This window comes from Pelophylax lessonae (assembly GCF_965119305.1).
Source record: "Pelophylax lessonae genome assembly, chromosome: 2".
NCBI classification, from domain to species: Eukaryota; Metazoa; Chordata; class Amphibia; order Anura; family Ranidae; genus Pelophylax; species Pelophylax lessonae.
The window spans coordinates 670,163,582-670,299,353 of NC_138769.1; the positions used below are offsets into that span (position 1 = coordinate 670,163,582).

Consider the following 135,772-nt stretch of genomic DNA (forward strand, 5'->3'; position numbering starts at 1 on the left):
CCAGTAATTCTTTAATGCGAACCACTTGACCACCCAAACTGCAAACAAATGTAGATACAAAGGAATTAACTTTTCTCCTACTGCATTCAAGAAGAAGGCTAGAGATGCTATCCACTCAAACCCAAGCATTTTTGAATCAAACTATAATGACATAATAAAACATTGTGCAACAGCATGTAAGGTCTTTTTTTCCAGGCAATAAATAATGTCAGCATCGTGAAAATACCCAAGGTCACACTTCCAGCAATTGAAACCATTCAGAAAAAAACAAGATCAGCAGATGCCCCTGATACCTCGTTAGCTGACCTCAGAAGGAAAGCTCAGGTTTCTTCCATAGGCTCTGCATTCAGCACAATCTCAGACCCAATAAATAGCTGAATCTCTGATGATTCAAGTCAAAGCCAGATGGGAATTTTAAGGTTGAAAACTAAGGCGAGGTCTTAAACACAACAAGAAACAGGAGGATCTACCCAGACGATGTTGCTTATCATCATTGAAACACAAATTAGAAGCAGCAGCGGCCACACCAGTATGGAATAAATGTATGCAGAATTAATATACCGATAAACCTAAATGAGCTAGGCATAATCTAAAAACTTGAAGGAATTGAAAATGGCTCAAACATCTTGAATTGGCATGTTCTAGAAAAAACAGGGGAAGGAGAATGTATAGATGAGTATTGATGTGCCAAAGGGAAAAGGGTAGAAGGGACTACCACATTTAAGAAATATAACCCATTTACCTTACCTAATTGGTCAGTTTTTAAGGTATGAATTAAAACCTTTACATTGGAAAACCTCATCGGCTTTAATACCACCAAGAAAAGTCTGGCTGTTTGATACTAGTTTTCTAATGCAGAAAGCACCAAAAAAAAAAGAAAAAAAAGCCCAGGTGAACCCCACTAAGAAAAGAAGTGATTTAGAAGGTAAAAAAGAAACATCCAAAAAAATATCCAAAATAGAAGACAGTAAATCAATGCATACTGTGTACAACATCTAGAGTCAGGGACTGACAAAATGATGTGGCAAATGAGATTCCTGCTTAAGGTCATCCCAGCCAAAGAGGTGAAATAGTCACAACAGAGCAGATCTGAATTGTTCTACCTCTGAACCAAAAATTTCTTTGTCTTGCAAACATATAAATACCAGAAAACTGTTTGCACCCGCATTCAAGAATGCAACTACAAGATACTTATGCACTGGTACTATTCACCGGATAAATTGAGTCGCGTTTTCCCGGAATCGTCGGATAGGTGCTGGCGGTGCCTGCGGGAGAGAGGCACCTTGTCCCACATTTTCTGGCATTGCCCCCTGATTCAGGGGGTTCTGGTTGGAAGTACGTAGGGTCTCCCAATTGATGACAGAACGGGTCATCCCGGATGGCCCGGCCTTCTTTTTACTGCATTGCACGGGCACTGCCCCTAAGCGATATAAAAGCTCTGTGCTCAGACATCTCGCTGATGCTGCTAAATCTTGCGTCGCCCTCTGTTGGAAAAGCACCTCTCCTCCTACGATCTCACTCTGGCTACGTAGAGTCAAATGGCTCAATGATCTGGAGGACTTGGTGCTCACGGCGCAGGGACGGAAGGAGCAATACACCAAAACCTGGGCATGCTGGAACACATTTATCCTGTCCGCTGAGGGCCTGGCTCTGGGTGGAGTCCCTGGTTCGCCTACTGTATGACTGGCATTGGGGCCACCCTCACGGGATGGATTTTACTTTCACCACCGGCCAAACATTTACCCTTTGTTTGCCTCAGGACCAGCATGCTGCTCCTCGCCATTTTTCTTTTTCCTTTCTCTCCCCCCTGGCCTTTTCTGCTCTTCCCATCCTGGCTTTCGTTACCATCCCACTTGTCTTTCCCCTCCCCACATGTTTTCCCCCACCTTTGCCCTTCGAGGTCCAGGTTTTTCTGCACATCCTCCCTTTGGTTCTCATGAGGATGCTGTTCCAGTTGACTTTATTAACATCGTTTAGTTTTTGACACAATCCACGCTGGGGTTTGCTATACCACTCATCGCTACATTGCCACTGATGTGCTATTTGACTTGACCTTCTCTGTAATGTGGATTACTGTACAGATATTTGGTTCAGATGTTTCTTATGCTATAGTCTGGACTCGTATGCCCATACATACACTGTATACTTGCTTCTTGTTTAATAAAGAAATTTGAAAAAAAAATACCAGAAAACTGAAATACATCTGTCTGGTGGTTGTCCAAATTCTACTCACTTAAGCAATGAGTTTACCACTCTCATACCATACCTGGTGGTAAAATAACCACAACAAAAATGTTAGCAAGGCACAGAGGCGTTCAAAGAGTCTTTTAAAACATTGTTTCAAAGAAGTTCTGGACAAGGTCCTTGACTCGTCCCTTGCAGGGCCAAAGTTCGAAAACGTTCCCACTCAGAATGGGAAAGAGCATCATTGATAATATTTATTCTCCCTGGAATTTGCTTTGTTATGAACCAAAACATTTTAAAACTAAAAACTGTAGTAAAAAGGTAACTGGAGGTTGCTGTACAACACTAGGTTATCTGTCCAAAATATGAGTCGCCTGTTCTTTAAACATTCTCCCCACTGTTCCACTGCCAGAATATTGGGAAACAATTTCATTAACGTAAGGTTACACAGGAAACTTGCTTGTAACCAGGAGGGTGGCCAAGTTTCTGCAGACCATTCACCTTAGAAGTAGGCCCCATACGTGCAAGATCCTGCAGCATCAGTGTAAAGTTCAAGCACAGTATTGGGTACCGCATCCCAACATGTCTGACCATTGTACTTCTCCAGGAAGGATAACACCGCTGAGAAATTATCTTGTATAGAATTGGTGATTCTGATGTAGTAGGTGTGTAGATTTGACTCAGTTGACCAAGCCAATTGTCTAAAAATGTTCTACCTATCTGAATAATCAAACACTGCAATTTTGTGTTGGGATGGGATAAGTGTTAAAATGTTATATTGCAAAAAAATCTTAAGATGCTATATCTTCAGTTACTTTACAAAGATAGCTGCCTTTGTAAGTAGCTGCTGAGCTTCTTCTGTTCAGGTTGTGTGGTGCTGCTTCATGAATCATAAATGTTTCATATCAGCTCCTTGAAAACTCTTCTTGGGAGCATATCTCAACGCTCAACCAAGAAACCCTTTCCTAGCTGTACCTCTTAGTTGCCAGTGGTGACCCGTGCATAGGGGGCGCCAGGGCGCCGCCCCCTTAAAAAAAAGGAAAAAAAATTACCTATGTGGTAGCTAAAGGGGGGGGGGGGTTTACGACCCAGAAAGGCGCCGATTGGCTGCCTTCTGGGGGCGTAACCTGGGCGCAGGAAAGATCGCTTGGCCACCCCCACCTTCGTGATGTCCTGGCTGTGATTGGTCCAGTCTCCAGCCTGGACCAATCCTCATCCAGGACATCCGATCGCTGACGTCGCAATGGGGGCAGTGCCGGTGCGTGCGTCAGTCACTCACCGCCACCGCCGCTCACCTTCCCGCCGGTTCCCGCCGCAGAGAAGAGGAGAGGCCGCCCGCCTGTTCCCGCCACAGAAGAGGACGAGGGAGAAGCCGCTCACCTTCCCGCCACCGCAGAAGAGGACGAAGGATCGAGGAGGGGAGAAGCCGCCGCCGATAGCCGAGCCGCCGCCACCAGGTAAGTGCATTGGGTTGAAGGGAGGACGCACGCTGGTCTCTGCATTGATTGGGGGACAATGCTGTGGCACTCTGCAATCATTGGGGTACAATGCTGTGGCACTCTGCAATCATTGGGGTACAATGCTGTGGGCACTCTGCAATCATTGGGGTACAATGCTGTGGCACTTTGCAATCATTGGGGTACAATGCTGTGGGCACTCTGCAATCATTGGGATACAATGCTGTGGGCACTCTGCAATCATTGGGGTACAATGCTGTGGCACTCTGCAATCATTGGGGTACAATGGTGTGGGCACTCTGCAATCATTGGGGTACAATGGTGTGGGCACTCTGCAATCATTGGGGTACAATGCTGTGGGCACTCTGCAATCATTGGGGTACAATGCTGTGGCACTCTGCAATCATTGGGGTACAATGCTGTGGGCACTCTGCAGTGATTGGGGACAATGCTGTGGCGCTCTGCAGTGATTGGGGACAATGCTGTGGTGCTCTGCAGTGATTGGGGACAATGCTGTGGCGCTCTGCATTGAAAGGGGCTCGCGCGCTGAACTCTGCATTGATGGGGGCACGGAACAGTGTTCATTGCATTGAAGGGGGCACGCACGCTGAACTCTGCATTGTGGGGGCACAACACAGTGTTCATTGCATTGAAGGGGGCACAGAACAGTGTTTATTGCATTAAAGGGGGCACAGCACAGTGTTTATTGCATTGAAGGGGGCACAGCACATTGTTCATTGCATTGAAGGGGGCACAGCACAGTTGCATTGAAGGGGGCATGCACGCTGAACTCTGCATTGTGGTGGCACAGCACAGTGTTCATTGCATTGAAGGTGGCACAGTGTTTATTGCATTGAAGGGGGCACAGCACAGTGTTCATTGCATTGAAGGGGTCACAGCACAGTGTTTATTGCATTGAAGGGGGCACAGCACATTGTTCATTGCATTGAAGGGGGCACAGCACAGTTGCATTGAAGGGGGCATGCACGCTGAACTCTGCATTGTGGGGGCACAGCACAGTGTTCATTGCATTGAAGGTGACACAGTGTTTATTGCATTGAAGGGGGCACAGCACAGTGTTTATTGCATTGAAGGGGGCACAGCACAGTGTTTATGGCATTGAAGGGGGCATAGCACAGTGTTCATTGCATTGAAGGGGGCACAGCACAATATTCATTGCATTGAAGGAGGCACGCACGCTGATCCCTGCATTAAAGGTGGCACGCACGCTGGTCTCTGCATTGAAAGGGGGCATGTACGCTGGTCTCTGCATTGAAAGGGGGCATGTACGCTGGTCTCTGCATTGAAAGGGGGCATGTACGCTGGTCACTACATTGAAAGGGGGCATGTACGCTGGTCACTGCATTGAAAGGGGGCATGTACGCTGGTCTCTGCATTGAAAGGGGGCATATACCATCTCCTGTACCATCACCTGTGACATGCCTATACCATATCTGTGCCATGCCTATACCATATCTGTGACATGCCTATACCATCTCCTGTACCATCACCTGTGCCATGCCTGTACCATCACCTATGCCATGCCTATACCATCACCTGTACCATGCCTGTACCATGACTTCAAAGTCACGCAATTTTTTACTGCGTTTTTTGACGCGAAGCAATACCTATTACATTTTTCTTTTTGCGCCCCCCAAAAAATTTAGAGCACCAGCCGCCACTGGTTGCCACTACCTAAGTTACCAGGAAATCTTGAAATATTCACATTCAGCTTTTAAGGACTTACCCACCCTTTTAAGGAACTATCAATGTTTGGTCCTCTTATACATTTTCAAGAATGTAAAACTGTGCATACAAAGCAAAAGTGCTGATTGTTTCCCTCACAGAGCCTCTATTCCTAATAAGGCATCTGACTGATTCTGTGTCTCCTGCATGCCCACCTCCATTCCTGTCCTGTTCATCTAATTTTGTTCACAATAGCTTCACCCCAATATTATATTTTTCCATGGAATTGAAACCAGTGCAGCCAACCCCCTAAAGTGAAATTTACTGGCAGGACACCAAAATTTACAAATGGCATAAATTTTTTACTGGCAAAAATCATGAAATTCACTTACAGAGACGCATGTTTTACTGACACTGCAAAAAAGTACCTAAGATGACCATTTTCAGTGCTAAACAGTGTGAATATCAATATTTTAACTTTAAACATATAACTAGTGCTATTAGCAATGTGTTTAAGTCAAACAAAAGTAAAAAAACATATATAACCATTTACATGAAGGTCAGGTTACAATAACCCAGCCAGCACAGAGCCCTTACATCAGAATCTGCAGGAATCCTCCTTACAGTGGAAGGAACTCTAATGTAAAGAGGAAAGCTGCAGATCATGATCTAAGGGCGAACTCTGATGTAACCGGAGACCACCTTATATCAGAGTCCACTGCGTTCCCCTTTACATCAGAGTTCCCACTTACATCAGGGTCCGCAGAGTTACCCTTTGCACTGTAAGGGGGAATCCTGCAAGCTTTGATGTAAAGAGGAACACAAGGAACTCTGATGTGGGGGGCACTCTGGGAGACCACCTCCCGCTGAGTAAATACACTAAGGTAAGGGGGGGTTTACTAATATAGGGGGGATCTTTATATCAGTGCCCCCTTACATTATTGTATTCACTGCCCCCTTACTTCAGTAACCCCCCCCCCCCATCAGCAGGGCCGGTGCTAGACTATTTTACGCCCTAGGCAAGACCAGCTACTTGCGCCCCCCCCCAAAAAAAAAAAAAAAAACGGGAAGGGGTTAAATACTCCTCTGTGTCATACCCAGTGACCCTGATCTGATGGTTCCTCCATGTTATGCTTTCATACCCAGTGACCCCCCATGTTCCTCCATGTCACACCCGGGGACCCTAATGTCCCTCCGTGTCACACCCAGGGACTTTGATGTTTTTCCATGTCACACCCTTGGACTCCAATATTCCTCCATGTCATGCTGTCATACCCACTGACCCTGATGTTCCTCCATGTCACACCCAGGGACCCCCGTGTTCCTCCATGTCATGCTGTCATGCTCAGTGACCCCAATGTTCCTCTATGTCAGACCCTGATGTTTTTCCATGTCACAGTTGGGGACCCTGATGTTCCTCCATGTCACACCTGGGGACCCCGATGTTCCTCCGTGTCACACTTGGGGACCCCAATCCCCCATGGCACACCCAGGGACCCCAATTCCTCATGGCACAACCGGTGACCCCTGTCCTCCAAGTCACACCTGGTGACTCTGATTCCCCATGGCACACCTGGTGACCCCGATTCCCTTTCACACCAGGGATGCTCCATGTAACACCCAGGGACCAGCTCAGTGCAGAGAGTCACTTCCTGCCTGGGGTAAAGGCCGTTCAGCTACAGCTGAAGAGGATCATCATGCAGGCAGCACTCTGGTGGGCTCCATTCCTGCCTCTTGGGGCCCCTCCAACAGTAGTGGAAAGCCAGGGCCTGATAGTTCCACCACTGCCCAAGACACCTGGCATCTTTCTCTGCCCCTTCTACCTCCCCTACCGCCACCTCTCCCCTCAGCTCACAATAATCATTCATGATGGAGAGAGATTGCCGACTCCTGGCTGCGCCCCTAGGTGGCAATGCGCCCTAGGCGGCTGCCTAGTTTGCCTAGTGGAAGCATCGGCCCTGCCCATCAGGCTGGCCTGGCAGACCTCCTCTCAGGTGCACCGTACAGGTTTCAGTCAGACGGCTCAAGGTTGGTGGCTCTGGTTTTATCCTATAGTCTCCCCTCCACAGTCCACCCATGTCTGACTTCTCCCGTGACCCCCATTCCGGCGGCGCTCTCACTCTTGACTCCTCTCCAGACTCCCCCTCAGGGACTGCAGACATGGTAAAAGACAAAAGATGTTCAGAGGTTGCGGACATGGTACAGGAGATGGTCAGAGATTGCGAACATGGTACAGATTATGGTCAAAGACTGCAAACATGGTACAGGAGGTGGTCAGAGACTGTGCGCACATGGTACAGGAGGTGGTCAGAGACTGCAGATATGGTACAGGAGGTGGTCAGAGACTGCGGACGTGGTACAGGAGGTGATCAGAGACTGCGGTCATGGTACGGGAGGTGGTCAGAAAATGCTGACATATTACGGGAGGTGGTCAGAGGCTGGGCAGACATGGCAGTTTCCTCCCCTGTCCCCCTTCATGTTACCTCGACATCAGGGCAGCCTGAAAATAGGCTGAAATTTACAGGCTGCCCGTAGATTAAAGCTGAGTTCCACCCTAAAATTATACTTACCTCCATCTTCTTGCTCCGGGTCACATGAAAAACAAATGGATAATCGCAATTTTTTTTTTTTACTTACCATGTTTAGAAGAAAATATACTTACCTTACTTCCTCTTCCTCCCCTCGGCGGCCACGGCGATTCGTCACTTCCCGGCTTGCAATGATTCCTGGGAGCTGAAAGTCATCGCTCCCAGGAATCAATGCGCCTGCACCGGCCCCAACGTCAGTTCTGGTGCAGGCGCCGTCATACCTTGCTAAACAGCTTCTGGGCATGCCCAGAAGCTGTGCAGGGATGACGCTGCGGCACCGGAAGTGACGGCGGGGCCGGTGCAGTGCATCGTGGGACCAAAGAAGATGGAAGAGGACACAGAAGAGGATCGCGCTGGCTTCAAGCTGCCCACACCTGAGATGGCAGCGCTGGACAATACATTTTCAAGGCAAGTATTTCTTCTAAAAGATAAGTGCAACCCGGGACAGATCAGAGGCTAGCCATTGTGGAATGCACTAGCCCTGACTGTCCCAGGGGTATTTTTATAAAAAGAAAAACTTTCCCAGGGTGGAACTCCGCTTTAACGGGCGTTTGGCAACACTGGTTGAAACCCTCCATAGCCCCTCCAATCCTAATGTGTATGTAAATGGGGCCACCTTGCTTATATTGCACCCACATATTGATTTATAAACTTGTGCTCACATGATTTAGTACATTCAGGACTGACTTTTATTTCTAAAAGGTAAATTTTACTGTATTTCCATTACTTCTTTATTTTGGAAGGAAGGTCCTACCCTAGAGACAAATAATATTTCTCTTTTTCCTGTGCATCCCTTCTTCTTTTAAGTCTGATGTAGAAATATGTATAAATAAACACACCATATAACCATATTTAGGCTGCTCTGGATGTAATTTCCAACGTTTTGCATTGATCATTGTCAAATGCCGATAATTCCCCCATACCCAAATCCTTGAATACTTTCGAAATTGACTTTGCTCTCCTCAGACATTGCTACCACATCCAATACTGACCTTTATTTTGCTACTTTTATGCTGAGCTTGGGATAGTGGCTAAAGAGAAAGTTGAATTGTGTTTACACCCTTCAAATGTGTCAGCAAAAACTGTCTGCCTACAAGGGTTTAATCTCAAAACATGGGGAAATTAGGTAATGCTGCGGAAATCTAGAGAAAATTTAAGTGCTTAAGGCTCTTTTAGAGAATCTCTAGATGTTGGGTGTATAAAACTAGATGCTAGAAGTAATGGGAGGTGGAATGAATCTGAATAAATATTGTGACACTTTGGGGTTTCTTAGCTCAGTAGTAGGACCAAGTTTTCCAAGTAGTAGGAGTATTTTCAGGGCTTCCCTGCCCACTTTTATTTAAAGGAACATCAAAAGTGCATACAGGTATGTCTTCCCATGCAGGGGGTTCTCACCATCAATGGAACAAACATACCATTCAGCCTCCTGGCTCTCTTGTGGCAGATTTACTGCTCCACGTAGTACTCCTTGGTCCTCCTGATCTTTAGTACCTTTTGGTCCTCTTGACCATCAAACATGTCCCAGTGTTCATGTGCAGACGCTGTACCTCAGCTCTGCGACTTACTTGCAGCTCCCTAGCTGCTCGGTAAAGGAGGAGAGCATATTTAAAACAAGAAAAACTACCACAAGAGGACACAGTTTTAAATTAGAGGGGCAAAGGTTTAAAAGTAATATGAGGAAGTATTACTTTACTGAGAGAGTAGTGGATGCATGGAATAACCTTCCTGCAGAAGTGGTAGCTGCAAATACAGTGAAGGAGTTTAAGCATGCATGGGATAGGCATAAGGCTATCCTTCATATAAGATAGGGCCAGGGACTATTCATAGGATTCAGATATATTGGGCAGACTAGATGGGCCAAATGGTTCTTATCTGCCGACACATTCTATGTTTCTATGTTTCTATGTCCCTCAGAGACTATCTCTCAGACTCAGGCCTCTGGCTTCTTTGCCTGCCCTGTCCTGGACAGCGTGGTGCAGACATGCACCCTCGTCTCCCTTACAGATACTGACCCCGTCGGGAGGGTGGGGCCCTAAGCTCTAACTCTGGCTCTCATATGAAGCCAGCACACACCTGTGCCATTGGTGTGCTTGCTTCTTACAAAATCTGGCGTAAACCACAATTTTAAACAGTGGCATGGGCTCATCCTATTATGAGTAAGTACTTTGTAGTCAAAGTGGAAAAGTTCTGCTATTGGTACTTTAAACTGGCCATACACTGATTGAATTGTGTCTGGTTTCTGATGAACCAGCTGAATTTGAGCAGTGGGTAGCCCCCGTTGACAATTTACTGCCCAACGTCCTTAGAACAAAAAGTCAGGCTAGCTTGTAGGGGGACTAGGATAGGCTTCTTCTTCTTGGATAGGACAGTGACCCACTGCTGGTAGGTAGAAGCCTTTGCCATTTTTTTGCCAGCTCCTGGCCATAGGCCCACTCACAACATCCCCAGCCTTGAGCCTTTATATTCAATAAGAAAGGAATGTCCACACATGAAGTATATTTTCCACACTTTGTAATGACTCTTCAAAGAAGGCAGTGACGTGTACCATCATTTTAACATATTGAAAGAATTCTTTGGCACACATTGCCATAGAAAAGAGCAAACCTTCTGTAACAGTCACTCAGGCGCAGAATGCCAGCATTTAATTACTAAGCCATTTTCCCTTTTCTCTCCTTGGGAGCACCACAGTGATGGGACCAACCTCCATGTAAATTAGATTGCACAGCATTCCACATTTGTCAAACCAACATTAAAGTGATTGTAAAGGCTCAAGGTTTTTTACCTTTATGCATTGTAGGCATAAAGGTAAAAAACTTTCTGTGTGCAGCAGCCCTACAGCCCCCTCTAATTTTTACCTGAGCCCCATCTTAAACCAGCAATGTGCACAAAAGCAGCACTCTCCCAAGTCTCTTCCTTCTCATTGGCTCAGCAACGGGAGCCATAGGCTGCAGCTGCTGTCAATCAAAAACAGTGAGCCAATGATGAGATGGGGGTGGGGCCGAGCCGCGCTCCATGTGTGCATGGACACACAAAGCAGTGGCTCGGAAGTGAGGGAGGGGCCAGGAGCGCCCAGAGCAGGTTAGTATAACATGTTGTGAAACTTTAGTCAGAAAATTAAGTCCTGCTAGATCATTTCTGGCTAGCCCCTTTTGTAGGTATAACTATGAAAAACCTTAAAAATAAGTGTCTATATGGTTTAAAATCCAGTAATACTCTGTCTCATCCCTCTCTTCACATGCTCAGTTGCTCCCTATTTTTAGGCATTTTTAGGTACTGACGAGCTTAAAGAGGCCAATCTGCTGGCAGCTTTAACGTGTAATTAAACCCTCCTATCCTTTACAGCCAAGGAAGCAGTATCTGTTTGATCTGCAACTGCATAGTGCTGTACATGTGATCAGTTATGACACCAGCCATTTAATGGTTTGACAGTTTGGTTGAGGACGTGTTAAATGTGACATTTAGCAATCTCAGCATTCCAGGAATATAATTGTTTTTTGAAACCGTTAAAATGAGTCGCTGGGGCTCTGGACTTCAGCAAAATGGCTGCCTCAAGCAAGAAGAAACAGGAGCAATGCTGGAGGCAATATACAGCACATTCATTTTGGTAGCATAGTTATTAATGTGGAATGCATGTTCCTTTCTAAAGAACATTATTTTTTATCAACTTGTTATGGGTAAAGTTCCACTTTAAGAAAAAAACTCCCTTTAATATCACTTCCAGGTGCTTTTCTAGCCAATCAGCTGCAGTCATTGTTTGGCAGCACCCGTTGTATTCTGACAGCCGTCGGTGTGGGCTGTCAGAATGCAATAGCCTCAGCAGAAGATGCGTCCATCTGTGCAGTTTAGCGTGGATGGAGGAATCTATTCAATTTTATTCATTTAGCCTATAGGCTAAATGAAGGAATTTTATTAGTTCATGGCCATCTTTACCTATTTGTTCTCTTCTCTGGAAGCAGCCTTTATTTCAGTATATAACACCTCAATAACCGTTTTACTTATGAAAGTCTTTTTCTCAATCCCCTGCTCTGTTCTGCAACTGTACAATATTTTATGTAATTTGTAGGAAACTGTCAGCAACACCTATTTTCTCCAGAAAAATATGGTTTTATCTGTTACTTTGCGGTTTTAAATTTCCTTTGAATTAGGAGAACAGGTGATATAAATTGAGGACAATCTGGACAGACGCACTTCTTTTTACAACTCCAATAACAGAACAATGCATTGTATTCCAGTTGTGTTGTTATTCTGTGCTCTATCCATTACTGCATTGCCTCCTCTATGGCAAGAGAACCAGACACCTGAAGAGGTACATTTAAATTAGACATAGAGACTATAATAATTGTCTATAATTTTCTATAATAATTGTTCTTTTTTCATTTTATTTAAAAAAAGAGTTGTGTGTGAATGTATAGAAATAATTTTGGACAGCAAAAAAGAAATACAATTTAGGATAATAGTAGAATATTGAATAAACAAATGATAGATAATATAATATATAGCATCTAGTAATAATATATTATATTACAGTAACTGTTTTCACTGTTGTATGTATTACAGAGGGAGATTACTGTTTGCTGTGGGTATTCCATTGTGGTTTAAAATAGGGTTCTTATGGTTTTTTTTTTAAGGTTTTTGGGCTTGGGTCTAGGCATTGTACGTTTTGCAGCATTTGTATTCTTTAATAGTTTTTTATTTTTTGAAATTGTATAAATATACTTTTAATAATTTCAATGCAGCAACTTGTTTCAGGTGTGCTTTGCATTTTTAGAGACGCATTTGTAAAATTTCAATAACAATAAAAAATCTAAAGTATAGATGAAATGCTATGTATCTCTGAGCTTTTACATTGCTACTTTTATTGAAAAAAAAAAGAAGAAAAGTAAGTGTTTGCAGTGGGTATTACATTGTGATTTAAAATAGGGTCCTTAAGGGTTGTTTTAGGGTTTTTGGGCTTGGGTTTAGGCATTGTACGTTTTGCAGTGTTTGTATTCTTTAATAGTGTTTTTATTTTTTATTTTATTTTTAAATTGTATAAATGTACTTTTAATAATTTCAATGCAGCAACTTTTTTCAGATGTGCTTTGCATTTTTAGAGTCACATTTGTAAAATTTCAATAACAATAAAAAATCGAAACTATAGATAAAATGCTTTGTATCTCCAAGCTTTTACATTGCTACTTTTATTGACAAAAAAAAAAAAAGAAAATTAACTTTCTGCTGTGGGTAATCTATTGTGATTTAAAATAGGGTTCTTATGGGTTTTTTTTTTAAGGTTTTTGAGCTTGGGTTTAGGCATTGTATGTTTTCCAGTGTTTGTATTCTTTAATAGTGTTTTTATTTTTTTTTAAATTGTATAAATATACTTTTAATAATTTCAATGCAGCAACTTGTTTTTCAGGCGTGCTTTGCATTTTTAGAGTGGGATTTGTAAAATTTCAATAACTTTAAAATATCTAAAGTATAGATAAAATGCTATGTATCGACAAGCTTTTACATTGCAACTTTTATTGACAAACAAGTAACTGTTTGCTGTGGGTGTTCCATTGTGATTTAAAATAGGGTTCTCATGGGTTTTTTTATGCTTTTGGGCTTGGGTTTAGGCATTGTATGTTTTGCAGTGTTTGTATTCTTTAATAGGTTTTTATTTTTTTTAAGATGTATAAATATATTTTTAATAATTTCAGTGCAGCAACTTGTTTTAGGCGTTCTTTGCATTTTTAGAGTCTCATTTTTAAAATTTCAATAACAATAAAAAAATCTAAAGTATAGATAAAATATAAAATATAAAATAAAATGCTATATATCTCTGAGCTTTTACATTGCTACTTTTATTGACAAAAAATGAAAAGTAACAGTATATTTTAGTGAACTGCATTACTGTTGTTTTTATTTGTTTGATTTTTTTATACTGGTGTTGACTAATGTTGGTGTTTCCATATTATTGAATATCTTTCCTTTACTTATGAATTCTTCCCAGTTCACATGGTTATAAAGAGGAAAAATACATAAGTGGTTCATGTAGTGAACTTAATGTCGAGTTATTGACATTCAGGTCATTACAGAGGACAAGGAGGCACTCTTATGGTCTGGAGGAAAAGAGCTTTAACCTCTGCATACAGAAAGGCTTCTTCGCAGTAAGAGCTGTGAAAATGTGGAATAGATTCTCTCAAGAACTGGTCCTGGTCAACTCAGTAGATTGTTCTAAAAAAGAGCTCTACCTATACAAGTAGGGGCAGATATCATATATATGGGTTGAGTACTACTTCAAGATTAAGGGAAGCCAACATCTACAGAATCTTGTGGTTTTTTTTTTTAATGACAAAACCCAGAGGTCTTAGCGGTGAACCAATTCAGCTATAGTTTCAGGGGTCCGTATAGAATAAGAAAGATCTTCGGCATTTAAATTCTAAACATTTTCATTTTGCGGCACTATCTAGAAAGGATTAAAATTCAGGAAAGCCAACATTCACCTTGGAATGATGGTTTCAATGGCAAAGGTCAGAATCATCGAGTCACAAAAGGCAAACAGGACAAAATTAAAGTATAAAAAATAATTATTTAATAATCCAAGAGCATTGTTTTTTACAGCTAACAACATTCATGTAGGTGATACAGGTATTACCCACAGCGCATTTCCCGGGAAAGAAATATTAAAGTACCTGTGGTAGGTGGTGTATTAAATTAAGGCAATTGATGCAAAAATGTGTTGCAAAGAAAACTATTGCTCATAAATCCGTGCTGGATAGCCTCTTGCTCGGACTATTTGGACACTTATCACCAACTTTTTTTTTCTCCTTTTTTCCAATAAACTTTCAGGAAATTTAGAATTTTTAGCTTCATATATGTCCATTTTTCAACAGTTTTTTTAAACAATAATTTTCTCATTTTTATATTGTTGTTATATTACCACATGGGGAGTGAGATAAAGGACTTTAAGTGTGCCATAGGTGAAATACCAGGAAAAGATCATTTATAAAACATATAAAAATTGATTTAAACATCATAATAAAATCTTAAAGCTTAAAAATATCAACATAGGGTCTGATATACACAGAACACACTCAGTTCAAAAAGCATATAACAATTAAAATCCTGCAGGCTCATCTTTTGAACAGTAGCTGATCCTGTGTTACACATTGAGCCTGGGTTCACACTATTGCAAACACAGACAACGCATGTGATTTGCACCACATTGCGATGTCAGTTGTATGGCTGAACTCGCATCTCATTCGCATGAAAATGCTGCAGGAACTTTTTTTTCCCCCGCATTGGAATCGGATCGCATGGGTGTTCACATTGCGATCTGCGAGTTAATCTGGGGGTGTCATTAACTTTGTATTGACACCCGCAGTGGTTTGCAGAGGGCAGTGTGAACTGCCTGTGGGGGAGATGCAATTCAAGAACCCGTACTAGAATCATGCTGGCTCCCGCATCACATATGTGTGAACCCAGGCTGAGGTTGATTTACTAAAGGCAAATCCACTGTGCACTACAAGTTCACTTGGAAGTGCAGTCGCTGTAGATCTGAGGGGAAGATCTAAAATGAGGGGAAGCGCTGCTGACTTCTATCATCCAATCATGTGCAAGCAAAAATGCTGTTTTTTATTTTCCTTGCATGTCCCCCGCAGGTCTACAGTGACTGCACTTCCAAGTGCACATGTAGTGCACAGTGGATCTGCCTTTAGTAAATAAACCCCACTGTTATATGCTTTTTGAACTGAGTGGGTTCTGTGTATATCAGACCCTATGTTGATATTGTTAAGCTTTAGGATTTTATTATGATGTTTAAATAAAGTTTATATGTTTTATAAATGATCTTTTCCTTGTATTTCACTTATGGCACATTTAAAGTCCCTTATCTCACTCCGCATTTACAAACATTTGACGTTGGGCAGTTGAGATTTAATTTTTTTCTGTGATTTTTTTACAGGACTATCTAATAACTCTTAAAGTGTATCTGAACCCAAGGAAGCTTGTGCCTTAAAAGCTATGGAAATGCTTTTTGAATCCTAAGACTTGTGTTTACAAGCTAAAATGAAACCAAATCCTGTAAAAAGCATTTCTAGTGTGTGATCACGAATACATGATTATGTGATTGGTAATACATTAGGATGCTAAAGCCGAGTTCCACCCAAAAGTGGAACTTCCACTTATCTGCTCAACCCCCCCTCTGGTGCCACATTTGTCACCTTTCAGGGGGGGAGGGGGGAACGGGTACCTGTTTTTGACAGGTACCCTTCCCCACTTCCGGAAGACAGCGTCGCGGCGATGTCCCTCGGAAGTTCAGGCCCCCTTCTTTTTTCTCCGCCACCGGGTCAATTACAAACCGCAGCGCACTTCGCACAGTGCCGGGTTCCCTTAACCTGAATAGCGGTGGCAGCACCTGAGAGCCGATACGAAAATCGCCTTCGGGTGCCGACATCGTGGGAACCCTGGACAGGTAAGTTGTAATATTTAAAAGTCAGCAGCTACAATATTTGTAGCTGCTGACTTTTAATTTTTTTCATGGGGGGGGCGGAACTCCTCTTTAAGGATTACATTTGTAGCTTGTAATTACACATGTACATTGGGGCAGCCAGATTTGTTCGTTACACCTTTTAAGCCCAACTTTAGGTTATTAAAAGAAAAGAAAAATGTTACCATGATTAAAATGTATGTCAGAGCAAAAAAAACAAAACAACATATGCAGTACATTTCTGCACATTTCCCCAAGTTTTTTTTTTTTTTAATCTTTCAAGACCCTGAACGTACAGAAAAATACCCGTTGATCTGCCAGTACTCGGTGCCTTATTCCTCTTTTGTAATCATGCCTTTTTTTCTGTAGGAAAATTGTGAGACTAGCTGTCTGTTGTGAAAAAATAAGTTCACTTTTACAAAACAAAAAATCAATGCACATTTTTTTGCAGGTTAAAAAAAAAAAAAATATGCATTGATTATTTTTTTGTTGGGGATCTGTAAAGCCTTGCACCCAGGGTCAGCAGACTGTCTGTGTAGCTGTCTGCCCATACCTCCGATACTGGCGGTCAGTTATACTCTGACAGGAAGCTCAAAGAACTACCAAGAGGGATCAACAGAGCCCTGGTAGTTCACTGAGAACTACAAACCAACAGCCGGAAAGGCCGGCGGGCATTAACCACTTCCGGACTGCTCACGTCGCTGCTACTGCAGCAGGGTGGCAGCTCTGGGTCTAGCGACGTAGACCTACATCCCTAGATTCCCTGCTATCTCGGCAGCGCACTCGCGTTGCCAGAGGCTTGCTCCCACTGTGTTTAGACACAGCGGGAGTCGGGCCAGGGGAGGAGAGACAGTGATCACCGTCTCTCTTCCCCGATCGTCAGGGAAAGTGTGAGAAGATCCGCCCGCTTGTGTAAACAAGGCAGGCGGATCTTCTCTGTGACAGACAGGGAGACATCATAGGATTCAGCATAGCTGAACCTGCGATCTGTGTCTCTGTCACACAACCCCCTCCCCCCACACACGTCAGTAAGCATGAGGCACACATTTAACCCCTTAATCACCAACAGTGTTAACCCCTTCCCTGCCAGTGTCATTATTACAGTAACAGTGCATATTTTTAGCACTGATTACTGTAGTAATGTCACTGGTCTCCCCAAAAGTGTCAAAAATGTCAGTTAGGGGTCCTATCTGTCCGCCGCAATGTCGTAGTACCGCAAAAAATCGAAGATCGCTGCCATTACTAGTAAAAAAAAAAAACAATAAAAATGACAAATTTTTCCCATAGTTAGTAACTTTTGCGCAAACCAATCAAAATACGCTTACTGCGATTTTTATTTTTTTACCAAAAATATGTAGCAGAAAACAAATTGGCCTAAAATGTTAAAAAATTTTGATTTGTAAATTTTTTTTGGGGAAAGTTATATATCAGAATGTGAAAAATATTGTTATTTTTTTCAAAATTGTCGCTCTTTTTTTTCAAAAATTTAAAATCACACAGGTGATCAAATACCACCAAAAGAAATCTCTATTTGTGGGTACAGCGTTGCACGACCGCGCAATTGTCCATTAAAGTAACGCAGTTCCGAATCGCAAAATATGGCCTAGTCAGGAAGGGGGTAAATTCTTCCGGTCCTAAAGTGGTTAAAAAAACGCTCATTGAGAATTTTTTTGTCAAAGACATGTAGCTAACTACATTTTGGCCTAAATATGAAAGAAATTGAATATATTGGATATCTTTTAACTGTCAAAGTAGAAAATGTCAATATTTCACAAAATTTTTCGCTCTTTTTTTATTATTATCGCAAAAAAAAAAAAAGCGCAGCGGTGATAAAATACCACAAAAAGAAAGCTCTGTTTGGGGGAAAAAGGGACGTAAATTTAGTTTGGTTACAGCATTGCATGACCGCGCAATTGTCAGTTAAAGTTGCGCAGTGCCAAGTTGAAAAAAGTGGCCTGGTCATTAAGCAGGAAAATCCTTCGGTCTTAAAGTGGTTAAGGATGTTACATGTAACATGTTACAAAATAGAAATGTATCCATTAAAGTGTATCTCTAGGCAAATGTTTTTGTTAGTTTTGGATAGAGTGGGGAAAGGTTAGACCTTCTGTAAAGTTTTTGTTACTGTCTGTTTTCCCATTGGGGAAATTCTTTCTCTCTATTTGTAGCAATGACTATTGTCACGAAAACCCACATTTTAACTACCTCGCATCCGCGCTACAGCCTATATACGGCTGCAGCGCGGACTCGAATTTTTGGGAGGCCGTTTTTAAACGGCCTCCCAGAAGCAGGCTCCCCGCACGCTCCCGGGAGCGCGCATCGGGGAAAATCTGTGTCGGCCGTGTCCCTTGGACACAGCCGATCACAGATCGTGGTGAATGGCCAATCACAGCGGCCATTCACCACGTGATCGGACCATCCAATGAGAGATGATCTCATATGTAAACATATGAGATCATCTCTCATCGCCAGCGCTCCTTCCTCACACGGAGCCTGCCGTGTGAGGAAGGAGGGGGAGCCGTCAGCCGCCGGGGACACACAGCAATGTAATCAGGGCACTGATCACCAGTGCCCTGATTACTAAAGGTAAAAAAACATACACAAATTGCCCCGCAACAGTGCCCACAGTGCCCGCCATCAGTGTCCCCCATCAATGCCCACAATCAGTGCCCATAGTGCTGCCAGTCAGTGCCCATCAGTGACTGCTCATCTAGGCAATGATAAGCACTGACTGGCAGCACTATTGGCACTGAGTGTGGGCACTGATGGTGCTGCCCATCAGTGCTCATCAGTGCCGCCCATCAGTGCTCATCAGTGCCACCCGTCAGTGTCCATCAGTGCCATCCGCCAGTGCCCATCAGTGCCGCCTCTGAGTGCCCATCAGTGCCGCCCGTCAGTGCCGCCTCTCAGTGCCCAGCAGTGCCACCTCTCAGTGCCACCTCTCAGTGCCCAGCAGTGCCACCTCTCAGTGCCCAGCAGTGCCACCTATCAGTGCTCATCAGTGCCGCCTATCAGTGCCGCCTATCAGTGCCGCCTATCAATGCCGCCTATCAGTGCTCATCAGTGCGGCATATTAGTACCTCCTCATCAGTGCCCATAAGTGCCACCTCATCAGTGCCCATCAGTGCAGGCTATCAGTGCCCATCAGTGCCGCCTCATCAGCGCACATCAGTGAAGGAGAAAAATTTATTTTCAAAATTTACTCGCAGAAAATAAGAAAAACTTTTTTTTTTTTTTTTTAATTTTCTGTCTTTATTCTTTTTTTTTTGTAAAAAATAAAAAACCCAGAGATGATTAAATACCACCAAAAGAAAGCTCTATTTGTGTGAAAAAAAAATGATAAAAATTTTATATGGGTACAGTGTAGCATGACCGCGCAATTGTCAGTCAAAGTGTGAGAGCACTGAAAGCTGAAAATTGGCCTGGATGGGAAGGGTGTTTAAGTGCACAGTAGGCAAGTGGTTAAGCTTTCCCCAGAACAAGTGGTAAGGGGAAATCTTCCAATGGGGACACCTGTTCTGGGGGCTCTCACTTTGGGAATCTTCAGGATGTGAAAGAAGTTTAGCCCAAAGGTACAAGGACAATAAAATAAAAATAACCTGGCAGGAGTTTTAACCCTTTCCTACTCTACCCGAAGCAAAAATACATATCTTGGTTATTTATACACTTCAAGCTACTGATTCTTGCCCATTATCCTAATCTCTATAGCAGAGGGGCTTTTTGTTCGGTAGTGAAATATAAAAACTGGGAAGACTCTGAAAGGTTAATGTACTAAAGGCAAATGGAGTGTGCTCTTTGCAAGTGCAGTTGCTCTAGAGCAGCCTTTCTCAACCATTTTAACACAGAGGAACCCTTGAAATAATTTTCAGATCTCAGGGAACCCCTGCTAAAAATGACTATATTAACAACTCAGACTAAACTTAGAAATGTGATACTGCGGGTGTATCTAAAACAGCAACTGCCCCTTCCCCAAAATGTATACAGATAAAAAACAAGAAGAATGTCCCAGGGGAATTTAAATTGGGTAGGGCTGTATTAATGTGGTAAATAGAGAAGTACAGAAGTAAATAACAAATAAAATTTATTTATAAATTTTAAAATGTACAGAGAGATGTACAAAATAACCAAAATAATCATAGAATACATTTAGATAACGCTCACAAGGAGCACAGCAGATACAAGGGACCAATACCCAGTAAGAGTATTTGGTCTGTACTGTATGGTAACAGCAAGGAGGGGCAAACCTCTCAGTGGTAGGTAGTGCTGGTAGTACTACCTACCACTGAGAGGTTTGCCCCTCCTTACTGTCACTATACAGACCAAATACTCTTACTGGGTATTGGTCCCTTGTATCTGCTGTGCTCCTTGTGAGCGTTATCAGGGTGCCACTATCTGGAGGTGAATGTTGGTGCATAGAGGCCCTGGTGTTTCCCATATTTCCTTTTCCCTCAGTCTGTTGCACTCTTATGGGGGCCTTTTTGCAGTATAGCTAAAAAGATCAATGGTGTCAGTGGGAACTTATCTGAGAGGCAGAAATTGCTCATTGCTCAAGGAACCCCCAGCAACCTCTGGAGGAACCCTAGGGTTCCATGAAACCCTGGCTGAGAAACACTTCTCTAGAGCATATTAAATGAGACAAAGCCATGCGGACTTCCACCATCATCCAATCATGTGCAAGAAAAAATGCTGTTTTTTTTTTTTTTTTTTGTTTGCATATGACTGGGTATTCTTTGTAAAGTGAAGCTTTAGTTCATTTACTAACCTCGGGAGCAACTACACTTGCAGAGTTCACGTTGTGGGGTGGATTTACTAAAGGCAAATACACTGTGCACATTATATGGTACAGTTGCACTCTGCAGGTGCAATTGCCCCAGAGCTTAGGAAATGAGGGAGAGCTCTGCTGACTTCCTTCATCCAATCATGTTCAAGCAAAAATGCTGTTTTTTTTTCCTTGCATATGACATATGATTGGGTATTCTTTGCAAAGTGAAGCTTTACCTCATTTGCTAAGATCTGGAGCAACTGCACTTGCAGAGGGCAACTGGACTTTGCAAAGTGTACAGTCTATTTGCCTTTAGTAAATCAAGCCCCTTGAGTAAATTACTTTGTTTAGATTTCTGATTAATTTTTCAGGAAGAGAATCCCCTCTGTTTAGAGGGGCCCTGTCCTGGGTGGAGACTCTACCAACTTTATTATCAACCCCACTTAGCGAAGAATATGGGTTTGCTATTTACCTTAGCCAAATATCCTATTTGGAAAAGGCCATGTCGCATCAACTTAAACTCTTACTCCTTTTTTGTTTTTTTAATCCTACTGCCCATGGTCTGCCCCTCTCCTTCCTCAACAGCCTGCATGAAAGCAGACCTGTCTTATATAAATATAGGCTGCAATACAACATACTTTTTAATATCATGGTCATGGTCAACGCCTGGACCTTGGAGGTAAACCATCTAGCCGTGGTTTGCCCGAAGGGTCCATATGGAAAAAGTTTGGGAAGGTTAAACCTCTAAGCTCTGGAGCAACTGCACTTTGAATAGTGCACAGTCTATTTGCATTTAGTTAATTACCCCTAGGTCTCTTTAGGAAATACACAATTATTTCACAGTATGCAGATCTGTAGACTGTACCTTTGTCTCATCCTCTGCCAACTCTTTGATTAGCACACTAGTGAAACCTACCTAGAGCTTAGCTTACCGTCTCCTTTTACCACTTGACCTCTGGAAGGTTTTATCCCGTTCATAATGAGAGCATTTTTTTTGCTATTTAGCACTGTTCTACCTTACCTGGCAATTGCGTAGTCATGTAACCAAATGAAATTTATATAATTTTTTTCACACAAATTTAGCTTTCTTTTGGTGGTATTTGATCACCATGGGGTTTTCTATTTTTTTATTAGATAAATGAAAAAAGACGAAACATTTTTTTAAAAAAACCCAATATTTTCTACTTGTTATAAAACATCTCCAATAAAATCAAATTTGTTAATACATTTTTGCCAAAATGTATTCTGCTACATGCCTTTGGTAAACAAAATCCCAATAAGTGTATAATATTTGGTTTGTGTGAAAGTTATAGCGTCTTCAAACTATGCTATATATACTGGCGTTTACGCAGCTATAGACGCTATACCAGTAAATAGAGATGTCCCGAACTGTTCTCCGGCAAACAGTTCCAGGCGAACTTCGTATGTTCGCGTTCGCCTCGGCGGGCGAATGTATGCGATGTTCGGTCTGCCTCCTATACATCATCATTGAGCAAACTTTGACCCTGTACCTCACAGTCAGCAGACACATTCCAGCCAATCAGCATACCCTCCCTCCCAGACCCTCCCACCTCCTATAAAAAAGCAAGGGCAGCATCCATCTTAGATTCATTCTGAAGCTGCAGTTCGTTAGAGCAGGGAGAGGGCTGCTGTTGCTGCTGAATTGATAAGGAAATCATTAGCTAGGCCAGTGTTCTGTGTCCACTCCTGCTGTAAGGACAGCATCCTGACAGCACCCCAAAAAGCCCTTTTTAGGGCTGGTATTTCAGTCTGCTTGCTTTTATTTTTTTCTATATATTTATCAGGCATTTTTGGAGGCAGGCATCACTTTTTTGGGATTTGTGTCTGGGGGGTCTAAAAAGCGTACCTGTGAAGTTTCAGCTCTGTAGCATGCCCAGAACCAGAAAAAAAAGATCATATAAGTGTAAAAGGATTGTCCCACCATCCCTGCTCTACTGAAAAATGATCTTTTTTTTCTGGTTCTGGACACTAAATCACACAAAAAAAAAGTTCTTAAAAATTGTCATTTTTGATAGAGAGACAATTATTGAAAAAAAAATAAATAAAAAACTTAAAAAAAAAAAAAAATGTCTTTGGATTTAGTGTCTAAATGTCTTTAGGGTTTAAAAAGTGTACCTGTGAAGTTTCAGCTCTGTAGCATGTCCAGAACCATAAAAAAATTAGAATTAGGGTTAGGGTCAGGGCTAAGGTTAGTGTTTTTTTAGTGCTTAGGGTTAGAGGGGTAGGGTTACTAACTCTAACCCTAAGTATCTCACCGTAACCCTAACCCTATCCCCTAACACTAAACCTAACCCTAACCCTCTAACCATAACCCTAACCCTCTAACCTTAACCCTAACCCTCTAAGCCTAGCCATAAAAATAACCCTAACCCTAAACCTAACCCTAGCCCTAACCCTAATCCTAACCCTAACCCTCTAACCTTAAACTTAACCCCCTAACCCTAGCACTAACCCTAATTCGTAGCTGAAACTTCACAGGTACACTTTTTAGACCCCCCGACACTAAATCCAAATAAATTTTTTTTTAATTTTTCCAATAATTGGTTCTCTATCAAAAATGACAATTTTTAAGAATTTTTTGTTGTGTGATTTAGTGTATGGGGGTCTAAAAAGTGTACCTGTTCTGGACATGCTACCTCTGTAGCATGTCCAGAACCAGAAAAAAAGATAATTTTTCAGTAGAGCAGGGATAGTGGGACCCTCCTTTTACACCTATATGATCTTTTTTTTCCTGGTTCTGGGCATGCTACAGAGCTGAAACTTCACAGGTACACTTTTTAGACCCCCCAGACACTAAATCCAAAGATTTTTTTTATTTTTTTTTTATTTTTATTTTTTTAATTTTTCCAATAATTGTCTCTCTATCAAAAATGACAATTTTTAAGAACTTTTTTGTGTGATTTGGTGTCTGGGGGCTCTAAGAAGTGTACCTGTGAAGTTTCAGCTCTGTAGCATGAGCATGTCCAGAACCAGAAAAAAAAATTAAAATTAGGGTTAGGGCTAGGGTTAGGGTTAGGGTTATTTTTAGTGCTTAGGGTTAGAGGGTTAGGGTTAGAGGCATAGGGGTAGGGTTACTAACTCTAACCCTAATTATCTCACCATAACCCTAACCCTATCCCCTAACACTAAACCTTAACCCTAACCCTTAAAGCCCAGTTCCTGTCCCATTTTGGTCGGTTGTGGTCTGTTTGCGGATGTTTGTGGTGTGTTAAACGGGGAGTTTGGTCTGTCACTGTGAAGCGGGCGTAACCCTTACACTACCTGATCGATACAACATCATACCTGATCGTATACACACACTGGATGTTTTAAAGCACGTTATTCCAAACAATTTAGGAATGTTAGGTGATTTATGCCCTTTATGGATTAAAACCCGACTCTGCGTCAACTACGTAATTTTCCATGGGAGTTTTGCCATGGATCCCCCTCCGGCATGCCACAGTCCCGGTGTTAGTCCCCTTGAAACAACTTTTCCATCACTATTATGGCCAGAAAGAATCCCTGTGGGTTTTAAAATTCGCCTGCCTATTGAAGTCTATGGCGGTTCGCAATGTTCGCCGGTTCGCGAACATTTGCCGATGTTCGCGTTCGCCGTTCGCGAACATTAAATTTTATGTTCGCGACATCACTACCAGTAAAGGTGGTAGTCGGAGACTGTGATAACGTGGTGGGCAATCTGGCATTGACATTGGCTGGGAGGGACACTAACTAACTAACTGACACTGATGTCCCTAGTGACACTAATACAGTGAACAGTGGTGTACACTGAATTAATGACACTAATGGCTGACAGGGGAGATCAGAAAGGCATTCTAGGGGTTAAAGTGGTTGTAAGGGCAGAAGATTTTTTACCTTCATGCATTCTATTCTTAGCTGAGTCAGATCTCAATCCAGTTATGTGCACAAGAGCCGAGGCTCTCTCCACTCTCTCACTCCTTATTGTATTAGAGAAAGTAGCGGGAGCCATTGTGGGTTGAAACCTCTTCTATTAAATTAAAGTAAGTAAGTACATATGTACTAGGGGTAGAGAAGGATTGCGAGAAGGAAGTTTCATAATAAAGGTGAAGATCTGCCTTAAACTCTCCTAAGTATTTCCCACCCCTTTCTAAAATAGAACAACCAAATGTATTCGTTTTCCACCCGTTCTTGCTCAGCTATATGACTCGAGAGCCTGAAGCCTTACTCCCTTTTACTCCTACTGGCTACAGCCGCCCCCCCCCCCCCCCCCCAACAGTCTGACACAAAGTACGCCTGTCTTATATGACTACGGATTGCTACACAAAATATATTTTGTACCTCTGATTTGTATTTTGCAGGACTATATAAAACGTATTAAGGTTCAGGAAAACTTACCTTCATCTGGGAACGATGGTCAATATCCTGGCATTGGTCGACACCTGGACCCAGAGGACTTGCAGGTGAACAAATATATCTGTGGCTTCATGAAAGTTGCGAAATACCATCCAATCGCCCGTAGGTCCATAGGAAAACAGTTCAGGAAGATTAAACCCTCTGCTTTTTTTTTTTTTTTTAACCATCTCTGTCCCATTGGGGAGATTTACCTTACTTTATATCCTGTAGACAGAGAAGGCAGTAAGAAGAAAGTTCTGTAAGAATAATGTCACTGGATAAGAATTGTCTCCATTGGAACATTTCTATTGTGGTGACAACTCAAAATGTTAGATTTTGCCTTAGTTTTAGTCCCACTCACAGTGGTCACCAGGACATATAGAGAGGGTAACCCCTCCTGTTGGATACACACACAGCAATAAAAAACTGACAGGGTTTTAACCTTTCTCTAATCTATTTAAATGAACAAAAAAAAAAAGTTTTGGCTTTAGATGCTCTTCAAGAAGACTCCGTGCCTGGGGAAAAAAAGGCAAACTGCAGCTGGTGTAAAATGCAGGGACCTAGAGGTATACATTTGTAGCAAGGAGCTAGATTAAGAATGGAGAGTGAGAGAAACAGGCTGCAGCTGCTCTGTAGTTGCTGTTCTGTAGTTCTGAACTGGTTGACAGCCATATCAGCAAGAGGTGGGAGCTGCTGGGCAGGAAGCGTTCAATAGACTGAGCCAGGCAGCACTGTGCTGTGGGAACTGTAGTCCAAAGGAGAGAGACTCTACTTTAATCAATAGCTTTTGAACTGAATTTCCCAGAGGGAGACTGCCAGGAGAGGGGGAAAGAGCTCCATTTTTTAGGCTCTACAAGCCACGGTCAGTGTGCACCATCACTGCTGCATGTCGGCGGCTTGATTGGGATCCAGAGTTAGGAGGTGCTGACAGAATCACCTGGGTGCAGAGCAGAGAGTGGACTTATTGCTGTGTGTGACTGGATAGTGAGCTGAAATATCATTGGGACCGGTAAAGTGCTCCTGTAGGGGTTTACTATCTGTTGATAGAGAGACTGAGCCCTGTAGGAACTTACCCTACAGGCAGCATGTAGCCCTATTGCTGCCCCCAGGCTTTACTGGGGCCATTCTCATGTGCACCAATGGTACAGCTAGGTCCCAAAGCTAGCCAGCTGAAGAGTTAGGACTGAAGACTGTCTTTTTACAGCTGCTACACAGAGTCCTTTACCTTTTGCTTATGCTAAGAGGTACCTCTCAGGGGACATTGCATCATATCCTATTCCCATTCTCCTAGTGTGCACTATAGAGTAGTTGTGGTATTATCATTCACATTGCATTTAATGCTTATATGCATTGTTTATTGCTGATTCATGAGTTGATTCCGGTCAAGTGGCATACAGGTACATCTCAAAAAATTTGAATATCATCAAAAAGTTAATTTATTTCAGTAATTCAATTCAAATAGTGAAACTCATATTTTTTTATATAGATGTGTTACACACAGAGTGATATATTTCAAGCAATTCTTTTTTTAAATTTTTATGATTATGGCTTACAGCTAGTGAAAACCCAAAATTCAGTATCTCAGAAAATTAGAATGTTACAAGACCAATAAAAAAAATAATTTTTAATACAGAAATGTTGGCTTACTGAAACGTGTGTCCATGTACAGTATAGTATGCACTCAATACTTGGTCTGGCTCCTTTTGCACAAATGACTGCATCGATGCGGCGATAATGATCAATTCATCAATGCGGCCTCACATGGAGTCGATCAGCATGTGGCACTGCTGAGGTGTTATGGAAGCCCAGGTTTCTTTGGTAGTGGCTTTCTGCTCATCTGCATTATTGGGTCTGGTGTCTCTCATCTTCCTCTTGACAATACCCCACAGATTCTCTATGGGGTTTAGGTCAGGCGAGTTTGCTGGCCAATCAAGCACAGTGATACCATGATCATTAAACCAGGTATTGGTACTTTTGGCAGTGTGGGCAGGTGCCAAGTCTTACTGGAAAACTAAATCAGCATCTCCATAAAGCTGGTCAGCAGAGGGAAGCATTAAGTGCTCTAGAATTTCCTGCTAGAGGGCTGAGCTGACTTTGGACTTGATAAAACAGTGGACCAACACCAGCAGATGACATGGCTCCCCAAATCATCACGGACTGTGTGAAATGTTGCATTTCATTTGGAAATCAAGGTCCCAGAGTCTGGAGGAAGGAGACAGCCACAGAATCCAAGTTGCATGAGGTCCAGAGTGAAGTTTCCACAGTCAGTGATGATTTGGGGAGCCATGTCATCTGCTGGTGTTGGTCCACTGGGTTTTATCAAGTCCAAAGTCAGCTCAGCCCTCTAACAGGAAATTCTAGAGCGCTTCATGCTTCCCTCTGACCTCATGACCAGCTTTATGGAGATGCTAATTTTATTTTTTAGCAGGATTTGGCACCTGCCCACAATGTCAAAAGTATCAGTACCTGGTTTAATGATCATGGTATCACTGTGCTTGATTGGCCAGCAAACTCGTCTCCTAAACCCCATAGAGAATCTGTAGGATATTGTCAAGATTAGAGACCCCAGAGCCAGCAATGCAGATGAGCGGAAGGCCTCTATTAAAGTACCCAGGGCTTCTATACCATCTCAGCAGTGCCACAGGCTGATTGCCTCCGTGCCACACCGCATTGATGCAGTAATTGATGAAAAAGGAGCCCCGACCAAGTATTGAGTGCATACTATACTGTACATGGACTTACTTTTCAGTATGCCAACATTTTTGTATTAAAAATCCTTTTTTTTAATTGGTCTTATGTAATATTCACATTTTCTGAGATACTGTATTTTGGGTTTTCACTAGCTGTAATTCATAATCATCGAAATTAAAAGACAGAAATGCTTGAAATATATCACTCTGTATATAATACATGAGTCTCACTTTTTTAATTGAATTACTGAAGTAAATTAACTTTTTGATGAAATTTCTAATTTTTGAGATGCACCTCTACACTTCTTTTCTAAGTTACACTATATTGTCGTGAGTATTAGAATGCCTGCCTTTACATGCTCATGAACTTTAATGAGAAGTTACTTTAAAAAAACAACTCGTAGCATTTCTAGCCATGGCCACCTTGAGTAAGGGCAAATGCCTGATGCATCATTGACTTCCTGGAATCTATATGCGCTTAGCTCAGGCATGTAGGCAGAAGGGCGTGCTTAGATGAGAAATCTTCTCTTCCCCTCTTCCCTAGATGAAAACAAAAAATGCCCATGAAGACTCCTGGGATATATGATTATATTTTAGCCTAGGCCAGAAAATAGGACGCAAATGAAGAAATATACGAAAAATAAAAATAAATAACACAATTGATAATGTAGTATTAATAGGTAAAAATACACTATATTACCAAATGTACTGGGACACCTGCCTTTACACGCACATGAACTTATATGGCCTCCTTAGTCCGTAGGGTTCAATATTCAGTTGGCCCACCCTTTGCAGGTATAACAGCTTCAACTCTTCTTGGAAGACTGTCCACAAGGTTTAGGAGTGTGTTTATGGGAATATTTGACCATTCTTCCAGAAGCGCCTTTGTGAGATCAGGCACTGATGTGGATGAGAAGGCCTGGTTTGCAGTCTCTGCTCTAATTCATCCCAAAGGTGTTCTATTGGGTTGAGGTCAGGACTCTGTGCAGGACAGTCAAGTTTCTCCACCCCAAACTCACTCATCCATGTCTTTATGGACGTTGTTTTGTCCAAATCATTTGGTGGAGGGGGGATTATAGCGTTTTCAGGGGTTGGACGTGGCCTCTTTGTTCCAGTGAAGGGAACTCTTAAGGCATTAGCATACCAAGGCATTTTGGACAATTACATGCTCCCAACTTTGTGGTAACAGTTTGGGGATGGCCCTTCCTGTTCCAACATGACTTCACACTAGTGCACAAAGCAAGGTCCATAAACACATGAATGAGCGGTTTGGGGTGGAAGAATTTGACTGGCCTGCACAGAGTCCTGACCTCAACCTGAAAGAACACCTTTGTGATGAATTAGAGCAGAAACTGCAAACCGGGCCTTCTCTCCAACATCAGTGCCTGACCTCACAAATGCGCTTCTGAAAGAATGGTCACACATTCACATAGACACACTCCTAAACATTGTGGACAGCCTTCCCAGAATAGTTTAAGCTGTTATAGCTGCAAAGGGTGGGCCAACTGAATATTAAACCGTATTCAACCACGTATTGAACCGTGCAGACTACGATGTTATTAAAGTTCATGTGCATGTAAAGGCAGGAATCCCAATACTTTTGACAATATAGTGTACATACAATACATACACACACACATAGCCTTTTTAAAAAGTTGCAGTACTGTACCTTTAGCAGCACTGCTGGGCTCTTCACTTTACAGTATTGCCCTGTAGGGGGAGGCAGAGAGCTCAGGACTCAGGCAGACACCTCCCCCTGCCCTGTGCTGCAATACTCTGTGCTTACTGAGCTCTTGCTTTGCTGATTTACAGTTCATCAGAGAAGCAGGAGTTCAGACTGATCTTTGTGTGCCCTTCCCAACCAGGACACTGTGGCACCCCTGACCACATCAGATGGCACCTCAGGTGAAAAGGGCTGGTCTAGACTAAGAGCTTAGTAAATGAGACAAAGCCCTGTTGACTTCCATCATCCAATCACGTGCAAGCAAAAATACTTGCAATATTTTCCTTGCATGTGAGTGGTTATTTTTTGTAAAGTGAAGCTTTAGCTCATTTATTAAGCTCTGGAGCAACTACAATTACAAAGTACACACTCTATTTGCATTTAGTAAATCAACCCCCCTGAGTCAATTACATTGTTTAGACTACTTATGAATTTTTCAGGAGGAGAATCCCCTCTTTTCATAGAGACCTTGTCCTGGGTGGAGGAACTGCCAACTTCATTATCAATCCTACTCTTCCACTTAGCGAAGGTCCTGGTTCCCTTCTTTACCTACGGGTTTAGCGCAATATCCTGTTTGCCCCCCCCCCCCCCAAAAAAGAGCTACAAGAGCTTAAAGTCCTACCCTTTTTTTTAAATCCTACTGGCGATGGTCTGGCCCTCCAACAGTCTGAATGATGGCACGCCTGTCTTATATAAATGTGGGCAGTAGAGATGGGCTCCGGTGTGTTGAGTTCATATGTGCCCGATCCCGCCAGGAGGTCGACACTGCACTCCGCCAATCACAGGCAGTGAGACATTTCCCGGTCTGTGCAGCTGCGGATGGGGAAATGTCTCACTGCCTGTGATTGGCGGAAGTGCAGTGTCGGCTTCCTGGCGGGATCGGGCACATAGGAACTCAACACACAGGAGCCCATCTCTAGTGGGCAGCTATACAACATACATTTTGAGATCTTGACATTTAAAACTTCTTTTTACTTTTGTAGGATTATCTAGAAAGTATTAAGATTCAGAAAAGAATGCCCAAAACGACGGGACCTCAATATCCTAGCCTTATACGACGTCTGGACCTAAAGGACCTGCAGGTAAACAATGCAGCTGTGGTTTCATGAAAGTTGCCAAATACAATCCAATCACCCAGAGGTCCATATAGAGAAAGAGTTCTGGAAGATTAAAACCTCTGCCTTTTGTTAACTATCTGTGTCCCGTTGGGGAGATTCACCTTACTTTACGTCCTGTACACATAAAAGGAAGTAAGGAGAAAGTTCTGTAAAAAATAAAGTCACTGGAAAAAAAGTCTCCCCATTGGAACATTTTCCCTCTATTCCTATTGCGATGACAGCTCAAAGTTTTAATGTTTGCCTCTGTTTTAGTCCAATTGACTTTTTTTTTTTTTTTAGTCCAATTGACTTTGGTCACCAGGACAGATAAAGAGTGCAAAATCTCCTGTTAGATGCACAGACAGGCAATAAAAACCAAGCAGGGTTTCTAACGCTAAACAAAGCCCCGTATGGAGCATATACAGTATGCGATCATTTATTCATTTATGTTTTTACATGATTATGTGATAGGTTTAATGAAAATAATGACATTGGGATTTTAAGATTAAGATTTGTAATTAGACATGTACATTGGGACAGCCAGATTTCTTTGTTACAACTTTAGGTTATAAAAAAATGCTACTGTGATTAAAGTTTAGTCAGAGCAAAAAAAAAAAAAAAAAAAAAAACAATCAAACAACATATGCAGTACATTTCTGCACATTTTTTTTTTTTTTTAATGACCCTGAAAAATATCTGTTGATCTGACAGAAATACACTCAGTGCCTTATTCTTGTGAAACTGAAATTGAAAAGACTTGGTGTCAGCCCTGCCTAGCTGTCTGTTGTTAAAATGTATCTCTAGGCAAATGTTTTTGTTAGTTTTGAATAGAGTGGGGAAAGGTTAGACCTCCTGTAAAGTTTTTATTACTGTCTGTTTTCCCATTGGGGAAATTCTGTCTCTCTATTTGTAACAATGACTATTGTCACGAAAAACCCACATTTTAATCTTTTTCCAGAACAAGTGGTAAGGGGAAATCTTCCAATGGGGACACCTGTTGTGGGAGCTCTCAGTTTGGGAGATTTTGGGATGTGAAAGAAATGTTATCCAAAGGTACAAACACAATAACAGAAAAATAGCCTGGCAGGAGTTTTACCCCTTTCATATTCCATCCAAAGTAAAAATACAAATCTTGGCTATTTATACACTTCAAGCTACTGATTCTTGCCCATTATCCTAATCTCTATAGTGCAGGGACTGTTTGTTCAGTAGTGCAATATAAGAACTGGGAAGACTCCCCATAGTTGATTTATTAAAGGCAAGTGGAGTTGTACTCTGCAGGTATAGTTTCTCTAGACCAGTGTTTTTCAACCTTATTCTATTCGGGCGCCCTTAGAAAAAAGTCTCAAGGCACCCCGGTTTAAGGTTTGGTTCACATTACTGTGTGTTGGGAAATGCGTAAAATCATGTGCATTCCATCCTGACATGTAGACAAATGTGCTGATCTTTAGTTTAGTTTACATAGAAAGGGGGGGGGGGTTTAGGACTTTGAGTGAGACATTTAGATTGTCTCCATCCCTGGTTCAATGAGACATAAAGGAGGATTGGGACTTTGAATGAGGAGCAATGCAAAAAATGGGCCAAAGGTGATGAGTATAATAAAAATGGCAAGTTTATTGAGGCTACCACAGCATGTGATGCATAAAATACATATTGTCAATGGAATAACATAATGGAAAAAACATAACATCACCAACAGAGTCATTAACCAACAACATGAAATACGGTGCTACAAATGAATGCATTACAATATTGATGTTTGGAAAAATTGGTAAATCATGGGAAATGAATGTAGTACAAAAAAATGAGGTAGGTATATTCAGCACAGTAATGGCATCATATTGCTTGACGCATTTTGTAGACCAAGCTACTTCCTCAGGAGCAGATGCACAAAAGGGTGTCTTGAAGATGGCATGGGAAGGCATATGATAGCTGGCAGCCAGGGACTGTCAAAACGTCCAAAAACGTCCATGGTGGGAACTGAGGGAGTTAAACCCAAGGTACAAATGTATGCAGGACCTGCATTTGATGAGAGTCGCCATAAGGATACGTGGGATGGCAGAATGGACAGGACAACAAGGATTCTGTTGCCATTTGTAGTGACCATGATAGCCAAGAGTAAATGAGTAAAATTGGTATTAATGGGACGTTTTTGGACGTTTTGACAGTCCCTGGCTGCCAGCTATTATATGCCTTCACATGCCATCTTCAAGACACCCTTTTGTGCATCCGCTCCTGAGGAAGTAGCTTGGTCTACGAAACGCGTCGAGAAATATGATGCCATTACTGTGCTGGATATATCTACCTCATTTTTTTGTACTACATTAATTTCCCATGATTTACCAATTTTTCCAAACATCAATATTGTAATGCATTCATTTGTATCACTGTATTTCATGTTGTTGGTTTATGACTCTGTTGGTGATGTTATGTTTTTTCCATTATGTTATTCCAATGACAATATGTATTTTATGCATCACATGCTGTGGTAGCCGCAATAAACTTGCCATTTTATTATACTCGTCACCTTTGGCCCATTTTTTGCATTGCTCCTCATTCAAAGTCCCAATCCTCCTTTATGTCCCTTTAGTTTAGTTTAATTCTTAATGGTACACTCATGCATTGGCAAACGCATCAGGTTTTTAAGCCTGTGCAGCATATTATTAACAAAAGGGTTGGGGACTTTTTTCTCTGCGTTTCTTTCAGTATTGCAGCTTATTAAAATAAATTCAGCTGCATTACATGCAGCACACAGACGCACATATGTGAACCAGGGGCTCTTTCACACATGAGGTTGGGGGACGGTAAAACCACGCTGTCCACCCCAGCTGCTCCCCCTTTAGCTGTGGAGGCAGCAGTCAAGGTTGCATACATGCCGTGAAAGTGATAGTAAGTTATTCCCCAGGTGAATAGGGCCCCCATGGCGGCATGGTAATGCTGCATTTAGGGGTTAAAACAATCAGTGAGGAGCTGACATATAACCTCCTCACTGCCTTTCAAATTCCTCCGAAAAGCAATCCAAACATGGATCACTTCTCAGAGCAACAGCAATTCTGATTGTTTGGGATTAGGGGTCAAGATTAAAAGTAACATACAAACACACACACACCTCTACACTCACACACATACACTATATTGTCAAAAGTATTGGGACACTTGACTTTACACACACATGAACTTTAATGGCATCCCATTTAATGGCATAGACACACTCCTAAACCTTGTGGACAGCGTTCCCAGAAGAGTTGAAGCTGTTATAGCTGCACAGGGTGGTCCAACTCAATATTGAACCCTACAGACTAAGACTGGGATGCCATTAAAGTTCATGTGCATGTAAAGGAGGTGTCCCAATACTTTTGACAATATAGTGTACATACAATACATACACACACACACATAGCCATTTTAAAAAGTTGCAGTACTGTACCTTTAGCAGCACTGCTGGGCTCTTCACTTTACAGTATTGTCCTGTAGGGGGAGGCAGAGAGCTCAGGACTCAGGCAGACACCTCCCCCTGCCCTGCACTGCAATTCATTGTGCTTACTGAGCTCTTGCTTTGCTGATTTACAGTTCATCAGAGAAGCAGGAGTTCAGGCTGATCTTTGTGTGCCACTCCCAACCAGGACGCTGTGGCATCCCTGACCACCTCAGATGGCACCTCAGGTGAAAGGGGCTGGTCTAGACTAAGAGCTTAGTAAATGAGACAAAGCCCTGTTGACTTTCATCATCCAATCACGTGCAAGCAAATATACTTGCAATATTTTCCTTGCATGTGAGTGGCTATTTTTTGTAAAGTGAAGCTTTAGCTCATTTATTAAGCTCTGGAGCAACTACAATTGCAAAGTACACACTCTATTTGCCTTTAGTAAATCAACCCCCCTGAGTCAATTACATTGTACTGATGAATTTTTCAGGAGGAGAATCCCTTCTGTTCATAGAGACCTTGTCCTGGGTGGAGGCACTGCCAACATCATTATCAATTCTTCTCTTCCACTTAGCGAAGGTTCTGGTTCTCTTCTCTACCTACGGGTTTAGCACAATATCCTGTTTGCCCCCCCCGAAAAAGAGCTACAAGAGCTTAAAGTCCTACTCCTTTTTTTTTTTTTTAATCCTACTGGCGATGGTCTGGCCCTCTAACAGTCTGAATGATGGCATGCCTATCTTATATAAATGTGGGCAGTAGAGATGGGCTCGGGCGTATTCGAGTTCCTATGTGCCCGATCCCGCCAGGAAGCCGACACTGCACTCCACTAATCACAGGCAGTGAGACATTTCCCGGTCTGTGCAGCTGCGGATGGGGAAATGTCTCGCTGCCTGTGATTGGCGGAAGTGCAGTGTCGGCTTCCTGGCGGGATCGGGCACATAGGAACTCAACACACCGGAGCCCATCTCTAGTGGGCAGCTATACAACATACATTTTGAGATCTTGACATTTAAAACTTCTTTTTGCTTTTGTAGGATTATCTAGAAAGTATTAAGATTCAGAAAAGAATTCCCAAAACAACGGGACCTCCAGAAATTCAATATCCTGGCCTTTTTGGACGTCGGGGCCCAGAGATCTTCCAGGTAAACAATGCAGCTGTGGTTTCATGAAAGTTGCCAAATACAATCCAATCACCCAGAGGTCCATATGGAGAAAGAGTTCTGGAAGGTTAAAACCTCTTCCTTTTGTTAACTATCTGTGTCCCATTGGGGAGATTCACCTTACTTTACGTCCTGTACACATAAAAGGAAGTAAGGAGAAAGTTCTGTAAAAAATAAAGTCACTGGAAAAAAAGTCTCCCCATTGGAACATTTTCCCTCTATTTCTATTGCCATGACAACTTAAAGTTTCAATTTTTGCCTCAGTTTTAGTCCAACTTACTTTGGTCACCAGGACACATAAAGGGGTTGATATACTAAAGACAAATAGACTGTGCAATTTGCAAAGTGCAGTTGCTCCTTAGCTTAGTAAATGAACAGAAGCTTTACTGTTCATCCAATCACGTGCAAGCAAAAATGCTGTTTTTTAAATTTTCCTTGCATGTGATTGGGTATCCCTTGCAAAGTGAAGATTCACCTCATTTACTAAGCTGGAACAAATGCACTTGCAGAGTGCACAGTCTATTTGCCTTTAGTAACTTAACCCTTGAAGAGTGTAAATCTCCTGTTAGATGCACAGACAGCAATAAATCCAAGCAGGGTTTCCAATCTACTTTTCAAATAAAAAAAAAAGTTTTGGCATTAGAAACCCTTTAAAAAGACTGCCACGGGAATGGAGGGGCCACATTTATAAAATGCAGGGATCTGCAGTAGCTTCCCAAATCCAGAGGTGGGGGACTCGAGTCACATGACTTGACTTAAGTCACCAATTTGAGGACTTGAGACTTGCTTGACTAAAATGAATAAAAGACTCGACTTGACTTTGACTTGGTAGTCATGACTTGAGACTTGACTTTGACTTGAGACATATGACTTGAAATGACTTTACTTTTTTAAGTTATTAAATATTTGCATTTTCTCAAGATTTGTTAAAGCAAAATGAATGTTCCTGTTATGTTTCTGACACCACAGTCACTTAAAACACCTCAGTGTTTTCTGATTTTTAGGACACTGGCTGTTTAAGGATGGAAATACTTAACATGTTTTTAGTGACTGTGGTGTTGAAACATGACCGGACGAAGGATTTTGAGCTTTTTTGGCATTCAAAGTGTTTCTTTAATACGCCAAGAAAAAAGCACTAAGCAGTTTTGTTAATGTTGAAAATAAAACAAAACCTTTCCTGACCACTGACTGTTAACTGATTTAAAGGTGAAAATTGGGGTAGATCAGTATTTTGACTTGATTTGTGACTTGACTAAAATAAATGACTTGACTTGCTTGACTTCTAGCAGGGACTCGACTTGACTTGCTTGCTTTTCGCCACAGTAACTTGGGACTTGCTTGAGACTTAAAGGTTAAGACTTGAGACTTGCTTGTGACTTGCACATGTGTGACTAAAGGCCCATACACACGTAGCGATTATCGACCGTAAATATTCGGCCACCGACCGATCGGCCGATTGTCGGTTTGTTAGTATGATGCTTCCGACAACCGACAGCGAATTTTCGGCCGAACAGAATCTGGTGTGCAGGCTATAAAATTTTTGTTGACCAACACCAGAACGGCCGATTGTTCGTCAGTCAGTACAGAATTCGGCCGACAAACAGCAGATGAGCAAGACTGGGCATGCTCAGAGAAGAAAAAAGACACGGAAAGTAAACCAACACATGACATCACTTCTGCAGTCGGCTGTTGTTGGCCGACAAAATTCGTGTGCAGTCTTTAGCACTTTTCAGCCGACAGGACAGCACCGGACAAAAGACGGCTGATCGTTCGGCCGACAATCAGTATGTGTGTACGGGGCTTTACTCCCATGTCTGTCCAAGTTTTCCTCTCATGGCTGAAGTCCTGATTGTTTTGAAAGGCAAAGCTCTGACACTTAAAGAGGAAGTAAACCCTCGGGAAAAAAAATTAGGAAAAAAAAAACCTGTAAAGACAAAGGCATAATGAGCTTACCTTAAAAGGAAGCCCCCCCAGTGCCGCCCGCTCAGCGACAGGACTGTCGACATGTTCCGCCATCCTGCTTCCTGGTTCACGTCCTCCGGCTATCTGATTGGCCGGAGGCGTGATTGCATGTGCGCGGGAGCCGCCGTTCACGGCACAGAGCTCTAAAGGAACGGCACGGGTGGCCGTTCCTTCAGAGCGCATGCGCCGATGATGTCATTGGCTGCATTAAAAGTAAATATCTCCTAAACGGTGCATATTAGGAGATATTTATAGCGCCTATAGGTAAGCCTTAATATACGCTTACCTATAGGTAAATGTCAACAAAGTGGGTTTACAACCACTTTAAGCAGAGTTGGAGTATCCACATCTAAAACCACCTTTATTGTAGGTACTGCAGTAAAATCACATATCCATAAAGAAAGAAGAGGGGACCAGTAGAAAACATCTAACACGTTTCGCACCTATTCAGTGCCTATTCATAGCTGACCAAGGTTGGCTATAAACAAGCTAAAGTCCATTGTTTCACAGTCTGCCAGTCTGTAGACTTTGTCCCTTTGTCTCAAACTCTGCCAGATTATTACAGTAAAACCTTGGATTGAGAGTAACTTGGTCTGAGAGTGTTTTGCAAATTTTGACTTGATATACAAGCGATGTCTTGATATACAAGTAGTGTCATGTCACAACTGAGTATAAAAGAAAAGAGAGGCGCCTCTAAGTGTAGCAATATGGTTACATTTATTGAAGGTTCAACATTTAGTAACTCACATGGTTGATGATTAAAACAGGCACATCTAAGTATGCAGGCATCTGGGGTAAAGCTGTCCACATAGACCGTCCTCTGCACCGCCATCGACATCATCCCTTCCACACTGCGCTTCACGAGCGCTTTAAGCCTCACTTTCAGATCGCTCTACCGCAGGGTAGTCTTCCCGGTCACGATTGCAGACTGACAGCGGTGAGAGCCAGCGGTACAGAGAACAGTCTACGTGGACAGCTTTACCTTGGATGCCTGCATACTTAGATGTGCCTCTTTTAACCACTTCAGCCCTGCATGGTTTTACCCCCTAATGACCAGGTAATTTTTTTTGATTCGGCACTGCGTTGCTTTAACTAACAATTGAGCAGTTGTGCGACGCTGTACCCAAATACAATTGATGTCCCTTTTTCCCTACAAATAGAACTTTCTTTTGGTGGTATTTGATCACCTCTGTGGTTTTTAGATTTTGTGCTATAAACAAAAAAAGAACGACAATTTTGAAAAAAAAAAAAAAATTTTTTTTACTTTCTGCTATAAAACATTCCCAATAAAAAAATTTTAAAAATCAAATTTTTTTTATCAGTTTAGGCCAATTTGTATTGTGATACATATTTATTTTAAAAATCCCAAAAAGCATATTTTGATTGGTTTGCGCAAAAGTTTTAGTGTTTACAGACTATGGGATAGATTTTTGGACTTTTTATTTTTTTTGTTGTTTTCATTAGTAATGGCGGCGATCAGCAATATTTAGAGGGACTGCGAGATTGCGGAGGACAAATTTGACACTAAGGGGCAGTTTTTGGGGACCTTTGACACCAGTATAGTGATCAGTGCTAAATAATATGCACTGTTAGGGCTCTTTCACACGGGCGTTCCGATCAGATCCGCCTGTCAGTTTTTTAGGCGGATCTGATCGGATGCCCCATTCAGCCCTATGGAGCAGAGGATGTCAGTGGTGACATGTCCGCTGACACCCGCTGCCATCCGCATCCGATCCTGTCCGTGAAATCCGGACGGAGGGAAATCCTATTTTCCATCCGTCCTGGGGATCGGATCGGATGGGATCGGATGAGAGCGGACAGGCGGTCCGCTCTCATCCGATTCCCCATAGAGAGCAGCGGGGCTCTGACACCTCCCTCTCCGCACACAGTGCAGAGACGGAGCTGTCATCCGCCGGCTCAGCAGGGATCGGCGGATCGATCCCCGCTGAGCAGAGCACGGTCCGCAAAGGAATGCAGACCGTGTGAAAGAGGCCTTACTGTATAAATGACACTGGCAGGGAAGGGGTTAATACTGGGGATGATCAAGGGGTTAAGTGTGAGCCTATTTGTGCTTACTAACTGTGGGGGGGGGGGCTCTGTGACAGGCACACAGAGATGGGTGTTTCAGCTGAGCTGAGACACACAATCTCATTGTGCCTGTCTGACAGGAGAGCTGCCTGCCTTGTTTACATAGACAGGGGGCCCTTCTGTCAGTTTCTATGAAGATTGTGCGAGGCTGGCAGCGATCGAGCCTTTTCCTCCCGTGGTCTGGCTCCCATTGTGTCTAATCACAGTGGGAGCGCAGATCCACAAGCCGCCGAGACCACATGTGCTTAGTCATGTAGATCTACGTAATTATGCGCATCCGAGCCGCCCTGCGGTAGTAAATCTGCGTGGAGCAGTCGGCAAGTGGTTAATCATCATCCATGTGATTTGCTAAATGTTGTACCTTCATTAAATGTAACCATATTGCTACACTTAGAGGCGCCTCTCTCCTCTTTTATACTCTGTAGTTCTTGCTGGATTTTGCTTCTCATCCCCTTGTGGAGGCGCCATTTGTGGATGGACGTTTTATGGTTACTCAAGAAATCACATTGCTAGAATCTATTTATATTGACTATAAACTGAAGGATTTATGAATAAATGGTTGTGGAACGAATCATCTGAGTTTCTATTATTTCTTATGGGGAAATTTGCTTTGATATAAGAGTGCTTTGGATTACAAGCATGTTTCCGGAACGAACTATGCTCGCAATCCAAGGTTTTGCTGTAATGAACAGCACACTGGAGAAACCTACCTGAAGCCCACTGCCTCCTTTAACTACTTAAGGACCGCCCCATGCAGATATACCACGGCAGGGTGGCCCTCCTGCGGGAACCCACATACCTGTACGTTGGCTTGTGCTCTGGGTCTGAGACGCACGCAGCTATATAAACAAGGCAGATCACCGTTCTGCCAGAGAGGAAGATGGAGATCTTGTCTTCCTCCAGTTAAGCAATCTCCCACACAGTTTGAAAGCACTCCCTAGGAGCACAGTTAACCCTTTGATCGGCCCTGATGTTAAGCCCTTCCCTGCCGGTGTTATTAGTACAGTCACAGTAAAAAAATTTTAGCACTAATCACTGTATTGGTGTCACTGGTCCCCAAAAAGTGTCACTTAGTGCAAGATTTTTTTTTTTTTTTTTAAAGTGTAATTTTTATTGAGAATATAAGCAAAGATAAGGAACATACAAGGGGTAGGGAACCCCTAAAGAAACAAAAACAATAACATTGCAAAGCATTTCAAAACAGTCCCAGTCGGAATATGCAGGTACTAAGGGACGTATTAAAAAAGAAATATTACATTACACAACACAGGCTCTGAATGACAAGGATGCAGATGATACAATAGAGAGAGACATCAATCGGCAGAAAACACAATACATTCATGTAAGAGTAGAGTCCTGAAGGTCCCAGTTAGTGCCAGATTTGACCGCCGCAATGTTGCAGTCCTGCTAAAAATCGCTGATCGCTGCCATTAGTAGTAAAAAAAAATAAAAAAAATAATGTAAATAAAATTCCATAAATCTATCTCATAGTTTGTAGATGCTATAACTTGTGCGCAAACCAATCAACACTTATACCAATATACACTTATTGGATTTTTTTTTTACCAAAAATATGTAGCAAAATACATATTGACCTACATTGAAGAATACATTTGATGTTTTACATTTTTTTATTGGATATATTTTATAGCATGAAGTAAAAAAATATATATATTTTTTTCAAAACTGTCGGTCCTTTTTTGTTTATAGCGCAAAAAATAAAAACTGCAGAGGTGATCAAATACCATCAAAAGAAAGTTTTACTTGTGGGAAAAAAAAGGACTTAAATATTATTTGGGTACAACATCGCACATCCACACAATTGTCAGTTAAAGTAACGCAGTGCTGTATCAAAAAAAATTGCCTGGTCTTAAAGGGGGTAAAACCTTCCAGGGCTCCCCCCCCCCCCCCTGCTTACCTGATGCTGGGTTGTCCTCAGTTCAGATATTCACCTATCCAGTGGATCCAGCGTTGTCCTCCTGAGTTCCTCTTCTCTGCAGCTGCCATTTGGGTCCCATGCTGCCATGTTCCCCTGTGAGGCTGTTGGCTTCTCCAGATTCAGGTGCCACCTCCTGTCCCGATGATGCTCCGCTAAGCCAGCCCCCCTCCTCCTTTAATGAATGGAATGACTGTAGTGGTCCCAGTTCTTCCTGGGATATGCCCATCACATATCTCAAGGAGTAATAGGGGCACTGACGTAATTCACCTAGGTGAGGAGGGGAGATGGGGGGGGGGTGGGTCAAAACCTTCTATTAAAAAAGTGTAAGTAAAAAAAAAAAAAAAGAAAAATTTGAAAAAGTTGATATTTGTGTACTGGGAGTGGGGTGGGATTGATAGAAGGAAATATCATAATATGGGTGAAGATCTGCTTTAAGCTCTCTGAAGTATTTCCCACCCCTTTCTCCTTTAAAATAGAACAACCAAAGGTCTAGTTATCCACCTGTCCTTGCTCAGCTATAGAACTAGAGAGCTTAAACTTTTTAGTCCTACTGGACACAGCCTGGCCTCCAACAGTCTAACAGAAAGTATGCCTGTCCTATATAAATACAGATTGCTATACAACATACATTTTGAGATTTCAACATTTAAAATCTCTGATTTTCATTTTACAGGCCTATCTAGAACGTTTTCAGAGAACGGAAACTAAGAAATCTCAAAATCCTGGCATTGCACGGCGCTTGGACCTAGACGACTTGCAGGTAAACAAATGTAGCTGTGGTTTCATTAAAGTTGCAAAATACAATCCAATGGCCAGGAGCCATGTTGGCGTTTGTCATTAGCTGTCTGCACATTATATACAGCAGTTTTCCCTCCTTCCTCCAGTGATAGAGTCTGTTTAGAAAATACACCATTGTTTCACAGTCTGAAGATCCGTAGACTTTGGGGCAAATTTACTAAAACTGGTGCACACAGGACTTTTTTTTTTTTTATTTCTTTATTCAATTTTCCAGGTAAAAAATTATTTACAACACTCCAATCGCTGGAGAATTGTTTCATATACATTTTACACATATTACCTTTTATCCCTTTTTTTTTTTTTCCCCCTCCCTTCCTTATCCCCCCCCCCCCATCTCTTCTTATCATTCGACTCCTATTATTTCTCTGTATTCCCTTGTGTCCTTAAACTCTTGCCACTCATCCCAAATCTCCTCTTCATTCCCCTGTTCCTCCTCCTCCCAGGTCCTCAGCTGCTCCACACAGGACTTGATGCATAGTAACCAATCAGCTACTAGTTTTTTTTTTTTTGCCAAAACTTAAATGAACAAGCTGAAGTTAGAAGCTGATTGGTTACTATGCACAACTGCACCAGATTCTGTGTGCTCCAGTTTTAGGTAGTCTGTTGGGTTGATTTACTAAAGGCAACTAGACTGTGAACTTTTGAAAGTGCAGTTGCTCCAGAGCTTAATAAATGAGGTAAAACTTTACTTTAAAAGTTGAAATGTCCCAAACTATTCGCCGGCGAACAGTTCCCCGCGAACATCGCTTGTTCGCGTTCGCCACGGCAGGCGAACATATGCGATGTTCGGTCCGCCCCCTATACATCATCATTGAGCAAACTTTTACCCTGTACCTCACAGTCAGCAGACACATTCCAGCCAATCAGCATACCCTCCCTCCCAGACCCTCCCACCGCCAATAAAAAAGCAAGGACAGCATCCATCTTAGATTCATTCTGAAGCTGCAGTGTTAGTTAGAGCAGGGAGAGTGCTGCTGCTGAATTAATAGCTAGGCCAGTGTTCTGTATCCACTCCAGTCCTCAAAGACCCATCTGCTGTAAGGACAGTGTCCTGACAGCACCCCAAAAAGCCCTTTTTAGGGCTGGTACATCAGTCTGCTTTTTTTTTAAAATATATATATATATATATATTGCAGTTGCCTGCCCATGTGTGAGAGGCCACAGGCCCACAGACTGTACTGTGTGCACACCACTCATATAGGGTGGCACAGTACATTGCACGGCGCAAGCACTGTGCCCCAAATTGGAAGTAAGAGGACCGACCAACCATCTTTTTCCATCTCCCAGTTCCTAAAATCTATTCCATACACCGGCCCTTGATAGGGGACGTAACAGGGATTAAACTGATAAGATAAGTACTACTTAACACACCACCCATATAGGGTGGCACAGTACATTGCACGGCGCACGCGCTGTGCCCCAAATTTGAAATAAGAGGACCGACCAACCATCTTTTTCCATCTCCCGGTTCCTAAAATCCTATTCCATACACCGGCCCTTGATAGGGGATGTAACAGGGATTAAACTGATAAGATAAGTACTACTTAACACACCACTCATATAGGGTGGCACAGTACATTGCACGGCGCATGCGTCGTGCCCCAAATTGGAAGTAAGAGGACCGAACAACCATCTTTTTCCATCTCCCGGTTCCTAAAATCTATTCCATACACCGGCCCCTGATAGGGGACAAAACTGAGATTAAATTGGTATGAACAGATTTTTTTAATTTAAAAAAAAAAGAGGACAGCCTCTGCGGAGCTGGGTATTTTTTGGCCGCGTTACTGAACGCTCATGCACAATCGCTGTAGGCTCATGCGTCCTTTTGCAGAGGTGACAAACCTGGTCAGTCAAACCCAAGGCAAAATCATCGACCTCATCCCATATGCGTTTTTTCTGGAGCGTGCCCTGGGAAGAGTGCTGGATCAGTCCGTAGATGAGCATGAAGAGGAAGAGTTGTGGTCACCATCACCACCAGATGCAGCCTTGTCGTCGTCGATTGCTGGACCTGCGGCAACGAGTCAGAGGAGGAAGGTGGCTTTGAGGAGGTGGAAGACCAACCACAGCAGGCGTCCCAGGGGGCTTGTTGTCACCTTTCGGGAACCCTTGGTGTTGTACGTGGCTGGGTGGAGGAAGAGACCTTTAATGACGTCAGTGAGGACAAGGAACGGGACATGGCTAGCTTGGTATCCAACCTTGTGCAAATGGACTGTTTGCGGTTGTTTGTAGTGCGTTAAACGGGGAGTTTGGGCTGTTTGGGCATTCAAAGTGTTTCTTTAATACGCCAAGAAAAAAGCACTAAGCAGTTTTGTTAATGTTGAAAATAAAACAAAACCTTTCCTGACCACTGACTGTTAACTGATTTAAAGGTGAAAATTGGGGTAGATCAGTATTTTGACTTGATTTGTGACTTGACTAAAATAAATGACTTGACTTGCTTGACTTCTAGCAGGGACTCGACTTGACTTGCTTGCTTTTCGCCACAGTAACTTGGGACTTGCTTGAGACTTAAAGGTTAAGACTTGAGACTTGCTTGTGACTTGCACATGTGTGACTAAAGGCCCATACACACGTAGCGATTATCGACCGTAAATATTCGGCCACCGACCGATCGGCCGATTGTCGGTTTGTTAGTATGATGCTTCCGACAACCGACAGCGAATTTTCGGCCGAACAGAATCTGGTGTGCAGGCTATAAAATTTTTGTTGACCAACACCAGAACGGCCGATTGTTCGTCAGTCAGTACAGAATTCGGCCGACAAACAGCAGATGAGCAAGACTGGGCATGCTCAGAGAAGAAAAAAGACACGGAAAGTAAACCAACACATGACATCACTTCTGCAGTCGGCTGTTGTTGGCCGACAAAATTCGTGTGCAGTCTTTAGCACTTTTCAGCCGACAGGACAGCACCGGACAAAAGACGGCTGATCGTTCGGCCGACAATCAGTACGTGTGTACGGGGCTTTACTCCCATGTCTGTCCAAGTTTTCCTCTCATGGCTGAAGTCCTGATTGTTTTGAAAGGCAAAGCTCTGACACTTAAAGAGGAAGTAAACCCTCGGGAAAAAAAATTAGGAAAAAAAAAACCTGTAAAGACAAAGGCATAATGAGCTTACCTTAAAAGGAAGCCCCCCCAGTGCCGCCCGCTCAGCGACAGGACTGTCGACATGTTCCGCCATCCTGCTTCCTGGTTCACGTCCTCCGGCTATCTGATTGGCCGGAGGCGTGATTGCATGTGCGCGGGAGCCGCCGTTCATGGCACAGAGCTCTAAAGGAACGGCACGGGTGGCCGTTCCTTCAGAGCGCATGCGCCGATGATGTCATTGGCTGCATTAAAAGTAAATATCTCCTAAACGGTGCATATTAGGAGATATTTATAGCGCCTATAGGTAAGCCTTAATATACGCTTACCTATAGGTAAATGTCAACAAAGTGGGTTTACAACCACTTTAAGCAGAGTTGGAGTATCCACATCTAAAACCACCTTTATTGTAGGTACTGCAGTAAAATCACATATCCATAAAGAAAGAAGAGGGGACCAGTAGAAAACATCTAACACGTTTCGCACCTATTCAGTGCCTATTCATAGCTGACCAAGGTTGGCTATAAACAAGCTAAAGTCCATTGTTTCACAGTCTGCCAGTCTGTAGACTTTGTCCCTTTGTCTCAAACTCTGCCAGATTATTACAGTAAAACCTTGGATTGAGAGTAACTTGGTCTGAGAGTGTTTTGCAAATTTTGACTTGATATACAAGCGATGTCTTGATATACAAGTAGTGTCATGTCACAACTGAGTATAAAAGAAAAGAGAGGCGCCTCTAAGCTAAGTGTAGCAATATGGTTACATTTATTGAAGGTTCAACATTTAGTAACTCACATGGTTGATGATTAAAACAGGCACATCTAAGTATGCAGGCATCTGGGGTAAAGCTGTCCACATAGACCATCCTCTGCACCGCCATCGACATCATCCCTTCCACACTGCGCTTCACGAGGACTTTAAGCCTCACTTTCAGATCGCTCTACCGCAGGGTAGTCTTCCCGGTCACGATTGCAGACTGACAGCGGTGAGAGCCAGCGGTACAGAGAACAGTCTACGTGGACAGCTTTACCTTGGATGCCTGCTTTAACTAACAATTGCGCAGTTGTGCGACGCTGTACCCAAATACAATTGATGTCCCTTTTTCCCTACAAATAGAACTTTCTTTTGGTGGTATTTGATCACCTCTGTGGTTTTTAGATTTTGTGCTATAAACAAAAAAAGAACGACAATTTTGAAAAAAAAAAAAAAAAATTTTTTTTTACTTTCTGCTATAAAACATTCCCAATAAAAAAATTTTAAAAATCAAATTTTTTTTATCAGTTTAGGCCAATTTTTATTGTGATACATATTTATTTTAAAAATCCCAAAAAGCGTATTTTGATTGGTTTGCGCAAAAGTTTTAGCGTTTACAGACTATGGGATAGATTTTTGGACTTTTTATTTTTTTTTGTTGTTTTCATTAGTAATGGCGGCGATCAGCAATATTTAGAGGGACTGCGAGATTGCGGAGGACAAATTTGACACTAAGGGGCAGTTTTTGGGGACCTTTGACACCAGTATAGTGATCAGTGCTAAATAATATGCACTGTTAGGGCTCTTTCACACGGGCGTTCCGATCAGATCCGCCTGTCAGTTTTTTAGGCGGATCTGATCGGATGCCCCATTCAGCCCTATGGAGCAGCGGATGTCAGTGGTGACATGTCCGCTGACACCCGCTGCCATCCGCATCCGATCCTGTCCGTGAAATCCGGACGGAGGGAAATCCTATTTTCCATCCGTCCTGGGGATCGGATCGGATGGGATCGGATGAGAGCGGACAGGCGGTCCGCTCTCATCCGATTCCCCATAGAGAGCAGCGGGGCTCTGACACCTCCCTCTCCGCACACAGTGCAGAGACGGAGCTGTCATCCGCCGGCTCAGCAGGGATCGGCGGATCGATCCCCGCTGAGCAGAGCACGGTCCGCAACGGAATGCAGACCGTGTGAAAGAGGCCTTACTGTATAAATGACACTGGCAGGGAAGGGGTTAATACTGGGGATGATCAAGGGGTTAAGTGTGAGCCTATTTGTGCTTACTAACTGTGGGGGGGGGGGGGCTCTGTGACAGGCACACAGAGATGGGTGTTTCAGCTGAGCTGAGACACGCAATCTCATTGTGCCTGTCTGACAGGAGAGTTGCCTGCCTTGTTTACATAGACAGGGGGCCCTTCTGTCAGTTTCTATGAAGATTGTGCGAGGCTGGCAGCGATCGAGCCTTTTCCTCCCGTGGTCTGGCTCCCATTGTGTCTAATCACAGTGGGAGCGCAGGTCCACAAGCCGCCGAGACCACATGCGCTTAGTCATGTAGATCTACGTAATTATGCGCATCCGAGCCGCCCTGCGGTAGTAAATCTGTGTGGAGCAGTCGGCAAGTGGTTAATCATCATCCATGTGATTTGCTAAATGTTGAACCTTCATTAAATGTAACCATATTGCTACACTTAGAGGCGCCTCTCTCCTCTTTTATACTCTGTAGTTCTTGCTGGATTTTGCTTCTCATCCCCTTGTGGAGGCGCCATTTTTGGATGGACGTTTTATGGTTACTCAAGAAATCACATTGCTAGAATCTATTTATATTGACTATAAACTGAAGGATTTATGAATAAATGGTTGTGGAACGAATCATCTGAGTTTCTATTATTTCTTATGGGGAAATTTGCTTTGATATAAGAGTGCTTTGGATTACAAGCATGTTTCCGGAACGAATTATGCTCGCAAATCAAGGTTTTGCTGTAATGAACAGCACACTGGAGAAACCTACCTGAAGCCCACTGCCTCCTTTAACTACTTAAGGACCGCCCCATGCAGATATACCACGGCAGGGTGGCCCTCCTGCGGGAACCCACATACCTGTACGTTGGCTTGTGCTCTGGGTCTGAGACACACGCAGCTATATAAACAAGGCAGATCACCGTTCTGCCAGAGAGGAAGATGGAGATCTTGTCTTCCTCCAGTTAAGCAATCCCCCACACAGTTTGAAAGCACTCCCTAGGAGCACAGTTAACCCTTTGATCGGCCCTGATGTTAAACCCTTCCCTGCCGGTGTTATTAGTACAGTCACAGTAATTTTTTTTAGCACTAATCACTGTATTGGTGTCACTGGTCCCCAAAAAGTGTCACTTAGTGCAAGATTTTTTTTTTTTTTTTTTAAAGTGTAATTTTTATTGAGAATATAAGCAAAGATAAGGAACATACAAGGGGTAGGGAACCCCTAAAGAAACAAAAACAATAACATTGCAAAGCATTTCAAAACAGTCCCAGTCGGAATATGCAGGTACTAAGGGACGTATTAAAAAAGAAATATTACATTACACAACACAGGCTCTGAATGACAAGGAAGCAGATGATACAATAGAGAGAGACATCAATCGGCAGAAAACACAATACATTCATGTAAGAGTAGAGTCCTGAAGGTCCCAGTTAGTGCCAGATTTGACCGCCGCAATGTTGCAGTCCTGCTAAAAATCGCTGATCGCTGCCATTAGTAGTAAAAAAAATAAAAAAAATAATGTAAATAAAATTCCATAAATCTATCTCATAGTTTGTAGATGCTATAACTTGTGCGCAAACCAATCAACACTTATACCAATATACACTTATTGGATTTTTTTTTTACCAAAAATATGTAGCAAAATACATATTGACCTACATTGAAGAATACATTTGATGTTTTACATTTTTTTATTGGATATATTTTATAGCATGAAGTAAAAAAATATATATATTTTTTTCAAAACTGTCGGTCCTTTTTTGTTTATAGCGCAAAAAATAAAAACTGCAGAGGTGATCAAATACCATCAAAAGAAAGTTTTACTTGTGGGAAAAAAAAGGACTTAAATATTATTTGGGTACAACATCGCACATTCACACAATTGTCAGTTAAAGTAACGCAGTGCTGTATCAAAAAAAATTGCCTGGTCTTAAAGGGGGTAAAACCTTCCAGGGCTCCCCCCCCCCCCTGCCTACCTGATGCTGGGTTGTCCTCAGTTCAGATATTCACCTATCCAGTGGATCCAGCGTTGTCCTCCTGAGTTCCTCTTCTCTGCAGATGCCATTTGGGTCCCATGCTGCCATGTTCCCCTGTGAGGCTGTTGGCTTCTCCAGATTCAGGTGCCACCTCCTGTCCCGATGATGCTCCGCTAAGCCAGCCCCCCTCCTCCTTTAATGAATGGAATGACTGTAGTGGTCCCAGTTCTTCCTGGGATATGCCCATCACATATCTCAAGGAGTAATAGGGGCACTGACGTAATTCACCTAGGTGAGGAGGGAGGATGGGGGGGTGGGTCAAAACCTTCTATTAAAAAAGTGTAAGTAAAAAAAAAAAAAAAGAAAAATTTGAAAAAGTTGATATTTGTGTACTGGGAGTGGGGTGGGATTGATAGAAGGAAATATCATAATATGGGTGAAGATCTGCTTTAAGCTCTCTGAAGTATTTCCCACCCCTTTCTCCTTTAAAATAGAACAACCAAAGGTCTAGTTATCCACCTGTCCTTGCTCAGCTATAGAACTAGAGAGCTTAAACTTTTTAGTCCTACTGGACACAGCCTGGCCTCCAACAGTCTAACAGAAAGTATGCCTGTCCTATATAAATACAGATTGCTATGCAACATACATTTTGAGATTTCGACATTTAAAATCCCTGATTCTCATTTCACAGGCCTATCTAGAACGTTTTCAGAGAACGGAAACTAACAATGTTCAAAATCCTGGCATTGCGCGGCGCTTGGACCCAGAGGACTTGCAGGTAAACAAATGTAGCTGTGGTTTCATGAAAGTTGCAAAATACAATCCAATGGCCAGGAGCCATGTTGGAGTTTGTCATTAGCTGTCTGCACATTATATACAGCAGTTTTCCCTCCTTCCTCCATTGATAGAGTCTGTTTAGAAAATACACCATTGTTTCACAGTCTGAAGATCCGTAGTCTTTGGGGCAAATTTACTAAAACTGGTGCACACAGGACTTGATGCAACAATGCATAGTAACCAATCAGCTACTAGTTTTTTTTTGCCAAAACTTAAATGAACAAGCTGAAGTTAGAAGCTGATTGGTTACTATGCACAACTGCACCAGATTCTGTGTGCTCCAGTTTTAGGTAGTCTGTTGGGTTGATTTACTAAAGGCAACTAGACTGTGAACTTTTGAAAGTGCAGTTGCTCCAGAGCTTAATAAATGAGGTAAACCTTTACTTTAAAAGTTGAAATGTCCCAAACTATTCGCCGGCGAACAGTTCCCCGCGAACATCGCTTGTTCGCGTTCGCCACGGCAGGCGAACATATGCGATGTTCGGTCCGCCCCCTATACATCATCATTGAGCAAACTTTGACCCTGTACCTCACAGTCAGCAGACACATTCCAGCAAATCAGCATACCCTCCCTCCCAGACCCTCCCACCGCCAATAAAAAAGCAAGGACAGCATCCATCTTAGATTCATTCTGAAGCTGCAGTGTTAGTTAGAGCAGGGAGAGTGCTGCTGCTGCTGCTGAATTAATAGCTAGGCCAGTGTTCTGTATCCACTCCAGTCCTCAAAGACCCATCTGCTGTAAGGACAGTGTCCTGACAGCACCCCAAAAAGCCCTTTTTAGGGCTGGTACATCAGTCTGCTTTTTTTTTTAAATATATATATATATATATATATATATATATATATATTGCAGTTGCCTGCCCATGTGTGAGAGGCCACAGGCCCACAGACTGTACTGTGTGCACACCACTCATATAGGGTGGCACAGTACATTGCACGGCGCAAGCACTGTGCCCCAAATTGGAAGTAAGAGGACCGACCAACCATCTTTTTCCATCTCCCAGTTCCTAAAATCTATTCCATACACCGGCCCTTGACAGGGGACGTAACAGGGATTAAACTGATAAGATAAGTACTACTTAACACACCACCCATATAGGGTGGCACAGTACATTGCACGGCGCACGCGCTGTGCCCCAAATTGAAAGTAAGAGGACCGACCAACCATCTTTTTCCATCTCCTGGTTCCTAAAATCTATTCCATACACCGGCCCTTGATAGGGGATGTAACAGGGATTAAACTGATAAGATAAGTACTACTTAACACACCACTCATATAGGGTGGCACAATACATTGCACGGCGCACGCGCTGTGCCCCAAATTGGAAATAAGAGGACCGACCAACCATCTTTTTCCATCTCCCGGTTCCTAAAATCTATTCCATACACCGGCCCTTGATAGGGGATGTAACAGGGATTAAACTGATAAGATAAGTACTACTTAACACACCACTCATATAGGGTGGCACAGTACATTGCACGGCGCATGCGTCGTGCCCCAAATTGGAAGTAAGAGGACCGAACAACCATCTTTTTCCATCTCCCGGTTCCTAAAATCTATTCCATACACCGGCCCCTGATAGGGGACAAAACTGAGATTAAAATGGTATGAACAGATTTTTTTAATTTAAAAAAAAAGAGGTCAGCCTCTGCGGAGCTGGGTATTTTTTGGCCGCGTTACTGAACGCTCATGCACAATGGCTGTAGGCTCATGCGTCCTTTTGCAGAGGTGACAAACCTGGTCAGTCAAACCCAAGGCAAAATCATCGATCTCATCCCATATGCATTTTTTCTGGAGCGTGCCCTGGGAAGAGTGCTGGATCAGGCCGTAGATGAGCATGAAGAGGAAGAGTTGTGGTCACCATCACCACCAGAAGCAGCCTTGTCGTCGTCGATTGCTGGACCTGCGGCAACGCAGAGAGAGGACTCTGAAGAAGAGGAGTCAGAGGAGGAAGGTGGCTTTGAGGAGGTGGAAGACCAACCACAGCAGGCGTCCCAGGGGGCTTGTTGTCACCTTTCGGGAACCCTTGGTGTTGTACGTGGCTGGGTGGAGGAAGAGACCTTTAATGACGTCAGTGAGGACAAGGAACGGGACATGGCTAGCTTGGTATCCAACCTTGTGCAAATGGACTGTTTGCGGTTGTTTGTAGTGCGTTAAACGGGGAGTTTGGTCTGTCAGAGTTTGGTCTGTCACCGTGAAGCGGACGTAACCCTTACACTACCTGATCGATACAATGTCATACCTGATTGTATTCACACACTGGATGTTTTAAAGCACGTTATTCCAAACAATTTAGGAATGTTAGGTGATTTATGACCTTTATGGATTAAAACCCGACTCTGCGCCAACTACGTAATTTTTCATGGGAGTTTTGCCATGGATCCCCCTCCGGCATGCCACAGTCCAGGTGTTAGTCCCCTTGAAACAACTTTTCCATCACTATTGTGGCCAGAAAGAGTCCCTGTGGGTTTTAAAATTCGCCTGTCTATTAAAGTCTATGGCGGTTCGCCCGGTTCGCGAATGGAAAATTTTATGTTCGCGACATCTCTATTTACAAGCAATAACCAACCACATGCCAGGAAAATTAAAAAAAAAAAAAAAAAAATGTTTGCTTGCACATGATTGGATGATGGAAATCAGCAGAGCTTGCCCTCATTTACTAAGCTCTTTGGACTTTTAAAGCGGAACCACACCGCATTTGAGAACCATAAACCAAAAATGCTGTTGGACTCACTTATTAATATTCAAAGCAAACTCCCCTATCCATCCATGCTTTATTTAGCTGAGGAGAACTTTGACATGCACCCCCCTGAAATTTCTGGTGGTGGCCATCTTGAGTAAGGGCATATGATTCATGTATCCATTTGCTTCCTGGAGTCCATCTGCCCTTGACTCAAGCATGCAGGCAGGACGGCGTGCTTAACTAAGACAACCCCTCCTCTCCTGAAGACCCCTGGGGAGTATGACATCATTTGCCTAGGCATATAAACCAGGAAGTTACTGAAGAAATGTAAAAAAAAATGAAAACAAGTAAATATGATATACTTTCCTATCTATTTACTAATGCTACAGCATAAGGATTAAAAATAGTCAATGTTGATTTAGAGAATGAAGGTCTGCTTTAATGATCAGAACACTGCAGAAGCCTACCCTGAGCTTACTTTCTCCTTTAAACTCTCCAAAGTGTTTTCAACTTCTTTTATCTTTTAATATAAAACAACCAAATGCCCTACTTATTCAACCCGCCCACCCCCCCCACCCCCCCATCCATCCTTGCTCTGCTCAGCTGTATGACTAGAGAGCCCAACGTTTTACTCCTTTTTATTCCTACTGGCCACGGCGTGCCCCCCGAAACTCTGACAGTCCATACACCTCTCTTATATGAATACGGATTGCTATACATCATACATTGTAACATTTAAAACCTGATTTTTATTTTGCAGGCCTATCTAGAACATGAGAAATAAAAGGAAAACAACTGCGCAAATTCAAAACAATAAGCAGCAACTTCAAGTGCGACAGACACCCCAAAATAAATAGTAAAAGATAAGCTGCGCTGTAGTTTGAACCATCAACTGAAATAGTCCATAAAAAAGTCCAATGCCAAATAAAGGTTGTGAAAACTTGTGCAGGTACCCCTTACCAAATAGTTGATATAGAAAAGCCAGGTGATGAATATTCAATTATCCTCACAGACGGGACACACTATTCACCCAATGACATTGGGGCTTCTCAGCAGAGGGCTGACGTCATCCCCACGTGATCCACCTTTGAAGGACGGGCGAGCGGAGCCGTCCGGCCGGCGGCTCGCACATCTCCCTGTACATGCTTATTTCTTCCGATGCTTGTAAGTTTTATTCTTTTTCTACAATAAATGTTATTGGGGTTTTACACTATGGCTCTCTCCTCTGTGTTCTTCGGCTGCCCTCTCATCTACCTCTGAGCCCTGAGCCCCTTGGAGAAGTCCCGTTTTGAGTGTCAATTACTGGATTCCCTTACCCATTCAATCATCTGTTGAGCTGGTCGTTTTCTCCTGGGAATCTGAGCTGAGTTTCACATCCCTGCCTGTTTAACCATTGAAGCTGGTAAGAGTACCCATACACACCACTGGTCTTTTGGTCTGCATGTTTGGTGTCCCTCTTTTTTCTGTTTCCTATCCATCCGGTAAGCAGCCATCTTCATTGGTTTGACACCCCACATACTCCTTTGTTTTGCTCCCAACCCTTTAGTGTTTGGTAAGGGGTACTTATGGAGTTTATTTGGTGATTGGTCCCCCATATGCACTGACTCTTCCCTCACGAGACCTGTTGTGTGCACATCACTTGGGTGTTTTTTGTCCTGTTTTTTTGGTTTTACGCTATGGCGTTTGCCTTGTTTTATTTTTCATCACTCAATCTACACGTTACTGGAGTTCCATACTGACATCATTAAGGTCCCTCGATCCCCATTATCTGAGGCATACCTGGAGTCTCCTTATACTGTTTGGCCTTACATCAACTTATTTCTGGTAAGCGGTACCTGAACAGGGCCTGAATATCTATTTTTGGTGTTTAACTCCTTTTAATCTGGATTTACACTATGGTGTCCAATTTCTTTTACCTTAATGCCCTCTGCTGAGAAGCCCCAATGTCATTGGGTGAATAGTGTGTCCCGTCTGTGAGGATAATTGAATATTCATCACCTGGCTTTTCTATATCAACTATTTGTTAAGGGGTACCTGCACAAGTTTTCACAACCTTTATTTGGCATTGGACTTTTTTATGGACTATTTCAGTTGATGGTTCAAACTACAGCGCAGCTTATCTTTTACTATCTAGAACATATTCAGAGAACGGTAACTCCAATTAAGGGACCTCAAAATCCTAGCATTCGTCATCGCCTGGACCCAGGGGTCTTGCAGGTGAACAAATGTTTCATGAAAGTTGTAAAATACAATCCAATCGCCTAGAGGTCCATATGGAAAGGTGTTTGGGAAGGTTAACCATTTGTTAACCTCCCTGGCGGTATTCCCGAGTGTGGCTCGGGGTGGGATTTCCCTGCCATAAGCGGTAACCCCGAGCCACACTCGGGGTACCGCCAGGGAGCATCGCTGGATCCTTGTAGAGGGTTACTTACCTTGTCGCTGGGATCCAGGGATGTGTCCCTTCGGCATCAGGCAATCATGGCTGAATAAAAAGGAATAGGGGTGATGGCGCTGCCTATATAATTTAGATATAATAGAAATGTAATAAACTGTGATACAAAGTGCCTTAAGCTAAAAACAATAATGTGTAATATTCAAACAGTAATATATTCCATAAAAACTTCAATTAAGTGCAAGTGCAAGGTATAAAGGTGCCTGCAAAAAGATTGGAAAGTGACTGGTGCAATAATTATATGAGCAATAAATAATATGTAACATGCAATTTTAATGTGCTGAAAAATATGGTGCTATATAAAGTGAGCTGTTCCACTCATACCACGTGTTGATATGGGGAATAAAAAAGTGCCAACAGAGCCAAATAGAAAAAAGTTATTTTTTAAAATACAGCTTGCAATGTCCAATAAGGAAAGATCCAGTAGAAAAGTCTATATCATGTGCGGTGACTTCAAAAGCAATAAAGGTGACAGCACTCGGAACAAACCGACACTCAGGTGAAAAGGTGACCCCCGTGGTGGGTGGTAAGGTGCTGGGATTCCTTTGGTAAAATTGCACACTTACCAGAGACACCCACCCCACACAGGGGCATAGAGCGGGTGTTTTTTATGGGTCTGGCAACCTAGCGGTATCCTCCTATCCCTGGATGGAGGGCGTGTGCGTGTGTGAGGATCAGGCTGGTCCTGGTGTGGATGTACCCTAGGATGGTCCCCTGTGTGCCTTCCTGCCTAGGTGTGTTCCGAGGGATCCACTCAGCTCCACTCCCGATATTTAAACCATCTCCAGGCGCCCGACCCGCCTCCTTACACACCCGGATACACAACACTTCATAGAAGACACAGCCCGCTCGCTGCACTGCATCCTGTGCAGCGAGCGGGCTGTGTCTTCTATGGAGTGTTGTGTATCCGGGTGTGTAAGGAGGCGGGTCGGGCGCCTGGAGATGGTTTAAATATCGGGAGTGGAGCTGAGTGGATCCCTCGGAACACACCTAGGCAGGAAGGCACACAGGGGACCATCCTAGGGTACATCCACACCAGGACCAGCCTGATCCTCGGCACACGCCCTCCATCCAGGGATAGGAGGATACCGCTAGGTTGCCAGACCCATAAAAAACACCCGCTCTATACCCCTGTGTGGGGTGGGTGTCTCTGGTAAGTGTGCAATTTTACCAAAGGAATCCCAGCACCTTACCACCCACCACGGGGTCACCTTTTCACCTGAGTGTCGGTTTGTTCCGAGTGCTGTCACCTTTATTGCTTTTGAAGTCACCGCACATGATATAGACTTTTCTACTGGATCTTTCCTTATTGGACATTGCAAGCTGTATTTTAAAAAATAACTTTTTTCTATTTGGCTCTGTTGGCACTTTTTTATTCCCCATATCAACACGTGGTATGAGTGGAACAGCTCACTTTATATAGCACCATATTTTTCAGCACATTAAAATTGCATGTTACATATTATTTATTGCTCATATAATTATTGCACCAGTCACTTTCCAATCTTTTTGCAGGCACCTTTATACCTTGCACTTGCACTTAATTGAAGTTTTTATGGAATATATTACTGTTTGAATATTACACATTATTGTTTTTAGCTTAAGGCACTTTGTATCACAGTTTATTACATTTCTATTATATCTAAATTATATAGGCAGCGCCATCACCCCTATTCCTTTTTATCCAGTGCATAGTCTCCGGACTATCATCCAGGGAGGCTGCAGCCTATTTTTAGATATATCTATATATATATTTTATACATTTACTACATATTTTTTATCTATTTATTTATACACATTTTTTTTCACTTATCTATCCATTTAGTCCATAGCGCGGAAGTTTTTATTTTTCTTAAATCATGGCTGAATGGTTGGCCGTATTGACAGACAAAGCCTTGACACTTTGAAGTTGTGTTGAAGTTTGTTATTAGGTGTCTGCCTATATACAGCAGTTTGCCCTCCTTCCCCCAGTGATAGTCTGTTTAGGAAATAAACCATTGTGAAAGTTTGGGAGATATAATTTGTGTAAAGGTCTTATAATATAGGGCCGTAAATATCTCCCAAACTTTCACAGCTATTTAATCTTATTCTTAAAGGAAATAAACCATTGTTTCACAGCCTGGATATCTGTAGACTTTGGGGCAGATTTACTAAAACTGGTGCACATAGAATCTATTGCAGCTGTGAATTGTACCCAATCAGCTTTGAGGTTTTATTGCCAAAGCTTAATTCAATAAGCTGAAGTTAGAAGCTGATTGGTTACTATGCACCACTGCACCAGATTCTGTGTGCTCCAATTTTAATAAATCTCACCCTTTGTGTTTTTATCTCAGCCCCTGCCAGCCAGATCTTAGGACTAATAATGATCAGCACACTGGAGAAACCAACCCTGAGCTTACTTTTTCCTTCCTGTCCTGAAGGTTTTCCACTTTTTTGTCTTTTAAAATAAAACAATCAAATTCTCTAGTTATCCCCATCCTTGCTCAGCTGTATGACTAGAGAGCCTAACGTCTTACTCCCTTTCATTCTTACTGGCCATGGCCTGCACCCCAGGAGTCTGCAGACTGTACACCACCTCTCTTATATGAATACGGATTTCTATACAACACACATTTTGACATTTAAAGCCTCTTTTTTTTTTTTTTTTTAATTTTGCAGGCCTTTCTAGAACATATTCAGAGAAAGAAAGTTCAAAATCCTGGCCGTATTCTACGCCTGGACCCAGAAGTCTTGCAGGTGAACAAATGTAGCTGTGGTTTCATGAAAGTTGTAAAATACAATCCAATCACACAGAGGTCTATATGGAAAGATGTTAATGATGGTTAAAACCACTGCCTTTTTTAACCATTGGTGTCCCATTGGGGAGAATTACTTTACTTTATGTCTTGTAGGCAGAAGAGGATATAAGAGGAACTCTCTATAAGAGGAAAGTAACTGGAGTAAAGTAACCTATTAAAACAATTCCCTCCATCCCTATTGCAGTGATAGCTCAAAATTTTAAATGTTGCCTCAGTTGCAGCCCAAATGACAGTGGTTGCCAGCAAAGGAAGTAGTAGAACCGCACTCAGGTAGATGAAAGCAATAGAAATACTTTTATTCTTCAAATCATATGTAGACAGACAGTGCAGGGAACAGGTAATCCAAGGTTAACGCGTTTCACGGCACACACAGCCGCTTACTCATAACCGACGGTTATGAGTAAGCGGCTGTGTGTGCCGTGAAATGCGTTAACCTTGGATTACCTGTTCCCTGCACTGTCTGTCTACATATGATTTGAAGAATAAAAGTATTTCTATTGCTTTCATCTACCTGAGTGCGGTTCTACTACTTCCTTTGCACTTTATCCGGATGACGGGTCTTACCAGCACCAGGTTGGACTGATACACCTGAGCGGCTCTGTTTCTCCAATTACCCTTGATCTCAGTGGTTGCCAGCACACATAGGGGTTGATTTACTAAAGGCAAATGGATGGTGCACTCTGCAAAATGCAGTTGCACTCTGCGAGTGCAGTTGCCCCAGAGCTTAGTAAATGAGGTAAAGCTTCACTTTGCAATGAATACCCAATCACGTACAAGGAAAATAATAAAAAAATAGCATTTTTGCCTGCATGGTATTGAATGAGGTAAGTCAGTAAAGCTTCTGCTCATGTACTAATCTCTGGAGCAACTGCCCTTGCAGAGTGCCACTGCACTTTCCAATGTGCACAGTCTAATTGCTTTTAGTAAATGAATCCCATAGAGAGGTTGGGGTTGATTTGCCAAAGGAAAACAGACTGTGCACTTTGCAAAGTGCAGGTGCCCCAGAGCTTAGTAAACGAGGTAAAGCTTCACTTTGCAATGAATTCGCAATCACATAAAAGGTAAAAAAATATAAAAAAAATGTATTTCTGCTTGCACATGGATGGAAGTCAGCAGAGATTCTGCTCATTTACTAAGCCCTGGAGCAACTGCCCTTGCAGACTGCAACTGCACTTTACAAAGTGCACAGTCTATTTGCTTTTAGTAAATTAACCCCACAGAGAGGGTGAATCTCCCTGTTGGAGTCACAGACAGTAATAAAAACCTAAGAGGGTTTTTAACTCTTCTCTACTTTATCCAAAATTAAAAAAAAAAATAAAAGGCATTAAGGCCTTAGATACCCTTTAAAAAGACTCTCATTGGGGAAAATAGGAGCCTCGTGCTGTGGGTGTGGAATACAGGGGGGACCTAGAGGTTTACACATCTGCAAAAGCTTCTCACATCTTTCTATCATGGCTGAACGGTTGGCCGTTTTGACAGACAAAGCCTTGACCCTTTGAAGTTGTGTTGAAGTTTGTCATTAGGTGTCTGCATATATACAGCAGTTTTCACTCCTTCCCCCAGTGACAGAGACTGTTTAGGAAATGCATCATTGTTCCACAGTCAGGAAATCTGTAGACTTAGGGCATATTTACTAAAACTTGTGCAGAGGAAGTAAGAGGAAATCTCTGTAAGAGGAAAGTCACTGGAGAAAAGCTTCCTTTTTGAAAAATGTTCCCTCTATTCTTGTTCTAATTTTTAATTTTGCCTCAATTTCAGTCCAGTTGACAGTGGTTGCCAGGACACATTGAGAGGGTGAATCTCCCTGTTGGAGATGCAGACAGCTATAAAGACCCGACTGGGTTTTTTAATCTTCTCTACTTTATCCAAAACAAAAAAAATGGCTTTAGATACCCTTTAACACTGTCCTGCCCAACCTATATCAGATTGATGTCCAGACGGAGACTTTACCATTCTGACGTTATATGATGTCCTTCACATCAAGCTGCTCGTGGGGTGTGTAGCGCGGCGAGCAATGAGTTGTGAGCTGTGTCCCTGAAAAATTGTATAACAGAAACAAATACATTTTATTTTTCAAAATTTGCAGTCATTTTTTTTGTTTGCTTAGAAAAAACAAAGCAAAAAAAAACAAAACAAAAAAAGTGGTAATTAAATACCACCAAAATAAAGATCTATCTGTCTCGAAAAATGAAATGTCTCTGAAAACTGGCCTGGGCAGAAAGGGGGGGGGGGGTGCCATGTATTGAAGTGGTTAAAGACTCTCATTGGGGTAAAGAGAAGCCAAACACTTGCAGGTGTGGAATACAGGGACCTAGAGGTTCACATATCTGCAGGAGCTTAGAGGTTCACATATCTGCTGGAGCCTAGAGGCTCACATATCTGCAGGAACCTAGAGGTTTACATATCTGCAGGAGCCTAGAGGTTCACATATCTGTAGGAGCCTAGAGGTTCACATATCTGCAGGAACCTAGAGGTTCACATATCTGCAGGGACCTAGAGGTTCACATATCTGAAGTAGCTTCCCAAGTTTTCCCTTCATGGCTGAAAGCCTGACCATTTTGATAGGCAAACCTTGAATACTATCAAGCAGAGTTGGAATTTGTGATTATGTGTCTGCACATTATACTGCGGCAATTTTGCCCACCTTCCCTCGGTGACAGAGTTTCTTTAAGAAATACACACTTGTTTCACAGCCTGAAAAAAGTAGGCTTTGTAGGGTTGATTTACTAAAGGAAAATAGGCTGTTCACTTTGCAAGGGTATATGCCCCAGAGCTTAGCAAATGTGTTGACATTTCACTTTTGCACAGAATACCAAATCACATGCAAGGAAAATAAAAAAAAACAGCATTTTTGCTTGCACTTGATTGGATAATGGAATCAGCAGATTCACCTCATTTGCTATGTTCTGGGGGTAAATTCCCTTGTGAAGTGCAACTTTCCTTGCAAAGTGAGTAGCCTATTTGTCTATAGTAAATCAACCCCTGTGTCTTTGTCACAACTCCTGCCAGCTCTTTGGACTAATAATGATCAGCACACTAGAGTTTACTTTCTTCTTTAATCCCTCCTAAGTAGTGATTGACCAATATCGGTTTTTTCGTTGCTGATACCGATATATTGCCGATCGCATATCGGTATCGGCCGATATTGGCCGATATTTTCACACATTTAAAATTTTGCAAAATAAACACAAATTTCGACAAAAAAACTGTTAATAAACATGTTAATCTATATTTAATCACCTTTTTAACATTCTTCACACCTTAACTGCATGAAAACTGATAGGAAAAGTGCACTTGCAGGGACATCAGTTTCACATCATCTGATTGTGCATTAATGGATAAATAAACTGCTGCAGTACTGCACTCACTCATTGCAATAAATCACTACTGCAGTACAGTAAGTGCAAAACTGCTAGAAAAAAAAGCTAGACAAGACAGCAGCTAGACAACAGCTATACATTGAATTGGACTGGAGTCAGTGGACTACCTCTGCAGTAGGGCACTCACTGCAACTGCAGCAGTCAGTGCAAAACTGCCAGAAAACAAGCTAGGCAACAGCTAGACATTGGATTGGATTGGACTCGTTGCAGTAGGGCACTCACTGCAACTACAAAAGTCAGTGCAAAACTGCTAGAAAAAAAGCTAGGCAACAGCTAGACAGTGGATTGGATTGGAGTCACTCAGTGGACTACCTCTGCAGTAGGGCACTCACTGCAACTGTAGCAGTCAGTGCAAAACTGCTAGAAAAAAAAGCTAGGCAACAGCTAGACATTGGATTGGATTGGACTATTTGCAATAGGGCACTCACTGCAACTACAGCAGTCAGTTCAAAACTGCTAGAAAAAAAGCTAGACAAAAGCTAGACAGTGGATTGGAGTGGACACTACTCTTTTCAATACTCCCAGTTAAGTAGAACAATATTATAATGCAGAAAGCAGAACATTTCAGCATGTCCATGGTCACCTGTTAAAGGTCTTCTGTTTTGTTCATACAATGCTGCCACTTCATAAACATGCTCAGGAGGAGTGGAGGACAGAGGAGCAGAGAGAGAGAGAGATATCTTCTAGCATGGGAAGCAAGTCTTTTGTAGCGTGCCTCATTTTCTTTCCACCACTGAAGAGGATCACTTCTTCTGTCAATTACTGCTTCTTTCAAATGGAGATGAAGTTCATCATCCAGTCTCATAGTTGCAGATTCAGAAGAAATTGAATCCTCCACATGAGGCCCCAATAAAACACTGAAAATGTCCTGATATATTCAACGACAATGAAGAAGATTCTCTTCTGTTCATTGACGTATTTTTGGACATTTTCCTGTTTTTACTGCATGCTGCTCTTCATAAAAATAGTGTTCTGGAGTTGTCTTTTCAGCAGGAACCTCCTACACCTCCTGTTGAATATCTTCTGTCAGCCATTGTTTCACCTTAGCCAATACATCATCAAAAGAGAAAGCATTGTTCTTGTATCGAGGATTCAAAAGACTTGCAAGCACAACATTTTTAATCTCTTCATGCTTTTCAAAACATATATCAATCTAAGCTCTTTGGCTTGACAGACCATCATTTGAAAGTTGGAGGGTGTTGTGTGCCATGACATGACATATCAGCAAGCCTCACTCCTTTTCGCATGTTTGCTCCACTGTCTCAAAGTTGCACAAGCATCACTCTGTCTTTGTTGATTCCCCATTCTTCAAGCATGCCTAGAAACATTTCTCTACTGTACTTAGTGTGGGATCCTTGCATCACTTTTGTATTCAACACCAATTGCCTTTTTGTCCATACGCTGTCAATGAAGTGGCATGTAAGAATCATTAGTGACTGACTTTGTTTGTGACCAGCAGTCCATCGTGAGAGAGTGAGTTGCCAGAATTCTCTGGTTGCAGCATAGCCTTTACTTTGTCAACGACCTTTTGGTGAAGCTTTGCCAGCATTTCGGTTTGATAATACTGCTCACTCTTCAGTGTGTAGCTTGGCTCAAGTATGGACATCAACCACTGAAATCCTGAGTCAGACACCATTGTAAATGGCTGTTTATTAGTGACAATTATCTCTGTGATTACTCTGTCCAGCAGTTGGGATCTTCCATCTGAATCTAGACAGTGGCATGTGTTTTTTTTCACAAATATATCTGTTATTGTTGCCTGGGATAGTGGAGGAGGTATTGAATCAAAATCACATTGATATTCATTTTGTTTTTTTCTGTGCTGCAGCCTGCATGTTACAATTCAATATGATGAACTCTTAGATGGGCCCTAAGACTTGACGTATTTTTGTTTTTTGCAGTTACTGATCCCATGCTTATGTTGTTTGTACATGTGTTGCACACTGCTGCTTTTCCTGGAGAAGGTTGAGATGAGAAATAGTCCCAGACCACACTTTTACTTTTTCTCTCCTCATCCATCCCCATTTCAATTTACATTTTTACAGAGAATAACGCACACATGCAAAAGAAATGACTATCAAATATAAAGGCAATCAATAAATAAAAATGGGGATTTAGTCCCACCATATGGCCATATCGTGCTCAAGCCCACCACTATGTCAAAGTACCCCATTGTCAGTGAGTCCTACACTATCCATAAAAAGAATAAAAAGAAGGATGAATCCAGCCTCTCTAAACCATTTGAGATACTTACTCCTTACTGGGAGAGATGTGCAACTGCACTATAAGGGACTTCTCCTATATCTGCTTGCTAGTGGACACTGATAGAGTACAGGTGTGGGGGGGGGGGGGTGCTCAACCCCAGAAGTCTGGTCAGACCAAATACATAACAAACAAATAAATAGCCGGGGGGGGGGGGCACACCCTGAACATGCATTTCTAAAGCTGGTGCAGCTATGAACCAAGCAACATGCATATTCACCAGCTTTAGAAATGCATGTTCAGGGTGTGCCCCCCAGCTCTTTGTTTGTCTATTTCAATTTGAAAGACACAAAAAAGATAAAAAAAAAATGGCTTGCTGAAGTTACTGCTGCTGCTGCTGGCACCCTGTTGTGGGTTGGTGGCTGACGCCTGGCAGTGTGGGTTGCTTGCTGGCACCCTGTTGTGGGTTGGTGGCTGACGCCTGGCAGTGTTGGTTGCTTGCTGGCACCCTGTTGTGGGTTGGTTCCCTGACGCCTGGCAGTGTGGGTTGCTTGGTGTCACCCTGTTGTGGGTGGCTGGCTTGCAGGAACACTGTGGGGGGTGGCTGGGTTGTCGTCACCCTGTTATGGGTGGCTGGCTTGCAGGAACATTGTGGTGGCTGGTTGGCTGGCTTGGTGTCACCCTGTTATGGGTGGCTGGCTTGCAGGAACACTGTGGTGGCTGGCTATCTTGGTGTCACCCTGTTATGGGTGGCTGGCTTGCAGGAACATAGTGGTGGCTGGCTGGCTGGCTTGGTGTCACCCTGTTATGGGTGTCTGGCTTAGAGGAACACTGTGGTGGCTGGCTGGCTTGGTGTCACCCTGTTATGGGTGGCTGGCTTGCAGGAACACTGTGGTGGCTGGCTGGCTGACTTGGTGTCACCCTGCTATGGGTGGCTGGCTTGCAGGAACACTGTGGTGGCTGGCTGGCTAGCTTGGGGTCACCCTATTATGGGTGGGTCACCCTGTTTTGGGTGGCTGGCTTGCAGGGACACTGTGGTGGCTGGCTGGTTTGGTGTCACCCTGTTATGGGTGGCTGGCTTGCAGGAACACTGTGGTGGCTGGCTGGCTGTCACCACTGTTATGGGTGGTTGGCTTGCAGGAACACTGTGGTGGCTGGCTGGCTGTCACCCTGTTATGGGTGGCTGGCTTGCAGGAACACTGTGGTGGCTGGCTGGCTGACGTGGTGTCACCCTGTTATGGGTGGTTGGCTTGAAGGAATACTGTGGTGGCTGGCTGGCTTGGGGTCACCCTGTTATGGGTGGCTGGCTGGCTTGGTGTCACCCTGTTATGGGTGGTTGGCTTGCAGGAACACTGTGGTGGCTGGCTTGGTGTCACCCTGTTATGGGTGGCTAGCTTGCAGGAACACTGTGGTGGCTGGCTGGCTTGGTGTCATCCTGTTTTGGGTGGCTAGCTTGCAGGAACACTGTGGTGGCTGGCTGGCTTGGTGTCACCCTGTTATGGATGGCTGGCTTGCAGGAACACTGTGGTGGCTGGCTGGCTGACTGGCTTGGTGCCACCCTGTTATGGCAGGCTGGCTGGCTTGCTGGAACACTGTGGAGGGGTGGCTGGCTTGGACTCACCCTGTTGTGTGGGTGGCTGGCTTGGTATCACTCACTCACCCTGGCCTGTTCTGTTGCTGTAGGTCGGATGGCTGGCGGCTGGCACCCTGTGGTGGGTGGCTGAGGCCAGGGCCTGTGGGTGGATGGATGGCTGGCACCGTGACTGGACCGGACTGCAGCTGGCTTTACACGAGGCTGTCTGAGGCGTGGGAGGCGTTCTTAAGGCAGAGAACGTGTGCAGTGTGCGGTGAAATGACGTCACGTATGGGCTGCGCAAACATGGGAGGCGGTGTTAGAAAGCAGAATGTGTACGCGCAACATACACAATGACGTCACAAAAATATCGGCAATATCGGTAAATCCAAAAGCTGATTCCGATATATCGGGGAAATCGCATATCGGCCCCCGATATATCGGTGTTGTCGATAATCGGTCGATCTCTACTCCTATGTATTCCCCACTCCTGTTTCCTTTAAAATATAACCAAATGTTCTATGTAGTTATCCACCCGTCCATGCCCAGTTATATAACTAGAGAGCCTAAAGTCTTAATGCTTTTTATGTCTACTGACCACGGCCTGGCCCCCCAACAATCTGACCGACAGTACACCTGTATTATATAAATACGGACTGCTATATCACATGCATTTTGAGACCTTCACTTTAAAAACTCTGATTTTCATTTTGCAGGACTATCTAGATTGTATTAAGATCCAGAAAAACGTACCTGCACCTGAAAACAATGGACTTCTGGACCCAAAAGTTATATATTGTAGCCTAACATTCATTATGTGTGGCTGCATTTGTTTTCTTTTCTTAGGCTTTTTCCCCTCTGTTTTCACCTGGTGATCTGGCCAGTAACACCCCTCCTGTATTGGGGTATGTTCACACAGAATGCGGGTTTGAAATCGTGTGAGTTCAGCTGAACTCGCACGATTTCAAACCCGCATTTCAGTGCAAGTTTGGGGGCGATTTGAAAGACATCTGTGCAGGATCATGCACAGATGTCTGTTGAAATTGCTCCCGAAGTTGCTAAAAGTAGTGCAGGAACGACTTTTGGAAATCGGCGCTGCAAAGTCGGCGTTGCACCGATTGCAACAGTGCCGTTGCCGACAATGGACTGCGATTTGGCATGCGATTTGACATGTCAAATCATGCCGATGTGAATGGGGGCTTAGAGTCCTTCCACTCTGGATGAATGAGCACAGGGGGCACCTTTGGACAACAGCATTGTCAGTCTTGGGGGGAAGGGAGGGTTAGATGTGCTAATATATTTAGATACACTAACAAATTGAAGCTGAACTCCAGCTAATACTTTTTAAGCAGTTTTTTTCTTTTGGAATAAAGGTTTAACATGCATAAATAAAAGTTGATCATTGTAAGCACATCTGCCAGCAGAGGCGGCTCTCTAATTAGGCAAATTAGGCGGACACCTAAGGCCTCGCGTTCCCAGGGGCCTCGCGGCCGCCTAATTTGCCTGATGTGTGTGTGGCAGTAAGAGGGAATGTACCCCGGTCCCGTGGTCCGTGTCCCCAGGGCCGTCTTTAATGCAGTGCAAAAGCCTGCGGTTTCCACAACTAGTTTTCCCTGGCGAGAGATGGGCTGACCTATTGTGCACTGAGCCCTGCCCACTGTCCCAGGGTCAGTGGGTGGCTCCATGTACTCCCCTCCCCCGGCTCCTCCCCTTTACCAAGCTCCGTGGATAATGTACACAGCGGCCGAGCAACTCCCTGATCTACTCTCCCGGAGGGACCTGCCAGAGCTGGCACCGCCCCCCTGGCAATCATCGTGGAGTCAGTCTGGAGGTACTGCAAGACTGTCCTGCCCGACACTGACAGTGACTGCTTCCTGTGACAGCCGCCTTCCTTCACATCCCATCCCCTGTCATCTTCATCCCCCTGCACCCCTCTGCCAGCTTTCTTCCATCACATCCCATCCCCTGTCATGTTCATCCCCCTGCACCCCTCTGCCAGCTTTCTTCCATCACATCCCATCCCCTGTCATCTTCATCCCCTCTGCACCCCTCTGCCAGCTTCCTTCCATCACATCCCATCCCCTGTCATCTTCATCCCCTCTGCACCCCTCTGCCAGCTTTCTTCCATCACATCCCATCCCCTGTCATCTTCATCCCCTCTGCACCCCTCTGCCAGCTTCCTTCCATCACATCCCATCCCCTGTCATCTTCATCCCCCTGCACCCCTCTGCCAGCTTCCTTCCATCACATCCCATCCCCTGTCATCTTCATCCCCTCTGCACCCCTCTGCCAGCTTCCTTCCATCACATCCCATCCCCTGTCATCTTCATCCCCCTGCACCCCTCTGCCAGCTTCCTTCCATCACATCCCCTGTCATCTTCATCCCCTCTGCACCCCTCTGCCAGCTTCCTTCCATCACATCCCATCCCCTGTCATCTTCATCCCCTCTGCACCCCTCTGCCAGCTTCCTTCCATCACATCCCATCCCCTGTCATCTTCATCCCCTCTGCACCCCTCTGCCAGCTTTCTTCCATCACATCCCATCCCCTGTCATCTTCATCCCCTCTGCACCCCTCTGCCAGCTTCCTTCCATCACATCCCATCCCCTGTCATCTTCATCCCCCTGCACCCCTCTGCCAGCTTCCTTCCATCACATCCCATCCCCTGTCATCTTCATCCCCTCTGCACCCCTCTGCCAGCTTCCTTCCATCACATCCCATCCCCTGTCATCTTCATCCCCCTGCACCCCTCTGCCAGCTTCCTTCCATCACATCCCCTGTCATCTTCATCCCCTCTGCACCCCTCTGCCAGCTTCCTTCCATCACATCCCATCCCCTGTCATCTTCATCCCCTCTGCACCCCTCTGCCAGCTTTCTTCCATCACATCCCATCCCCTGTCATCTTCATCCCCTCTGCACCCCTCTGCCAGCTTCCTTCCATCACATCCCATCCCCTGTCATCTTCATCCCCCTGCACCCCTCTGCCAGCTTCCTTCCATCACATCCCATCCCCTGTCATCTTCATCCCCTCTGCACCCCTCTGCCAGCTTCCTTCCATCACATCCCATCCCCTGTCATCTTCATCCCCCTGCACCCCTCTGCCAGCTTCCTTCCATCACATCCCCTGTCATCTTCATCCCCTCTGCACCCCTCTGCCAGCTTCCTTCCATCACATCCCATCCCCTGTCATCTTCATCCCCCTGCACCCCTCTGCCAGCTTCCTTCCATCACATCCCATCCCCTGTCATCTTCATCCCCTCTGCACCCCTCTGCCAGCTTCCTTCCATCACATCCCATCCCCTGTCATCTTCATCCCCCTGCACCCCTCTGCCAGCTTCCTTCCATCACATCCCCTGTCATCTTCATCCCCTCTGCACCCCTCTGCCAGCTTCCTTCCATCACATCCCATCCCCTGTCATCTTCATCCCCTCTGCACCCCTCTGCCAGCTTCCTTCCATCACATCCCATCCCCTGTCATCTTCATCCCCTCTGCACCCCTCTGCCAGCTTTCTTCCATCACATCCCATCCCCTGTCATCTTCATCCCCTCTGCACCCCTCTGCCAGCTTCCTTCCATCACATCCCATCCCCTGTCATCTTCATCCCCTCTGCACCCCTCTGCCAGCTTTCTTCCATCACATCCCATCCCCTGTCATCTTCATCCCCTCTGCACCCCTCTGCCAGCTTCCTTCCATCACATCCCATCCCCTGTCATCTTCATCCCCCTGCACCCCTCTGCCAGCTTCCTTCCATCACATCCCATCCCCTGTCATCTTCATCCCCTCTGCACCCCTCTGCCAGCTTCCTTCCATCACATCCCATCCCCTGTCATCTTCATCCCCCTGCACCCCTCTGCCAGCTTCCTTCCATCACATCCCCTGTCATCTTCATCCCCTCTGCACCCCTCTGCCAGCTTCCTTCCATCACATCCCATCCCCTGTCATCTTCATCCCCCTGCACCCCTCTGCCAGCTTCCTTCCATCACATCCCATCCCCTGTCATCTTCATCCCCTCTGCACCCCTCTGCCAGCTTCCTTCCATCACATCCCATCCCCTGTCATCTTAATCCCCCTGCACCCCTCTGCCAGCTTCCTTCCACCCCTGTACCCCCGTCATCTTCATCCCCCCTGCAGCCATCTGCCAGCTTCCTTCCATCACATCCCATCCCCTGTCATCTTCATCCCCCTGCACCCCTCTGCCAGCTTCCTTCCACCCCTGTACCCCCTGTCATCTTCATCCCCCCTGCAGCCATCTGCCAGCTTCCTTCCACCCCTGTACCCCGTCATCTTCATCCCCTCTGCACCCTTCTGAAAGCTTCCTTCCATCACATCCCATCCCCTGTCATCTTCATCCCCTCTGCACCCCTTTGGCAGCTTCCTTGCACCCCATCCCCTGTCATCTTCATCCCCCCTTCACCCCTTTGCCCGCTTCCTTCCACCCCTGTACCCCCTGTCATCTTCATCCCCCTGCACCCCTCTGCCAGCTTCCTTCCACCCCTGTACCCCCTGTCATCTTCATCCCCCCTGCAGCCATCTGCCAGCTTCCTTCCACCCCTGTACCCCCTGTCATCTTCATCCCCCTCTGCCATTTTCCTACCACCCCACTGTCATCTTAGTCCCCCCTTTACCCCTCTGCCAGCTTCCTAACATCCCACCCCCTGTCATTCTCATCCCCCCTGTACCCTTCTACCAGCTTCCTTCCATCCCAACCCGTCATCTTCATCCCCCTGCACCCCTCTGCCAGCTACTTACCACCCCACCCCCTGTCATCTTCATCCCCCTGCACCCCTCTGTCAGCTTCCTTCCATCACATCCCATCCCCTGTCATCTTCATCCCCTCTGCACCCCTCTGCCAGCTTCCTTCCATCACATCCCATCCCCTGTCATCTTCATCCCCTCTGCACCCCTCTGCCAGCTTTCTTCCATCACATCCCATCCCCTGTCATCTTCATCCCCTCTGCACCCCTCTGCAAGCTTCCTTCCATCACATCCCATCCCCTGTCATCTTCATCCCCCTGCACCCCTCTGCCAGCTTCCTTCCATCACATCCCCTGTCATCTTCATCCCCTCTGCACCCCTCTGCCAGCTTCCTTCCATCACATCCCATCCCCTGTCATCTTCATCCCCCTGCACCCCTCTGCCAGCTTCCTTCCATCACATCCCATCCCCTGTCATCTTCATCCCCTCTGCACCCCTCTGCCAGCTTCCTTCCATCACATCCCATCCCCTGTCATCTTCATCCCCCTGCACCCCTCTGCCAGCTTCCTTCCACCCCTGTACCCCCGTCATCTTCATCCCCCCTGCAGCCATCTGCCAGCTTCCTTCCATCACATCCCATCCCCTGTCATCTTCATCCCCCTGCACCCCTCTGCCAGCTTCCTTCCACCCCTGTACCCCCTGTCATCTTCATCCCCCCTGCAGCCATCTGCCAGCTTCCTTCCACCCCTGTACCCCGTCATCTTCATCCCCTCTGCACCCTTCTGCCAGCTTTCTTCCATCACATCCCATCCCCTGTCATCTTCATCCCCTCTGCACCCCTTTGGCAGCTTCCTTGCACCCCATCCCCTGTCATCTTCATCCCCCCTTCACCCCTTTGCCCGCTTCCTTCCACCCCTGTTCCCCCTGTCATCTTCATCCCCCTGCACCCCTCTGCCAGCTTCCTTCCACCCCTGTACCCCCTGTCATCTTCATCCCCCCTGCAGCCATCTGCCAGCTTCCTTCCACCCCTGTACCCCCTGTCATCTTCATCCCCCTCTGCCATTTTCCTACCACCCCACTGTCATCTTAGTCCCCCCTTTACCCCTCTGCCAGCTTCCTAACATCCCACCCCCTGTCATCCTCATCCCCCCTGTACCCTTCTGCCAGCTTCCTTCCATCCCAACCCGTCATCTTCATCCCCCTGCACCCCTCTGCCAGCTACTTACCACCCCACCCCCTGTCATCTTCATCCCCCTGCACCCCTCTGTCAGCTTCCACCATTGTACCCCCTGTCATCTTCATCCCCCCTGTACCCCTCTGCCAGCTTCCTACTATCCCACCCTCTGTCATATTCACCCCTCTGCCAGCTTCCTTCCACCCCTGTACCCCCTTTCATCTTCATCTCTCTGCACCCCTCGGCCAGCTTCCTTCCACCCCTGTACCCCCTGTCATCTTCATCCCCCTGTACCACTCTGCCAGCTTCCTACCATCCCACCCCTCGTCATCATCATCCCCCATGCACCCCTCTGCCAGCTTCCTACCACCCCACCCCACTGTCATCTTAGTCCCCCCCTTTACCCCTCTGCCAGCTTCCTAACATCCCACCCCTTGTCATCCTCATGCCCCCTGTACCCCTCTGCCAGCTTCCTACCATCCCACCCCCTGTATTTTTCATCCCCCCTGTACCCTTCTGCCAGCTTCCTTCCATCCCAACCCGTCATCTTCATCCCACTGCCAGCTACTTACCACCCCACCCCCTGTCATCTTCATCCCCCTGCACCCCTCTGTCAGCTTCCTTCCACCCCTGTACCCTTTGTCATCTTCATCCCCCCTGTACCACTCTGCAAGCTTCCTACCACCCCACCGTCATCTTCATCCCCCCTTGTACCCCTCTGCCAGCTTCCTACTATCCCACCCTCTGTCATATTCATCCCTCTGCCAGCTTCCTTCCACCCCTGTACCCCCTTTCATCTTCATCTCTCTGCACCCCTCTGCCAGCTTCCTTCCACCCCTGTACCCCCTGTCATCTTCATCCCCCTGTACCACTCTGCCAGCGTCCTACCATCCCACCCCCTGTCATCTTTATCCCCCCTGTACCACTCTGCCAGCTTCCTACCATCCGACCCCTCATCATCCCCCATGCACCCCTCTGCCAGCTTCCTACCACCCCACCCCACTGTCATCTTAGTCCCCCCCCTTTATCCCTCTGCCAGCTTCCTAACATCCCACCCCCTGTCATCCTCATCCCCCCTGTACCCATCTGCCAGCTTCCTACACCCCACCCCCTGTCATCTTCATCCCCCTGCACCCCTCTGCCAGCTACTTACCACCCCACCCCCTGTCATCTTCATCCCCCCTGTACCACTCTGCAAGCTCCCTACCACCCCACCCCACTGTCATCTTCATCCCCCCTTGTACCCCTCTGCCAGCTTCCTTCCACCCTTGTATTCCCTTTCATCTTCATCCCTCTGCACCCCTCTGCCAGCTTCCTTCCACCCCTCGTCATCGTCATCTCCCATGCACCCCTCTGCCAGCTTCCTACCACCCCACCCCACTGTCATCTTCATCCCCCCCTGTACCCCTCTGCCCGCTTCCTACCATCCCACCCCCTGTCATCTTCATCCCCCCTGCACACCTCTGCAAGCTTCCTACCACCCCACCCCCTGTCATCTTCATCCCCCCTATACCCTATGTTTAATGATATTTGATTAAAGAGTAATCAGTTAGAGGAAATTCTAAAGACTGTGAATAGTTCATAGTATTTAAGGCTCTTAATATATGCAATCTATACAGTTAATTTCTATCGCTTGAATTATTTTTCCCATTTTGGGAGTGAGTGGGGCCTCATGTCTAAGATTTGCCTAAGGCCTCACAAAGCCTAGAGCCGCCTCTGTCTGCCAGGGTTAAATAGTTTGTTTCATCCCCGTAACTTGATACATCTTCAAGAGAGCTTGTTCTTTTGAAAAACAACAGACTTACTGGCTGGATCTCTATCATTTTCTTCTATCGGAAAATAGAAGAAAACACAACAAAGAAAACAAATGTAGCTATTACATCTAAGAATTTGTACACTTAATTTATTAAATGTTTGCTTCTGGGTTTAATACTGCTTTAGGCTCCCCAAGAATTTCCCACTCTTGCCCATCAGCCTACAGATAGGATACTCCCACTGCAAGCCTTCAGCTTTCATCAAGTGTGTGGCAGATGAGCATTGAGGCAGCAATCAGATTATTATACTAGCTTCAAGCCAAAGGTTGCATGCTGGAGGAAGTCTCTGAATTCAGAGTGGTAGCAATATATGTTAGACACTGTCAGGCAAGATGATCCCCTGTCCAATAGGGCCAATATAGTTCCATCTATGACACTTTCTGGCCAGTAGAGGAGTAGCATAGCATGGAACATGGATTCATGTTCATAAGTAAGCAACCACTGAGCATTGCCAAGGGGGCATTCTTAATCTCTCTAACACCAATGATGGAAAACTATTCTTCCCACTGACACCAATGTTGGAGCATGTCCCCCCCCCTCCCGCCGCCTTCCGTGACTTTGCTCGGGGCTCCCGTCCCACCGGGTCGATCGGGTCTCCGATGACGTAACACGGAGGCGGCGTCCATGACGTCTCTTCCGGGTTACTGTGCTGCAAAAAGCGGCAAATTTAAAAAACGGCTGTATGTAAAAACGCCGTTTTTGGTGTTTTGCATACATGGAAGTGTAGTGGAGGGGTCTAGGGTCTTTTAGACCCTCGATCCCTCCCTAAAGAGTACCTGTCACTACATATTGGTGTCACAAGGGATGTTTACATTGCTTGTGACAGCAATAAAAGTGATCAGATTTTTTTTTAAAAAAACCTGTAATAAAGTTAAAACAAAAAATAAAAAAAATAGGAAAAAAAAAAATTTTAGCCGCCCCGTCACCGTTAGCTCGCGCAGAAAAAAAACCGTATGCGGAAGTTGAGCCGCGAATGAAATCGCTGTTCAAACAACACATGTGAGGTATCGCCACGATCACCAGAGCGTGGGAATAATTAAAAAAAAAGAGCTACACTCTAACTCTAAACTGGTAACCGTTAAATAAATTTAAAGCGTCGCCTATTGAGATCTCTATTGACCGTAGATTGTCGCCATCCCACGGGGGGGGGCGCAATTTTAAACCGTAACATGTTGGGTATCTATTTACTTGGCTTGACATCATCTTTCACAATATACAAAAAAATGGGCTAACTTTACTGTTTAGTATTTTTTAAAAGCAGTGAAATGTGATTTTTCAAAATGTTTCCAAAAAATGGCGTTTTAAAGACCGCTGTGCAAATACCGCGTGCCAAAAAATATTGCAATGACCGACATTTTATTCTCCAGAGTCTTTGCTAAAAAAAATATATATAATGTTTGTGGGTTCTAAGTAGTTTTCTAGGAAAAAATACTGGTTTTAACTTGTGAACAAAAAGTGTCCGAAATAGGGCTGGGGCTTAAGTGGTTAAGCTTTTCTGCTAAAGCCTTGGTACATATATTGGATTAAACAAAGTAATTAATTTACCCTCACAGACAATATAACCATTTATATCTACCTGGCAGACAATAATCTGCATTTTATGGATTATTCCGACTGTTATTCTCCTGCAGAAAGAATAAACATCGAAATACATAAAAGTGCACACCAAGTTGTCCTAAAGAAAAGAAAAATATTAATAAAATTACATTTAAAAACTGATCTAACTCTCATGGTTATGTTATCGCGGGAGAAATACTATGGCAAAGACTATTGCATTTGGCCTATTATTCTAGGCAGACAAAAATCACCAAGAGAATGTGGGGTTGATTTATTAAAGACAAATAAACTGTGCACTTTGAAAGTGCAGTTGCTCAAAAGCTTAGTAAATGAGGTAAATCATCACTTTGCTAGGAATACCCAACAACCCCACATGAAAAGAAAAAAAAAAAAAAACAGCATTTTTGCTTGCACATGATTGGAAAATGGAAGTCAGCAGAACTTCTGCTTATTTACTAAGCTCTGGAGCAACCCACACTTGCACAGTGCAACTGCACTGTGCCAAGTGCACAATCTATTTGCCTTTAGTAAATCACCCCTATCTATTTGTGTGTGAATATATATTATATTTACCCGTCAAGTATACCAGGTAGTCCTGGAGACGATGGCCTTCCTGCTGAAATCTATCAAACTTACTCTGGGTTGTTGATGCCGAAATTATTAGAGGTGTTTCAGAAGGCTAGGGAGGTGGGGACCCTTCCGGAATCTATGACCTGGGCGAGCATCATACTGCTGCTTAAGCCTGATAAACCTCCCATGGACCCAGGATCCTACAGACCCATCTCCTTGCTTCAGGCGGATGTCAAGTTGCTGGCTAAAGTTTTGGCGCGCAGAGTTAACAAGATTATAACGCACATTATCCATGAAGATCAGGCGGGATTTATGCCTAATAGATCTATGGCCCTTAACCTGCGTCGTCTTTTTGTTGCGCTTCAGATGCTGGCGGACAACGCTGGCGGACAGGCGCAGCTTTTTTCCAAACCTAACAAGCGTTTCCCGACATATAGACTGCTACAAAAAATTTGGGACAAAGCTAAACAACTTCAACAAGCCTTAGGTTACACTGACTTTAGCCCGATCTGGGATAATAAGACTTACCCTGAATTGAGTAAATTGGACCAAGCGGACAGATGGCGAGCATGTGGGGTGACTCATCTTATGCATGTTTTGCGGGAGGGGTCAATGCTGACTTTTGAGCAGCTTAAAGAGCGCTTCTCGTTGCCGGACAGTATGCGGTTTTATTACTTTCAATTGCGGCACGCGATCCGGCCCCTGTTTTCTTCCTTATGCAACAGTATACAGACACCAAGGGCTTCATTTCTGGCTGCTACGCCTCTCTCCTGGGGTTGTTCTTGGAAATATACCCGAGCTCGGCTTGTGACCGTTGGAGCGAGGATGTGGGAAAGATCCCGGGAGAGCTGTGGGAGGAGGCTTTGGAGGTAGTTCGTAGCTGCTCTCTTAATGTCTCTCATCAGGTGTCGCAGCTTTACATCCTACTTAGAGTGCATCACACCCCCCTGAAGCTACATGCCATGGGTCTTCGCGATAATGGTCTCTGTGGCCGATGCCGGAGAGAAACGGGGGATTTGATTCACTTGGTGTCCAAAGTTGCACAGGTACTGGTCCACGGTGATATCTGCCATTAACGGGGCTCTGGGGGTGGATATCCCTTGAGATCCCAGACATTGTATTCTTGGGATGTTGGAGTCGATAGTAGAGGATAGGTTTCTGAGAGAGGCCGCCACTCGGGTGCTCTTTAAGGCCCGTTTACTTATCCTAAGACATTGGATAGCACAAGCAGCACCTACGTATGGGATGTGGCTGGAACAGATGGCTTCCACTTTACGTATGGAGAAGGTTGTTTACCAACATAGGGGGGGTGCCACAGAAATTCTCTAAGGTATGGGGTGCATGGTTAAATAGTCCCCTGATGATCTAGTTCTGGACCGTTTGTTATTATAATTCCTGGAGGTGGCACTCGGGTTAATTGGTCATTTTTGGTTCACTTGACGGGGTTGGGAGAGTTTCTTGCATTTCCGTATGCTCTGTTTTTCTTTTCTTTTATATGTATTGAATTGTATTTATATACGATAAACTTGGGGGGTGAATGGCATGGTGTGGCCTAGGCATTGTGTATGGTTTGCTGTAGTCATCCGACAGTGTTTCTTTTATTGAATGTAATGGTGTGAATTTTTCTCAATAAAGCTTTTTCTTGATTTAAAAAAAAAAAAGTATACCAGGTAGGCTTTAAATTGGCTGTGGAGCAGGCCCTCAGAAGATAACTGCCAATTAACGGGTTTTTATTGTCTTCTGAAAATGGCGTCTATCTATGCAGGAGATTTGTGTCCTGGCTGATGAGGTGTCCTTGTGTCTACTGACCACTGAAGCTGGGACATCTTTACTGGCCACATTCTTGTCCCCCAACAGTTTGACAGACAGTACACCTGTACAGGCTGCTATACAACATACTTTTTTGGATCTTGACATTTAAAACCTCTAATTTTCCTTTTGCAGGACTATCTGGAATATACTAAATTTCAGAAACGAATGCCTCCCCCTAAAAACTGTTCTCAAAATCCAGGTATGGGTCGACGCCTAGACCCAGAGGTCTCACAGGTGAACAAATTTAACCCTGGTTTCATAAAATTACAAAATACAGTCCAGTTGCCAGCGGGTCCATATGGAAAATAAAGGTCTAACCGACAGGTAATTTCTTTATATTGTAAGATCTTCACAATTTTTTCCATTTCTGTTAAATTTGTTTGTGATTACTTGAAGAACACTTAAAATCTGTGCTGCCGCAACACCATTCTTGCTGTTTGATGTTTTTTGTATTTTCTATGTTCCCCTGTTTGCTCCTTCTCTTTTGTTCCAATTAGTATAGTCCCTTTTTGGTCACTCCCAGCCACTCCATGCTAGAATTTTGTTTCCTTTTTATGCTTCAAGAGACTAGAATAACATCCTCTGTAGTCTACTAAGCTTAGTTAAAACTGCAGTGGATTCTTCTTCTGTGTCTTCTTGGAGATTTAAACTTTCTGTGGATCTTGTCAATTAAGCAAGTCACCATTACACGATGGGTCTCAAGAGGTAAGTCTTTTGTATTTGGTGACATTTGAGGCAGAACACTATTTTTACTTATAATGGCATCTGAAAACTGTATTAGGCTAAGTGCAATCCTCATTCCAATTTTGCAAACTTTCCATTAGCTGCCACTCAAAGACTTGTGTTCAGTTCCCTTTGTCCATTAGCGTTTCCAAACAAGATTAAAAGGGGAGATATTCCTGAAGGGATAGCTAACATGTAGAAGGCTCAGTGTTATTATTATTATTATTAGACTTATATATTATATATTATTATATATAATAATATATATTATTATTATTAGGATTTATATAGCGCCAACTGTTTGCGCAGAACTTTAAAATAAAAAGGGGGGCAGTACAATTACAACACAGTGCAATACAGAGGAATTAGGAGGGCCCTGCTTATGGAGCTTACAGTATATCAAGCACCACATCCTTAATAAAAACACTAGAAAATCAAAAAGAACACTGTGTACTTTAAAGGAGTTGTAAAGTCAGAAGTTTTTTTTTTTTTATCTTAACCTCCCTGGCGGTATGATTCTTTCCGATTTTAGGTGCTGAAAGTGGTACCATTATTTTGCATGTAATTCTTAAGAATGAGCAGCCCAAACCAACTATTTACATATGATTTTTTTTTTACTGTGCGTTCTTCTTTATAACATCTCGGGTATGATAAAGTTTGAAACACAAAATCCTAAATTATAATATAATAAAAAACTATAAATAAGATAAAGTATGTATGTATATATATATAAAGTACAGTAAAACTGCAGGAAAGGGCACTGGGGCAATCTAATGTGAATTTATTCTATTTTGCAATGTACCAGTGTATTTGGTGTGTTTTACTTTTGAATTTGCCGCCGATTCCACCCCCCTGCAAGCGTCACGTCGCAGGAGACGGAAGCCGGGGCACAGAGAGCATCGGGAGCACTTTTTTAGTCAAAATTTTTTTATTTAACATTTTTTTATTTTGCATTATTTGCACCATCACTTGCACTTTTGCACTATATTTATATTATCTATTATAGTGTGTGCATTTGTAATTTCCTATTGCATTTTTTAAGTTCTATCCATCTGTGAATATATTTATAATTTGTGCTCCTGGTTTTTTAATGCCATATATTTATTAATTTATTTACCTACCCACGGCAGCGCCATCTACCTCACTTTTATTTAATTGAATTAGTATTTCTCTTTTAAGTCATACCTCGAGGTGGGCAGCAGCCTAATATTTTTATCCTAAGCGCGGATTTTAGTACCATTTATTTTGCAATGTACCAGTGTGTTTGGTGTGTTTTACTTTTGAATTTGCTACCGATTCCACCCCCCTGCGAGCGTTACGTTGCAGGAGACGGAAGCCGGGGCACAGAGAGCATTTAGAGGAAGATCCGCTGCCGCAGACCGCCCGCAAGGTAAGTAACCCCTCTACCAGGATCCAGCGATGCTTCTGGCGGTACCCTGAGTGTGGCTCGGGGTTACTGCTTTTGGCACTGAAATTTAACCCCCAAGCCACACTCGGGAATACCGCAAGGAAGGTTAAAGCATTCTATGCTTTAAGATAAAAAGCCTTCTGTGTACTTACCTGAGCCCCCTCTTTATCCAGCGATATCCACGAGTGCCTCAGCCATCTGGGACTCTCTCTCCTGATTAGCTGAGACACAAACTCAGTTATCCAATCATGAGAGAGAGGGGTGGGGCAGAACAGCAGCTCTGTGTCTGAATGGATACATGGAGCTGCAGCTCGGCTCAGGTGCCCCCATAGCAAGCTTCTTGCTGTGGGAGCGCTCAACAGGAGGAAGGGACACGGAGCTCCAGCCAGGGACCCAAGAAGAGGAGGATCCAGACTGCCCTGTGCAAAACCAACTGCACAAAGGAGGTAAGTATAACATGTTTGTTATTTTAACCTCCCTGGCGGTATGATTCTTTTGGATTTTAGGTGCTGAAAGCATGTAATTCTTGTGAATGAGCAGCCCAAACCAACTGTATACATTTATTATACATATTATGTATACATATATTATATATATTATATATATATATATATATATATATATATATATATATATATATATATATATATAATGTATACAGTTGGTTTGGGCTGCTCATTCACAAGAATTACGTGTATATATATATATATATATACACGTGTGTGTATATATATATATATATATATATATATATATATATATATATATGTATATATATATATATATACATATATATATATATATATATATATATATACATATGTATATATATATATATATATAATATGTGTGTGTGTGTATATATATATATATATATATATATATATGTATATGTGTATATATATACGTATATATATATATACTGTATATATATGTATATATATATATATATATATATATATATATACATATATTTACATAAAAAGTACAGTAAAACTGCAGGAAAGGGCACTGGGGGGCAATGTAATGTGATTTTATTTTATTTTGAATGGTATCAGTGTGTTTGGTGCATTTTACATTCGAATTTGCCGCCGGTTCCACCCCCCGGCGGACGTCACGTCGCCGGAGACGGAAGCCGGGGCTCGCAGACGATCGGGAGAGAGCTCCGCCGCCGCACACCGCTCGCAGTCTTCGCTGGATCCCGGAGAAAAGGTAAGTAAAACCTCCTCCAGCATCCAGCGATCTTCTTAGCGCTACCCCGAGTGTGACTCGGGGTTACCGCTTTTGGCACTAAAATCTAACCCCGAGTCACACTCGGGAATACCGCTAGGAAGGTTAATAGAAAAAAACGAGACTTTACAATCAGTTTAAGGTGCTGAAACACAAATCTGCTTCTTCAAGAAGACTTCAAGGGATGTAGGATCTAAACAGTCATAAGAAATAGAAAAAATATACACAAATAGTACAAGAATACATCATAGTACATATTGCAATAGAAATGTTCCCTTTCTTACTCACTGAGGCCAAGTTCCAATCTGCCACAAACCCAGATTAGGGGAGAAGCCTCTCCACCATCAAAACCCCCCTGGGGCAAGTGCAGGGGCACCCCACAGGAGTAGCTAAGGTAAAAAAAAAGCATTGGGATGTAAGGCACTATTACTACACAGATGTAACACCATTAGCCGAAAAAAAAAAAAAGAAAATTGTATTAAAACCTACATAGGGGGATTAGATGAATGGAGTGATCAGTTTTGTAGCAGCTTAAATGGGAGTAAACCCTCTTTTTTGGCACTTGTACCTACAGGTAAGCCTATAGTAAGATTTGCATGTAGGTATAGTGAATATCTCCTCAAACCGCATGGTTTAGGACAGCCGTCACTAAATGGCGGCCCGCGGTCCATTGGAGGACTGCACGATGCTTCCGCCCAGACCACGAGGCCGCTACCTGTAATCAGCCATTCGTTTGCTTGGCCCGCGGGTGTCCCAGCAACCAGTGACGTTCTGTGTGTGCGCTACGCCCCACTCCTTACTTCATCTTATTCGGCTCCCGGCTCACTCCCAGCCGGTGTCCTGTCGGGCTGGGAGTAGAAGCGTGACACGTGCGCCCCGCCCCCCTGCTCCTGACTGTGGCTCCCTCTAACCCGGGCGTGACATTATGTGCGCGCCCGCCCCCCTGCTGCTCGCGGCTCCTGGCTCCAGGTATGTGGAGCACATAAGGGGAGAAAGCAATGTGGTCCCAAATTTAATAGCTGCACTTGTTAAAGCTTATGAGAAAGGTTTATAAAAGTGCAGACTGATGGGCATATTTTGTTGTGCTCATTAGAGTGCCCCATAAAAAAAGAATGCACCTTAACATAAAATATGCCCATCACAGTGCCCCCTAACATAAAATGTGCCCATCAGCGTGCCCCCTAACATAAAATATGCCCATCAGCATGCCCCTTATTTTATGTTAGGGTCACGCTGATGGGCATATTTTATGCTAAGGGGCACTCTGATGAGCAAATTTTATGTTAAGGTGCATTCTAATGGGCATATTTTATGTTAAGGGGCACTCTAATGGGCATATTTTATATTAAGAGCAACGCTGATTTACACGTTTCGTTTTGCCCATCAGAGTGCCCCCTAACATAAAATGTGCCCATCAGCGTGCCCCCTAACATAAAATATGCCCATTAGCGTGCCCCTTATTTTATGTTAAGGGTCACGCTGATGGGCATATTTTATGTTAAGGGGCACTCTAATGGGCATATTTTATGTTAAGGGTCATGCTGATGGGCACATTTTATGTTAAGGGGCACTCTAATGGGCATATTTTATATTAAGAGCAACGCTGATGGACACGTTTTGTTTTGCCCATCAGCAGCATGCCCCTTAACATAAAATGTGCCCATCAGAGTGCCCCCTAACATAAAATTTACCCATCAGAGTGCCCCCTAACATAAAATGTGCCCATCAGAGTGCCCCCTAACATAAAATGTGCCCATCGGCGTGCCCCTTATTTTATGTTAAGGGTCACGCTGATGGTCAAATTTTATACTAAGGGTCACACTGATGGGCACATTTTATGTTACGGGGCACTCTAATGGGCATATTTTATGTTAGGGGGCACTCTGATGGGCATATTTTATGTTAGGGGGCACTCTAATGGGCATATTTTATGTTAAGAGCAACGCTGAAGGACACGTTTTGTTTTGCCCATCTTTCTGAGTCATAGCACAGACTTCAGATTCGGACCTCGGCCCAAAGAAAATGTTAGCGACCGGACCTCCTTGAATTTTAATTCATTACCCCTGGTTTAGGAGATATTCACACTGCATGCAGCCAGTGATTTCGCCAGCCAATGCGCTCTGAATGGATGGTATACCTGTGCTGTCCCTTCAGATATCCGTGATGCATACTAACACAATATGCCTTTACCTTGCAGGGGGAGATTTACTAAAACTGGTGCACTCAGAATCGGGTGCAGTTGTGCATGGTAGCCAGTCAGCTTGTTGAATTAAGCTTTGGCAATAAAACCTGAAAGCTGATTGATTTGTTTGCGGATCTGCACTATATTTTGCACGGTCCAATTTGAGTAAATAACCCCCTATCTCTTGTGGTTACTCTTACCAAAAAAGGTAATAGTGGAAAACACTGGATACTTATGAAAACTCTACAGGGGTTACAAGACCCTAAAACACAAAGATCTTACCAAAGACAAGTCCCTTATATAGATATAATTTAATGGTCCAGATGTGATCCTAATTTATGAGTCTATCAGTGGTTTAGGATCAGCTGAGAAAATGGGTTTCCATCTAAAAAGTAGAGATAAAGGACAAATTATTTAAATAACGTTTAAGGAAGATCTGTGTGAATTTTTTCTTAAATATCTTGACCCCTGTTCTCATCCATCCACGTCACATTTTCGTTCCACTATCCCCATATATCACTAACCCCTTCCATATCCCATACAACTCCAACATATCACATCCACCAGTCCCAAAAATGTTCCCACCTTCAAATCATCCTGCTATCCATTCACTCCAACCCACCCAACCCAACATGCATCCCTCAGCCACACATCAACAATTATCTCATAGTTACATAGTTACATAGTAGTTGAGGTTGAATAAAGACAACAGTCCATCCAGTTCAACCTGTGTAGGTGTGTGTGGCTGTAATCATCTCACATACCCCTTAATTTTTTGAGCCTTGAGATGTACGTCCAAGAGTCTTTTGGAAGTAGCCATACTTCCTGCAGTAACCACCTTTTGTGGTAGAGAATTCCACAGTCTTCTAGCCCTAACAGTGAAGAACCCCCTGTGTTGCCTGAGGTTAAAACGCTTCTCCTCTAATTGCATTGTATGTCCTCGTGTCCTCATGCAATCCTTGCGAGACTGAATAGCTTTTTTCTATGCCGAGATCACCATTGAGGTATTTGTAAATTGCTAACATTCTGCCAAACCTCATAACCTCACAATAGTCCTATCACATCCACAAGGCTCAACCAGCCAAGCTAAAACATGCATTATACTAATTAGACAAAAACCCATCCTACTCATTCACATGCCCCCAAAAGGCATCTACCCCCAGCAGCTGCAAGTGCAAGAATTTTGCAATCCTGATGGTAATGTCACATGGTATAAAAAATATGTTTCTTTCTAGAGCAGCAAGGTGGAAGAAAAAAAGTAATATTAGGGATGAGGAATACATTTTGGTCATGGCTGCAGATCAACTTTAACTATCCTAAACAGAAAATGAAGGTTTCCATAAATGCTTTAGGACTGCTGCTTGAGATTTGCTGTAAACGTTGTTAAAGTTTAGGTTTACACAAATTGATTTTTTAATCATTACAAGGGTCAGTACATACATTCAGTGAAAAGTGTGCTGTTGGCTGCTGGTTAAGTTGAAATCTGAAGTCCTCTTACTCTCCCCTACCCCCACAGCCATAATCTTCCAGTGCTGCAGGGGTACACGCCAAGTGACCTGTCATAGGCACTTGTAAGGTCAGCACTCCCCCATTCACAGAAGCTGTACTATAGCTTCCAAGAATGAAAGTAATATATGAATGAAGGATGGGTTGGTAAATGAAAGGTCCACCTCCTCCACTCATAGGCCGTGTTTCATTGATGGAAGCTATTTGTATAGCTTCTATAAATGAAGGAGGGGGAAGAAAGTGCAGGCATAGTTGGCATTCTTGATGAGTGCTTATTACAGGCACCTAGGCTCATGGCAACCCTCGCAACACCTTAAGATTACGAATGCAAGGGTATGAGGAGATCAGACGACTTCAGATTTCCGCACCTAGCAGCTCAAAGGCCCTTTCACATTTAATGTAAGTAGCATCCCTTGTGTTGATTTTTTTTAAAAAAAACTTTTTTTAACCAGTTCAGCCCCAGAAGGTTTTAGGCCCTATTTTGCGATTCGGCACTGCGTTACTTTAACGGACAATTGCACTGTCGTGCGATGCTGTACCCAAACAAAATTTATGTCCTTTTTTCCCACAAATAGAGCTTTCATTTGGTGGTATTTGATCACCTGTGCAATTTTTATTTTTTGCGCTATAAACAAAAAATGACCGACAATTGGGAAAAAACAATATTTTTCACATTCTGCTATAGGACATTCCCCAAAAAAAATTAAGAAAAATTTTTTTTTTTAACATTTTAGGCCAATTTGTTTTCTGCTACATATTTTTGGTAAAAAAAAAATAGCAATAAGTGTATTTTGATTGGTTTGTGCAAAAGTTATCACGTCTACTAACTACAGGAAAGATTTATGTCATTTTTATTGTTAAACACAGCGGGAGTGCAGCTCTGGTGGCGCACGTGCGTGTTGCCAAGACCACATGCACTCCAGTCACGTATTACTACGTGACCGGACGCAGGGGAGCCGCTCTGCCGCAGTAATATTACTGTGGGCGGTCGGCAAGCGGTTGATAAACTTAGGCTTTAAAGTGGTTGTAAAGACATAACATCTTTTTACTTTAATGCAGTCCCTGCATTAAGGTAAAAAATGTCCAGGCATTTGTATTACCACTCCCCCCCCCTCCTTCTTCCAAAATACTTTTATGAGTCCTCACTCGATCCGGTGCTGTGTATGCCTGCAGTGGCTCTCTCCCTGCATTCACAGTACAGAGAGGCAGCATCAAGAGCTATTGGCTCCTGCTGCTGTCAATCAAATCCTGTGAGCAGGGGGCGCGGACGAGGTTGTGTGTTTGTGTGTGTGACTTCCTATGGTGGCACATTGAAAAGAGGAGGACTCAAGAGCACTTGACCTCAGAAGAAGAAGTTTGGGAGCGCTCTGTGTAATACTATTGCATAGAGCAGGGAAGTATAACATGTTTATGTTTAAAAAAAAAAAAAAATGTAGTCATTACAATCAATGTAATACTTTGTAACCCTTGCTGTATGCACTGCTCACATGCAAGCTGAAGCCTGTAGGCACAAGACTAATTTTCTTCTCTGTAATACCAATAACCATGTTTTTCTTTTAGAGAGACTCCAATTTTTTTACAACAATGCGCAATATTAAGTCAACATTTATGCAAGAGAAGAAATTGCAAGATGCATTCAAAAGCTACATACTAAAGGCTTGCATGCTAAAGGCACAACAAATTCCTGAAGAACTTGCACGCAGAAGATGCTTCATATCATTCGTTGTGATTTGTATCTATTGCTAATTACATTTTTCAGCTATTCTTTTTGCTTTTTCTTAATATTCTTCTGATATAATTTTACATTACCTACTGCAGCTGCAATAAATATTATAATAGATGTAATCCCCGCAATAAACATTATCATGTTAAATAATTCTATTTGATCTGGTCTGATTGATATATAGGCACAAGGGACATAAAATTGCACATACACTCCTTTTAGTTGTCTATTTTAGTTGTCATTAGTGTTGAGCGAACACGGACTGTATTATTCGTGTTCGTACCGAATAATTGGATTTTTTGTACCCAAAAGAGCGCCAAAGCATGCAAAACCCGGAAATAAAACGACCGAACACGGATTTTTACCCGAACATACAGTAAAGTGTCCGTGTCCGTGTTCGGTCGTTTTATTTCCGGGTTTTGCATGCTTTGGCGCTCTTTTCATGGCGGGCTTTCAACAGCCAATCAACAATCGTTTAACTGGTGTGCCTTAAGCCATCCCAGCCATGCCTGCAAATGTCTCAGTAGCTGTGATTGGCCGTCTGAAGCATGTGACCAAGTCTTTATAAGTTCCAGGCAGCCGCAGCGTCTTCATTCTGCTGCTTAGAACAGGGACAGAGCACACATCAACGTGCTGGCTGCTGATTAGGGAAAGACAGGCAGGAAAAAAACATTTGTGTCCGGATAGAATTGAGGGACAGGTCGGAGTGTTTAGGCAGGGCGAGTTGTAGGCATTTTAGGGATAGAGTCTGCTGAATTATAGGGTCAGTGTCTTCTACAAAGTACAATCGATATTGCTTTGTGGGGGGTGGGGTGACTCTGCACTCAATCCTGATCTACGATCTCTTCTCAATCCTGTTAGGGAGAGGCTGCTGCTGCTGAATTTTAGGGAAACTGTGTTCTACAAACTACAATCGATATTGCTGTGTGGTGTGGGATAGGAGATAGGCAGGTGTCAGTGATCCACATCCATTTTTCTGTGTGTGAGCTGCAGTGAACACAATCTTTTTGGGCTGCAGTGAACACAATCTTTTTGGGGTGCAGTGAAAAACGTCCTTTTTGGGGTGCAGTGAACAAAATCTTTTTGGGGTGCAGTGAACAAAATCCTTTTTGGGGTGCAGTGAACAACATCCTTTTTGGGGTGCAGTGAACACAATCTTTTTGGGGTGCAGTGAACAAAATCCTTTGTGGGGTGCAGTGAACACAATCTTTGTGGGGTGCAGTGAACACAATCTTTTTGGGGTGCAGTGAACAACATCCTTTTTGGGGTGCAGTGAACACAATCTTTGTGGGGTGCAGTGAACACAATCTTTTTGGGGTGCAGTGAACAAAATCCTTTTTGGGGTGCAGTGAACACAATCTTTGTGGGGTGCAGTGAACACAATCTTTTTGGGGTGGAGTGAACAAAATCCTTTTTGGGGTGCAGTGAACAACATCCTTTTTGGGGTGCAGTGAACAAAATCCTTTTTGGGGTGCAGTGAACACAATCTTTTTGGGCTGCAGTGAACACAATCTTTTTGGGGTGCAGTGAACAACGTCCTTTTTGGGGTGCAGTGAACAAAATCTTTTTGGGGTGCAGTGAACAAAATCCTTTTTGGGGTGCAGTGAACAACATCCTTTTTGGGGTGCAGTGAACACAATCTTTTTGGGGTGCAGTGAACAAAATCCTTTGTGGGGTGCAGTGAACACAATCTTTGTGGGGTGCAGTGAACACAATCTTTTTGGGGTGCAGTGAACAACATCCTTTTTGGGGTGCAGTGAACACAATCTTTGTGGGGTGCAGTGAACACAATCTTTTTGGGGTGCAGTGAACAAAATCCTTTTTGGGGTGCAGTGAACACAATCTTTGTGGGGTGCAGTGAACACAATCTTTTTGGGGTGCAGTGAACAAAATCCTTTGTGGGGTGCAGTGAACACAATCTTTGGGGGGTACAGTGAACACAATCTTTTTGGGGTGCAGTGAACAAAATCCTTTGTGGGGTGCAGTGAACACAATCTTTGTGGGGTGCAGTGAACACAATCTTTTTGGGGTGCAGTGAACAAAATCCTTTTTGGGGTGCAGTGAACAACATCCTTTTTGGGGTGCAGTGAACACAATCTTTTTGGGGTGCAGTGAACAAAATCCTTTGTGGGGTGCAGTGAACACAATCTTTCTGGGGTACAGTGAACAGAATCTTTGTGGGGTGCAGTGAACACAATCTTTGGGGGGTACAGTGAACACAATCTTTTTGGGGTGCAGTGAACAAAATCCTTTGTGGGGTGCAGTGAACACAATCTTTGGGGGGTACAGTGAACACAATCTTTTTGGGGTGCAGTGAACAAAATCCTTTGTGGGGTGCAGTGAACACAATCTTTGTGGGGTGCAGTGAACACAATCTTTTTGGGGTGCAGTGAACAAAATCCTTTTTGGGGTTCAGTGAACAACATCCTTTTTGGGGTGCAGTGAACACAATCTTTTTGGGGTGTAGTGAACAAAATCCTTTGTGGGGTGCAGTGAACACAATCTTTGTGGGGTACAGGGAACAGAATCTTTGTGGGGTGCAGTGAACACAATCTTTGGGGGGTACAGTGAACACAATCTTTTTGGGGTGCAGTGAACAAAATCCTTTTAGGGTGCAGTGAACACAATCTTTGTGGGGTGCAGTGAACAAAATCCTTTTTGAGGTGCAGTGAACACAATCTTTGTGGGGTGCAGTGAACACAATCTTTGTGGGGTACAGTGAACACAATCTCATACTTCTGAAGATTTGAGGGTGCTGCCTGTTCCATACTCCTCCTCCTACTGCTCAACCATCCTTTTAGGGGTACAAACAATAGTAATTGGGGCCTAGTGTGGTGGTGTACGTGTGAGATACATACACTTTCTTTTTGATCATATTTTCTATTCCGCTATTCAATTAAAACCTTTGGGGATCAATTAAATTGCGTGATAGTCTGTGTCGGTACGTGTGAGATCCACCTTTCCAAGTTTTGGGGTTCATCTCATACTTCTGAAGATTTGAGGGTGCTGCCTGTTCCATACTCCTCCTCCTACTGCTCAACCATCCTTTTAGGGGTACAAACAATAGTAATTGGGGCCTAGTGTGGTGGTGAACGTGTGAGATACATACACTTTCTTTTTGATCATATTTTCTATTACGCTATTCAATTAAAACCTTTGGGGATCAATTAAATTGCGTGATAGTCTGTGTCGGTACGTGTGAGATCCACCTTTCCAAGTTTTTGGGGTTCATCTCATACTTCTGAAGATTTGAGGGTGCTGCCTGTTCCATACTCCTCCTCCTACTCCTCAACCATCCTTTTAGGGGTACAAACAATAGTAATTGGGGCCTAGTGTGGTGGTGTACGTGTGAGATACATACACTTTCTTTTTGATCATATTTTCTATTCCGCTATTCAATTAAAACCTTTGGGGATCAATTAAATTGCGTGATAGTCTGTGTCGATACGTGTGAGATCCACCTTTTCAAGTTTTTGGGGTTCATCTCATACTTCTGAAGATTTAAGGGTGCTGCCTGTTCCATACTCCTCCTCCTACTCCTCAACCATCCTTTTAGGGGTACAAACAATAGTAATTGGGGCCTAGTGTGGTGGTGTACATGTGAGATACATACACTTCCTTTTTGATCATATTTTCTATTCCGCTATTCAATTAAAACCTTTGGGGATCAATTAAATTGCGTGATAGTCTGTGTCGGTACGTGTGAGATCCACCTTTCCAAGTTTTTGGGGTTCATCTCATACTTCTGAAGATTTGAGGGTGCTGCCTGTTCCATACTCCTCCTCCTACTGCTCAACCATCCTTTTAGGGGTACAAACAATAGTAATTGGGGCCTAGTGTGGTGGTGTACGTGTGAGATACATACACTTTCTTTTTGATCATATTTTCTATTCCGCTATTCAATTAAAACCTTTGGGGATCAATTAAATTGCGTGATAGTCTGTGTCGGTACGTGTGAGATCCACCTTTCCAAGTTTTTGGGGTTCATCTCATACTTCTGAAGATTTGAGGGTGCTGCCTGTTCCATACTCCTCCTCCTACTGCTCAACCATCCTTTTAGGGGTACAAACAATAGTAATTGGGGCCTAGTGTGGTGGTGTACGTGTGAGATACATACACTTTCTTTTTGATCATATTTTCTATTCCGCTATTCAATTAAAACCTTTGGGGATCAATTAAATTGCGTGATAGTCTGTGTCGCTACGTGTGAGATCCACCTTTCCAAGTTTTTGGGGTTCATCTCATACTTCTGAAGATTTGAGGGTGCTGCCTGTTCCATACTCCTCCTCCTACTGCTCAACCATCCTTTTAGGGGTACAAACAATAGTAATTGGGGCCTAGTGTGGTGGTGTACGTGTGAGATACATACACTTTCTTTTTGATCATATTTTCTATTCCGCTATTCAATTAAAACCTTTGGGGATCAATTAAATTGCGTGATAGTCTGTGTCGGTACGTGTGAGATCCACCTTTCCAAGTTTTTGGGGTTCATCTCATACTTCTGAAGATTTGAGGGTGCTGCCTGTTCCATACTCCTCCTCCTACTGCTCAACCATCCTTTTAGGGGTACAAACAATAGTAATTGGGGCCTAGTGTGGTGGTGTACGTGTGAGATACATACACTTTATTTTTGATCATATTTTCTATTCCGCTATTCAATTAAAACCTTTGGGGATCAATTAAATTGCGTGATAGTCTGTGTCGGTACGTGTGAGATCCACCTTTCCAAGTTTTTGGGGTTCATCTCATACTTCTGAAGATTTGAGGGTGCTGCCTGTTCCATACTCCTCCTCCTACTGCTCAACCATCCTTTTAGGGGTACAAACAATAGTAATTGGGGCCTAGTGTGGTGGTGTACGTGTGAGATACATACACTTTCTTTTTGATCATATTTTCTATTCCGCTATTCAATTAAAACCTTTGGGGATCAATTAAATTGCGTGATAGTCTGTGTCGGTACGTGTGACATCCACCTTTCCAAGTTTTTGGGGTTCATCTCATACTTCTGAAGATTTGAGGGTGCTGCCTGTTCCATACTCCTCCTCCTACTGCTCAACCATCCTTTTAGGGGTACAAACAATAGTAATTGGGGCCTAGTGTGGTGGTGTACGTGCGAGATACATACACTTTTTTTGATCATATTTCCTATTCCGCTATTCAATAAAAACCTTTGAGGATCAATTGAATTGCGGGATAGTCTGTGTCGGTACGTGTGAGATCCACCTTTCCAAGTTTTTGAGGTTCATCTCATACTTCTGAAGATTTGAGGGTGCTGTCTGTTCCATACTCCTCCTACTCCTCATCCATCCTTTTAGGGGTAGAAACAATAGTAATTGGGGCCTAGTGTGGTTTTGTACGTGCGAGATACATACACTTTTTTGGATCATATTTCCTATTCCGTTATTCAATAAAAACCTTTCTAGGGCAAGATCTTAAATTACAGAAATATGAGGAGACCGTCAAATAAGGGCCGTGGCCTGGGTCGTGGTGCTGCTGGTAGAGCTCCTGTTGCAAGGAGAGGACGTGGTCGATCTGTGCCAGCTACACGCACAAGTGAAACACCTTCCTCAAGTGTGAGTAGGCGACAGAACCTGCATCAGTATTTGGTAGGGCATCATACGCCCCTAGAAGTGATGGGGCCAGAACAAGTGGAGGCGATAGTAGATTAGTTTGCTGCTGACAGTGCCTCCAGTTCCTTCACATTGTCTCCCACCCAGTCTACTGCAGAAAGGTCACAGTTGGCACCTGCAGCCGATGTCCAACCGTCTTTCACCTCACCCCCTTGCAAATCAGGCAAGCAGTCTGAGCCCCAAGCCATACAGCAGTCTCTTCTTCTTTTTGATAACTCTGTCAGCAGGGTTTCCCAGGGCCATCCACCTAGCCCTGCCCCAGAAGTGGAAGAGATTGAGTGCAGCGATGCCCAACCACTTATTTCTCAAGATGAGTACATGCAAGGATCATCGCAGCACGTCTCCGATGATGACGAAACACAGGTGCCAACTGCTGCGGCGTTCAGCATTGTGGAGACCGACAAGGAGGGCAGGGGTGAAGACTGGGTGGAAGATGATGTGGAGGACGATGAGGTCCTCGACCCCACATGGAATGAACGTCATGCAGGTGACCTGAGTAGTTTGGAGGAAGAGGCGGTGGTCGCACAGAGCCACCAGCACAGCAGAAGAGGGAGCAGGGTGCAGAAGCGGAGCGGCCGTGCCCTAGACACTACGCCCGCTACTGCCCAATGCAGCAAGGGAACGAGCGCACCAAAGTCAGCTCAAAGGAGTTCTCTAGCGTGGAAGTTCTTTAGAAAATGTGCTGATGACAGGACACGAGTGGTTTGCACCCTGTGCAATCAGAGCTTGAAGCGAGGCATAAACCTTCTCAACCTGAGCACAACCTGCATGATCAGGCATCTAAGTGCAAAGCACGAGCTGCAGTGGAGTACACACCTTCAAAACCAAGAAACGTCTCTGGCTCATCCTGCTTCCTCTTCTGCTGCAGTCTCGGCCGCTCCAGCCACATCTGTAGTGATACCGGCACCTGCCACTCAGACGATCTGTCAGCAACACCACCACCTGGGTCACCAACAACCATCTCCACAATGTCCCGTGGAAGCGTTCAGCTCTCCATCTCCAAAACACTTGAGAGGAAGAGGAAGTACCCCCCTACCCACCCGCGATCCCTGGCCCTGAATGCCAGCATTTCAAAATTATTGGCCTTTGAAATGCTGTCATTCCGTCTGGTGGAGACGCACAGTTTTAAAAACCTTATGTCGGTGGCTGTCCCACAGTACGTCGTGCCCAGCCGCCACTACTTTTCCAGGCAAGCCATCCCTTCCCTGCACAACCAAGTGGGGGAAAAAATCAGGTGTGCACTGCGCAACGCCATCTGTGCCAAGGTCCACCTAACTACCGATACGTGGACCAGTAAGCACGGTCAGGGGCGTTATATCTCCCTAACGGCACACTGGGTAAATGCAGTGGCGGATGGGCCTGAGGCGGATAGCAATTTGGCGCATGTCCTTCCACCACCGAGGATTGCAGGGCGCTTCAGTTTGCCTCCTGTTCCTAACTCCTCCTACTCCGCTTCCTCATCCTCTACCGCCTCCTCATCCGGACAGCGTAACACCTTCACCACCAATTTCAGCACTGCCAGGGGTAAACGACAGCAGGCAGTTTTACAACTTGCCTGTTTGGGGGACAAACCACAAACCGCGCAGGAGTTGTGGAGGAGCATGGAACAGCAGACAAATGAGTGGTTGCTGCCAGCGAGCCTCAAGCCCGGCCTGGGTGAAATCTCAAGCAGCTCTGGGCCTAGCCGGTTTGACGCACATCCCTTGCCTGGCGCATGTGCTGAATTTGGTGGTGCAGAGGTTCCTTAAAAACTACCCCGATATGTCAGAGCTGCTGCAGAAACTGCGGGCCGTTTGTGCGCACTTTCGGCATTCTCACCCTGCTGCTGCTCGCCTGGCAGCGCTGCAGCGTAACTTCGGCCTTCCCGCTCACCGCCTCATATGTGACGTGCCCACAAGGTGGAACTCCACCTTGCACATGCTGGAAAGACTGTGCGAGCAGCAGCAGGCCATAGTGGAGTTTCAGCTGCAGCACGCACGCGTGAGTCGCTCTGCGGAACAGCACCACTTCACCACCAATAACTGGGCCTCCATGCGAGACCTGTGTGCCTTGTTGCGCTGTTTTGAGTACTCCACCAACATGGCCAGTGGCAATGACGCCGTTCTCAGCTTAACTATCCCACTTCTATGCCTCCTTGAAAAAACAATTCGGGCGATGATGGAAGAGGATGTGACACAGGATGAGGAGGAGGAGGAGGATGAAGAGGTAACATTTCCAAGGCTTTCAGGGCAGTCATTCGCAAGGGGCTCCGAGGGTGGGTTCCTGCACACACAAACGCCAGGGACACAATTGTCCAGTAGGGGCACAGTTCTGGAGGATGAGGAGGATGAGGAGGAGGAGGAGCTGGAGGAGGAGATGGAACCATGTTCACAGCAGGGTGGCACCCAGGCCAGCTCATGGCCATCACTGGTGCGTGGCTGGGGGGATACAGAGGACACGGACGATACACCTCCCACAGAGGACAGCCTTTCGTTGCCTCTGGGCAGCCTGGCACACATGAGCGATTACATGCTGCAGTGTCTCCACAACGACCGCCGAGTTGCCCACATTCTAACTTGTGCTGATTACTGGGTGGCCACGCTGCTGGATCCCCGTTACAAGGACAACGTACCGTCCTTAATTCACTCACTGGAGCGCGATCGCAAGATGCGCGAGTACAAGCGCACGCTGGTAGACGCGATGCTGCTGGCATTCCCACCTGACAGCGGGGCCGCAGTGGAAGCACAAGGCAGAGGAGGAGGAGGAGGTCGCCAACGCAACCAGGGCACCGCCAGCACCTCAGAAGGCAGGGTTAGCATGGCCGAAATGTGGAAAAGCTTTGTCAGCACGCCACAACAAACAGCAGCACCAGCAGCTCAGATGGAACGTCTTAGCAGGAGGCAGCATTTTACCAACATGGTGGAGCAGTATGTGTGCACACGCCTACATGTAGTGAATGAGGGGTCTGCCCCCTTCAACTTCTAGGTCTCCAAATTGGGCACATGGCCTGAGCTTGCCCTTTACGCCTTGGAGGTGCTGGCGTGCCCTGCAGCCAGTGTATTATCTGAACGGGTATTTAGCACGGCTGGGGGCGTTATAACAGACAAGCGCAGCCGCCTGTCCAGAGACAATGTGGACAAGCTCACGTTCATTAAAATGAACCAGGCATGGATCCCACGGGACTTTTCCGTACCTTATGCAGAATAGCAATGGATACCGACCTTACCCACCCATTGTTCCATTTTTGCTCTTTCTCACTCTTTTGGGGTGTACCCTCATTTAAAATTTGTGAAAAGAAGCAGTGTTGGCTACCTCGTCCTCCTCCTCAGGGCCAGATTAACGTAGGGGCTATTGGAGCTGCAGCTCCAGGCCCCTACCTTTTATATAGGCCCCAGGTTGGCCATATTCACTGTTACCGCTCTTCTGTCACTTGTAAACACAGAAATCTGGCTTCTATGCTCGCTTCCCCAGGCAGCACCCTCAGAACCTCCCCACACAGCGCGAAGGCCGGACAAGGAGGGACAGTTGCCGATGCATGGATGTGTTTATGGGCTTCAGAGACAGCATCCCATGTTGAATTAGGCATGCATGGCTGCACCCTTCCTCCTCTGGGTGCATGGCAAGGCACGGCCCTTAAGGCCCTTCAAAATCCTCAGCACCAAGCCCATGATGCTCTTAATCCGGCCCTGGTCCTCCTCCACCGCCGCTTCCACCTACACCGCCCATAGGTGTGCGCAGCCTATTGCATTAAGGTGTGCACCCCAAAGTTGAAATACACATGCATGTGTTTGCCAGCAGGGAGAGTAATGTATCGGGGCCATGTACCTGTAGGCAAAGAGAAATAGAGCAGAGCAGGTCCGAGGGAGATCTTTCCCCTCTCCTCACTGGCAATGCTATGTGCCCTAGGTGATTAGGGTGTGCCCAGGCACACCCGGCACACCCTGTGCGCATGCCTATGTCACCGCCACATCCACCACCACCTCAACCTCCCTCCTACTCCATATGGGCCTCGTCCTTCAGAGATGAAGAAGAACATTGTTTTATTTTTCTCTTTTTTTTTGTTGTTTTAAGTTATTTCCCTATCCACATTTGTTTGCAGAGCACTTGCCATGCTCTTAATTACGTTTTGCTGCCATTTGCAGCACTCTAGCCCTTTCCTTTGGTGTTTTAGAGCCATTTTAGTGCCTTAAAGTTCGGGTCCCCATTGACTTCAATAGGGTTCGGTGTCCGGGAAAAGTTCGGTAAAAGTCCGGGACACGGACCCGGACTTTTTTTTAAAGTTCGGCTGAACCCGTCGAACACGGACATCTAGGTGTCCGCTCAACCCTAGTTTTCATCTGATAATATGCAGGTTGGCAGGTCATTGACTTACAACACCCTGGCAGGTTAATTGTCCTTATCACTTTCAATGGTATTAGTGAAGGAAAATAAAACTGTGGAGTCTGAGTTTTTTAACATTTGGCATTGTCGGTATCCTTTTTCCACATAACACATCTGCTAGTATCAGATGAAGTTTGAGCTTTGAGAGTTGCAAAATAGAAAATAAAAAACTTTCATAATCATTAGTTATCTAATTATTGCATAAGTGAGTTAGCTGCAGGAGAAATTTATTACTTAAATGATTTTAACCACTTTACCACCGGAGGATTTTGCTGTCTTACGTCCAGGCCACTTTTTGCGATTCGGCACTGTGCGAATTTGACTGACAATTGCACGGTCGTGCGACGCCATACCCAAATGAAATTTACATCCTTTTTTTTCCCCACAAACAGAGCTTTCTTTAGGTGGTATTTGATCACCTGTGCGATTTTTACTTTTTGCGCTATAAACAAAAAAAGAGCGTTTATTTTGAAAAAACAATAATATTTTTAACATTTTTTTATATGAAATTCCCCCCCCAAAAAAATGTAAAAATCAAATGTTTTTTAAGATTTTTGGCCAATTTGTTTTCTGCTACCTATGTTTGGTAAAAAAAAATCGCAACAAGCGTATTTTGATTGGTTTGCGCAAAAGTTATTGCGTTTACTAACTAAGGGAAAGATTTCTGTCATTTTTTGGTGTTTTTTTTTAACGCGTAATGGCGGCGATCTGTATTTTTTATTGCGGGACTGCGACATTGCGGCGGACAGATTGGAACCCTGACTGACATTTTTGACACTTTTGGGGGTACCAGTGACATTACTGCAGTAATCAGTGCTATATATATGCACTGTTACTGTAAAAATGACACTGGCAGGGAAGGGGTTAATTTTATTGGAGAGGGAGGGGTTAATGTATGCCTAGTGCTTACTGACATGTGTGGGGGGAGGTGACTGTGTGACACAAGGACAGATCGGATGTTCAGCTATGCTGAACACTCCGATCTGTCACTCCCTGTCACTTTGGAGATCCGCCCGCTCTGTTTACACAGGCGGGCGGATCTCCAAACTTGATTCCCCGACGATCGGGGAAGAGTGGCGGCGATCACCGCCGCTCCTCCCCTGGCCCGACTCCCGCTGTGATTGAAAACAGCGGGAGCGCGCCTCCGGCGCCGCGCGAGCGCCGCCCACAGGGGGAGGAGTCCAGTGACGTAGGTCTACGTCGCTGGACGGGATCGTGCCACATTGCCGCAGTAGCAGCAATGTGAGCGGTCCTAAAGTGGTTAAATGAATAGTACAGGTACAATATTTCTGAACACATCAGGAGCATTCTGCATCCGTCCCACATTTTATTTTGTAATTTTTGCTCTACAAATTTATTCTGTTGCATTAGAGCACCGATTCTGTTATAATGTGGGTCATTGTGAAGCCTTTCTTTATAGTTTTATCTCTTGAGTACATTGGTTTTTTATGTGTGCTAATAGTATGCTAGCCTTACTTGCTACAGCTTGGCATGTATGCTATTGCTAAGTCTGTGCTCTACTAGGACCCCCAGATCCTTTTCCATCCTCGATTCCCCAAGAGGTTCTTCCCATAGCAAGTAACTCACATGCATATTTTTAGCTTCCAGTGAATTACTCTACATTTTTTCAATATTAAACCTCATCTATCATTTAATTGCCTACCCCTCCATTGTCTCAAGGTTTTCTTGTTAAGTTTCTATATCCTGTTGTGACATTATAGATCTGTTTAGCTTTGTGTGAACAGCAATACTAAGATTTACGTTTTTATACCAACCTATATAAGGATGGTTAGATCACGCACAAATAACAACCCTCAAGTCTACAGTCAACTTTATACCTGGTACCAAAAACTGTACAGCCAAAAAAGACAATGTGTTCCTGGCTCTTTTCCTAAATGTAGCTACTATATTTATCATCTGTTGCCAACATGATCTTACTAGCATGTAAGAAAATAAATAAATTTCACTTGCCGATGAATAAACTGCTCTAATTGGCTTCATGTACTGAAGCTTTTTGTGTGGGCTGTGCCTCCTGCACTACATCCTGGATAACCATGTAAGGTAAAAGAGTGAAGGGGCTGAGCAAATGACTGTGGGGGAAGAAGGAGTTGATATCAATGTGGGCAAAGGAAATGACTGTGGGGGGAATTGAAGTAAAGGGGGGGCAGAGGAAATGCCCATGAGGGAGTTGATGTGAAGGGGGCAGAGGAAATGGCTATGGGGGGGGGGGGGGGGGGGGGTGATGTGAAGGGGCTAAGACATGGCTGTGGAGGGGGGGGGAATAAATGAAGGGGGTAGAGGAAATGGCTATGGAGGGGAGTATGGTGTGAAGCAGGGAAGAGTAAATGGCTGTTGAGGGGGTGATGTGAAGGGGGCAGAGGAAGTGGCTGTTAGTGGGGTTGATGTGAAGGGCGAAAGAGGACATTGCTTTATGGAAGGGAAGTCAAGGAGCAGAAGAAATAGCTGCGGGGGGGGAGTGAGGCAGAGGTAATGACTGTGGTGGGGACTGATGTAAAGGGGGGGCGGAGGACATGACTGTGAATGGGGGTGATGTGAAGGTGGTTCAGAACACTACTGTGAAGAACACTACTTTGAAAGGGGAAACTATGATTTGAAGGGGGGGTTGTGATATCCAGGAGACAGTGTTGCCAAAAAATAGGCACTTTCCTTCTGTCTGTAAATATCTGTATACAGTAGAAAATTGGAGCCAGTTGAAGGTTGAACTGTCAAGTTTGGCCTTGGATTGGGAAGTGGGGTGGGACTGAGTGCGGTGACATTATGTCGCACATCAGGCGTGGCTTTATGCACATGCCCTGCTGCCTGATCTGGGGCCGAACTCAGCAGTTCACCCTTCAGCTGGCTTTAAAATGGCATAAGTGCAGTTCAGAGCCAGCCCCATGTGGATTTTCCTAAAGTGTATTCCTGCCAACCGCCCGCCATGGATGAGCCAAGGTGAAGGACTGAAGATCTGTGTAAGAGGGAACTCTGGCTGAAAAAAGGGGGCACTCTGAGGGCACTGACTGATGTAAGGGGGCACTCTGGAGGCACACTGACTATTGTAAGATTGATATAATTGGGCACTCTGGGGACTCTGATGTGCGTTGGGACTCTGAGGGCACTGATGTAAGGGAGGACTTTGCAGACCCTGATGTATAGGAGGAATGCTGGATACTTTGATGTAAGGGAGGACTCTAGCATAAATGTGGTACTCATCCTGACTGTAGCATTCCATATGTTTTTTTTTTTTTTTTTTTGTTACTTACTCCTTTTGCTTGTTATTTTCTTTTTTTTTAGTAAGCCTGCTATTTTTCAGCTTCTGTTACCAGACCAAGCTGTCCAGCAAAGGCAGCGGTTAGAAGATTGAGACAAATCATTTAAAGGCATTATACACTTTGAAATGTGTGTGTTGTTTTAGCTAGGTATCAACGTAGATATATTTTCTGTGCGGTTTGTTTGACTTATTTTGTAATGATGGGCTAATACATGTTACAGTTGGCTATGCTACAGTTGGCTGTCCCTAATCGCCAATTGAACAATACAACTTTCTGTTCCAGGTCACAACATCCAGTGCATCCTTTTTCAGTCACATCACAAATGTGGGAGTGCTAACCTAATAAAAAGCATCAGTGAGCTCTCTTTGAATCCTCTGCGTGCTTTTGTCTGGCAGAACTATTTACTAATAGCTAGCTCCCACCTGAGGAGCACTAGGCTGAGCGACCAAGGGATTGTGGGATATTTAGTTTCTTTACAGAAAGTGTCAGTTCTCAGACTGCAGACAGAGGTCATGCATTAATTTGAGCAGGTCCTTGCAGCTTGCATAATGTTTCTACACAAACAGAAATTGTTGACACCAGAATGTGGCAATTTACTATACTATATACTATATGTATAGGGCAACAAATGAAACCAAAAAACTACATGTTCAATGTGCATCTTATGCAGGTGAAAAAACAAGGTGGAAATAAAATAAAATCATACTTACCTCGATGGTTGCAGCACCGATCTTAGCTGCAGCTGTCCCCTGCTGGCTTTACCCTGAGAATTGAGCAGTCCAACACTTCTGGTCACTGAGTTCTCCCACTTCAGTCTGAGCACAGAGTGGTGACTGTCAGTGACCAGATCTCTGCTCTGCCCCTCCAGCGATCACTGGAGCGGCAGAATGTGGGGGGCGGCAGGAGAGGCTGGTTCAGCTGAGAGGCTGAGCCAGCTGGCAGTACAGACATCTGGGTGGATCCCAACTGTAGAGTTGGGATCTTTCCTGAGCCTGGACTAGCTGACTGACGTCAGAAGGTAGACCAAACTGCACTCCTGTAATCCATAGGAGAAGTATAGCCAAAATAGCTTTGGTTATATTTCTCCTTTAACACTAACAAGGGTGCTTACAATGATCAACTTTTATTTATTTATGTAAAACCGTTATGCCAAAAGAAAAAAAAAACAAATGCTGCTGTAACTGCTAAAAACATGTTAGCTAGAACCCAGCCTTTATTTGTTAGTCAAATTCATCTAAATCTGCTACTGTATCTGACACCACCCTCTCAACAGACTGACAGTGGGGATTATTTACTAAAACTGGAGAGTGAAAAATCTGGTGATAGTGAAAAAGTGATTTGGTGAAAACACTGCATAGTAACCAATCAGGCTCTCAGAGGCACACTGAGAGGCTGAGCCAGCTGCCCTTCAGGCATCTGGATGGATTCCGACATTATTGTCAAGATTGCTGCAGAGCCTGGACCATCTCTGTGCAGTCATTTGGGTCACACGAGTGCATAGCAAAGTGCATTCCTGTGACACACAGGAGAAGTATATTCATAAGAGCTTTGGCCATACTTCTCCTTTAACCAATTCCCACCCAACCACGGCATATGACGTTGTGGAATTTGAGCAGGGATATCTGAATGAAGGGTGCAGCTACAGGCATCAGATATCTTCTTTTTTCAGCTGGCTATTCCCTGCACCGTAAAAACAATCATAGCTGCTGTTTAGCTGCTTGATTGTTTTTACAGGCCACTGGAGGAGACATTCCCTCTCCCCCCGCCCTTCTCCCACTGCCCTCTTGTGCTTCTACCGACTCCCCCGCGCGATCAGTGAGCTGGAGAATTAACCGGCCAGCAGTGGCCATTTACTATAGAGCTGACCAAGGACCAGATGATCCCCAGTCTTTGGAGGTGGGGCGGAACATAATGACGTCTTGTCCAGCCTCGGCAGTTGTAAACACTGCTGTTGCCTTGGCTGGGAAGCCGAGATCGTTTTTTTTTTTTTTGTTGTTATTTTAGGATTTTCAGCCTAAATGAGAAATGTGGGGACTTATAAACCCCAGACCTCTCTGTAAAGAGGACCTGTCATGCCCTATTCCTATTACATGGGATTTTTACATTCCTCGTAGTAGGAAAAAAAGTGATAAAAAAAAACGTAAAGGGAAAGTGTCAAAATATAAAAAACTAAATAAAATAAACAACAGGAAAAAAAAAAGCACCCCTGTTTCCACAATCCCCATTTTTATTTATTGCCTTGCCATTGCTCTTTGTTTGTTTGTTATGCATTCGGTCTGACCAGACTTCTGGGGTTGAGCACCCCACCCTCCCACACCTGTACTCTACCAGTGTCCACTAGTAAGCAGATATAGGAGGAGTCCCTTATAGTGCAGTTGCACATCTCTCCCAGTAAGGAGTAAGTATCTCCAATGGTTTAGAGAGGCTGAATTCATCCTTCTTTTATGGATACTGTAGTGTAGGGCCCTCTGACAATTGGGTACTTTGAGGTAGTGGTGGGCTTGAGCACGCTATGGCCATATGGTGGGACTAAATCCCCATTTTTATTTATTGCCTTTATATTTGATAGTCATTTATTTTGCATGTGTGTGCTATTCTCTGTAAATACGCATGTTGCTTGGTTCATAGCGGCACCAGCTTTAGAAATGCATGTTCAGGGTGTGCCCCCCCCCCCCCGGCTCTTTGTTTGTTTGTTACATACGTAAGTCGCGCCCACATATGTAAACGGCGTTCAAACCACATATGTGAGGTATTGCCGTGAACATTAGAGCAAGAGCAATAATTCTAGCCCAAGACCTCCTCTGTAACTCTAAACAAGTAACCTGTAAAAATGTTTAAAGCGTTGAATATGGAGATTTTTAAGTACTGAAGTTTGGTGCCATTCCACGAGTGTGCGCAATTTTAAAGTGTGTAGTATCTATTTACTTGGCATAACATCATTCTTCACATTATGCAAAAATAATTGGGCTAACTTTTTTCCCAAAAAAAGCATTTGAAAAATCACTGTGCAAATACCATGCATCAACCACCATTTAATTCCCTAGGGTCTCTGCTAAAAATCATATATATAATGTTTGAGGGTTCTGAGTAATTTTCTTTAAAAAAATGATGATTTTTATATGTAAGAAAGAAGTGACAGGATTGGCCTGGGTGGCAAGTGGTTAAAAAACTGGATTCCATTCACCAATTTTTCATTTACACAAAATATTTTAAAAAGTCTGACTTTGCAGACAGTGATTAAGCAAAGTATGTATACTTTTAATGAGTTTAAACTCAACTAAGGATTTTCCCGAATGATACTTAGTGCTGGCTCATCATTAGTAGCCCCATTGGCAATTCCCATTGCCATGGTATAAGCTCCAGCAGTTATACAGTATGTAGTGCCAGGGATCACCTATGCTTTGTAAGCAGTTTATTTGGCATTGCTGCCTGGAAGCCTCGGGGCAATGCATTTCCTGTCATTTACACAGTGCTCATGATTTTTTAAGTATTACTTAACTGATGTTGTGTCACTTTCTTTGGCTCAAAGCCATGATTTGCTACGGTAATTAGGAAAGACTAACATGACTCATATTGTTATGAGACATGGATGGGCTATATAAAGACAACCGTGCAGTCTGGGATCAGCATACAACCTCAGATTGAGGAAACATCCCATTCAGCAGAATGACAAGTCTTCTACTCCTCCTCCTGTCTTGTGCAGCCCTGGCTGCTGCCTTCCCAGCTGCTTCACAAGATGACCAAGAAAGCAGATACGCACAATTGGCAGAGGTAATATTTTCTACTTAGAATGCTAATCTAGTACACATGCTAGGGATGTAGTAACTGAAATAACTCTTGCCTACTGCTTTTTTTTCCTTTGCATTTGCTTTTCGAGTTTTGAATAGAATAGGGGTTATAACTTTTGTCAAGTTTTTATTGCTGTCTTTACTTCTATTGGGTAGATCCACCATCACATTGGCCATTGTCAGTGGGGTGTTATAGCTGTCACTAGAATGGGAAATTAAGGTAAATCTTTAAAGGGGGTCTCTGTTTTGGTGAAAACTACCTAAGAGGTATCTTTCCCCTTTTTGTTTCAACTCTAGAGGAGGAAATTAAGGGAAATCTCCCCATGGGGACACAGACAGGAAAAAGAAAACTAAGGCTGGGCCTAGATAGGTCTTTTTTTCCAATTAGTCAGCAGGCTGATGGGAAAAAAAGTAATAGACTCCCTTATCAAAACAAGCAAGTTGGGTGGAGGAATCTTCCCCACTGTGCCATTGTATTCTGACATATTTTAATCCTGTGTCTCCAACATCATGTATTTAATAAAAAAAGAGTGGATCAGGGAAGGAATATAGACAATAGGACATCACAGAGAATGCTTGTTCCCAAAGCAGAAAGGTATTCGCTGTTTCCATTGAGCCAGAGATCAGGAAGCATTGGCAGTAGCATTTTTCATTCAAAATTAAAACAAATCAAGATGCGTGTGCATTTTGCCTAATAAAGAAATTTCAGAAGTTACAATCAATTGAGCCGAGCAGAGTTTTCGGACTGTACAGGCCCCACACGGAGCAAACATTTGGTACTATAAAATCATACAATCTATTTGATAACATAGATAAAAATAGTTCATACAGATATGTATGCCTCCAATATTTAAAAAAATATTAGTGCTGATCAGATTTACTGTGTATTTGTATACACCAAGAATGAATGCTGATGCAATGGGTCTTCATGTACCGTTGTGTTTCGCCAACTTTTGCTTCGACAGGGCTCTTGAAAACCATATAGTACTCATCTAGGAAAAAACTGTACATTTTACATACTATCCATAGATTTACACATTGTTCATCTACAAGAATAACTTCTAAAGCCATGCATTCACTGTATAGGACCCACCTCAGCACAGAATAGCATCAGCACAGTAGCTCCCTAGGCAGGCGCTGGAGCATCAAGGGAAACCCTCATCCGTTCTTCGTAATTAGTGATCTATTGCGGTTGATTCCACATTTTGGATGAGGGTTTCCCTTGATCAATGATTTATTTTGTTATTTAAATGTCTTTTACTTATAATCATTAATTGATTTTAACGCAATAGCTCTGTTAGATTTCGTTAATTGATTTCAATGCAATAGCTCTGGTAATTTATGTTTTCAGAAATATCTAACAAAGTTTTATGACCTGAAACCTACTGGGGGCAAAGTTGGGAGGAAAAATATCAAAAATCCCTTCATTGAAAAGCTCGAAGAAATGCAGAAGTTTTTCGGTCTGAATGTAACTGGAAAATTGGATCATAAGACTGTAGAAATGATGGAGAAGCCTCGCTGTGGAGTCCATGACATCGGCCAGTACTCTACAGTCCCAAAAAGCACTGCCTGGCAAAAGACAGACCTGACCTACAAGTAAATATCTTACTTTGTCATTGATTTATATACTACAATCAGTAGGTAGCTAATAGTTGCAGCCTACGAGTATCAGACAAGAAAAAAAAAAAAAAAACTAGAGTGCACTAATCTGTGTCAACCAATCAGAGGTTTATTTTTACAAAACCTACTTTTGTAATTGTATAGGTGCCACACCCCAATGTGTGAAAATAATAGTGATTGGCTTAGAAAATCCATTACAGCCAATCAATGCATTTCATTAAAAAACTTGGCCATAGATATTGAGAAGGCCTACAGATATGGAAACGTTCTTCAACCCATATGGCTGAAATGGCTGGATCAGTTAACAATTCTTAAATGCCTGCAGCCTTAACTCGTCATGCTAACTGTGTCACCGCAGAGATATATTTCATTGACAGCATCTTTGGTCTGCCCACTATCTGGACCTCTTGAGATTTTTTTCATCTAGATATATTTAATAACATAGCTAAAGGGAGGTTCATCTGTCTAACACAGGGGTCTCCAAACGTTTCAAACAAAGAAGCAGTTATCTGCCCTTTAAACTTTAGGGGGCTGGACTTTGGCCAGTGGGAGTAGAAAATGCCCTGGCATCAGTGACAGTAAACAATGCCATAGGCTTGGTGGTCTGCCCCATAATTAGTGTCAGTGGGAGAATCAGTTCCCCATCTCTGGTGCCAGTGAGAGGAATAGTACCTCGTTGTTGGTGTCAGTGGGAAGAATATTACCCTGTCTTTGGTGTCAGTGGAAGGAATAGTGCTCCAAGGGCCAGATAAAAGCAAGTAAAGAGCACCATTTGGCCCACGGGCCGCAGTTTGGATACCCCTGATCTAACACACAGACAGCACGATTACTTCTAGCTGGGAGATCACTGTTAGTTTAGAATTTAATAATGACTCTTATATACTAAGTTGTGGAGTGAATCTACCATATGGATTAGTAAAATAATGTGCTTCCCTCAAACATCCAATTCTATGATGAGGTCTTTACCTTTTACAAATTCCTCTGCACATATTTAGATGTAAACACAAATTCATGCCATTTTAAAGTACTTAATTAGACCCATCTTCAGTTTACTTTAACCTCACACTTAAGTAAATCGAGCCCACATGTTGTTTATGATTTTTTATCCTTACAAACCCAAGATTTATAATTTTAATTTACTGGGAAAAATTCCTAGCCAGAAATAGAATAAAATAGAATAAGGACCCTAGGCAATGGAGCAGCATTTCTGTACTCTACTCACCTCTTGCCTTTGCAAATGATTTGACTCTTGTTTAGAGTTTTTACTAGTACTGCAAATGCAACTGTTACTATTATTGTCCAAAAAAAAAACTCTTACTCTTCCCAATGTAAGTTTACTACTCTCTACATCTCCGTGTGGCTGAAATTTCAGCATTTCTAATCAAGACAGCTAAAGGGCTGAAAAAAACTAGGAGTAGAAGAATCTTCAAATTAGTGTCATAGAGAATACAACAAAGATGAAAACATTTTAAAGCAGAATCAAAATGATTTAAAAAGAGATTAAAATATATTAAAACTAAACAGTAATTTACATGAGAATATCATACAACAAAGAACAAGTTAAATTTCAAATCTTTTTTCTTTTTGAAGGATTTTGAATTTCACACCAGACATGCCTCAGGCAGATGTGGAGAATTCCCTGGCAAGAGCTTTAAAAGTGTGGAGTGATGTCACCCCACTGACCTTCACCAGAGTCTATGATGGAGAATGCGATATTGAGATCAAGTTTGTAGTTGGAGGTAACAGCATTACCCTTTCTCTTTAGAATTAATGTATTTGGTTGTTTTAAATGTCCATGTCTGATGTTGATTTGTGTCCTCTGACTTTTGTAGATCACAGTGATAACTCTCCATTTGATGGACCTAATGGGGTGTTAGCTCATGCTTTTCAGCCTGGTAACGGCATTGGGGGGGATGCTCACTTTGATGATGATGAACAATTCACAAGAAACAGCCAAGGTAGGTTATAAAAAATGTTGAGTTCTAAACCAATGATAATATATATATATATATATATATATATATATATATATATATATATATACACAATATGTATACTGTGTATTCTAAATGATATGATATGAATAGATTATTATACTGTACAAACCTTGTGTCAATAAATAATATATATGCACGGAGACAGACATTTTTACTCTGCCCATACATGCTGATTTTTGGCTTATGTAACATTAGTTATGTTATTGTTATCTTATCCTATCTTATCCCTAACATGTTTGGATTACTTTAGGTTCTGTTCAGGAAACTAGCCCCAGGTTAAGGATCCTTATTTAAAAAAAAGAAAGTACAAATTTTCAGCTCTTTCAGAGTCAAATGAAATTTAAAAAATATGTTACATGCCCCAAAGTAAAGATCCTTATCCTTGTGTTCAAGCTTTGCAAATTAAGCCTTTGTCTTTAAAATACAGTAAGGGTCCTTTCACACGGCCGCTCCGTGTGTCCGCAAATCATCCTATTTTTTTGCGGATGATATGCGGACATAATGTAAGTGAATGGCACTGCGGATGTCAGCGGAATACCATCCGCTGACATCCGATTTTCCTCCTTTCAGTTCTGTTCCGTTTTTACGAATGGAACAGAACCCTATTTTTTCTTCCGTGTAAAAAACGGAAAGGAAGGAAAAATGCAATGCCATAGACTTACATTATGTCCGCATATCATCCGCAAACGGATGGGATGATATGCGGGCACACGGAGCGGATGACAGAAATGTCATCCGCTCCGTGGAAAAAAAAAAAAAGGACCGCAGCGGACCTTTCACACGGAGCGGCCGTGTGAAAGAAGCCTAAAGAAACAAATCTGACTAAAAAAAGATATAGATAAGTCCTTAGTGCAGAAAACTTTGTATTCTTTAATACAAAGATCTTTTCATTCTATGCTACACTTTATTGTAAAAAAAATTCTACTTTTGCTAGTAGTTTTTATCAATTTATAGAGGTTGTAATTTACTCATTTTACTATTTTATTTTAGAATATAATCTGTTTTTGGTGGCGGCTCATGAATTTGGACATTCACTTGGTCTTCACCACTCTGAAGACCCTGGTGCTTTAATGTACCCCAATTACCCAAACACAGACCCCAACCGGTTCAAGCTTCCTCAGGATGACATCAATGCTATCCAATATCTCTATGGTAAGAAAATCTCTAAGTAATGTATTACATTTTAATGGAATTGGAGAGGGAATCGCAATATATGAAAATGCATTGCAGTTTTATTCATAGGATTCATTATTTTTATTTCTTCAAATTTTTTCTATTATTTTAGGCAAGACCTCAGATGAAGTTCAGCCAACAGGACCCACCACCCCTTCCAAATGTGACCCAAACCTTAAGTTTGATGCTGTGACCACTCTCAGAGGAGAAATGTTTTTCTTTATAAACAGGTAAATGAGCCTAGCTGTGGAGCTATACCAAAGGGAGTTCTCTCAGAATATGCTAAAGGGATAGTCATTAAGTACAGATATGATTATTTAATTTATAAGAACCATTATTTAACGTGTGAGCAGAAATACTTTTATTTCACTCTTTTTTGAAATTTGCTCTTTGGGCACCAATTTAGAATTGAAATTTGGAGTCCATAAGAACTCTAGTATTCAACAAGTTCTGCCATGTCAACTGCATGCCCTTATGCTGGCAAGGCATTCTAACTACTAGAGTTCAGCTTTAAGTAACTTTAAGTAAGGGTGTAAATGAAACACCTTCATAAACAAAACAGCACATTTTTAATAATTTAAGAATGCATAAAAAAAAAATTTCATGAGCTCAGCTGTGTATTTCTTTAAGATGACAACTAATGAGAACAGTAATACAGTTGTGTTAAAAAATCACTTTGTTTAAGATAGAAAAATAGAGACAATTCAATTTGCATCTTGGACAGTCTGGAGGACTGGAAAATGTTGGTTCATCCCCCGTTGTGTAGTTCAGCAAATATAATCAAGTAAGCAAGCTGTGCTTCCTATTGGTGTAACCTGAAGGTTACATGACATACATTGCAATGTGGATAGGTATATTACATGAAATATGGGTTCTCCCATTTGCATGACAGTTCAGAAAGTAACATAAGGTTTGTGCAAGGTTAAGAGATGAAACAGAAATAGTTCAAACACTCCAGGAATGTAAAGATAATCACAAGAGTTATATCTCTGACTTGCTTGAATATTTATCCCCTACCTGTGTACACAAGCATACACATGCACACATCTGTAAATGCAGTTAAATATAAGGTAAAGGTAATTTAAAGCTGAACCCTGGGATAGGCAATTATTGTCCATATACAAAACATGTGTGTCCTTACTTGAACCTCAGTGTTTTGTGTATTTTTTCCAGATCTGTGCAGAAATCCAGTGTAAGACTTTGCCTCTGTGCAGGAGCTAATAAAGACCAATCACTGCTGCTCTCTCTCCTTGTGCAGGGTGACTGGTCTAGTATCCGCCCCTTCATGTAGTTTTCTGCAGGCAGCCTGTATTGGGTGGACCTTCCTAGGTCCCACCCACATCTCTGCTCTCTGCACAGGCTTTTGCTATTACACTGATGATGTCACTGTTACTTTTATAAGGTATAACCAGATTTTCTAATGTGTTTTTTGATTTTTTTGCACACAAAGTAGAACTAAAACATCTGTGAATATTAAGGAATATATTAAGATAAAAGTTTTGGCGTCGATAATTCAGCCTTAACAAACAAAAGTGTACAAAATGTTAATGGTTGGCTTTTTCCAAACAGGTTTATATGGCGTAAACATCCACGAGGGGGTGAAGCTGATCTGCTTTTTATCCAGAACCTGTGGCCAACTTTACCCAATGACATTGATGCAGCTTATGAGAATCCAATTACTGGAGAAGTTCTTGTATTTAAAGGTAAGAGGGAGGACTTGTTTTATCATCAGTGTTATAAAATCATATTATAAATTATTATATAATAATAATATTATAAAGTTATTCTAGACGTAAGAAATGAACGTTCAGTGTCTTGAGCATGCACTCCTAGTTCTTATTGGATGCATTTTTAGCCTTCTCTTAAGTGTAAATTCACCATTTTGGAAAAAATAAAAAGGCGAACTAACATCATACACCCACCCTACCCCTGTCTCTGCACTACTTACCTCTGTGAGTGATGAGCTGCCAGTGCTCATGCAGCCGGTGTAGCGGTCTGAGGATATCAAATCCCCACTCTTCTTCCCCTTTTTTTCTTTAGGTCTTCCAGGTTGGATTAGAGTGATTCTGGTTGGTCTACACTGGCATGTGACCACTTTGACAGATCAGAATCACTCTGATCCATTCTGCAAGCCCTACAGAAAGAAGGGGAAGAAGAGTGGGGATTCCAAATCCCAGGACTGCTACACCAGCTGCATGGACACTGATAGCTCATCACCCACAGAGGTAAGTACAGCAGGGACCAGGGAGGGGAGGTTGTTGGAGGGCGGGAGGGTGTAGGGTGTTAGTTCACCTTCTTATTTTTTCTGAAAAGGTAAATTACCCCTTTAAATATCATCACAGAGTGGTCATTGCATCGCATACATGGAGCATAGTGGCTGTACTTGGAGCACTGGTGTGTACATGCCTTTTACTAGATTTAAGCAGCCTGGCATTTAGCTGGGAGTTTACAACGCAGGTGTAATAAATGAACAGTAATCAAATACATGATATTCAATTTGGCCCCCATCTCACTAACCTGCCACAATTGTAGCATTCAACAACATCTGAAGATGATCAATCTCACATAATTGGAGTATCATACTAAACTGATCGTTACTCCATGGGGAGCTTGTTGTTCCATTTGTTTAGTGATCAATTTCTACAATTAAAACAGTACAATTCAGCTACTAAAAATCTTGAGTGTAGCTTTTGCCTAATAAAGTGACTGCAAGCAGGTGGTTAAAGCTAATGACCAGGCTAATGTTTAGTGGAATTGATGTTGGGTGATATACTTACCTTACTCATCACTACCCAAAATGTAGTTTAATTGTGATTTTTTTGGACTTATCTGTCTGTTTTTGCAATAGTGTGTGAATTTCATCTAATAAAGTTGCATTTTACAATTAGGGGACAAATATTGGACTCTTGATGGATTCGATGTTACAGAAGGAGCTAAAAGCCTCACCAAGCTAAAATTACCTAAAAACATTAAGAAAATCGATGCAGCCGTCCATGTGGAGCACCTGGGGAAGACCTACTTCTTTGTGAAAAATAAGTACTGGAGGTGAGTATTTCATCAATAACACTTAACATGCAACTGGGGTGATTGACTGCCGTGAAATCCAACAAAAGGTCAACTAATATACACAAAGTAGTCTAAGGAAAGGTGGAGACTTGCCCATTGCCAACTGGTTTAGAAGCTCAATTTAGATTCAGCTACTGTACTTCCCACTTAGTGATGCAAGGATGATGATGATGATGACTGCCCCAGAACTTTCAAAAGTTTCAAAAACTATATAGCTATCAACTATCATGACAGGCTCCCATAAAGCATATCTGTTGTGTGTGATGCAAAAGGAAATTGTTGTAGAGCAGATTGGAATAATGTAGAAAGTTTTTAGCAAATTCTGGATAAGCAAAATTATCAGCTGTGGCTATTGGTTTTGGTACCTTTGCCCTGTTGAATACATTAAAAAGCTTACACACGTTTCATAGTACTTATGGTACTCTGAGCCCCGACACTGCAGAGACTAGCAACGGCCAGAATGAATATGGTATTACATAATTCGGGACTCTGACAGGCTTAAAGGAAAATATTTTCTATTAGTTAGTCATTAGTGAATTTGGTCTTTGTCTACTATCAATAATCCAGACAATAAAAAACTGCACATATATTCATTTTTAAAAAAGCAGTATTCCCTTTACTTTCTCCTGGAGTGGAAAGATATTTTGTACAGGCAGTGAGAGTCCCCAAGGCAGGTCACATTTCCAACTTAGTGTTTTTGTGCTTCAAGCATCCAAAAAACATAATTAGTACTTCCAGCATGACATCATTTAGGAAGCTTGTCTATAGCAATAAACGCTACAAATGAACCCTAGCCTGCTGTCTCCTACCACATATCAAACCCCCCTTCTACTATACATTTGGACCTTGAATGCAGATCCCCAACTTGCAAAGCTGCTGCCACACAATGGAGTGGATTTACTAAAGACAAATAATCTGTAAACTTTGCAAGTGCTGTTGCACTCATTTTCCCCAGAGCTTAGTAAATGTGGTGAAGCTCTGCTGATTTCCATCAACCAATTCTGTGCAAGCAAAAATTATGTTTTTTTTTCCTTGCACCTGATTGATCTTTTCAAAGTGATGCTTTACTACATTTACTAAGCTCTGGGGAAAATGAGTGCAACTGCACTTGCCAATAACTCTTTGTAGAGCTATCTTCCCTAAGGTTTGCAAGCATTTGAGAGACTCCTAAGAAGGCAACCGATTAGTCTGTCAAGGACAATCCTAGAACTAGCAAAATTCCATTTGATTATGTCAGTCTCACAGGTACGCACCTTTCCTGGTCAAACTGGCCTTCCTAGTGCCTGAGATGCAAGTTCTCCATGCATGCCCAAACTGATACATAATTTTGGAATTCATATTTCCATCCATAAACAGCTGCAGTTCTATGTTCCTTTGCCACACAGATTGATTTAAAGAAGCAGCAAGGAATAAAAAGCAAATATGAGGTTGATTTACTAAAACTGGAGAGTGCAAAATCTGGTGCAGCCTGCATGGTAGCCAATCAGCAAAAAATAAAAACATGGAAGCTGATTGGTTTCTATGTAGAGCTGCACCCGTTTTAGTAAATCCCTATGTGCTTACTTCAATCATCCAACTATATGCAAGGAAAAACTGTGTTTGTTTAAATCCCTAGCAGATTGGGTATTCAAAGTGAACATATCTTCACATAATGTACTAATCTAAGTGAAAAAAGGGGGACTAAAGAGCCGCGCTAGTTCACAATACAAATAAACAGATGACCGGCCCAAGACCAGCACCTCTCAGTTGAAAAGAGCTAGAAAATACAAAATGAATTGAGAACAGGGCAGCCAGCACAATAGGATATGATGGATCCATAGATAAAGACAATATAAAGGTGCAGCGCCTAAAGGATGATAACAATGTGTAAGTGAAAATGGAACACATTAATACATCGTCACAGTAAAAATATAATGAGCATGTAACACAACCCTCATGAAGGAGTCCATTTGATGAGGACACAGAGGAAAAAAACTAAATCTAAGTGAACCTTTTCTACTCCTTTGGTAAATCCACCCCACTGTGTATTTGTGTGTTATTTATTTATCTTCTGTACATAGCCAGCTTCCAGTAAACAGAACTGGCTACGTGACAGTATTGTGTATTGAAATCTAACCTGGCTGGTATTCAGTTTATACATTCATTGTTGGCAGCTGGTGAGTTATATTGGTGTTATTTTCCTTTTCAGTTATGATGAAGACAAAAAAGCAATGGATGAAGGATTTCCAAAGTTCATTGCTAAAGGATTTCCAGGAATGAGTCCAAATATTGATGCTGCGGTTTATTATAGAGGTAAACATGATTACGAGCCTTTGTTTGAGCACAAATCTGTGAATTTGAAATGACCATGATACACTCTGTATGATTCATATAACACAAATATAAATAGACCAACAAAAAGAGTGCTTAAAATTGCCTTCAACAGAAGCTGTGTTAACCAAATTATACAGTTGGAATTTGAATGCTTTAGTTTGATTGGTAGCCAAGGGTAGGACAGACAGGTTTACTTTGGGACTTCAGACTTGTTTGTGGCTTCAGACATTTTTTTCTGCAGCCAGTAAAATCCCCAGCATGTCATCTTATGTGTCCATTTACACATAGGCTTTTTTCAGTGTTTTTTTTTGGCAGGGGCATTTTCTGGCTGTAAAAAAAAAACCCCACAAAACAAGTGGGTTTTAAGAGGGGCTTTTCAGCTGCAAAAACGCTCTAATTCTGATAAAAGCCTAAAAACGCTAAAAAAACTCAGTTATTTGGTGTTTATGAGGGTTTTTGAGCCAAAAGCTTTTTGTGGGAGTATATTTTTGCTAAACAAAAAGCTAAAAAACACAAAAAAATGCTGAAAATGCTGCAAAACAAATTCTACAGCTACAGCTTTCTACGGCTAATGCTATTGGCATTTTTATAATGTCCAGAGGGGATTAGGCCTTGAGTACACCTGTAACCAGGCTATGGCCAATAAACTATTTACACATTCTTAAAACAAGCCATCCCTGCCCTCTTTAGGTGCTTATACAGTGAATGTGTTCATTCTTATACATACATAAAGATTTTTCTGTACAGTTAAATTTTCAGGACAGGCTTTCCTGGGTTTACACTACTCATCCCGGTCCATGCAGTACTGATTTAACCCCTGAAAGATTGTCCTGAGCATGTAAAGCCCCTTTCACACATGCGGACCATTAATTTCATCAGTTCAGTCATGGATGAAGTTTACATAAAATGGCATCAGTTTCTCATCAGCTGCTCATTAGTTTCTCATCAGATTTTTTTACATCCACTACCAATGCAAAAACTGATGCAAAAACAAATTGTTTGTCTGTTTACATCCATTGTTCATCTGTTCTGTTTTTTTTTTTTAATAGAACAAAAAAAAGGCTTTGATTAATTAAAAAAAAATGGATGTTGATGCATGTAGATGTAAACTGATGTAAATGCATGATCATCTGTTTACATTCCTTTTCCCATAGAGATGCATTGATGTCCGTTCTCCATCCGTCAACACATGAATGAAAAACTGACAAACGGCCTGCATTTGTGAAAGAGGCCTAACTGTTAGGCCCCTTTCACACATGCGGACTGTTCGTTGGATCAGTTCAGTCACTTTTTTTCAAAGAAAAAATGTAGGAAGTTTACATCTGTTTTTACATCTGCCAGCTAGAGTCCTTAACCACTTAAGTCCCAGAGCCATTCTCTCATGCAAAAACAGGCCGTTTGTACATTTGCATTCTTTTTTTTTTTTTTTGTCTGATTCGTTTTTTATTGAAGAAAAATAGGGCTTTAACCCATTCCAAAAAACTGATGTGGACAAAAGCGGATATAAACGGATGTTACATCTGTTTTTCCATTGAGATGCATTAATGTCTGTTTTTCATCCGTCAATGGATGGATGAAAAACTGACTAATTGTCCACATGTGTGAAAGGGGCCTAAGAGAAGGTAAGACAAATATCAGACAGTACTAAACGGTGTTGCTTCAAACTTTACAGCAAAGACTGCAGAATTGATTTCAGTCAGTTTCTAACAGCTTAGAAACATCTGCTGTGAGCCCACATTAGAGTACATACTTTAGTACAGAAAGTGAAGAACTTCTGCTGGGCTTTTCCAGCATGCTTTTGCAACAGTGTCATTCAAGCAACTTGAACAAAATGTTTTTATAATAACAATATTATACAAATGAAACAAATATAAGAGTTCTGTTTTTAAACTTGAATACATTAAAAATGTAAAAAAAAAAAAAAAAAAACCCACATAAAACTACCCGTTAGAATAACTAGAAATCTTTATATAAAAGAAACATAACTGAAAAGAAGTATACCTGCTTGGAACCCATGGGGAGAAATTTTTTCCGGGTCTGTACAAAGTGTGGAAACTCATGCTCAAACTGAACTAACCTGAGTCTGGGTAAAAAAGGAAACTTTAACTTCCAATGATACAATGCAAGCATTCAGTGTTCTGTAGGGGTGATGGCGCTGCCTATATAATTTAGATATAATAGAGATATAATGAACTGTGATTCAAAGTGCCTTAAGCTAAAAACAATAATGTGTATACTCAAACAGTAATATATTCCATAAAACCTCAATTAAAGTGCAAGTGCAAGGTATAAAGGTGCCTACAAAAAAATTGGAAAGTGACTGGTGCAATAATTATATGAGCAATAAATAATATTGATAATATTTAACATGCAATATTAATGTGCTGAAAAATATGGTGCTATATAAAGTGAACTGTTCCACTCATACCACGTGTTGATATGGGGAATAATAAAAAGTGCCAACAGAGCCAAATAGAAAAAAGTTTTTTTAAAATACAGCTTGCAATGTCCAATAAGGAAAGATCCAGTAAAAAAGTCTATATCATGTGCGGTGACTTCAAAAGCAATAAAGGTGACAGCACTCGGAACAAACCGACACTCAGGTGAAAAGGTGACCCCGTGGTGGGTGGTAAGGTGCTGGGATTCCTTTGGTAAAATTGCACACTTACCAGAGACACCCACCCCACACAGGGGTATAGAGCGGGTGTTTTTTAAAGGGTCTGGCAACCTAGCGATATCCTCCTATCCCTGGATGGAGGGCGTGTGCCTAGGATCAGGCTGGTCCTGGTATGGATATACCCTAGGATGGTCCCCTGTGTGCCTTCCTGCCTAGGTGTGTTCCGAGGGATCCACTCAGCTCACTCCCGATATTTAAACCTTCCTCTGCTGCTCCCCAGGCCGCTGCTCCTGACTCTAATTCCTGAATGATAATCACCTGGACAAAGTCAGGGATGGATTGAGAAATGCTGCAGCTTTTTTTATTGCTTTTGAAGTCACCGCACATGATATAGACTTTTTTACTGGATCTTTCCTTATTGGACATTGCAAGCTGTATTTTAAAAAAAAACTTTTTTCTATTTGGCTCTGTTGGCACTTTTTATTATTCCCCATATCAACACGTGGTATGAGTGGAACAGTTCACTTTATATAGCACCATATTTTTCAGCACATTAATATTGCATGTTAAATATTATCAATATTATTTATTGCTCATATAATTATTGCACCAGTCACTTTCCAATTTTTTTGTAGGCACCTTTATACCTTGCACTTGCACTTTAATTGAGGTTTTATGGAATATATTACTGTTTGAGTATACACATTATTGTTTTTAGCTTAAGGCACTTTGAATCACAGTCCATTATATCTCTATTATATCTAAATTATATAGGCAGCGCCATCACACCTATTCCTTTTTATCCAGTGCATAGTCTCCGGACTATCATCCAGGGAGGCTGCAGCCTATTTTTAGATATTTAGATATATCTATATATATATATTTTTTATATATTTACTACATATATTTTTTATCTATCTAATATTTATTTATACACATTTTTTTCACTCATTTATTCACTTATCTATCCATTTAGTCCATAGCGCGGAAGTTTTTATTTTTCTTATTCAGTGTTCTGTGAATGCTGCAATGCCATTTAGTAGGACATATTGCAGGTTATAGGGCAGTGATGGTGAACTTTGGCAACCCAGATGTTTTGGAACTACATTTCCCATGATGCTCCTGCACTCTGCAGTGTATTTGAGCATCATGGTAAATGAAGTTCCAAAACATCTGGGGTGCCAAGGTTCGCCATCACTGTTATAGGGGGTGCCATATACTGGACATTGAATTACATGCACTTCCACATAAGATAAGAGTCAAATGATATTTCTATTAAAGTTGACCATTGTGTGTCTTTCCTGCAGATCTTCTTTACTTCTTCCAAGGAACATCACAGTTCCAGTACAGCATTGAGTCAAAAAGAATCCTCCAGGTCCTGGCCACCAACAGCTGGCTGGGATGTTAAAGACATCGACACAGCAATCGAGCCTTCAATTCTTAAAGGGCATCAGACTACATGTTTTTTTTTTATACACTGATGTTTTGGCTGAAAAAATGTTTACAAATGTGAATTGTATAATCTCTATATTTATTATGTGAAAAAGAAAACATTTGATTGTACAATTTAAAGTAGTACATTTATCTAATTGCCTAAAAATGTGGTTATTATTTTTATATATTTTGTATTAATTAAGTAATAAATTAATTATTTTTGGGTTCATTTTGTTGGTTTAGTGTTTTCTGTTTTAATGACTGATTTATAATAACTTGATGGTTTCATAAAAGTCAAAAGATAAAGTAATAGTGGAACATCTGTGAAAGTTTTCCCAAAAACTGCACATACTGTACTTAAATTATATGTAAAGGCATTTTTTTGTGTTGGATAGAGCAGGCAAAAACCCTTCCTCAAGTTTTTAATGATGATCATATACCCACTGAGGATATTCCCGCTCCCCCCCCCACCCCATTTATTCTGGTGACCACAAACCAAAAATAAAAGGGAATTCCAAAAATGTTGAGTTGTTTCCAGAGTAGGAGGTAAAGGAAATCCAAAAAGGTCACCAGTCCCTGCTACAGCTTTCTAATTTGGGAAGTCCGTTCATTTTGGAGTGACTTCCTCTAGTTTCCTGTTGCATATCCAAGACAAGACACAAAACAAAATCTCCCCAGTGTGATACAGGCAGCCAAAAATAACCCTTCCCTACTCTAAAACAACAAAAATGTTAGCTTTTTGTACCGTTTAAGCAAAAAAAATGCAGTGCTTGCGAATACCAATAAAAAATATGAAAATATTTTAAAATATCAAGTATTTACTTGTTCACTTTGAGTAATTTTTTTATTTTTGCAATTTGCAAAACATGAACTATGTTATATTTGTTGACCTAATGAAAACAGTATAAAGTAAAGCAGCAATAATGTGGAACTTCGATCAAAACTTTTTTTAGCCTTTGCACAGAGCGGGGAAAGTTGAGGGTGTGGATAATTCTGCCTAATTCTTAGGGTTGACTTACTAAAGGCAAATTGGCTCTTCAATTTTTAAGGGAATTTGCATTGTCCATGGGAATTTTCCCTAGAACTTATTGAATGTGGTAAAGTTGCACTTTGTAAGGAATACCCAATTCATCAAGGAAAAAAACAGCAATATAGAAACATATCTTTCCCATCTGTATCCAGTAGAGCCATTGTTTTGTTGTTAAGCAAATTTAGTTGTGCTCGCTATACCCAGTGTAGCTGTGTTTGATTATTCTGGTCTGTTTGGTGTTTCTTTTGCTGCAGGTTTGATTGCGCTCTCTGCTTTCTCTGCTTTCTAGAGAACTGTGGAACTCTCTGGGACATAGGTGTAGAGCAAGGCAAATGGGCAGCAAAAATATGTATACAGTCCTGGGCCAATCCCTGGGAGGTGGCCCAGATGGCTGCTGGGGGTCTGTGTAAATTCTCTGAGACACTGATCTTCCGTGTCTTTTCCTGTAGGGGAGAAATACAGCCTAAGGGGGCTGATGCCCTCTTAGGCTATCATGCCATGTGCTTGGGAGTGTTAAGACCTCAGGTGGGTGACTTGAGGGCCTGCTTTGCTGAAGTTTGCTGGAGTGCTGAATGAGGGGCTGTTGTCTAAAGATCTAGTTTGGTATCACAGGGAAAATTTGTTGCATGGATATTGGAAAGAGGCAACCAACTTTTCAAGGACATTTTGTGAGTACAGACTGCTGTGAGAGATCTTAAAGACTGCTTAGTGATTGCTGCCACCCCTCTGATACTAGAGAGTCAGCTGTGTGTGTGTTCAAACACTGACACAATTTACCTGTTCATGTGCTAATCCACAATTTATCTACCGGGGCTGGTGATCTTTTTAAAAACACACTGAGATTTCAATGATGGGGGGTTGCAGCTCACCTTACCCTCCACTGGGTGGTGGATGATCAACTGCACAAAAAAGAAAAGAAGAGAGCGCATGGCCGCCCTAGCATAACACCGTTTATTAGAGAAGTAAAAAAGATGAAGATGTAGACATTCAGGGAATAGACGTCAGGCACATCGAATTCATGACAGCACGTCAGTAGCCCTCTCCTATATACAGCCACACGCCGCCCACTGCCACCCGCTCTCTCTCCAGTCCGCAGGCGATGACTTCCGGGAGTTCTCACATCCGACTCTGAGCCTGCAGGCTGAAGTGTGCCTGTGCCCGGACCAGTTGGCACCACGCCCGATGATGTGGAGAGAGGCCTACTGAGACCACAGGCGAAGGCAAAGAGGAGAGGGAGATGTCTCCCGACGTCAATGTACAGAATCGTAGTTGTCCCCAGGTGATCTGAAGAAGGAGGCCACACCTTTGAAACGCATTGTGACCTACATATATCATATCCCACTCAATTACCAAACCCTATCCAAGTCACCCCCAAAAAATAAAAACACCAAAAAGAACACCCTTTCACTGGTCATTGAGCCAAAGAGTGACTGTGATCTTGTGCCTGTCTGTGGGGCAATTACTGGGGTAAAAACACATATTTCCAGAAGCCCCTACAGGGGTAGTGCGACACATTTTTTTTAATGTTTTAATTTTTTTGTCTGGATATAGATCAATGTTTGCTCGAAGCATGCTTGAATCCACTTACTGTTGACTAACTTACTACCTCTGCTGGAAGTCTATTGCAAGCATTGACAACACTTTTAGTAAAAAAACACATGATTGGCTGATTAAAGTCAGCAGAGCTTCACCTCATTCACTAAGCACCAGGGAAGATTGCCTTGCAAAGTGAACAGTCATTTTGAGTTTTGGAAATAAACTCGCTTGTTTGTACACAGGGATACAAACTTTGGCATCCTCTTTTCCAAAATAAATATTCTTATTGTTCATTGTCAAAAATGTGACTTAGAATATTGTAACGATTTGTAAATGAGCTTCTAATGGTGGTGGGAAAAATTCTGTGGACAATAATTACCCAGGGGAAAAAAAACACCTCTTTGCCCATGGCCATTTACCCATTCACCAAATACTGTACTGTATATATTCATATATATATATATATATATATATATATATATATATATATATATATATTCTTTATTAAATGGCTTCAAATTAAATTCTATACAAAATGGCTTATATTCCTGAGCTTCTGATGAGACATTTAGGGTTCTATTGAAGAAAAAAAATCTGTACAAAAGTGATAAACATTTGGACAGCTGCAACACAAACTACAGTATTTTATCTAATATGATTATGTTCAGCAGTGCCATGACATAATGTATAATTTTAATGAGGTATGTTAAATTTCAACCAAAATGTTGACTTTATCCCAATTTGAACAAGCAAACATTTAGTGGCGTCACTATGGGGGTGCAGGGGTGCGGTACTCGGGTGATACCCACCAGAGGAATGACAAGGCTGCCTTCGTGGAGGGGGAGGGCAGCCACATGTAGGCCGCTGTGGTCCTGGCTCCCGCCCACCACTGCCAGCATTAGTGAATGGTTGCCAGGGCCACCTGGCGTCTAGCAACCGACCACATAGTAGGTCTGTCCCAGCATTTAGTGGAGGGGAAGTTAACTGACTTTCCTCCGCCAGACATGGCTGCTGCACTGTGTTCCTGAGCCCACCAAATTCCGCCCATCGAGTCCCACCCGCTAAGTCCCACCACATATTACCGGCCACTGGGTCCAGGCTCCCAACCTCCCATCCAGCCCTCAGTAAGGGAATTGTGGTTGACACTAATGGGGAACCTCTAATGATGGGACACTGATGGGGGACCTATAATAATGGAGACACTGATGGAGGGACCTCTAATGAGGGGGATACTAATGGAAGGACTGCTAATGAGGGGTACACTGATGGTTAGTAAAGCAGTAGTAAGTCCAAAAATGGGCTCCCTGGTGGTTTAAGTCATAATGTGCTAGTAAATTACCTTAAAATGAAGCCCACCAGCGCACGCTGTCACCACTGTTAGCGCTTTCATCTTCACCTGGTCTTCTTTCCAGATTCACGCTCTCTGGCTGTTTGAATTGCCGGGACGCGATGGTGTTTAGAAGTGTGACAATGCTAAACAAACCTACCAAACATTTATCTTCTCCCCAACCACCTTCTGGGAGCCCCCTCCCAGTGATTGGCTGAGGTCAGATAAATATTTATAATTCTATTTGTCAAATCTCTCAGTTATTTCTGGAAGCTTCTTCCAAAGGCAGCCAAGAGCAATTACTACCAAGCTTAAGGAAACCTGGAAAGCCAAAAAAAAAGATTGCTACTCCACTGAGTACAGCAGATTCAAAAACTAAATTTAGCCTGCCTAGGACAGGGTGCTACCCACCTTTATCTTTAGGTGTTATTTGAATCAAGATCTAATATTTGCCTATTTAAATATGTTTAAAAAGGTCAATGTTTCCATTGGGTGTACTTACTTTTTCACACAACTGCTTATGTATTTCATCTATATATTTAGCTGTTTGCCTTGAGTTCACTTTTAGAGTTGGTAAATAACCATTAGGAGTGCATAACCCTAAAACCCTAGGCATTCAATATGCAATTAACAAAAACTGCAAGCCCACGTTCTTCTGCTTCCTCACTTTTGGTAATTTTGGCCTGCCATCATTTAGGGCCTGATAGTAGGAATATGAAAGAGCCATTTGCATTGTTTAAGTAAATCTGTAAAATGAATTTTAAAGAGATCCAGAGATACTGGCTGGTTTTCCTTTTAAAATAAAAAAAACCCTCCTATGGATGCAGAATATAATGCTTGTTTTACTAGGGGATGATGAGCTAGAGAGGAATAATTACCAAAATCCAGGGTTCCTTTAGAAGCCATCTGACCTTTCCTTCTCTTTTCAGCAGTGGCATGTAGGCAGGGCCTCCCATGTCATTACGTACATTAATGCAGGATCAGTTTCCACCAATGGGCTATATAATATCTCTTAGTAAAAAAGATGATTAGAGGAACTGAATTTATTCTCTCTTAGGAAGAGGAGATTAGGGGGGATGTGATCAACATGTATAAATACATAAGGGGTCCATATATGCCTCGTTTCCACTGAGCAGAAAGGTTCGGGTCGGTACAGTTTGGAAGGGATAGAATGGTCCGATCTATTCAGGTGAGCGTTTCCACTGCACGTCGGGCCACCAGGGACCATGAGGGGTTTACACCAAATGAGGTGTTTGTTTTGCTCTTTCATTTGACGTGAGCATTGATGGTTTCCTGTCCGCCAATCAGTGGACTCTATCGTGTGACGCCAGTAGCTCCGCCCTAACCGTACCGTACCATTTCCTATGGCCCTACATCTGAAGGAGGACCAGGAATGGTGCGGTTTGGTTCGGTTGTATGGGCCACTTTCATAATGGAAACACTCAAATTAGCGTACCGTACCGAACCGACCCGAACCGATCCGCTCAGTGGAAACGAGGCATTAGTGAACTTGGTGTTGAGTTATTCACTTTAAGATCATCACAAGGGGGCACTCTTTACGTCTGGAGGAAAATAAATTTAATATACAAATACTGAAAGGTTTCTTCACAGTAAGGGCTATGAAAATGTGGCATAGACTCTCTTAAGAGCTGGTTCTGCCCAGCTCAGCAGATTGTTTTAAAAAAGGCCTGGATTATTTCCTAAATGTACGTAATATAACTGGATGATACCAGTTATAAGTAAAATTGATCCAGGGAATATCCAATTGCCTCTCGAGGGTCAGGAAGAATTTTTTTCCACTGCTGGAGCAAATTGGATCACGCTTTGCTGGGTTTTTTTTTTTTGCCTTCCTCAGGATCAACTGTGGGTATGGGGTTGTGTATATAGGATTGAACAAAAAAATGTTTGTTTTCCCCTTTTTATTGGTTGAACTAGATGTACTTTGTGTCTTTTTTCAACCAAACTATGTAACAATGTAAAACAAGTATATTCTGTATCAGCTGAGCCTGGGAAGAGGGAGGTTCATTTTTTCCCCAGAGTTGGGCTTTAAGATTTAAATTTTTGTTTTTTTTAACTACATTTTTTTTTTTTTTTTATGTAAGACATTTTTTTATATTACTATATATATTGACATTTGCATTCATATTAATTTCATGTTATATTATATTTGTTTTTACTTTAATTTCTTTTTTTTTACTCCATACTACACCACGTACTGTATGTGTTCAACCTTTCCTTTTCAATAAACGTTTATTGTGAAAAAAAAAAAAAAAAAAGATTTAAATTTAACAGATTTAAACTGATTTTTAATCATCCATCTAATGTACGGGTGGAAACCTTTTTTCTGCCAAGGGCCATTTGGGTATTTATATAATCATTCGGGGGCCATACAAAATTATCAACTTAAAAATGTGCCTGTTATATTTGGTCAAACATTTAATTAACTAAACCCTAATGTGATGGCTGCAACTGCTTCTCTTTGGTGAGGTGTGTGATGTTAGCTGGTATTGATGATGTTGCTACTCGCAACTGGTTTTCCAGGTTTGTGTTGGTCAGTCTGGAGTGCAGTCGACTCTTTGTGGTGGTAAGATTTGAAAAGAACTGCTGGCGGGTACTGCTGATTGGTACTGCTGGTGGGTACAGCTGGATGGTACTGCTGGCTGGTACTGCTTGCTCAGGCTGGTACTGCTGGCTTGCACTGTGCTGTGGGTACTGTTGACTGGTACTACTGTTGGTACTGCTGGCTCAGGCTGGTACTGCTGTGGGTACTGCTGGCTAGTACTGCTGTGGGTATTGATGGCTCAGGATGGTACTGCTGTGGGTACTGCTGACTCAGGCTGGTACTGTGCTGTAGGTACTGCTGGCTGGTACTGCAGTGGGTACTGCTGGCTCAGGCTGGTAATGCTGGCTGGTACTGTGCTGTAGGTACTGCTGTGGGTACTGCTGGCTCAGGCGGGTACTGCTGTGGGTCCTGCTGGCTCAGGCTGGTACTGCTGGCTGGTATTTCTGTGGGTACTGCTGACTCCGACTGGTACTGCTGTGGGTACTGCTGGTTCTGCTGTGGCTTCTATTGGCTCTGGCTGGTACTGCTGTGGGTACTGCTGTTTTTTCTGTGGGTATTGCTGGCTCTGGCTGGTGCTGCTGTCTCTGGTTGGTACTACTGTGGGTACTGCTGGCTCTGGCTGGTACTGCTGTGGATACTGCTGGTACTGCTGTGGGTACTGCTGGTTCTGCATTGGGTATTGCTGGCTCTGGCTGGTGCTGCTGGCTCTGGCTGGTACTGTTGTGGGTACTGCTGGCTCTGGCTGGTACTGCTGTGGGTACTGCTGATTCTGCTGTGGGTACTGCTGGCTCTGGCTGGTACTGCTGGCTCTGGCTGGTACTTCTGTGGGTACTACTGGCACTGTGCTGTAGGTACTGCTGGCTAGTACTGCTGTGGGTACTGCTGGCTCAGGCTAGTACTGCTCACTGGTACTGTGCTGTGGGTACTGCTGGCTCAAGCTAGAAACTACTGGCTAGTACTACTGGCTGGTACTGCTGTGGGTACTGCTGGCTCAGGCTGGTACTGCTGTGGGTACTGCTGGCTCAGGCTTGTACTGCTGGCTGGTACTGTAGGTACTGCTGTGGGTACTGCTGTGGGTACTGCTGGCTGGTACTGCTGTGGGTACTGCTGACTCTGGCTGGTACTGCTGTGGATACTGCTGGTTCTGCTGTGGGTACTACTGTCTCTGGCTGGTACTGCTGTGGGTACTACTGGCTCTGCTGTGGGTATTACTGACTCTGGCTTGTACTGCTGGCTCTGGCTGGTACTGCTGTGGGTACTGCTAGTTCTGCTGTGGGTACTGCTGGCTCTGGCTGGTACTGCTATGGGTACTGCTGGCTCTGGCTGGTACTGCTGTGAGTACTGCTGGCTCTGGCTGGTACTGCTGGTTCTGGCTAGCACTGTTATGAGTACTGCTGGCTCTGGATGGTATCTTTGTGGGTACTGCTGGTTCTGGCTGGTACTGCTGTGAGTACTGCTGGTTCTGCTGTGGGTATTGCTGGCTCTGGCTGGTACTGCTGTGGGTATTGCTGGCTCTGGCTGGTACTGCTGTGGGTACTGCTGGCTCTGGCTGGTACTGCTGTGAGTACTGCTGGCTCTAGCTGGTACTGCTGGTTCTGGCTAGTACTGTTATGAGTACTGCTGGCTCTGGATGGTATCTTTGTGGGTACTGCTGGTTCTGGCTGGTACTAATGTGGGTACTGCTGGCTCTGGCTGGTACTGCTGTGAGTCCTGCTGGATCTGGCTGGTGCTGCAGGTTCTGGCTGGTACTGCTGGGGGTACTGCTGGTCCTGGCTGGTACTGCTGGTTCTGGCTGGTACTACTGGTTCTGGCTGGTACTGCTGGCTCTGGCTGGTTCTGGCTGGTACTGCTGTGGGTACTGATGGTTCTGGCTGGTACTGGCTGGTACTGCTGGTTCTGGCTGGTACTGCTGGCTCTGGCTGTCACTGCTGGTTCTGGCTGGTACTGCTGGCTCTGGCTGGTACTGCTGGTTCTAGCTGGTACTGCTGGTTCTGGCTGGCACTTCTGGCTCTTGCTGGTACTGCTGGTTCTGGCTGGTACTGCTGGCTCTGGCTGGTACAGCTGGTTCTGGCTGGTGCTGCTGGCTCTGGTTGGTACTGCTGGTTCTGGCTGGTATTGCTGTGAGTACTGCTGGCTCTGGCTGGTACTGGTGGTTCTGGCTGGTACTGCTGGCTCTGGTTGGTACTGCTGGTTCTGGCTGGTACTGCTGGCTCTGGCTGGTACTGTTGGTTCTGGCTGGAACTGCTGACTCTGGCTGGTATTGCTGGCTCTGGCTGGTACTGCTGGCTCTGGCTGGTACTGTTGGTTCTGGCTGGAACTGCTGACTCTGGCTGGTACTGCTGGCTCTGGCTGGTACTGCTGGTTCTGGCTGGTACTGCTGCCTCTGGCTGTCACTGCTGGTTCTGGCTGGTACTGTTGCCTCTGGCTGGTACTGCTGGCTCTAGCTAGTACTGCTGGTTCTGGGTGGTACTGCTGTGTGTGCTGCTGGCAGGAAATGCTGGCAAGGAGAAGTGTAGCGACGCCGCGCTGGAGGAAGAGGCAATGTTTCCTGTATTGGTCACAGGTGGAGGGCATTTGATATCACTGTGACTCATTCAGACTGTCAGAACGGAGCCGGAACTATACAGGAAGCATTTGCTCCGTTTTGACAGATCAGCTGAGAGACACAGACTGCATGGGGGGCCGGACCAGATGACTTGCTTTACTTTCCAAAAAATGAATTTAGCAAAGCACTAGCAATTTAGCAAAGCTAATGCCGTAGGTTTCCACCACTGATCTAATGCAATCCAAAGCCTGTCAACACAGGCCATTACAATAGCGCACATGTGGTGGGATGAGCATGGGTTTGTCCTTGGACTGTTATGTTATTGATTAAGGACTTAGCAGATCAAACATTAAATTCTCTGGGTTGACCTGGTCCCAGTCCAGTGCAGGATTGTAAAGAAAGTTGGAACAATTTAACCAGATTAAAACTACCATGGTCCCCAGAAAAATACCTTTTACACAGTGCAGAGAATACATTCAGTTTTTGGCTGCAGAAGCTGTGCATGTGTATATGTGGGGAAATGAGGGGCTATGATTTAGGTATTTTACACTTGAAGGGCATTTTTCCCTTTATTGTCCCTGGCAAATCTTCCTTCTTTGCTGTGTGTTTGTTTGTTGCTTAACTTTGCTAAATTGCTAGTGCTTTGCTAAATTCATTCTTTGGAAAGTAAAGCATTTCATAAAAGCAGCATTACAGACATGAAAGTCATCATTACACACTGTTAGTTGTGAAATATAACAAAAAGGTAGGCCCCAGGCTCTTCAACATGAGCCACATGAGAACACGAGAGTGCTCTTCTCCTAAACATCTTCCTTTTTAACTAAAATTAAATCTCCTTGGCTTGGTCCAGGAATTACTGTGAATTACAATAAACAAAAAGTGAAAAATGTACATTAACCCCTTTGTGCCGACAGAGCACAAATATGCGGCCTTGGCTGCAGCTAGAGGCATCACCCCGGTACCGTTGTTTAGAGTTAGCTTTCTTGTAATGACAAACAATGCGGCTGAGCGGCCGCTCAATTGGCATTACTAGGAGCAGGAGGGGACGTCCCCACCCTCTCGCCGCCTTCCGCGGCTCGCTCAGGTCTCCCGTCCCACCAGGAGACCCGTGTGACCAACCGGCACGTCTGCCGGCTAGTCGAAGACCCAAGCAAAGCCGAATTCAGCTCTGGTCGGGACTCCGATGTAAAAACCCACAATGTCATGACATCACTTCCGGGTACTGGAGCCTTAAAGGCACCAGATTTTTAAAAAAATAACAGTATTCAAAACAGCCAAACTTGGCATTTTGAATGCTTTTAAGTGCAAAGGAGGGATTCCCTCCATAAAGAGCACCTGTTACTGCCTATTACTGCCGCAAGGGATGTTTACATTGCTTGTGACAGCAATAAAAGTGATCAAAAAACATTTTTTTAAATGGATAGTGTAAAAATAAAAAAACAATCAAATAAAATAATAAAGAAAAAAAACGTAAAGCGCCCCATCCCTCTGTGTTCGCGCGCAGAAGCGAACGCATATGCAAGTTGCGCCTGCATATGTAAAGGGTGTTCAACTCCCACTTGTAAAGTAGCACCACGATCGTTAGAGTGAGAGCAATAATTCTAGCACAAGACCTCCTCTGTAACTCTAAACATGAAACCGTTAAAGTTTTTTAAAGCGTCACCAATTTTTAAGTACCGAAGTTTGTCGCCATTCCACGAGTGTGCGCAATTTTAAAGAATGACATGTTAGGTATTTATTAACTTGGCATAACATCATCTTTCACATTATAAAAAAAAATTGGTCTAACTTTACTGTTTTGTTTTTTTTAATTATGAAAGTGTATTTCTTCCCAAAAAATTGCATTTGAAAGACCATTGCGCAAATACCATGTGGCATAAAATATGCAACAATTGTCATTTTATTCTCTAGGTTCCCTGCTAAAAAAAATAAAAAATACATATATATATATATATATATATATATATATATATATATATATATATATATAGTGTTTGGGGGTTCTAAATAATTTTCTAGCAAAAAAATACTGATTTTAACTTGTAAACAACATTGGTCATAAAAAGGTTTAGGCTCCAAGGGGTTAAAATCCAAAAACATGAATTTTCCAGTAGTGAACTAAAATACGTCAACATGTGAAAGTAACCAAAAAGAATATAAAAAGTCGGAAGTGACGAAACGCGCCGGTCGTGGTTACAAGGCAACTGTATTCGAATGCCGGAATGTTGAATGTTGGTGAGATTGCACCACTATGTGATGACCACTGTACGGCATGTTTGAACTTCTATATGAAGGCTTATTTGGTTTTTAATCAATGTATGTGCAATACTTTTTGATAAATTGGTTACTTTAAGGTGTTTTTACACTATTGGAGGCTCTGTCTTCACTTTTTCTCCTACATGTGGAGATTAAAGGGATATCTGGATGGAGTTTGGCGTGCACTAGCAACTCTTCAATAGAACACATAAGCAAAATTTGGCAGATACGAGAGTGAATGGTGAGCTTGTTTCTTGAGGGAGTGGAAGTGGCACACATCACTGTGGTGGAGGATTGTTGGTGTTGTAATACCAGTTTCTTACATGTTATTCATCACGCTTGACAAGTTTTTTTGAGATCATAAGATTTTTTATTCACATTTTTCATGGAAACTACATTATTTTTATGAACATTTTTTTTATATATATTTTTGATTACTTTCACATGTTGAGGTATTTTAGTGCGCTACTGGAAAATACATGTTTTTGGATTTTAATGTACATTTTTCACTTTTTTTTTTATGTAAGTACCTTAATTAAGTAGAGCGCAGTGTGCAAATATATATGATTCCTGTGAATCGTTCGCTTAAATAGCAGATGAGTAACTTAAATGTTGCAGTAATGCTATTTGCATTGGTGCAATGTGGTACTACTCATTCTGCATGACACCCCAGCGCACCTTGTCGAGGGCACATCATATTGCAATGCACAAGCGTGCGTTGTGGTCCTCTTCCAGATATAATACATGCCCCTATTTTCTGCTGTGTTAGGCAGTCAGTTTAAATGAATGGGCTGCCTTTGCCTTACCACCAAAGAGAAAGCAGTTCCAGGTGAGCACTTTAGCCATCCATCCCCAGCATAACTAGGGTTTAGGTAACGGTGCTAGCACAGCTCGTCTGCAGATACACAATCAAAACAAATCTGGAATTCTCTGCAATACTTCACCTTTATTGATCGTTCATGCAAAAGACATCATAGACAGTGTGGGGTACAGTAAAAGTTGACGCGTTTTGCGCTGTGGCTAGAACATACTCATACCCTTATACAATGGACTGCCTTAACACAATAAGCATTAACGTGTGTGCGCTAATAAACTATAATCACATGAGCCTTTAAAGAAGTGATGAAATAGCACAACTAGTATTACCAACAGACTTGAGCCTATTGAGTGCTTACAAAAATTGTACATGTATCTCCAGGTAAACATTTAAATACACAGAAGTAAATGTGTTTTAACCACTTTACGTCTGCTCACAGTAATATTACTGCGGCAGAGTGGCTCGTTATCGTCTGACGACGTAGTACTACGTCGTCAGACACTCCCCCTTCTGGGCGGCGCGGAGGCTCGCTCCCGCTGTTTTCATTCACAGCGGGAGTCGGGCCAGGGGAGGAGCAGCGGCGATCGCCGCTGCTCTTACCCGATCGTCGGGGATCGAGTCTGGAGATCCGCCCGCTGTGTGTAAACACAGCGGGCGGATCTCCATAGTGACAGGGAGTGACAGATCGGACTGTTCAGCATAGCTGGACATCCGATCTGTCCATGACTCACTCAGTCACCTCCCCCCCTACACGTCAGTAAGCACCAGGCATACATTAACCCCTCCCTCTCCAATAAAATTAACCCCTTCACTGCCAGTGTCATTTTTACAGTAACAGTGCATATTTATAGCACTGATTACTGCAGTAATGTCACTGGTACCCCCAAAAGTGTCAAAAATGTCAGTCAAGGGTCCGATCTGCCCGCCGCAATGTCGCAGTCCCGCAAAAAAAATCGCAGATCGCCGCCATTACGCGTTAAAAAAAAAAAACACCAAAAATGACAGAAATCTTTCCCTTTGTTAGTAAACGCAATAACTTTTGCGCAAACCAATCAAAATACACTTATTGCGATTTTTTTTACCAAACATAGGTAGCATAAAACAAATTGGCCAAAAATTTTTAAAAAAATTGGTTTTTACATCTTTTTTGGGGGGAATTTCATATAAAAAAATGTTTAAAATATTGTTATTTTTTCAAAATAAATGCTCTTTTTTTGTTTATAGCGCAAAAAGTAAAAATCGCACAGGTGATCAAATACCACCAAAAGAAAGCTCTGTTTGTGGGAAAAAAAGGACGTAAATTTCGTTTGGGTACGGCGTCGCACGACCGCGCAATTGTCAGTTGAAGTCGCACAGCGCCGAATCGCAAAAAGTAGCCTGGACGGAAGACAGCAAAATCCTCCGGTGGTAAAGTGGTTAAAGCAAAATAGCCTCAGATTTATAAACAGGCTGCAGTCTGTTGTTAGTCTAGGAAGCAAGGGGGTCAGATCTTCTAAAAACTTCCCTCAGTTTGAGCCCTTTTCTGCAGTTTACAAACAATCAAAAAATGCCTATGAACTCCCAGAACACTCCTGTAAAATCTGTTGTCCACTACCATGCTTACAGCCCAACTCCAGGATGTTGGTAAAGTATTATTAATGCCTCGTACACACATTCAGATAATCGTACGAAAAAAAACGCTTTCGACTTGATCAAACGATAATCTGATTGTTAGTACACAGCTTTCGACATCCGATCACGACAGTTCGTCCAACAAAATCTGAAGGTACAAACACAAAAACTTATGTTGTACAATAGCCTAGCGAACGACAATCGTTTAATCAGTACAGTATGCATCTTCTAAAAATCGATAGACAAAGACCACGCATAATCAGAAACACAAAAATAACCCGGAAAACACCTGGCTGCCATTGTTTTTGTTTTTTACTTTCCGATATGTAGCTACACAACCAGGAAGCTTTTGCAAAATCGTGCAAAAAAAATCATACGCTAATACGCATTGTTGAATTCGATACTAGTATCATGCAACAAATTGGGAACGATAAGTCGTCCGATTATCTGAACGTGTGTACGAGGCATTAAAGGCCCCAGAACAGTAATAGAGCGGAAATCGTCCAGGGAAGACACAAGTTTTGGTAGCCCTAGGTAGACAACCAGGGATTCCATCACTTTGGAATGATTTCCCTTAACTTCCTGTTTTGACAGGAAGCAAACAAAAAATTCCCCTATGGGACACAGATGACAAATAAACTGACAGGGTTTATAAACCCCGTCTATACAAATAAAAAAAAAAAAAAAGTTTTGCACTTAGTTCTTTAACTTTTACATTTAAATATGTACATATACAGTGGGGTCATCCCTGGACTGTATGGGTAATAGCTTGTTTAGCTAGGGGGAAAGAATAAATACAAATACCTACCTTATTCTTAGCTTCCCCTGGCAGCCAGTGCTGTCCGTTATTGATCATCACTCCAGAATATGGGTTAGCCCTCGCCATCCTCCTGTACATTGCAGCAGTGTATATACATGACAGGTGAAACGACAGGTCTATCAAAGCCGCTCACTTTGATAGTCAACCATATGCAATGCAAGACCATTGGTTCTACATTGTAAGTGTCTGGGGCTGAAGTGTGAGTAGATTAGAGTGCTAGCTGCCAGGGAAACAAGGAATATGGGCAAGATCCCTCTAGACTAAATGACAATTAGACCCTTACAATTCAAAGTGGAACCAGGGCTGTGGTCCTCAACCTGAGAGTGATCACACATACACAGTTCGGACTTTAGTATAATATCTTGTATACTGTAATAAGATTACAGAGGTATTTGCAGAATAGTTTTAGCCACAGTTAAGGAGCACTGGAAGGGTGACGTATGTCAAACAAAACCAAAGAAATTTTCTAGCTCAACTCACCAACCAAACTGCGACCAGCGGAATTGACCTGTCTAACAATATGCATTAAAAACAAGGGTTTAGTCTGCACACATTTGCAAATACGAAAAGGAAGCGCATAGAAAAAAAGGTGATAGGATGTGCTAGCCAATCAGATAGATTGCTGCACTTAGAACTCCCTGAATGACGGGAAAAATATGTGTTGAAAAAATACTAGTTAGTGTGCTAACTTGAAATTAAAAATGTCAGATAAATATCTGCAATTACTGTAATGTTTTTTATGAAAAAAAAAAAAACATTATTAAAACAGAACAATAACACAAAGTAATACTGTGTAACCATGCATAGAGCAAAAAAGTAAAACAGTTTCATATAGTGTAACCATAATAAAATCTTTAAGGAAGAGTCCCATGTGTAAATAGTGAAAAGAATAAACAGTCCCAAACAAGTGCTCTGTGAACCCTCTCCATGCTGATTAGTAAGTAATGGCAGCTTACCAAATATGACTCCTCTGGCTTTCTATGCATCTGATTGGCCAGCCTCCATTATGCCATTCCTTTCTCTCCTTTTCCCTTGGGCCATAGAGATGAATTTATTTTTTCACTCCTGCCTGTGGTGATTATGAGTGCCTTCATGGCCACTTCTTGTCCCCTGTTACTGTGGCGGCATCGGCCCTTATGTGGTGGCTTGCGGCGCCGATGAGCGTGCGCACCTGTTGAGCATGTTTGCGCATGCATGCTGGTGCATTAGGTTAGTAGGAGGCGGCGCTGGTGTGCGTGCATGGGTTGGGTACTTTGGTGCTCATGCGCAAGGGACGGACCGCCATTGGAGCTTGGAGGCCGTACCCCGATTGGACGGGCAGAGGCCGAGGGAGACGTAGGTGAGGCATCTGGGGTTAATGAGCTGGATGGCTCCTCCTATATTCACATGGGGTAGATGAGTCCCCGTGATTAGGGATTATAAAAGCCATATAGGCTGGTATTAATTGCGGATGCACAATGATGACATCACATGGCTTGGCATCCAAACGGAAATAAAAACATACAATCAGAATGAGCCACTTCGTTAATTGTGGAGGACTATTCGTTAGACATTAATGGTAAGACTAGTATTTTGACTGGATACCACGGCTATAATGTAGGTTTATACTTGAACTTTATGATTTAAACACATGCTTTTGCTGTATTCTTAGGTGTGATAAGAAACTCTTGTGTTGGCAGAGGGTGTTGTTATAGCCATTTGATATATATTCCATTTATTATTGGTGGCAGTCTTATGAAGCTGGAATGCTTCAAAAATAACAACAGGTAACTGTCTCTCTTTTGTGTGGAAGCAGTAGACTTGTATCTGTTATTTACAATCTGGGCACTTATATACTTTTTTATATATAATGGCCTTACAGGTTGGTGTAACTCCAGTAGGAGGATTGTTTTATGAATAGCATCTTGGCTAGATTTTCCTGCATGGCTTTGTCTTTGCTAATTGGTAACCAAGTAAGTGGATAAAGACTTGTGGGTGGACGCATATACAGTTTTATGAAAGAGAAAAGGAGGCGCAAACACCTAGTGCATTACCCATGGACACCTTTAAAAATCCTATACAAACTCAGGATTCAGCCTTCTTTCGACTCAGCACAACTTTCCAGCCCCACCAGACATTCCAACATACCCCACTCTCCTTGAGTATTCCATCTTTCATGTACTCTAACCCTATTACCTTTGTTTCAAGCTCTCGATATACCAAAAGTATAACTAGCTCGCAGCTTCTGCTCCTTAAGCTCCTCAGTACCAGAATCCTCATTAGAATCTTAGACCAGTTACCTTCCTAATCCGGTTCCATACCATGACATTCTTTTGGGTATGCACACTCACTTGCTTGTTTACCTGTTTACCTTGTTTACTTTTTTGTTTACTGTTTACCTTGTTTACTTGTTTACCTCTTTTGATGTTTTCACACCAACTTCTCATTTTATTTTTATTTTTTATTTTTTTTTACTTCTGATATTTGATTACTGTTTTTTTCTGATCGAGTTGTTACAGTGTTGCTAACATTGACTACTTCCGTTTGTACTCTTGCACTTTTGTACCCTTATATGCAAACCCTAATAAAAATATTCCTAAATAAATAAAAAAAATATATAAAAAAAAATATTAAAAAGCCAAAGACATACTCACATACATGAAGAGTAAAAATCGCATATAGAGAGCTCTGAAGAACGGAGCGTGACTCCCGAAACACGTCAGCGGTCCAATTACAAGGACATGTTCATTTCAACATGTGGTGGACTCTCTATATGTGATTTTTACTCTTCATGTCTGTGAGTATGTCTTTGGCTTTTTAATATCATTTTTAAAGGTGTCCACGGGTAATGCACTAGGTGTTTGCACCTCCTTTTCTCTTTCATGTGCCTATGTTTGGAGTTCCCCGCCTGAGTAGAGCGGCTTCCCATCGGAGTGAGCGCTTGGTTGATTTTGTTGTTTTGCATATACAGTTTTGTTGAACTACCATATTTATCGGCGTATAACACGCACTTTTTCCTCCTAAAAATGGAGGAAAAAGCAGCAGTGCGTGTTATACGCCGATATGAAAAAAGAAAAAGCCCAGGAAGCAGCGCCGAGAGGTAGAAAGGGGCGGGCAGGGCCGAGGAGAAGGAAGGATGCGCTGTCATCGGAAGCCCCGCCTCCTATGCGACGTCTATCATAGGTGCCGGGACTTCCGATGACAGCGCATGCGTCCTTCCTTCTCATCTGCCCGCCCGCCCCCTTCTACCTCTCGGCGCTGCTTCCTGGACTTTTTAAAAAGCGATCCAGATAGAATCAATGGCGCTGGCGAGGCTGCAATTACTGGCACTGCGCTGGCGAGGCGGCAACTATGGGCACTGCGCTGGCGAGGCTGCAATTATGGGCATTGCGCTGGTGAGACTGCAATTATGTGTACTGCGCTGGCGAGGCTGCATGTATGGGCACTGCGCTAGTGCAGCTGTAATTATGGGTATTGCGCTGGCGAGGCTGCATGTATGGGCACTGCGCTGGCGAGGCTGCAATGATGGACACTGCGCTGGCGAGGCTGCAATGATGGACACTGCGCTGGCGAGCCTGCATTCGTGGGTGCTGGTGAAACTGCATTTGATTAAAAAAAATGTTCTGAGTTCAAAGCCGTTTATTTTAAATTTCAGCTTTTTTCCTGAAATTTCTCTCCTAAAATTTAGGTGCGTGTTATACGCCGATAAATACGGTATATATTAGTCGCCTTCAAACACTGGTGTTATAGTCATGTTTTGCTTGACCCTATATTGGGGTATTTTTCAATGCTTTTCATATCTTAGTTATTCGCACTCTTCACAATTGCTTGATACCTTCGTAGATGTTGCTGTTCCACCTTCACTGTTAGAGCTCTCAGGGTGTTATGTAAATCAATGCAGTGATACAGCCTATGACCTATCTGTATACATGAAAATGTTGAATGTTATGTTTTTTCTGTTATATAGGACATATGTCTTTGCTGCCAAGCTATCCAGGTCCTGATGTAGCGACTAAATGCGAAACGCGTTGACCTCTTGGAAACAACAGCATAGATATAGTAATAATCATATCACTTGGTGTATGTCCTATAATGGGAGCAATGCTCCTTGATTTTAAACAAAAGGTTTTCTAAGGATATTGTGCAAAAATTTTTTTTATATTTTACTATATGTGTACAGTCCTTTTTTGTACCTATAAAGTCCAATACTCCGCCCCATCCCCCCCTCTTTTTTTTTGAACTATGCTATACATGGATGGGGTACTTTTTAA

General features: G+C 43.2%; 2 protein-coding genes across 2 annotated transcripts; both read left to right on the plus strand.

Annotated features, from left to right (window-relative positions):
• Nucleotides 1-12,121: 12,121 nt before the first annotated feature.
• On the plus strand, nt 12,122-85,901 carry LOC309548243 (uncharacterized protein). Its single transcript, XM_082248194.1, has 11 exons — nt 12,122-12,221; nt 25,467-25,568; nt 30,897-30,995; nt 35,469-35,576; nt 42,257-42,343; nt 50,120-50,206; nt 55,041-55,166; nt 58,060-58,137; nt 66,071-66,142; nt 77,109-77,300; nt 85,586-85,901. Exons 1-10 carry the CDS (start codon nt 12,132-12,134, stop codon nt 77,283-77,285), a joined length of 1,026 nt encoding a protein of 341 aa, XP_082104320.1. The 5' UTR covers nt 12,122-12,131; the 3' UTR covers nt 77,286-77,300; nt 85,586-85,901.
• Nucleotides 85,902-102,629: 16,728 nt separating this feature from the next.
• Nucleotides 102,630-117,112, plus strand: LOC309545985 (matrix metalloproteinase-18-like). The gene is made up of 10 exons (XM_082245450.1): nt 102,630-102,780; nt 104,149-104,393; nt 106,008-106,156; nt 106,250-106,375; nt 107,405-107,566; nt 107,700-107,817; nt 109,157-109,290; nt 110,476-110,632; nt 112,842-112,945; nt 116,891-117,112. The coding sequence occupies exons 1-10, from the start codon at nt 102,676-102,678 to the stop codon at nt 116,989-116,991; spliced, it is 1,401 nt and encodes a 466-aa protein (XP_082101576.1). The 5' UTR covers nt 102,630-102,675; the 3' UTR covers nt 116,992-117,112.
• Nucleotides 117,113-135,772: the final 18,660 nt, after the last annotated feature.

Excerpts from the sequence above, each read along its gene's own strand:
- LOC309548243 (XM_082248194.1), top strand. The coding sequence starts at position 12,132 with ATGCATTGTATTCCAGTTGTGTTGTTATTCTGTGCTCTATCCATTACT. Across the intron at positions 25,569-30,896 it reads TGGACCCAGAGGACTTGCAG|GATTATCTAGAAAGTATTAA; the intron begins GTGAACAAATAT and ends TTACTTTTGTAG. Across the intron at positions 42,344-50,119 it reads TGGACCTAGACGACTTGCAG|GCCTATCTAGAACGTTTTCA; the intron begins GTAAACAAATGT and ends CTCATTTCACAG.
- LOC309545985 (XM_082245450.1), top strand. The coding sequence starts at position 102,676 with ATGACAAGTCTTCTACTCCTCCTCCTGTCTTGTGCAGCCCTGGCTGCT. Across the intron at positions 102,781-104,148 it reads GATACGCACAATTGGCAGAG|AAATATCTAACAAAGTTTTA; the intron begins GTAATATTTTCT and ends TTATGTTTTCAG. Across the intron at positions 110,633-112,841 it reads GTGAAAAATAAGTACTGGAG|TTATGATGAAGACAAAAAAG; the intron begins GTGAGTATTTCA and ends TTTCCTTTTCAG.